The 143620-nt window shown below is 42.5% G+C and overlaps 6 protein-coding genes and 2 long non-coding RNA genes across 19 annotated transcripts in view; 5 read left to right on the top strand and 3 right to left on the bottom strand.

Moving 5' to 3' along the window:
• The window catches only part of ptprfb (protein tyrosine phosphatase receptor type Fb), a 163521-nt gene extending 159377 nt beyond the window's left edge, over positions 1–4144 (top strand). For all 6 annotated transcript variants that reach the window (XM_053651277.1, XM_053651281.1, XM_053651279.1 and 3 more), the window contains one exon: positions 2326–4144. In XM_053651277.1, coding sequence (XP_053507252.1) covers positions 2326–2394 — 69 coding nt within the window. In that variant the 3' untranslated portion in view covers positions 2395–4144. The remainder of the gene's footprint in view (positions 1–2325) is intronic.
• Positions 1–8539, bottom strand: part of LOC128624021 (uncharacterized) — a 17812-nt gene extending 9273 nt beyond the window's left edge. The window contains exon 1 of one of the 2 annotated variants that reach the window (XR_008388712.1): positions 8409–8539. This is a non-coding gene — a long non-coding RNA (uncharacterized LOC128624021). The remainder of the gene's footprint in view (positions 1–8408) is intronic. The other variant, XR_008388713.1, reaches the window with a different exon arrangement.
• On the bottom strand, positions 2879–6238 carry LOC128624022 (uncharacterized). The gene is made up of 2 exons (XR_008388714.1): positions 6152–6238; positions 2879–5587 (listed from the first exon to the last, which is right to left on the bottom strand). It is a non-coding gene; the product is annotated as an uncharacterized LOC128624022 (long non-coding RNA).
• On the top strand, positions 7708–14713 carry kdm4ab (lysine (K)-specific demethylase 4A, genome duplicate b). Of its 4 annotated transcripts, XM_053651285.1 has the most exons (12): positions 7734–7864; positions 8107–8139; positions 10828–10996; positions 11092–11267; positions 11607–11721; positions 11805–11998; positions 12098–12147; positions 12597–12700; positions 12792–12929; positions 13014–13234; positions 13396–13550; positions 14032–14713. In XM_053651285.1, the coding sequence occupies exons 3-12, from the start codon at positions 10862–10864 to the stop codon at positions 14559–14561; spliced, it is 1818 nt and encodes a 605-aa protein (XP_053507260.1). In that variant the 5' UTR covers positions 7734–7864; positions 8107–8139; positions 10828–10861; the 3' UTR covers positions 14562–14713. The 4 variants fall into 4 exon arrangements, with proteins under 4 accessions (XP_053507257.1, XP_053507260.1, XP_053507258.1 ...); XM_053651282.1 differs by lacking the exon at positions 8107–8139 and having other exon boundaries at positions 7708–7864; XM_053651283.1 differs by lacking the exons at positions 7734–7864; positions 8107–8139 and adding an exon at positions 8637–8773.
• Positions 14714–17703: 2990 nt separating this feature from the next.
• Positions 17704–25184, top strand: LOC128624020 (lysine-specific demethylase 4A-like). The gene is made up of 8 exons (XM_053651286.1): positions 17704–18395; positions 19722–19777; positions 20828–20936; positions 21179–21367; positions 22563–22733; positions 22820–22939; positions 23111–23203; positions 23305–25184. The coding sequence occupies exons 1-8, from the start codon at positions 18300–18302 to the stop codon at positions 23443–23445; spliced, it is 975 nt and encodes a 324-aa protein (XP_053507261.1). The 5' UTR covers positions 17704–18299; the 3' UTR covers positions 23446–25184.
• A 16504-nt stretch (positions 25185–41688) lies between these two features.
• Positions 41689–98769, top strand: st3gal3b (ST3 beta-galactoside alpha-2,3-sialyltransferase 3b). 3 transcript variants are annotated; one of them, XM_053651000.1, is made up of 14 exons: positions 42217–43374; positions 56133–56280; positions 62482–62550; positions 62746–62811; positions 62906–62953; positions 65844–65889; positions 70201–70293; positions 77190–77284; positions 81089–81152; positions 82710–82805; positions 83394–83580; positions 92360–92506; positions 96326–96472; positions 97952–98769. In XM_053651000.1, exons 2-14 carry the CDS (start codon positions 56145–56147, stop codon positions 98039–98041), a joined length of 1284 nt encoding a protein of 427 aa, XP_053506975.1. In that variant the 5' UTR covers positions 42217–43374; positions 56133–56144; the 3' UTR covers positions 98042–98769. The 3 variants fall into 3 exon arrangements, with proteins under 3 accessions (XP_053506978.1, XP_053506975.1, XP_053506976.1); XM_053651001.1 differs by having other exon boundaries at positions 42218–43279; XM_053651003.1 differs by lacking the exon at positions 62482–62550 and having other exon boundaries at positions 41689–43374.
• An 11629-nt stretch (positions 98770–110398) lies between these two features.
• On the top strand, positions 110399–127196 carry LOC128624370 (uncharacterized). Its single transcript, XM_053651971.1, has 4 exons — positions 110399–110750; positions 125610–125704; positions 125797–125986; positions 126116–127196. Exons 1-4 carry the CDS (start codon positions 110720–110722, stop codon positions 126577–126579), a joined length of 780 nt encoding a protein of 259 aa, XP_053507946.1. The 5' UTR covers positions 110399–110719; the 3' UTR covers positions 126580–127196.
• Positions 127197–132890: 5694 nt separating this feature from the next.
• ptger4c (prostaglandin E receptor 4 (subtype EP4) c) lies at positions 132891–136407 on the bottom strand. The gene is made up of 2 exons (XM_053652195.1): positions 135534–136407; positions 132891–134114 (listed from the first exon to the last, which is right to left on the bottom strand). Exons 1-2 carry the CDS (start codon positions 136404–136406, stop codon positions 133512–133514), a joined length of 1476 nt encoding a protein of 491 aa, XP_053508170.1. The 5' UTR covers position 136407; the 3' UTR covers positions 132891–133511.
• Positions 136408–143620: the final 7213 nt, after the last annotated feature.

Raw genomic sequence — 143620 nt, 5'->3', positions numbered from 1 at the left:
TCAACACCTCCTCTCAACACCTCCTCTCAACACCATCCACTCCGCTCAACACCGTCACTCAACACCTCCTCTCAACACCATCCACTCCACTCAACACCTCCTCTCAACACCATCCGCTCTGCTCAACACCGTCACTCAACACCGTCACTCAACACCTCCTCTCAACACCATCCACTCCACTCAACACCTCCTCTCAACACCTCCTCTCAACACCATCCACTCCACTCAACACCTCCTCTCAACACCATCCACTCCACTCAACACCTCCTCTCAACACCATCCACTCCACTCAACACCTCCTCTCAACACCTCCTCTCAACACCATCCACTCCACTCAACACCTCCTCTCAACACCATCCACTCTGCTCAACACCGTCACTCAACACCGTCACTCAACACCTCCTCTCAACACCATCCACTCCACTCAACACCGTCACTCAACACCTCCTCTCAACACCATCCACTCCACTCAACACCTCCTCTCAACACCATCCGCTCTGCTCAACACCGTCACTCAACACCGTCACTCAACACCTCCTCTCAACACCATCCACTCCACTCAACACCGTCACTCAACACCTCCTCTCAACACCATCCACTCCTCTCAACACCTCCTCTCAACACCATCCACTCCACTCAACACCGTCACTCAACACCTCCTCTCAACACCATCCACTCCACTCAACACCTCCTCTCAACACCATCCGCTCTGCTCAACACCGTCACTCAACACCGTCACTCAACACCTCCTCTCAACACCATCCACTCCACTCAACACCGTCACTCAACACCTCCTCTCAACACCATCCACTCCACTCAACACCTCCTCTCAACACCATCCGCTCTGCTCAACACCATCACTCAACACCGTCACTCAACACCTCCTCTCAACACCATCCACTCCACTCAACACCTCCTCTCAACACCTCCTCTCAACACCATCCACTCCACTCAACACCTCTTCTCAACACCTCCTCTCAACACCATCCACTCCACTCAACACCTCCTCTCAACACCTCCTCTCAACACCATCCACTCCTCTCAACACCTCCTCTCAACACCTCCTCTCAACACCATCCACTCCACTCAACACCTCCTCTCAACACCTCCTCTCAACACCATCCACTCCACTCAACACCTCCTCTCAACACCTCCTCTCAACACCATCCACTCCTCTCAACACCTCCTCTCAACACCTCCTCTCAACACCATCCACTCCACTCAACACCTCCTCTCAACACCTCCTCTCAACACCATCCACTCCTCTCAACACCTCCTCTCAACACCATCCACTCCACTCAACACCTCCTCTCAACACCATCCACTCCACTCAACACCTCCTCTCAACACCATCCGCTCTGCTCAACACCGTCACTCAACACCGTCACTCAACACCTCCTCTCAACACCATCCACTCCACTCAACACCTCCACTCAACACCTCCTCTCAACACCATCCACTCCACTCAACACCTCCTCTCAACACCATCCACTCCTCTCAACACCTCCTCTCAACACCTCCTCTCAACACCTCCACTCAACACCTCCTCTCAACACCTCCACTCAACACCTCCTCTCAACACCTCCTCTCAACACCTCCTCTCAACACCATCCAACTCCTCTCAACACCTCCTCTCAACACCTCCACTCAACACCTCCTCTCAACACCATCCACTCCTCTCAACACCTCCTCTCAACACCATCCACTCCTCTCAACACCATCCACTCCTCTCAACACCTCCTCTCAACACCATCCACTCCTCTCAACACCATCCACTCCTCTCAACACCTCCTCTCAACACCTCCTCTCAACACCATCCGCTCTGCTCAACACCGTCACTCAACACCGTCACTCAACACCATCCGCTCTGCTCAACACTGTCACTCAACACCGTCACTCAACACCATCCGCTCTGCTCAACACCGTCACTCAACACCGTCACTCAACACCATCCGCTCTGCTCAACACCGTCACTCAACACCTCTGTTCAGCCGAGCTTGAGCTGATATCGATATCCATCCGATTTTGTATTCTTTAAAACCTGCTCAGCTTGAAATGATATTTTAAACACTTAAAAACGCAGAAAACAAACCCACATCGCCACGACAACGATAACGCCATGACAATTTTTTACTTTTGTTTCATTTAACAGACTCACGAAAAAAAATACATTTGCGTATAAACAGACGTGTTGATTATTTCATTATTATTTATGAGGAATTCTGTGATGAGAAATGAACTGAACACTAACCCTGCTCTCTCTGTGTGTGTGTGTGTGTGTGTGTGTGTGTGTGTGTGTGTCTGTCTGTGTGTTCTCCCTATAAGGACCAGTACCAGCTGTGTTACCGAGCAGCTCTGGAGTATCTGGGGAGTTTCGACCACTATGCAACGTAACACTGCGGGACTTCAGCTACCGGGAACAATAACAACAACAACAACAAAAACACTTAGGAGTGTGTGTGTGTCGAGTGTCTCTCTCACACACACACACACACACACACACACACACACACACACACACAACCATGACACACAACACACTTTCTTTCCTGATTGACTCACATTCAGCATATTCAGATTCAGCAGCTCTGAACTCTTAATTTTACACACACACACACACACACACACACACACACACACACACACAAAACAGCTACTGGTAGCGTTTTATTTCTTTCATTTTTTAATCATTATAAAATTTTATTCTGACTTTTATTTAGATTGACTTTTTATTTTGATGTTTTTAATAATCGCTTAACATCGTCTTCTCGTCTTAACGGCCTCCGCGCCTTTTCCTTTTCCACAAACCGGTACTGGTATTTTTATTATTATTATTATTATTATTATTATTTAATTTTAATTGTAATTTTATTTCTCGTTCTTTCTTTTTTTTTTTTAGGTTATTTGAGCACACAGGGTGTGTGATTTTTTTTAACACGTACTAACACACGAGGGCGCTGTTCGTCCTCAGCGCTGCTGTCGGATTTCATTCATAACATTTTTCATTTCTTTTATATATGAGTTGTCATTTTTATTATTATTATTATTATTATTATTATTCGACGAATCGCAGCGGGTTAACTTCATTACTTTGTAGAAAAGAAAATATCGACGTAAAAAAAAAAAAAATCTACAGATACAACAGCGGCGACGCTACACACACACGCCACGGCGGAGACGTTCGCGCGTAAAGGCGCGCGCCGATGTTCCGTTTCTTTTTACATCGCGATAATAGTTATTATCACGATCTCAATGTTGTCGGTTAGAATCACAATAAGTAAATAAATAAATAAACAGACACAAACACACACACATTTACATCCACCTCCGGTTCCGTAGCCACTTAATGCTGATTGGACGGAGCCGGGTCATGTGGCCGGCACTTCCTGTGGAACGTTCGCTAACAATATATACGTGTTAAATAGCACGGATACACGGCGTATTCGATTATCGGTGCGCGCCTACTGTATACGAGGCGTTAAAAATCTATCACGCGATATATATATACGTTTTGATCCCGAGTCTGATTTCTCATCCAAGTGTACAGTATTAACCACTCCACAAGTGAACTTTTTATACGGAAATATAGATATATATATATAGATATATATATATAAAAATATAAATATATAAATATACACGTATAAATATGAGAAAGTATAAATATTATTCATAAAGTATATATACAGCTACAGATATACGATCAGTCGTCACTTCTTCCGGACGAACACGATCGGGACGTACCAACTACGGAGAGACTGCGGGGGGGTGAAATCTGTATTAATCCTGCGAAAAGTAATATCTACTGTATTAACCCTAACACACACCACACGCGTACGGGTGTGTCCGGGCGTGTGCGAGCGTATGTGAGTGTGTGTGTGAGAGTGCGAGCGTGTGTGTGTGTGTGTGTGTGTGTGTGTGTGTGTTGTCTCTGATGAAGCACAGCGGAGGCCTGATTATAACCACACACTAAGCTGGCCAAAAGTTTCCTTTTTACCTTGTGAATGGTTCGTGCCGTAGAGGTTTAAATCTGTTGTATACACACTCTGTTTTCTATTCGTTAAGAAGAAAGAAGAAGAAAGAAAAAAAAAAAAACAACTGGAATTTAAAAAAATGTTGATGTTAATAAAGTTGAATAATTGTTTTGGGAATTTTTTTTTTTTTTTTGTACAACACTCTGACGTCTGAAGTCTCTTTTTGTGTTGTTTGTTTTTAATCCATAAATCTATAAAGTGGTTCGATTTAATTAACGGAAAACTGCACCCTGAATTTTACCTTTTTTTTTTAATTAAAATAATACGTTATATACAAGATGTTTGTATTGAAAGATGTATGGGACGGAGCGTCGTTATCATCGGCGTCAACGTCATCCTCCTCCTCAACCGGACGCTCGAGCTGTCGATCCAAATCTCTCTAACCAATGAGAGTAAACTGCTGTTAAGCCCCGCCCACACACGAGGTCTGCGCCAGAATGGCGGGACGTGAACTTTTTCCTTCCGTAAAAAGTTACGTCCCAATACTTTTGGCACGAATTTAATTCCGTAGGTTACTACGCAGATTCGAATTTTCGTGGCGGTCAGGTTTCGCCGTTAGAGCTGAGACGCAGAAAGAACGAGAGCGAGCGCTTCTTTCTTTTCCAGCAGCAAATCCAGTGCAGAACTAGTGGCGACGTCCCAGGATGCAGTGCGGCTCTATCAGCTCGGCTAGTTGGCGACCTACGTGATGGCGTGTTCAGATTAAAACTCTAAAGCGCCACCGCATCATCACTCACTTTAGCTAAAGATGGTGCTGCGCCGCTATCAGGACGGCATTGTGGGTAATGTGTGAAACCGTTAACACAAAACTGAGCAACAAATATATATATTTATACCAAAAAAGAAATCTCGATCACGTGTTAATTACAAAAATTGAACGAGTATACGAAGCGTTCAGGGTGGAATTTTCCTTTCAGAATCTTTTCCTGCTGCAACACGGCGTTTTGCCGTCAACCGACTAAAGGTTCCTGGTGTTTTTGGTACTTGCTCAAGATACAGCGAGAAATAACGACAGAATGTCACGATGATGTCATTATATATTCAAATATATTCATATATTCACTTCTAGGACTGGAAGTGCTGGAAGTGAGAGTTCTCTCTTCACTCGAGACAATGTAGGTCAGTCAAAACAGACCAGGAACTCGTTCAGGAACCGCGTAGTTCTCATTCAGGAGAGTTCCGCAGATCGGGTAGTCGTTCGAAACGTTCCCGAGGGGGAAATGCGTCTACGGACAGACAGACGGACGGCCTCCTTCGTCACCGCTCCCTTTCTGGATCCGGGAAAAGAGTCTCGGAGTCACCGCCTCAACCTCAGCCTCATGACATCACACGTTTACCTCATTTCCCACACGCTTTGATGTCTGTTCGAGTCCGAAACACTTCTGGTTGCATGCGGTTTAAATCGAGGCTAGAGTCAGTGGGATGAGAAGGGGGTAGTAGGACAGATTCGGCTGTGAGGAGACACACAGCGGGACAGTATCTATTCCTTCTTTCTGTCATGGGGAAAATGGGACGCTTTCCACAGCTGGAGCTTGGGATCAAAGCCTCGCTCCCTGCGGATTACACGCGGCGGAATTTGTGGAAATTAATTAGGAAATGAACTTCTTTTGTGGCAAAAGCGCCTCCTGTCTGCCAGAGAGAGTATTACACTGTAACTCTGCCTTGTTATTTACTAATCCCTTGCTTAAAATTTCACATTTCTTCGTTATATTAAATTTCACCTATTATGGTTTTTCAAATATTCCCTTTCATGTAGCGTGTTATAGAGCTGTTTGTAAATGTATCACGACAGACTGGGACGTCTGACCAATCAGAGCAGAGTATGCTCTCTGAAAGGAGGAGTTTAGAACAAATCCTTTAGAACGGATCATTTAACGAGTCGTTTGTGACACTGTGGGGGAGGTAACGTTGCAGTTTAAATTATGAGCACGTTAAAGTGTTTTTGGACCTTTTGGACGCTTTAAAGTGATTATTAAGTGAGGAATGAATTACTGTTCCTAAATCAACCACCAGGTTGAGTCTTTTCCTAAAACAGGACGTTTTCCGTCTCGTGTTTTATTCCTCTTATACCACACCGACTCTCCACCGATTTCCACTTCATTCCTGTTGTTACTTACGTTATCGCAGCTATGAACAGTTGTTCTGTCACCACAACGGCGTAACCATGGTATGGACATTAGGGGGGTCCAAGCCCCTCCCCCAACATCCAAAGTTTGATACTGAAAATTTGCATATTTAGAACATCGTTTTAGGATTACAGTTACCGTTTGAATTCACATGATTTCTGAGCGATATAAGCTCCCACAGCATGGGGAAATTGTAGGGTGCTGTGGACGTTCTGTGGGCAGATGTATTCTCTACTCCATAACCTACCATGAAACCCACCACACCAAGCAGAGGCGAGCTAAGATGTGTGTAGACAAACCACACACGCTAACATTTAAACACGCAATCACGACGTTTAAACAAACTCAGAAAAGATGGACCTATGAAACTAAATTCATCACTATATATGTTGTAAATACAATTTCCGCATGGATGCTTCCAAGCAATGCTGTCCTGCCTGCATTGTGACCAGGTACCATTATTTTCCCAGAAGAGCAATGAGTGACTCAGATGATCATTTTAATTCGATCAACTGAAGATTCTGTTTGTGTAACTGGTGTCATTTATGATGTTAATGTCATCATGCTGTTTAGCTTGCTATGTAATAAGTGTACAAAGTGTACAACAGTATACAGTGGTAACCTGAAACGTTAGCTATGTAAAGGGTACTGGAGTTTTCTTTTCTTAATTCTAAAGACAAACTGCCATAACCAGTTCTGAATGTGTAACTACGATATGGCCACAACTCAGACATTAGTTCCATATCTCTCGTTGCCAAGCTCGCACACCTCAGCATTATGCTGAGCCTTATATCTGTGAAATCACTTAGTTGTCCTTAGCCCAAATGTAGTGTACTGGAATAAAGTCGGTTGGACGTTCGATATTCGCGGATATGAGGAAATTAAGGGACCGTCTCTAAAGTTACATACGACATTGTTATACACGTTTCTAACTTCAATAGCATTTGAACGGAATGACTTACAGTCATATAACCGACTGGAAAGTGTTCATGTAGGTGTCAGGTATGACGCACACCTTTTTCAGATTTTTGATATTTAACCCTACAATGCAAAAAAAAAAAAAAAAAAAACCTTCACGAATGCATAAAGGGGGTCAAAATGACCCGTACTGGATTGAATGGTTTTCTTAAAAAAAAATAGATTCCCTATTAATGAAATAATTTATATATATATATATATATATATATATATATATATATATATATGTGTGTGTGTGTGTGTGTGTGTGTGTGTGTGTGTGTATTCATACATATATATGTATGCATATATATATATATATATTTTTTTTAAATTATTTCATTAATAGGACATCGATTTATTGACCCCCCTTTATGCATTCGTGAAGGTTTTTTTTTTTTTTTTTTGGTTTATGCATTGTAGGGTTAAATATCAAAAATCTGAAAAAGGTGTGCGTCATACCTGACACCTACATGAACACTTTCCAGTCGGTTATATGACTGTAAGTCATTCCGTTCAAATGCTCTTGAAGTTAGAAACGTGTTTAACAATGTCGTATGTAACTTTAGAGACGGTCCCTTAATTTCCTCATATCCGCGAATATCGAACGTCCAACCGACTTTACTCTAGTATGCAGTGTAAAAGAACGAAATTCTGTGCAACTTTCCTCACTTTCACTCGCATTTCTAACGGTCTGTCACAGCGTGAGGGTTCACAGTGAACCCGGGGGAGGATATACAAGTGAAGGTAATGTTAATGGTGAAAAACTGGACCTGACGTTAGCCTAGCCTCCTTCATGGGTGTGGTAATATCAACAGTTAATTGACGTTCTTAAGAACAAACCAAGCCATGGTATGGTGTAGTATGATGACTTCTATACTAAGCTAAGGTTACCTACTATTTAGGTATGTAGTTATTTACTGTCTGAAAAAAGCTCGTATGCTCTGCTGCACTTTTCTACACTTTGCTGCTGTCTCCATTTCTTACAGATTGAGCTGCTCAAATATATCAACCAACTTGTGGTGAGTTTGGGCGCAACCAAGTGTTCAATTGGGGGGGGGGGCACACACCTATTTTCCTTAACAAACGGAAATATATTAAAAAGGAATTGACATAAATAAATAGAATAGATGAAGAAATGACAGATCCGTTGGCAGGGTTCATTAAAGGGGGACATATAGAAAATATTTTGAACTGTATATTGGGGGACAGATTGGTATTTCCTCAACATTGGAGGGGACACGACTCCCCCCTCCCCCCCAAAGAATGCGTGGTTACGCCCATACGTCACCAGAATCTCTCCATTCTCTCGTGAGGATCCGCGAAAGAAGCGTAAACTCGTCCGTCCTGAAGATGTCGTAAAACTTAAAAGTTCCAGCTTGACCTCTGGCTGTTACAAAGCGCTGACACTGGAGACTCCTTCCATAAAAGTTAAATCAACGAATGCTTCATTTTGTGGAGCGTCTGACGTACGAGCCTCTGTGTACGAGGTGTTGCTATAGAAACGATATGTTTGTAATGTAGCGAGCGCGTTAATGTTAATATTAATATAAAGCTGTGATGTGCAGCTGCACTATTGTCAGATCTGCTGTTATAGAGAATTGATCAACACGTCCTCTGCTGACCAATCACAATGCGGTATCTTAATATTTAGCGGTAAGATCTTATCAGCATCCTTCCTCGTGATTATCGATGAGGTTTCAGCATTTTTCTTCATTTCGTGTGTATTTTTTTTCCCTAACTAAAGTAAAAGTTGATGTGTGTCATTTAATCTTCTAGATTATTGCTAAGTCGTAGTGTGTGTCTCAGATCGACCTCTTGTTTCTTATCCAGTGTTTGGGCATTTGTCTTAAAAATGCTACATTTTAAGTCTAGGCAGGAAATGGAAAAAAACTGGGGGTTTTTGCCACCATTTTTGTTCTAAACCTTTTTTTTTTAGATTCTTTTATTTTTGATTTTTTTGATTTTTGACAGTTATAAAAGAAGTGAATACAAAAGGCTGAATCTGATTTTAATCTTGGATTTCTATCAATTTAAAATGGGAATTTCACTTTTTTTTAATGAATTTTACATTAAAAAGGACAACTCGAATATGAAATACAACTGAATAAAATTATTGGGATTTTTAAAAAATATTACAAATATATATATATTTGTAATATTTTTGTATTTATTTATATTAATGTGCATTTCATATATATATATATATATATATATATATATATATATATATATATATATATATATACTAGTGCTTTATATTTATTGAATGAATGAAATGAAACAAGTTTTATACTTGGGGACGCGAACCTGTTTTGAATCTTAATCTCTTCTGTCGAGCCACACATGATTTTATGGAGATGCCTGTGATCCTAAATGGTCTGCACTTATATAGCGCTTTTTATCCAAAGCGCTTTACACTGTCTCATACACACACACACACACACACACACACTCTAATGGTAGCAGAGCTGCCATGCAAGGCGCTAACTTGCCAAAACGTAAATACGTTTTTTTTGTGGCTGTTCTAATAATATTCAATCTGGCAACCCGGGACGTGACCGCGCTGTGATTGGTTATGGTTCCTCCTGGCCATAGTAAACAAATCCACAGCGCGCATGCGCACTGCTGAGCTAATGGAGGTTACTGGTTTCGGCTTTTAAACGTCCGGTGATCAGCGAAGTGACAGAACATCGCTAAAGCCTTAAGGGGGAATTTCCCCGTGTTTTATTCGACATTATCGGTACGTACTTCTTCATTTACACCTCGAACTCTTACAGAAATAATATTTTAACATAATATTTCGCCTGCCCGGAGTTGAACTAGCTAACGCTACCTAGCTAACCGGTTGTACTGTAGAGTAATGCTAGCTCTGAATCTTATCTCGGTTTAGAAATCAACTTTTCTCAGCGTCTCCTGTCTTTATTTCTGCATTTTAGTTAACGGTGCTGTTGAGCTTTTAAACTGTAGCTGTAACGTCCGCTGAATGTTTTCTCATTTCCGGGCGGTGTAGCATCACGGCCTAGCTAGCAAGCTAAGTTAGTATTAGCCGTAAGACTTTTTAAAGAGACTCTTGTTTTAGCCAATCAGCGATCAGAGTGGCTCGACTAGAGAGGGGCGTGGCTAGGGCCGGGGCGTGGTTTATTGTGTTATGTGTACACAAAGGTGTTAAGTGAAGTTACACTTCTGTGAGTGAGTGAGAGAGAGAGAGAGAGAGAAAGCGAGCGCGCGCGCGCGCTGATTATACTATGTGATAGCTTAGCTTAGCCTAGTTTATAACCATGTAACAGTGGACAATATTGTGCATTATATCAGTTATTATAATTTTAAAAACATTTCATGCGTCATAATCTTTCGCATGTTTAGATAATAAAATAAACTTGGAGCTTAAGATAAATGCTTGTTTTATTATTTTTAAATTACAAAAAAATACAATTCAATAATCTAGCGTTGAATGCTCTTCATTTTTGAACAGGTTGACTTTGTTGTTGTTTTTGTTTGTTTGTTTATTTGTTTGTTGACTGACGTGCTTTGTAAAGCTATCGCAGATGCCTGGAATGTTCTGGTGAATGTTATGATGTTGAAGGGGGGAATAAAATAATAATTCGGAGCTGACAGTCGGTTCATGTGACGTTAACTGGAGTTCCACCGGATCCGTAAGTCTTTTAATTCGAGTTCTCCAGCTCTGAATAAAGTGTGTCTGGTTTCAGGATCGGATCGGACCGGACCGGCCCGGGAGAGAGGATGGCGTCCGACTCGCCGTCTTCCTCCTCTAAGGGGATCATGACGTTTTACCCGACGATGGAGGAGTTTAAGAGCTTCAGCCGCTACATCGCGTATATGGAGTCTCAGGGAGCGCACAGAGCCGGCCTGGCCAAGGTACACGCAATTCAAATACAATTTAATTATTATTTTTTAAATTGTTGGAAAATTGGATATTGGGATGAAATCTACTGCGTGGCGTTGGTCCGCAGGTCGTCCCTCCGAAGCAGTGGAAGCCCAGACGCTCGTACGACGACATCGACGACCTGTTGATCCCGGCGCCGATCCAGCAGGTGGTGACGGGTCAGTCCGGGCTCTTCACACAGTACAACATCCAGAAGAAACCCATGACCGTGAAGGAGTTCCGCAAAACAGCCAACAGCGACAAGTGAGTCTGCACCCGCACCCGCGCTCGCACCCTTACCTTACTTCAGTTATTGCTTTAGATATGTAGCTGAAAGCTTTAAAATAACCCTGGAACTAAAAGGTGACCCGATGTTTGATGCTTAAAGGGAGAATTTTTTATAAAGCTTTTTGACGTTTTGTAGCTCTCACGTGACCCAGAGATGTAAACTAAAGCAGAAAGGAAAGGGTTTTAATCGTCAGGAAATATTCAAATCCAGATTTCCGTCAGGCTCTAATGGCCTGTAAATCCTCTCTGAATCTGAAAGCATTGTATTGTTGTCGTGGTGATGATTCCCTGAATTGTCTTCTCTCCTCGCTGTAGGTTCTGCAGCCCTCGCTACGACGACTTTGAAGAGCTCGAAAGGAAGTACTGGAAAAACGTCACCTTCAACCCTCCCATCTACGGAGCCGACGTGAACGGGACGCTCTACGACCCCGTGAGTGATCTCCTCCTCCTCCTCCTCTTGTATTATTTCTGTGCGTTATCTCTCGGCTAAATGTACATTTGCGCCCACTTCAGGATGTAGAAGAGTGGAACGTGGGCCGTTTGAACACCATCCTGGACACGGTGGAGCACGAGAGCGGCATCACCATCGAGGGGGTGAACACGCCCTACCTGTACTTTGGCATGTGGAAGACCACGTTCGCTTGGCACACAGAGGACATGGACCTCTACAGCATTAATTACCTTCACTTCGGGGAACCAAAGTCATGGTGCGTCTCCTGGTTTGTGGAAAACGTGTGTGTGTGATTTATTGGGAACTTTCCCCCGGAGAACATTTCTAAATTTTATTTTCTAAAATTTCTTCGCAGGTATTCTGTGCCTCCGGAGCACGGGAAGAGACTGGAGCGTCTAGCTAAAGGTACGCGGGAGCGGAGTTTAATCCTGTCTCGTACAGAAACACCAACAATCTGAATAATCACATCCGTATTCACATACAGTTTATCATTCAGAATCTCCGTCTTTACCTTCAGAATCCCTAAACGAAATCAGAAATGACTTTCTAAGTTTGCCGAAACGAATTTTTAATTTGAAGCAACTTTTACAAACCTCGCACGGTGTCATGTGGTGTCTCCGCTTCTTATTTGTTTAGACTCGAAAGTTATTGACTTTCTGTTTGTGCGATAATGATAAACTGAATCATAAATTATTTGCAGTAATGCCTCTTGGGGTTTTGGAGTTTATTTTCATACTGAGGGCCGAGTTCAGGTCATTCGCCCCCTGCTGGATATATTTTGAACTGCAGTTGAAATGTATTTGAAGTGATGGTTAATCCTGAAACGCGTCCTCTCCGCTCTTCTACTTGTGCAGGATTTTTTCCCGGAAGTTCTCAAAACTGCGAAGCTTTTCTCAGACACAAGATGACTCTGATCTCTCCGTCCATTTTGAAGAAATACGGCATCCCTTTCGAAAAGGTGAGCATGTGTTCACCAAATCGATTTTCCGGCTTTAGATAAGGATTCGTATCTGACTCGATGCGTTCCGGCGTGTTTTTGTGGATTGTAGGTCACTCAGGAAGCTGGAGAGTTTATGGTGACGTTCCCATACGGCTACCACGCCGGATTCAATCACGGGTTTAACTGCGCCGAGTCGACCAACTTCGCCACGCAGCGATGGATCGATTACGGAAAGCAGGCCATTCTGGTATGGTTGAGTTTTTTATTTATTTATTTATTTACTTTTAGCTTTGTCTCTTTTCCTGATGCGCTGACGCTCTCTCGGACACAGTGTTCGTGTCGGAAGGACATGGTGAAGATCTCCATGGACGTGTTCGTGAGGAAGTTCCAGCCCGAGCGCTACGAGTTGTGGCTGGCGGGGAAAGACAACGCTCCCATCGATCACACCAAACCCACTCCAGAGGCGGCGGAGTTCCTGGGAGGCAAGAAAGGAAACTTCGGCCATCGACAGCCGTGTACGCAGAACCAGAGCAACGACTCGTCTAAAAAAAGGTTCGAATGAAATCCACGTATCTTTCGGGAGTGTAGTTTCTGTCCAGATGGATATTAAGGTGCCAAGATTTTTGTGGTTTAATGTTATTTTTTAGAGTGATGGTGAGTAATTTGGCTGTGTGTGTGTGTGTGTGTGTGTGTGTGTGTGTGTGTGTGTTCAGTGTGGCCAAACAGAGAATCGGTACTAAGAGGCACCGTGTGTGTTTGGAGGTACCGGATGACGTTCTGCCAAAGAGCGAAGCACCGCACGACGACTCCGAGTACGGGAAGAAGGGACGCCTGTCTCCACGGGCCGAGCCGAGCCGGGACAATACCGGTACCTTCCTTACACCGCTCTCCTCCTCGTACTGCACGTATTCATAAGAAATTCTTTCGTTCTTTCTATTTAATAGTTTTCTGTATTTCTTTCTTTCACCATTTATTCTCTCTTTCTCCCCATCTCTTTCTTTTTGTTTGCCTATATCTGTTTTTCTCTCTACCTATCTAATTGTCCATGAATACAATCTGGCTATCCGTCTGTCTGTCCGTCTCCGTGTCTGTCTCGTCTGTCTGTCTCTCTAGCCCTCGTCTCCATCCGTAGTATGTCTATCTCTTCGTTTGTTTGTTTTTGTTTGTATTTCCGTATTTCCTCCTCATTCTCATTTATCTCATTCTTCCATCTTTCCATCTTTATTCTATCCATCTTTCTCCATTTCTGTCTGTCTTCCTCTATGTCTCTACCTGTCTGTCTGTTTTTCTAGCTGTCTGTCTAATCACTGGAGTGCAGTAAATGTGAACGTGCTGTATCGTGGTTTCAGAGTGCAGCAGTCAGTCGAGCGTAAAATCCGACAGCAGGAAGTGGCTGAAGCTCGGAGATCGTTCGGAGAGCGCGGTCTGTGTTAAATCGGAGAACGCCGCGGTGACCTCCGAGTGTCCTCAGGCCCCGAGGAAAAGCCATCTGTCCATCGCCACCGTCCCCATGGCCTCTCACTGTCTGTCCGCCCTACCCTGGTCCTCCACCAAGCCCGGGGTGGCCAGCCTGCTCTTCCACAGGACCCTGAGCCCCTCCGACGCCTTGCAGGTCCACACGTACGCCGCCAAAGCCACGATCCGTAAACCTCAACATCCCCGGGTCCAGGACTTCAGGAATTCGGAATCCGAGTCGGAGTCAGAACCCACACCCAAGCTAGAACCCACACCCGAGCTGAAACGCAGCGCTAGCTCTCCGGAACGCAGCGCGGGCTCTCCGGAACACAGCGCGGGCTCTCCGGAACGCAGCGCGGGCTCTCCGGAACACAGCGCGGACACGCACGAGGTGAGGAACGCAGCGCAGACACGCGTGCAGTGAGGAACCCAGCCACCCCAAAAAGTTAGAGCTAGTAGGAATGGGTGATATTAGGATATACCCTCAATATCATCATAAATTATCTCTCTATACTATAATATTTTAAATATTTATTTATTATATTTATTAAATCAATAAATTGTATTAAAACCTGACTTAAATGAGCTGATTTGATGATCTTCATTTTTACACCTCAGTTTCACTGGTTAATAATTTTTATTTCATTCTTTTCTAAATCAAAAATACATTAGTTTTAAGGTTTAAAATGAAGTTCCTGTTGTGAACACCAGATGTCACTATAACGACTATATCCCGAGGAATAAAGAAGAGAGGAGACTTCTAGAGCCTAGTTTGCAAAGAAATATATGTTTCTTTTGCGATGGAATAAAATTTCACCTGCACCAAAAAAAAAATACAATTAATAATCTTTGATAAACGGTAAATGGCGCACTTATATAGCGCTTTTATCCAAAGCGCTTTACACTGTGTCTCATTCACCCATTCTCACACACACACACACACACACACACACACACCAATGGTAGCAACTAACTTGCCATGGCGCTAACTTGCCATGGGGAGCAACTTGGGGTTCAGTGTCTTGCCCAAGGACACTTCGGCATGTGGAGTCATACGTGCCGGGAATCGATCCGCCGACCCTACGATTAGTGGACAACCCGCTCTACCACCTGATCCACAGCCACTCCATAATAATAATAAATAAGTACAAATAAAATCCTTGCACGAAGGTTAATTAATACACTTTGGTTTTGTTGTGGACGTTTACGCGGCGTATACGCTTACACACGATAATGACGTCAGTTATGTAGTTAATAACACGTAGACAAGAAGCAGACCGTGCAGACGTGTAAACGTCACGTCTCAGGCCGGGGTTTTATTTACACCTCGTTTCCTTCGGAGGGAGGAGCTAAGAAGCGAGGAGGCGGGGTTAAAGAAATGAGACGCGCGCATGGATTAAATGGGGGTGGGTCTTTAACAGTTTACGACGATAAAGCCCTTCTGAAAGCCCTTCCGCCTGTACGGAAACACGACATATAGACGCTTTTTATGTCTGGGGGTTTTGTTCGCCGCAGGAGGAAACGGAAGACGAGAAGGAGAACAAGAGAATGAAGAGGATGCGAAAACCCCTCAGCGATCTGCCTCACCTCCACCCGCTGCTCGGAGAGAGCTCCAGTGATGAAGGTTACTTTTTCATTAAACGATCTCTACCATGGCATGCATAATTTACCTCTGGGTTCTTCTCTGAAAAGGGGCACTGTACTGATGGTATTGATATTTTAGCCTAATTCATTAGTTTTAAGTGTGTGTGTGTGTGTTGTACAGAGTCGCAGGAGCAGGTGGAGATGGATGTAGACTCTCAGGAATCGGACCCCTGGGCCCGGCTACTCATGCCCCTCTGGCAGAAACGGATTCTGCGCAGCTTTAAAGTTGAGCGGGAGTTCAACCGGCGTCTGGGTCTCCAGCCTCCCTACTGCGCCGTGTGCAGCCTCTTCCACACCTACCAACAGGTACAGACAAGCCAGCGATGAGGAACACGCCTTTCGACGATTCACAATCTGACCTTAACGTTGAATCGAAAGTTAAGAGATTCCTGAGTCAAAGATTCAGAATCTGACCATTACGTCGAATCGAAGCGGTTCCCGAGTCGATGATTCAGAATCTGACCGTGACGTCGAATCGAAGCGGTTCGGTTAATTTTTTTTTCAAAATGGCTTGAAAGATGTAACTGTTACTGACTTGAGACTCGTAAGTCTCGGACTCATGATAACAGACATCAGGTGAATAACTTGTGAACATACCACTGAATCGAATGAATCAACGATTTCGATTCATAAGGAAACGATTCGTGATTTGACGTTACCACTGAAACGATACGGTGCAATTTAGAGCGATTATGTGACCAGGAATCCGTTAATTTGCAAATAACGATGACGTACATGGGGACTGGTAAAAGTGTCAGACTTGCAGGCAGATCAGCTTGCACAAACATTTAAAAATATGAAATCTTTTTTATTTATATTTTACACACAAAAAAGGTTAGCTATCCTTTTTTTTTTAAAAAATTATTAATAATAAATATTATTATTATTATTATTATTATTAATAATAATATCGTCAGATAATGGGTGTGTGTGTGTGTTTGTGCTGGTGCTATTGACGAACAGCTCTAACGTCCATCTCCGGTTCTTCCCAGAGCGAGCTGAGAGCTCTGACTCAGGGAACGTCCGTATCTAGCGTGGAGGAGAAGCTGAGGACGAAGCCTCTGATCCCGGAGATGTGCTTCACGGGAAGTTCAGACGGACAGCTGTCCACTCCGAACCTGGACGAGGACGGCGCGAGTCCTCTGGTCAGCTGCTCGGTGTGCTCCGTGCGTGTACACACCAGTGAGTGCCTCTTCACCGTCATAACCACACACCTTTCCCATCAGTTCCTGAATAAGTAAGGAATAATACACTCGTGTTGCGCCGTTACAGGAAAGTAATCATCGACGGAGTAGTGCGATGAAGCGGAGCTACCGTAACCACCCAGAATTCGATTGATTTTATTTCCCTATCCGTTATATTTATCCGTTTATAGTTACGTTTATCTTGCCTTGCAGAAAACTTCCCCATATGGACAGTGATATTGACCCCATGCTTAATTCTCATTCTAGACATTTTAACCAAACGACCCAAAAAGAAATCTAATCCACCTCCTTTTTTAAAATTTATTTATTTATTTATTTATTTATTTATTTATTTATTTATTTCTTAACGGACGACTCGGAGTGAAATATTCTGAAAGGCAGGAGATAAGTGTGCAGCGTCGGTGTGAACTCCTTTAATACTGTTTAAAATCATCTCGGGGAAATTCCTCGAGAAAACGCCAAGAAAACGTTTCTGGAACGTTCTAGGTCAAAAAGGCATCTACTTTGAAGATGATAAAATAATCAAAAAAGAATTATCACAACATAACTCTAAGAAACAAGAGATCTAAGAGAGTAAAATAATCAGAAATGTCAATGAGATCCACCGGATCTCCGTGCAGATGATTGGTGCTGAACTGGCGTCTTCTGGACTCGAAGTTTCGAGGAAGACTGTTACGATGGCTCTTCATCATGGTGGACTTCAAGGTCATCCCCCCCCCCCCATTTGAAACACGGGGATGAGCTTCGGAAGTCTGTCCTTTGGTCTGATGGAGCTGTTCGGGCACATGGACGTCGCTCTTGTTTGGCGAAAGAAGGGAGAAGCCTTCGACTCTGAAAACACAGTTCACACAGTCAAACATGGTGGTGGGAGTGTAATGCTGTGGGGCTTCGCCGTCGGGTCTTCCAGCAAGAAGTTGATCCGAGGCACACGTCCAATTCGGTCCAAAATTTATTGAGGGACACCAAATTCCAGGTCCTGGAGTGGCCCTTTCAAAGCTCGGATCTCAGTTCTATTGAGAACCTACGGCGGGAGCTCAATTACCTTGAGCTAAAATCCGTCAAGAGACATGTACCAACCTAGTTAGGAGCTACAGTAAGAGGTGGCTTTCAGTTGTGAGTCAGAAAGGTTACACTTTTGACTATTAATTGTCAGAGGGCTAATAATTCTGGCCCTGTCATTTTTGTTTATATAAAATATACGTGTGTGTGTATATATGTATGTATATGTGTAGTGATAATTTGTTGAAGTATAAAAAAAAAATGGTGGGTATTTTGGGGTCGTCTTCCAAAAATGGGTGAGGAGTAAGGATGAAATGTTCTCCGTGTCCTCAGGTTGCTATGGAGTGCCTCGAGACAGCAATCTGGAAGGATGGAGGTGTTCACGCTGTGAGGCTAACGCATTTAATCAGGTGAGAGCTTTTACATCATTACTGTTTTTTTTGTTTGTTTGTTTGTTTTTTGTTTTTTAATAAATGATATGATATCAAAAGATGGACCGATAATCGGTTTTACTGATATTTTCCCTGATTTTTAAGCATTTTTCCATAATCGGATATCGGTTTTGTAATATCGGATCTACCGATAAATCTTGTGGGCTTTTTGAGAATTGCACGCAGGACCGCCATTGAAGTACTTTTATGTCCTTTGTTTGTTTACCTCATAGAAGCTTTAATTTAAAAAAAAAAAAAAAAAGACACGTTAATAACGGCGCACTTATTTCTATTCTGTTTTTGTATGCGTGGAGGAAGTGAAATTGATCAAATTGCTATAAATAGAACGGTTTGTTAGGTTCAGTGGTGTCGTTATCGTCGAGTCCAACAGAAGTAAAACAGTAAATAAATATCAGTTCTGCATATCGGTTATCAGCATCATAAACACGTAAATAAAGTGCGGAGCCTGTTCCCGAAACAGCTCATTTGCATGTATGCTCAAGAAGGTAACACGATACATTAAGAGCCAGGGGGGTGTAAACTTTTGAACAGGATGATCGGTGTAAATTGTCTTTTTATTTATATAAAAAATATATTTGCTGCTACTGGACCTGGGTATCAGATCCGTGCCATCTGTAATTTATAAAAGTAAATTATTTATGATGGGTCGAGGCGCTTTAAAACTATCGATTTGTACGACCTCGAAATAAATAAATAAATAAATAAATAAGGCAGCCAGATTAGTTTCAGATCGGAGCCGTTCGGACGGATGCGGTACAATGCCTAGTTTCTGTGTGATATTTAGTTTTTTAGTTGTTGGTGCAGTTACGTTTATGAGGAAGAAGCAGAAGCTGTGAAGAGGTAAAGAAGGGGGTAAAGAAGGGGACAGGCAGCTGTGCGGTGTACGTGTTCCTGGCAGTAAAAGTGTGTTTAAAAAAATTTTTAAAAAAACCCCACTACGTGATGTGAACCAGGCGATCGCACGCCTCCCGATATGTTCGTGTAACATTAACTTTGAGATATTTTATCACTGTGATGATGAAACACTGCGTGATATATCCAGTATTATGGCTTTTCTTCACACAGTAGACATATTGACATGAATGAGGTGGACGCTGATGTTATCATGACTGTAGAAAAGGTTTAAAAGCGTATAAAGTTCACAGACGTGTCTTATCTAAGCAAGAACGGGGAAGAGAAACCGGACACAGTGATCCGGCAGGTACTGTTCTGTTCTGTGTGTGTTTTTTGGTGTGTGTGTGTGTGTGCTTTAGGTTGATGATCATTTCTCCCCTCCTTCCACAGGACTGCTGTTTGTGTTCTTTAAGAGGAGGAGCGCTGCAGAGAGCCAACAATGAGAAGTGAGTAGCGGCGTCCATCTGTGCGACACTGCCCGGAAGTTATTTTCAGTCTCATGAGAGCGAGTTTCAGAAACGATATGAAATGTCTCAGGGGAAAATGGTGTGAATAACGTGTGAATCTAATAACCGCACGCTCGAATGTGATGGGTTGGGGAGGAACTTGGGTGGGGGGGGTGTTGTTTCCATTTGAACGCTTATGTCAGTGTAAGAGAACATCTATGGTATTTGCAAAAATGGTCAGATCCTTCACTGTAAGTGTTCAATAGGATATAACCCGTCACGTTGCGTCAACTATTCAAAACCAAATCGTCCCGTTTGTTCTGGCAGGATGTAGGGGGCGGAGCTCGATTTCTGTAAAGGGGTTCAAACTTACTGCAGCCTGTAACAAAAAATGGACGACAGAATCAGTTTACATGTGGAAACCGGTAACGTTTCTGTAGCTGATCCATTCCAGACGTGCCATCGTCGCTCGCCAGGGGGAAACAAGGTTTACGTCTTACTGGCGTGAAATGTAAAAGTTGAGCCTGCCCTGCTTTATAGTGAAAAATACTCGCGCCCATGTTTGCTTGGCTTACAAGAGCGATGTTTGTTTGGGAATTCACAAACAGATCAAAATAAACTCTCCGCAAAGCGAACGTATCCGCGGACGCGTCTTTCACGTCCCACGTCTCTCCCCGTCGGCGGTCTGATCTGAAAAATTTATCATCAATAAGCGTAGTTTTCTCCGGTTTTGCCACGTAAATGGTAGCAAGGGCTTCACAAATGGTAAATGTCATGCACATGCGCGCACACACACACACACACACACAATGTCCGTGTGTCATAGCTAGACTGCGAATGAACCAGCGGCCCGATTATACCTGTGTAGTGATTGATGCTCCTATTAAGGTGGTACGTTTCCACTGGAAAGAAGAGGGGGATGGGGTGCCAATACTTATGCACCACACCATATGGTCGTGCAGTTAGGAACTGTATAGCAGGAGGACCTGATACATGATGAAGTCGTGTGTGTGTGTGTGTGTGTGTGTGTGTGTGTGTGTGTGTGTGTAGGTGGGTGCATGTGTTTTGTGCAGTAGCAGTTTTAGAAGCCAGGTTCGTGAACATCGCTGATCGCAGGCCGGTCGATCTCAGTGCTATACCGCTACAGAGATTTAAACTGGTAAGTAAGAGAGAGAGAGAGAGTGTGTGTGTGTGTGTGAGAGAGAGAGAGCGAGAGAGAGAGATTGCTACACAATTTTATATTTGATCTACAAGGCTAACACAGAAAGCAAATAAAGGCGGACATTTCTACATATTGCAGCATCACTATAAAAAGATGTTTGCCGAAAGCGAGATAAGACGAGCCTTAATTAACCACGTAATCCTGAGATCTTGAGAAGAAGTGGTGTTTATGGTGTGCAGAAATGTCACTACTGTCGGAAGCGGATGAAGAGGGTTTCCGGCTGCTGCGTTCAGTGTTCCCACGGCCGCTGCTCGTCCTCGTTCCACCCCACGTGCGCTCAGGCGGCCGGCGTTCACATGCACCCCGACGACTGGCCATTTGTCGTCTTCTTCACCTGCTGGAGACACAAAGGAGGCACGAACATCGAGGTAACGCTCTCGCACTCCGGTCCTCGTTTAGCAACCTTTTTACTAAAGGTGCGTCTGAAACCGCTTTCCTCAAAACATTTAGACAAAAATAATCATTCTCATTTCCTTCACACTCGCTGGTGTGTTTCGACGAACGCCGTTAATCACCAAGCCTTTTCACGTACGTACGTTTTAACTTGGCCACGCCCACGAAGCGCCGTAAAAAGGCGCGAAGGTCACAGAAGTGAAAACGATTGAAAGTTTAAAGTCGAGTTCCTGTACCCGGGAGCCAAGGGAGCATAATTGGCCGTGCTGTTTGGGTGGGAGGGGCAAACACTCTCTCTCCGCTGTCAATCACCCTGACGTCTGTGAGCCTGTGTGCGGTATGTGGAAGACGACGGATAGCGCTTTTTTTCCTCAGAGCGTGTTACGCTGCCCTGTGATCTCGGGGGAATGAAGAAAGAAAGAAATAAATAATCCAATAAATATAATAAATAACCGATTTTGTCTTTTATTCGTGTTTAAAACATGGCACCGACTCCTCGACAGTTATACGATCTGAAATAGAAGTTGACGTTGTACGTAAATGTATAAATAAAATAATTTTTTAACCAACCCAACGTGATCAGACGACGTGTCTGTCAACTGGGAAATCGCCTGATCTGGCAACCCTGCGAACAGATAACGAAAAGATTTACGATTTTCATCTTATATTTTCTTTATATTTTCTTTCTCCAGCTCTGATGAAATACCATCGTACTTCGGGCCTCGTTTATCGGTCTTTTAGTAAAATTGTGTGCGAGCGTAAACGCGTAAACCGCCGATCCTCGAGGCTTAAGCAAAGCGTGTTTCTGACGCAGCTCATTTGCATGTCGTGACGCCCACAGAACTCCATAAAAGGTAAAGTGCTCAAACAGCTAGGAGCCTGAAATGAGCGGTCAGGGTAAAGGCTGAAAAACAGAAGCGAAAGGTATTTTGACTCACTTCTATGCCTATAAAAATATTTTAATAATAATAAGAAGAAGAAGAAGCGAGCAATTAATCTTCCGTCAGCTGAGGCGTTTGTTTACAGCTTTATTTATTCATTAATGCCAGTAACGACTTATTAACTTACTCTACTTGGGTTTATTTTATTTTGGTTTCATTTTACTGTGCAGTAAAACATGTTCACGTGTAAAGAGTTTTCAGGATGCGTCACTCTCTTCCCCTTCCTCAGCGCAACAAGGCGTCTCTGCGGGAACTGGTGGAGGGACAGAAAGTCATCTGCAAGCACAAAAACGGCCGGTACTACCAGTGCGAGGTGGTGGAGCTCACCAAAGCGACGTTCTACGAGGTCGTCTTCGATGACGGCTCGTTCAGCGACAATCTTTTCCCAGAGGACATAGTGGTACGCGACCGCGCGGCGAAATCCGAACGATCGGGGCGCGTCAGGTCGGGTGGCGTTTCGCTTAACGTCGTGTCTGTCTGTTACAGAACAGAGACTGCGTGCGACTCGGGCCTCCAGCAGAGGGCGACGTGGTGCAGGTGCGCTGGACAGACGGACTGATCTACGGAGCGAAGTTCGTAGCGGCTCACGTCATCCCCATGTACCAGGTCAGAGAATCTCTCTCTCTCCGTACAGAACCTCTCCAGATCCTTCAGATTTCCAGGTCCACGCGGGAACTTTTACAGACATTATTAAAGACTCTCTCTCTCTCTCTCTCTCTCTCTCTCTCTCTCTCTCTCTCTCTCGTCCTCGTTGTGAACCCTGATTTCCTTCTCCAGTTGGAGTTCGAGGACGAGTCTCAGCTGACGGTCAAGCGGGAGGAAGTGTACTGTCTGGACGAGGAGCTGCCCAAACGTGTAAAGGCACGACTGGTGAGTAAGACTGGATCCGCTCCAGCAGTTACTTTATTATTCACGCGCAGCGCTCGAGTGCCTTTAATCGCTCTGTGGTCTTTCCCGTCTTTTCTCTCCAGTCCGTGGCGTCGGATATGCGCTTTAAAGGAGTCTTCGTGGAGAAGGAAGTCAAACAGGACTCGAAAAGACAGCGCTTCATCAACTCGCGCTACAGAGAAGACTATATCGAACCTTCTATCTACAGAGCCATCATGGAGTGACGTCACGCTCCGCGTGGAACGCTCCGCAACGGGACTCGTCAGACCCCGGCTCTGTTTTTAGCGTAAACAGCGATGTCCAAACGTGACGGCCACGGATTGTTTGTTTGTTTGGTTTTTTTCCCCTGAAGGTCTTTAATCCTGTCTTTAACCTGTTTTTCCACTGACACGGTGCCGCTGTGGTTAAACACCAAACCTAAGCAAAGATGTCGCGTAATCCGACGCACGAGCCTCCGAGTACACCTGTAAACCCCGCGTGTGATCCGACGCACGAGCCTCTGAGTACACCTGTAAACCCCGCGCGTGCGCCGGCGATCCATCGTTTCCTACGCGCGTCTCGATTTCAGCTCGTTTCCACTCAGATTTTCCCAATTTTATGCGGATTAGGTACGACTAAGCGAGGAAAAATAAATAAATAAAACGATCGTCACGAACGATTCCTCAGGACGACGCCCATGTTCCGACGTTTCTTCGGTTCCCGTTAGAGTCCGCCGCTTTTACTTCCTACCTGCAGTTTGTTCTGCAGAAGTGGAAGAGAAGCCTATAAGCGTCTTGTTCCGTCACGTATAGTCCCTCATTAAATGTGTGAATCATGGAAGGAAGTACGGAAGCAGCTAGTACACGCGCTAATCTAGCGAGTGACGTGTAAAGCGATCTTAAATGCGGGTTTTAAATAAAAGCGGTGTGTGTAAATAGTATAGTTGGCTTTAGGTTATGAGTTTTGGCTACGAATAAAAAAAAATTGTAAAAAAAAATAAATGAAGCCGGACAGGCCACGCCCACCAGAGACGAAACGGTCACGGCTGCCGTAGCAATTTTACAAACTTTACAAAGTTCAAGGTTCTAGTTCTACCTTTTCTTCCGACTGTATTCCTCGTAAGAATTCCTTCGCTCACGATTCGTGAAGAATGCGTGCAAATTTCTCTTGGGGGGGGGTGGGGGGAATAAAATCCTTTTTAGTAAAGACTAAATGGGATCCAGATTAGCACCGTGTCTGTGGAAAAGCTTTTCCCGACACTCCTCATCGTTTACGGTGGTCACGGTACGGATCGGATGGCGTATCCCAGTCGAACCGCACATCATCGTACACGTCGGTAGCACGGGCCGGGATTTCCTGCTAACGCTCTGTGGATAAATCTCCAGGAGGAATTCTGGCACGTGGTCACTGTGTAATCTACTGTAAAGATAGAAGTTTTTTTTTTTTTTTAAATAGGAAGGCCTAGCCTTATATTTTCCTTCGCTTATTTTCTAGGCTCAGATTCTGGGTTAACGTTTAATTTATATCTCGGATTAGTTTGAATCGTTGCTTTTTATCTCCTGAAAGTTTTCACCGCTTTGGCTTTGTTTGTAAAAAAAAAAAAAAAAAAAAAAGAAAAAGGAGAAAAAAAAAAATTGTATTTATATGTTTTGACTTTACGAATGGCGTTTTTGTTCCCTTCTAGTTTTCTACTCCTTTTTACTCTGTTGATCGTTAGGAACGAATATTGGCAGGTTAAAAAAACAAAAAAAACCAAAACGGATGCACTTACTGACCGTTTCTCTTCTTTCCCCCTGAATGCGTTGTGTGTGTGTGTGTGTGTGTGTGTGTGTGTGTGTGTGTGTGTGTGTGTGTGTGTGTGTGATTTAATTAGCAAAACAAGGAAATCTTTCTTGAATCATGTCTCCGTTTAGAGACTTCTCTGGTTCTAGTAATTGTAAACTCATGACTGCTTCCTTTCTTCATTAAAGCAGCTTGATTTGGATCCTTTTTTCTCCTTTTTATTATTTCATATCTTTCATCCTGTGCAGCTTTAATTCAGGAATAAAACACGTGAGTCAGCAAAAAAGATCAGGTTGCTTATCATGCCACACTTTCCACACGCTCACTGGCGCTGTTGGGCAGTTTGTTTCGTTTCGCGTAATTTCGCTTGTTTTTAAAGGGATACCCTTAAGAAGTAAAAAAGGGAAACCCTTAAGAAGTAAAAAAGGGAAACCCTTAAGAAGTAAAAATGGGAAACCCTTAAGAAGTAAAAAAGGGATACCCTTAAGAAGTAAAAAAGGAAAGACCATAAGAAACAAAAAGGGATACCCTTAAGAAGTAAAAAAGGGAAACCCTTAAGAAGTAAAAAAGGGATACCCTTAAGAAGTAAAAAAGGAAAGACCATAAGAAACAAAAAGGGAAACCCTTAAGAAGTAAAAAAGGGAAACCCTTAAGAAGTAAAAAAGGGATACCCTTAAGAAGTAAAAAAGGGATACCCTTAAGAAGTAAAAAAGGAAAGACCATAAGAAACAAAAAGGGATACCCTTAAGAAGTAAAAAAGGGAAACCCTTAAGAAGTAAAAAAGGGATACCCTTAAGAAGTAAAAAAGGGAAACCCTTAAGAAGTAAAAAGGAAAGACCATAAGAAACAAAAAGGGAAACCCTTGAGAAGTAAAAATGGGAAACCCTTAAGAAGTAAAAAAGGGATACCCTTAAGAAGTAAAAAAGGGAAACCCTTAAGAAGTAAAAAAGGGAAACCCTTAAGAAGTAAAAAAGGGATACCCTTAAGAAGTAAAAAAGGGAAACCCTTAAGAAGTAAAAAAGGGATACCCTTAAGAAGTAAAAAAGGGAAACCCTTAAGAAGTAAAAAGGAAAGACCATAAGAAACAAAAAGGGAAACCCTTGAGAAGTAAAAAAGGGAAACCCTTAAGAAGTAAAAAAGGGATACCCTTAAGAAGTAAAAAAGGGAAACCCTTAAGAAGTAAAAAGGAAAGACCATAAGAAACAAAAAGGGAAACCCTTAAGAAGTAAAAATGGGAAACCCTTAAGAAGTAAAAAAGGGAAACCCTTAAGAAGTAAAAAAGGGATACCCTTAAGAAGTAAAAAAGGGATACCCTTAAGAAGTAAAAAAGGAAAGACCATAAGAAACAAAAAGGGAAACCCTTGAGAAGTAAAAAAGGGAAACCCTTAAGAAGTAAAAATGGGAAACCCTTAAGAAGTAAAAAAGGGAAACCCTTAAGAAGTAAAAAAGGGATACCCTTAAGAAGTAAAAAAGGGATACCCTTAAGAAGTAAAAAAGGAAAGACCATAAGAAACAAAAAGGGAAACCCTTAAGAAGTAAAAAAGGGATACCCTTAAGAAGTAAAAAAGGGATACCCTTAAGAAGTAAAAAGGAAAGACCATAAGAAGTAAAAAAGGGATACCCTTAAGAAGTAAAAAAGGAAAGACCATAAGAAACAAAAAGGGATACCCTTAAGAAGTAAAAAAGGGAAACCCTTAAGAAGTAAAAAAGGGAAACCCTTAAGAAGTAAAAAAGGGATACCCTTAAGAAGTAAAAAAGGGATACCCTTAAGAAGTAAAAAAGGGAAACCCTTAAGAAGTAAAAAGGAAAGACCATAAGAAACAAAAAGGGAAACCCTTGAGAAGTAAAAAAGGGAAACCCTTAAGAAGTAAAAATGGGAAACCCTTAAGAAGTAAAAAAGGGATACCCTTAAGAAGTAAAAAAGGGATACCCTTAAGAAGTAAAAAAGGAAAGACCATAAGAAACAAAAAGGGATACCCTTAAGAAGTAAAAAAGGGAAACCCTTAAGAAGTAAAAAAGGGATACCCTTAAGAAGTAAAAAAGGGATACCCTTAAGAAGTAAAAAAGGGAAACCCTTAAGTAAAAAAGGGATACCCTTAAGAAGTAAAAAAGGGATACCCTTAAGAAGTAAAAAAGGGAAACCCTTAAGTAAAAAAGGGATACCCTTAAGAAGTAAAAAAGGGATACCCTTAAGAAGTAAAAAAGGGATACCCTTAAGAAGTAAAAAAGGGATACCCTTAAGAAGTAAAAAGGAAAGACCATAAGAAGTAAAAAAGGGAAACCCTTAAGAAGTAAAAAAGGGATACCCTTAAGAAGTAAAAAAGGGAAACCCTTAAGAAGTAAAAAAGGGAAACCCTTAAGAAGTAAAAAGGAAAGACCATAAGAAACAAAACGGTAGTATGAAGTAAAAAGGGAAACCGTTAAGAAGCATAAATGAAAACCCTTAAGTAATGAAACCCTTCGAAAACATTTCAGAACATCCCCTCAGGATTCCCATCACGGCAGACATCTGCATGAGGTCGGTGCATCGTTACAGGCTTGACGTTATCGACGTTCTTTCTAAACAACGTTGGCCCTCCATGTCCTTCCTGCAAACCCCATACAAGGCGGGTAAGGGACGCGGGTCCGGAGCGGAGCTGCTCTCCTTCAGGTCTACTTCATCTTCTGCAGGGTCTCGGCGTGGCGGTTTGAAATCCTGAGTGGAGCGTACGGAGTAGCTGATGAAATGTGGAAAGGCGCGGTACTCGAGCGTGTAGGAGGTGCGACTGGAAGGTTCGGAGAAAGGCCACGTCCCAAACACCCGGCGGTAATCTCCAGAAGCTGTTGATTAGGTCGAGGGGAGAGAAAAAAACGATTAGCGGTGAATAATAGCAGTGTGTAGAGCGGAGCGCTGACCTCCAGTACAGCTCTGCCATGTTCACAGACGGGGTTTAACGTGGTGTTCCGATGTCGCGGACTCCTTCTTAACGCAAACGTATAATGTTCTCCATGAGGATAGTTATAATAATAATAATAATAATAATAATAATGTATTTTTGCTTCCGTCGACTATCTGCGGTTTGTTTCATGATGAAGTAACGTCCCTAACGTTGTATTTAACATCGTTACTCATCAGTGTTGGTCATTTAGGCGTGGTGTTACAGCTCATCTCGGCTAGACTGTGACTCCTAAAGGAAAAAATAATAATAATCTACAGACAGGAGAGAGAGACTGGAAGAGAGGGAGAGAGAGATACGGACACAGAGAGAGAGAGAGAGAGCACGAGACAGACAGACGGAGAGAGAGAGACTGGAAGAGAGGGAGAGAGAGATACGGACACAGAGAGAGAGAGAGAGAGCGCGAGACAGACAGACGGAGAGAGAGAGACTGGAAGAGAGGGAGAGAGAGATACGGACACAGAGAGAGAGAGAGCGCGAGACAGACAGACGGAGAGAGAGAGACTGGAAGAGAGGGAGAGAGAGATACGGACACAGAGAGAGAGAGAGAGAGCGCGAGACAGACAGACGGAGAGAGAGAGACTGGAAGAGAGGGAGAGAGAGATACGGACACAGAGAGAGAGAGAGCGCGAGACAGACAGACGGAGAGAGAGAGACTGGAAGAGAGGGAGAGAGAGATACGGACACAGAGAGAGAGCGAGTCAGACAGGCGGAGAGAGAGAGACAGGTGACACACGACTTGGCAGCTCGCTGTACGTACCTAAAATAAACAGGGAAATGTGACGGTTTAGAAATCGGCTTCTCACGACGGGGATCATCTTAATCTTAATCCTCATTTCTTCTAATTCCACACAGACGCTTTTACATTAATTACTTCGACAACATCGAATAAATAAATCGGGCCAAGACGCGTCACGTGACGCCCGACCGTCTCCGATTCACGTGCGTCGGACACGAGCACAGCTAAAAGGTCTGGTTTACCGACGAGCTTCGGTGCGAAAGAGCACGCAGAACTGTTTTCGGATTTGCGATCCGAGGAGTATCGAGCGTTTTTGACCGCAACGATCACCAAAAAAAAAACCCTCCACGGAATCCTGTACGGACGGCGGAAGACCGACACGTCGGAGTAAACGTGCGAGCCTGTGAACGTGAACTGTAATCCTGTGCACGTTCGGATTAAAACTGAAACCAGAGCGAATGAAATAAAGTCTGCTTTTTAAAATATTTGTATATTTTAGGAGGCAATCGATGTCGGCTTTAGTTACCTTTAGCGTTAGCGTTTCTATCTTTTCTAGCGTTAGCGTTTTGGATCTTTTCCACTGTATGTTAGCGCAGTTAGCTTAGCATTTATAGACTTGAGCTTAGTTTAGAAATATTTCTACTTTTCATTTAGTTCTAGTTTTGAAATCGTTTTCCGACCTTTTTACTTCAGGTTCAGTTCAGCGGTGTTACTAGTCCTCTTTTTTATGATGAAATCTTTTTCTATATGTACTACGTTTAGTTTAGCAATAGCGTTTAGTTTATAGCTTTAAATATTTCTACTTTTTGTTTCATTGTAGTTTTTTTGCACGTTTCATTTCAGTGAGTTTAGCAACTAGTTGTTCTTAGTTGTACATTTTTTATATATATATATATATATATATATATATATATATATATTTCTGTATGTTTCAGTTTAGCAACATGTTTTTTTTGTTTATTTTAGCGTTTCTTAGTTTTTTCTTAGTCGCCATTTTGGACTTTTTTACTGTGTATTATTTCAGTTAGTTTAGCAACAGGATTTAGCTTCGTTTAGAAATATGAAAAAAAAATTAGTTCTAATTTTGAATTCTATATTCATTTTATATAACTGTTTTTTTGTACATTGATTGTGTATTTATTTATATATATATATACACGTTTCTTTATGTTGTTTATTTTGTACAGTGTTCAGTTAGTTTAGCTACAGGTTTTAGTTGAACTAAAATAAAAATAAAGAAAAATAAACGTACTATAAATATTTATATTTTTGTATATTTCGGTTAGTTTAGCAATAGGTTTTCTCTTTTTTTTTCTAGGTGTTTTCTAGGTTTTTATTTTTTGCACATTATTGTAGTTTATCGCAGGTTTTATTTTAGTTTAGCGCTGTTTCGAGTCGAAGTTTTTGGAATGTTTTGCACGTTATTTTATTACAGATAGTTTCATAAGTTTGAAGTTTTAGTTTAGGTTTTTATGTTGGTTGTATTGTAGTTTAGCAGTATTTGGAGGTTTAGTTTAGCAGAATTTGTGGATTTTTGTTTGTTTTATTTCAGTTCATTTAGTAGCAACTACATTGGCAGTGTTTCTAGTTTTTGTTGGTGTTTTTTTTGGTATGTAATTTTTAAGAAGCTATATATCTCTTAGAATTTCGCTGTGTCTGTAGTTTTGGATTTCAAGTTTAGTTATATTATTATTATTATTATTATTATTATTATTATTATTAGTTTTAGACTCTTTTAGCGGCAGTAATTTGAGATTTTTGGTGTATGCAGTAACTCGGTGATCATAAACACGCTGCGTGTCACATGTTACTCTGGCTTTTTTTTTTCGTGGAAGCTTGTGCGGCTGGTTGTTGAGGTGAAGGTGACCCAGATCGATGGTGTCTGTCCGTGCTATGTGTTCACATGACTCTCAGCTCTCACCATGTCCTACTTAAACTGGAGGCCAGCCCAGCTAACCCCAGCCCCCTGCCCCTCACCCCACACACACACACGCACACACACACGCACACCCACATCCTGGTTTGGGTTACACACCTCATCAGCCTCGCTTTGCTGCCATTATGTGGGAAAAGCAGAGTGTACAGAGTGCTTTAATCCCGTTTATTCAGTTCAGCTCTGGAGAAGTCAAGGACCTCCGGGTCGGTCACCTCCTCTATCGGATGGATAGAATACCTCTGCATCTGGCCTCGCTTTTTATCCTCCGTACTTCACCCAGAGCTTCATGTCTGCTGACAGAAATGCCCGCGTTGGAACTGAACGCCTTTTGTTAGCACCAACCCACCAACCCCCCCTTTACCCCTCCAAAAAAAAACCTTATGCCAGTTTCTGTACGAGCGTGTGTGTACAGCGTGTGTGTGTGTGTGTGTGTGTGATGTGATGAAGCAAAAATGCTCTGACTCGGCCAAAAATATGAAGAGGTTTGCCTTTTTTCAGTCTTGTGGGAGTTTTATTTAACCAAGGCTCTTCTCAGGGAGGAAAGGATTATATGATTTGGTTATGAAATAAAAAAATATCTATTGGAAACAATTGTGATCCTTTCTGGCGTCTTCTTTTTCCCTCCCAGACATGTCTTCATGTCTTTAAGGGTCTGATGTATCAAACTCCTAAGATCGTCTCATCTTATAATAATAATAATAATAATAATAATAATAATAAGCACAAAAGATGCCAGAATAAAAATAGAAATTTACACACACACAAAAAAAAACATGTGAATGCAACAAGTAGGAAACCGAAAGTCTAAATGAAGGCAATAATATTTTAAAAGAGTTTTTATACAGTAAAATAAATCTTAAATGGACGTTAATTTCTGTTTATTTTCTTTTTAAACCTAAAAGACCACGTAATAATAAAAGTAATAAAGCTTCATTTTGGAATTGGGTCCAGAGCGGACGTTCCTGTTCTCGGTCAGTCATCTCCGAGATTTCTTTACGATCGTCCTGTTTTTAACGTTCTTTCCTTCTACAGCGAAACCGTGACGTGGGCGGGGCACGCCGCCGTTACGCTACGTACGATTACGTGGAAGTTATTCGGAATGTTCGAGTTCAGTAAAGACACCGGTACTGAGACGGAGTTCCTTCAGCTCTGCGCTTCCTATTAAAGCGTTTCATCCCCTGGTTCTGGTCTCCATGCTGCTGCAGCTTGAGGAACGTAAGCGGCTCAGAGGGTCCCATGTGCTGGTCAGATGATCCTGCAGGGGGTTTAAGTCCTTCCTCGAGATACAATGACCTAACTGTACTTTCTCTTTCCCATATCTTGTCGTTTTTCAGCTTTGTCTCTGAGGGTGAAGGAGAAAAGAAGTGTTTGTTCCACGGTTAAAGGTGTGGTCAGGAGTTGGATCGCGTTGTAGAAACTCTGACGCTGAAATCTCGTCTGTCTTCAACTGCGTCCGCTCGCCCTTAACTAGCCGGCTAGCTTGTAGAGATTGTTTGTTTCTTTGCGTACATTTATTTATTTATTTATTTATTAAGTACATGAGTTGTTTTCAGTGTGTTGATGCTTTTCCTTTTGAGACAGGAAGTCTGAGTGATGACGTTGAATTTCCTGGCCGATTTACACAACAGCGTTCAAGATACACCCACTCCTGTTCGCTGTAACCATGACGATTTTAATGGTAGACGACGATGACGTAGTATCGTCTGTTTTTGGAGTTACGGCGTACATGTTTGAGCCGAGCTCGAGAGTCGGTGGTGCCGATGGTGACGTAGAAACGCCAGATCGTCACCCGACACGTACGAGCGGTAGATAAGACGATCTTGCTCTAAAATGATGAAGACGGCACGTGAAAACAGAATCACGTTCTCCGTCGGCCTGACGTAGCGACGTTCCGGCGTCGAGCGACCCGATGCTGGTGAAGAAACGCTCCTCTGAAACTCAAACTCCGCCGCCTCACGAATCCGAATTCCTCCGAACCGCGTTTACTGCTAACGAGCTGCTACTGGAGCGCAAGACACGCCCCTGGGGGAGGGACGTATACGTTGTAGAGAGCATTTAATTGGATGAACTCAAGACTAGTGCAGGATGAGTCATCAAAAAAAAGATGATTGTTTTCCTGGAGGTGATGAACTATAAAACAATAAATGTTCATCTCTAGTAACGTTGGCTGCTAACGAAACCAGGCGTAGATCCGGCGTGCGATAGGCGTAAAGGTGCGTTCATACGCACAGCGACTCGCGGCGACATGAGCGACAGGACGTGGGCGTGTCCAGTGACTCGACAAAGTTGAGGAATATTGAACTTTATGCAAATTTGGAGAGACTTGGTGCAGCAGCTAGCGACGGGAGTGAAGACAGTAGAGCGCACGTGATCCGCGATCCGCCACGCCTCCTGCGAGACCCAGACAGTCTGCCGCTTTCGCGGCAGATAGCAGATGGCCGCGATGGCGAAGAGCGCACGCCGCTACTCCTTCGTCTTGTAGGAAATGATGCGTATATACGCTGATGAATTTTATTTACAAACGCTCTCCCTACAGAATGTTTTTATTTTAGTGGCAATAAAACTGGTTTGTTTTCAAAGGAATGCTAATTACACCAGGCACTGAGGAATGTTACTATGGCAACCAGTAGTAGGAATGCCTACTGCCTATAAGGTGGTAAGCTGGAGCCAGGTCTCTCTCTCTCTCACTCTTTCTCTCTCTTGTTCTCTCTCTCTCACTCTGTCGCTCACTCTCTCTCTCTCTCTCTTACTCTCTGTCTCTCTCTCTTTCTCGTACATGCTCTGGTCATGTTCGAAATGGAGGAATTTCTAGTTGCTATTTTTTTTACATTTTTTACATTTTTACAATTTTTTTTTTTTATAAAACAGTGATAACCGAGACCGTTACTCCCACTGGAATATTTGTTGCAGTCCCAGAAGAACACCTGTTAAACCCATGTTAGCGTCCGCTGAGCTTCTGTTTCAGCAAGCGGTGCTTATGACCCCTCTTATTTTGTGAACAGTATTAAGATTGAACAGATTTTGCAAGGGGTATGCAAACTTTTGGGCACGGCTGTACATGGAACGATGAATTCCCTACGAAAGGTTGCGCAGACAAATGTGACCGGCTGCCAGTGGTTAGCACGTTCGCCTCGCACCTCTGGGTTTTGGGGTTCGAATCCTGTCTCCACCCTGTGTGGGCGGAGTTTACATGTTCTCCACGTGCTTCAGGGTTTCCTCCGGGTACTCCGGTTTCCTCCCCCAGTTCAAACACATGCGCTGTAGGCTGATTGGCATGTCCAAAGTGTCCGTAGTACGTGAACGGGTCTGCGATTGTACCCCGCGATGGGTTTGTACCCCGTCCAGGGTCCCTGTGACCCTGTTTGGGATTAAAGCCTCTGCTAAATAAGCAAGTGTACACAAAAATAAATCGCTACACAGCTTAGCTAACAGTGCCATAAACATAATAAGGGATTAAATATAATTAACAGGTTCCTGTTCTGCCAGTGACGTCACTGGCGTATCTGAAAATAAACGGTGTGGCTTCACACTGTAAAATGAAATTACAACACTGCGCTCAGAAGAAGAGGTGGTTAATGATTCTCTACTTTTGACCAAAGAGCACGTTTGGTGCTGTTTATACTGGACGAGGCGAGAAAGTGGTGCAACACGACCAGGGGAAACAAACGGAGAATTGGAAAAAACGTGCTGAGAAATGATTTCAGCCTGCTGAAGAGAGAGAGAGAGAGAGAGAGAGAGATTGTGAAATTTCTCCGAATCGTTCGCTCTGACTTTAGGCACGTAGTTAAACTGCGAGAGCTGAGGTAAAAGTTCTCCTCTATATGAGAAGATATGCAACGATTTGCAAATCTCATAAACGCAGATGTTATTCAGAACAGAACGTAGAAAACATATCAAATGTTTAAACTGAGGAAATGTACCGTTTTACGGGGAAAAAAGAAGGTCATTTTGAATTCGATGGCCGCAGCATGTTTCAAAAAACATGGCATGACGGGGCAACAAAACGCTGGAAAAGTAAGTGTTGGTAAAAAGAAACAGCTGGAGGTTAATTGGGAACAGGTCAGATAGGGGTTAATTCTGATTCAGGATAAAAAGAGGATCTTAGAGAGGCGGGGTCTTTCAGAAGTAAAGATGGGCGAGAGGTTCACCAATCTGTGAAAAACTGCGTCTACAATCTGTGGAACAATTTTTCAGAATAACGTTCCTTGACGTAAAATTGCAAAGACTCTGAATATCTTATCATCTACAGCACATAATAATCATCAAAAGATTCCGAGAATCTGGAGAAGTCTCGGGATCTTCGGGCCCTCAGGCGGCACTGCATTACAAACAGACATGATTCTGTAATGGAAATCACTGCATGGGCTCAGAAACACCTCCAGAACACTGTCTGTGAACACAGTTCTCCGTGCCATCCACAAACGCTGCTTAAAGCGCTATCATGCAGAGAAGAAAGCCGTATGTGAACATGATCCAGAAACGCCGCCGTCTTCTCTGGGACAAAGCTCATTTAAAATGGACCGAGGCGAAGTGGAAAACTGTTCTGTGGTCAGACGAATAAAAATGTTAAATTCTTTTTGGAAACCATGGACACCGCGTCCTCTAAATGAAAAAGGACTAAAGAGGAGAGGGACCATCCGTTCAAAAGCCTGCAGCTCTGATGGTACGGGGGTGCATTAGTGCCTATAGAATGGACCGCTTGCACATCTGGAAAAGTACCATCAATGCTGAAAGGTATATACAGGTTTTAGAGCAACATCTGCTTCCATCCAGATTCCATCCCATCTTTAATTCTGAAAGACTCCGCCTCTCTGATTCTCTTTTTATACCCAATCATGATACTGACCTGTTCCCAATTAACCTAATTAGTTGCGAAATGTTCCTCCAGATGTTTCTTTTTACTAACACTTAATTTTTCAGCCTTTTGTTGCCCCGACCCAACTTTTTTGAGACGTGTTGCGGCCATCGATTTCAAAATGACCTTAATTTTTTCCTTAAAACGTTACATTTCCTCAGTTTAAACATTTGATGTGTTTTCTATCTTCTATTGTGAATAACAGCTGGGTTTATGAGATTTGCAAATCATTGCGTTCTGTTTTTATTTACCAACTTTTTCGGAACTGGGGTTGCATCTAAGGGATACGAATTCGCTCTTTTCCTGACTCGGCACGTACAGGACTACTCTTTGCTGCTCCGTGGAGCGCTGTGTTAATTAATCCATCACTCCCAGCCTTGCAGGTTTTTACAGGGCTTTTGGGAATTCACTCATCTGAAGCGTATGACTCTCTGACGTCAGCGCTCTAGCAGACTCGCTGCCACAGATGTGGCTGTTAGAAGCTGGATGTAAAACCAGACGGCTCTCTCTGGGCATAAACGACGGCCGTTTGTGTGGCACAAAGTTTTCCATTGTGCTCTTGTGGAACTAATAGCCGTCTCGGAGCTGAAAAAAAAAAAACCCATCGGATTAAACCATTAGAGACTGCGAGACTCTGTATTCGCTTTTGTGTCCAAACTCTGCTTATGCGTTTATTAACCCTAAAGCGCACTCCAAGCTGCTGGGTAATAGCTTTCCATGCCATCCCCCCCTCCCCCCTCCCCCGGTTCACTATCTATCAGTAAGGCCTCTGGTTCGCCATTCTCTTTTCACTCCTTTACCCCTTTTTATTAAAAGGTTCCAAAACACATTATAGAAACTATACCTCTGATTTCTGAAACCCCAAACGTCCCTGTTTGCTCAGCTTCAGGAACGCGAAACGAGTCTATGACGTGAGTTCGAGAGCTATGTGCCGTCTCGCTGGCAAGCTCACGTCTGCAGAATGCTCTCTTATAATCTGCCCAGGAGTTGAAGGAGCTATTTCCTGGCACGGTGGAAAAACAGCAACTTTCTCCACCATTCTTCAGCCACAGCTCTCTCTCGCTCTCTCTCTCTCTCTCTCTCTCACACACACACACACACACTCCCACCACAACCCTGTTGAACCAAGAGAGCCAACTCGTTCCATGTCTGAGTCTGCAAAAATCAGTTGAAGAGCTCAAAAACCGAGTTAAGATGGCTGGATAGAACAGGAAAGACTTCTGCTATTAAAGAAACGTAAAGTACACAGCGTTCCACTTCAGCCTGAGTATTATATCTGATCGGACGTGATCTGCTGTGAGCGCGTGATGATTTAGACGTGTGCGATTGAGACCTGTAAGCTTCTTTCAGTTATTACAGAGAACTTTAAACACCAAAACCGAACCAATTTTTTTGCACAAACTGGAATGTAGAACGGGACAGCAGACGGGACAGGAGACGGGACAGGAGACGGGACAGGAGACGGGACAGGAGACGGGACTGGAATATAGAACAGTACAGCAGACAGGACAGGAGACGGGACTGGAATATAGAACAGCATAGCAGACGGGACAGCAGACAGGACAGGAGACGAGTCAGGAATATAGAACAGTATAGCAGACGGGACAGCAGACAGGACAGGAGACAGGACACAGAACGTCCTTTTGGTTATTTTAAAGCCTGTGAGATGCAAGTTCTGCTTTCTACTCGTGCCAAAATCCCCTAAATTGTACTTTTTTTCAAAACGTTTTTCACCTTCACTTAGGCATACGATGCTAATAGTAGGTATAGTAATTCCAAATAAAACCAAGAAGAAAGTACAGCGTCCGATGGGTTTTCCAGACCCGCATGTAAGCTCAGGAATAACCCTATTTCCAGGTAAAATGAGAAAAATTTGAGTTTTTTTAAAAAAAAAAAAAGCAACTCTGATAAAGCACTCAAAGCTAAGAGCGATCCTCTGAACAGTTCTGCGTAATTAAATATTAGTTTAGCCATCAAGTGTCAATCATTGACGTGACCGAGGTGTCGCTTCTGTATAGTACGGCTGTGGAGGTCATTACAGTGCCCAATGGAGCGTGACACCAGCACAGAGTGTTAGATAATTATTAGACAACCTATTAAAAAAAAAAAAGAGGAAGAGAAGAGAAGGATCTCGGAAGAGAAAGTAGCTTGGGGGGGGGGGGTGTCAATTCAACTAGCTCTCATTTTTGAAAAATGTCTTGATATCGTTGAAAAAGTTGGGACAGTATGGAAAATGCAAAAAGAATACAAACAAACAAAAAGACTCGTTTGAAAATTCAGTTCGCCTGGAGGTGGTTTTCAGAGATTTGACCGAATTCCTTCCACTTTATTACACATAACTTTTATTTTTGGACTTTAACGTTGTGAATTCTTTATTTTTCCAGATTTCTTGAGTTAACACTGATGTCTGGTGAGAATTTCATGTGAACAGCCTCATTAGAAATATATATATATTTACTGAAACAAACGTTGACGCGTCCGACGCGTATTTCCCCCGCTGTACGGGATTATGAGATTTGCAGATCATTGCGTGCCGTTTTTATTGACATTTTACACAGCGTCCCAACTCTTTTGGAATTGGGGACGTATATGTTAACCAGTTTAGACTTTTAACGTCCGGCATATACAGTAGAAAAATCGATATTTCTTTTAGAACAGTGGAAAAAAACCCAACAACTGATAATATGTCGATCTCTGAGCAGTTTAGGATGAGCTGCGCCCAACCCTCGGCGGTATAAACTGAAACTCATTACAACATTACCTTTAATGGCGACATACTGTTAGTTTGGATTTATTTCATCACTGCTTGATGCCTAGAAATGCGTTTTAAAGTCATATAAAAATACATTTTAAAAAAATGTACAGTACCAGAATTCTATATAGTGGAAATATTCGAAGTCGGTGCTATAACGGTGAATCATTGTCTTTATTATTTTTTTCTTACTTTTTACATTACAATGCATGTATTACTACAAATATATAAATCACTGATTTTTTAAATTTATTAATGGCCCCATTTATAAACGTAAATACAACCTTATTTGATCACCGGCACTTAAATATTTCATAATTCATGACCAGGTCGCTGTTTTTGTCCTGTGGAGATATGAGAATTTAAAAATATATATATATATATATCTAGTTCAAGAGTTTTATGACTTGCTGCCATTGAAATTTGAATTGTGTGTGCATTTATAAAATCTATGCCACGTGTCTGACTTCACGTGTCGAACCGCAGCGTGTACTATACTGCTCAGCATTTTCACACCATCATGAAATCACACTAGATTTTTTGTAGCGTGCGTTTCACGCCTCACAGAGCCGAAAACTGGCTCAGAAGAGCGACGACTAGCTAGCTATTCTTCTGAGAAGATGGTAGACAGTATTTTTGTTAGGATTGATTTTTATTATATCTGAAATGTTCTGCGCTAGGATAAGGGTGCTATAAGTAGCTTAGCGGTTAGCACGTTTGCCTCGCACCTCCAGGGTTGGGGGGTTTGATTCCTGCCTCTGCCCTGTGTGTAGTAATAATAATAATAATAATAATGATGTATTAATACATATCCACTGAGAAGCCATTATACAGGACTGGACAATCATCTACTAGCCTTTTTCTTTTCATGAGTGAGCAAACAGTGTCCAAGTAGAAACATAAAATACAACAATAAAGCTTAAATACGTATTCACTTTTCAGCTGGAAACGTTTTTTTTCTCCACAGTGGAAACTGAGGTTGAAAGTTTTAAGCTTTATCAACGTCCCACTAACGGCTCTGCTGTGATGCTGGGGTTTAAACCCACAAATCTTTGCCACTAGCCTTGAGCCGTAAAATCAGTAACTGTGTTCTGACTTAAAATGACCTCTAAAAGTGCACTAAAATAGAAGTGTATATTGCTGCATTTTTGGCCAGTTACAACCCCAATCCCCAAAAAAAGTTGGGACGCTGTGTAAAATGTAAACGAAAACGGAATGCGACGATTTGCGAAATCTCATAAACGTAGATGTTATTCGGAATAGAACGTAGAAAACATATCAAATGTTTAAACTGAGGGAATGAACCGTTTTAAGGAGAAAAAAATAAGGTAATTTTGAATTCGACGGCAGCAACACGTCTGAAAAAAGTAGGGACGGGGGGAAACAAACGGCTGGAAAAGTAAGTGTTAGTAAAAAGAAACAGCTGGAGGGTAATTGTGAACAGGTCAGTGAGATGATCAGGTATAAAAAGAGGATCATGGAGAGTTTATTTCCTCAGTTTAAACATTTGATGTGTTTTCTGTGTTCTATCGTGAAAATCATTGAGTTTTTTTTTTTTTTTTTTTTTTTTTTTACATCTTACACAGTGTCCCAACTGTTTTGGAATTGGGGTTGTTTATGTTAACACCAGTTTTGACTTTAACTTCTGGTATAAATGACTTGCTGACGTTGAAATTTGAACTGTGTGTACATTTTTATCACGTACTCCACGTGTCAGACCACGTGTCGAACCGCTGCATCGACACTATACTGCTCAGCATTTTCAAACTAGCATGAAATCACACTTTTCCTGCGTTTCACACCTCACAGAGCTGAAAACTGGTTTGAAAGTTGAACTCAAAGTTCATAGATCATATGAGCAGGACGGATGAATCATCTCATCCTGTTGCGAGTTTAAACAGAATCCATGCCTTTATCCTTCCTCATGTTATTATTCAGTACGTCTCTCTGTGTGTTGAAGCACTGCTCTACGAGTTGCACTTGTGTAGTTGTATGGGAACCTGCTTCACATTTAGACACACTTCCTTTTAGACTCTTGTAGATCATGGCCCCGACTCAGGGGCGCCTCGAAGTGACACACGGCCACCGTGGCCGTTTGTGGGGTCTTTCCGAACTGACGTGATGAGAAGCTTTTCCTTTAACAGCTTTGTTGCCGCTCACTACAGCAATCCTTTGCGGTAGAAACAGTGTACACTTCCTGGCACAGGCAACAAGTGCAACCTGCAAATGCTAATGCCTCCGAGTGCCTCAGTCTGAATGCACGTGTGTTCAATTTAATAAGAATAAAGATTGAATGCTTTTATCCAAAGCAACGTAGAACTGAGCAGTTGAGGGTGAAGAGCCTTGCTCAAGGGCCCAACAGTGGCAGCTTGGTGAACTCACAACCTTAGGTCCTGTTAATGGTCGTCATGGTAGACTGATTTTTATTATATCTGAAATGTTCTGTACTAGAATAAGGGCGGATCGTAGCTTAGCGCTTAGTACGTTCACCTCGCACCTCCGGAGTTGGGGGTTTGAGTCGCACCTCCGCTCTGTGTGCGTGCAGTTTGCATGTTCTCCTCGTGATTCGGGGAGTTCTGCAGTCCAAAGACATGAGCTGTAGGCTGATCGGCATGTCTAAATTGTCCATAGTGTGTGAATGAGTGTGTGTGTGCGATCGGACCCCGTAATGGGTTGGCACCCCGTTCAGGATGTCCCCCGCCTTGTGCCCCGAGTCCCCTGGGATAGGCTCCAGGTTCCCTGTTTTCACATACATGCACTGTTAGGTCTTTTTTAATATATATATATATATATATATATATATATATATATATATATTACTTTATCAGGATAGCTTTTTCCTTCAAATCATTTCTCTAATTTCTCATTTGGGCTCACCAAAACAGGCCGCGTTGTTATACAAAAGCATGAGTCTCATGATCAGAGCCTGTACTTTTTCTAAATTGGGATCACAGAGGAGAACCTTCCAGACAGAGCTTGCTATTTGTCAATGTACCTTAATATAGAAGCGTACATTGCTGCGACGACCTTCATTTTGGCCAGTTATAAGTTAACCATTAGTTAGACTTTAACTTCTGTCGTAAAGAGTAGAAGAGTCGATATTTCTTTTAGAACAGGGAACTGTTTTAGGAGGGGGGAACCCCCCCCCCAAACCCAAACTGATATGTCAATCTCTGAGCAGGTTAGGATTCATTGTTCCTAACTCTAGGCTGTATAAACTCATTTCTCTAATTTCTCATTTGGGCTCACCAAAATAAATAAATAAATAAATAGAAATGTGGTGATGAAGATCAAATCCATTTACTTGTTTATAGAAGTTGGTGAGATCCACACAATTGTTATTTAGGCCCTGATAAACAAAAACATAGCACTGAAGGAGGGTGTACTTTCTTTATATATATATATATACGTTCTCAAACAAGTGGCTCCAAGCGTAGTCCCAAGGGACCACACTATTGTGGATGGGTTTATTCAGTTTATTCACACAGGACGTGCAAACACAGCTCTTCCCCTGATCTCCTGGCTCGGATGTAGGACGGAGGTTCAGGGTTCGGGTTACTTCTCTGATTTAATATTTGTCGATCGGTCTCTACAGATACAGGCACATACGGACTGGAGCCTTCTGAGCAAACGATTTCATCACAGGGAAAGGGGGTGTTGATCAATATTCTGCTAGTTGACCCTCGCTATCGCTTAGTGGCTGAGTGAAAAGTCAACACACTATTTCTCAAATAAAAAATAAAGAAGTAAAACCAGCTGCGTTATTTTGTACGTCATCAGTAGGCTTGATATACAGTAAATATCTCTTGATGTCACGTTTATATTATAACGTAATTATCGTACGGGGTGTCCGAGACGTCAGGAAGCAACGAGAGTAAGACTGCTTATGCCTAATTTTGGATTTATTATTTACAACAGAGGTGACCAACCCTGTTCCTGGAGATCTAGCTTCCTGAAGGTAGCGAAAGCTGAAAGCCTCTCTGAGATACTCATTAAAAAAAATGCACTAGCTGTGCATTATAATACTATTAGCTAGTGAAACTGGCGGGTGGGGAAAAAAAAATGCAAAAGTAGTCATGTGAATGAAAAGGAACCTTGATTTCACTGAAGTCTGGCTGAAGTCTGTGTTATTTAAAGGGACCATGTGAGAGAAACACTGAATGACTGTGTCAAAAAAGGAGGCAAGGGTTCCAGATTGAGCGTTTTACCTCCGCTGACTATTACCCTGTAGTAACACAGATAACTTTAGCTGCTTGTAGGAAAGTCCAGACACGCATACTTAGCAATAAATAAATAAGATAGACTCATAAAAGACTTTCCATTTCACTCAGACCTTCAGGTTGGGAATACGCTCTCTGCCAGCGCGAACAAGGCTGCAGTACGATTTGATAAGGTTCGTCACGTCGCCTCGTTGATTTTTAAAATTTTTTGGCGAATTTTTCCACAAGGAGACGTTTATTTTAACGTGTACGGAAGGAGTCTCCGCTGTCGTCGCTTACCGTTACAGGTAAAACTGTAACTTTTCCCACACATAACAAGCTGTGTTTTAGAGAGAGAGAGAGAACATCACACAACATCACCACGACATGACAGCGTAAGTATAAACGGATAAAAAGTAAGCGGTCTTGTTCTGGAGGCGGTGTAACGTCGTAACCACGTATAGAAACGCCGTCAGAAACACCCGGGTGTTGATCGTTTTCCTGTACAATCATGTGATTGTGTATAAATGAAAGTTGGAAATGGTTTGAATGAACGGAGGAAGGTTGTAAAGTCTCAAAAGGTGTGTGTGTGTCTGTGTGTGTGTGTGTGTGTGTAAAAACTACAGTCTCTGGTAGGGTTACATGGTTTTGAGAAAGATCTGGCAACCCTACTCCATCTCCATTAGTGCGTTTTAGAAAAATGGGAGGGGGTTTTCTGAAACACACACACACAGACACACACACACACACACACATCCCTAGACTGAGCTGTAGCTGCAGCGTTTGGAGAAAAACATGGAGGTTGTAGGAGGAGGGATAAACATGCCATCGGTCAGGCTATTTTTCTGAGCTTTCCGAGGACTGAGGAAGTAGAAAGCAGGTAAACAACACCGCAGCAACAACAACAACAACAACAAAAAAGGGAAAAGAAAAGAAAAAAATCTCTTAAACCTTAAAGCAGATCTGTGTGTCGAGGTATGTTCACTCTCTGCCATAGGCATGCTAATTTAGTTAGCTTATCGTGTCATTACCTCAAGAATGTCAGTGTGAACCGAACACATTTACACTTTCTAGTTTCCTCATGTCTATCTTTATCTAGTTTTAAAGGCTGAAATGTTCAATATTGTTCTTTCTTCCTGTCCTCCATCTCTCTCTATCCGACCTGTTGTTGGTTGTGAACTAACGGCACTTTTCCGCCGCACACAACTCGGTTCTGCTCCCTTTTGGAGGTTTTCCACTGTGGATAAGTACCTGGTACCTGGTACCTCGGTACTGAAAAGGTTCCCAGAGCCGAGCCGGATTCTCCTTAACGAGTGGTTCTGTATTGTGCCCAAATAAATAAATAAACAAACAATCAAACGTCTGTCATTTCGTTAAATACGTACTTAATGTTCTATTCGTTGATAATGACGTATCGTTTTTCATCGAAGTTCGATCCAGCGCTACTGCTTAGGTTCTAGAATAGTTTAAAAAAAAAAAAATTCTATCAAGATTCATCCGTCACTTTTCACGACAATTTCACAATAACGATCAGACTGTATACACCGAACGGCTGAAAGTATGCGGACACCTGATCGTCACACCTGTACGTGGTTCTTCTCCACGCAGAAGGTCTTTTCACGCTTGTAGTCATTTCTACCGTTTCCCTTCACTGGAACTACGAAGCCGGGACATGTTTCAGCATGGCACGAAAAGTGCGAGCTCCGTGAAGACCGTGAAGTCTTCGTGTGAAGGTTGGAAGAAGGTAGAAGGTCTCGAGTGTCCTGCACAGAGCCCTGACCTCAACCCCACCGAACGAGCCGGAACTGGAGCATCCTCGACATCCGGACATCAGCGCCTGACCTCCCGGAACATCCAAATCCCCCGAAACCACGCTCCGAAATCTATTGGAAAGCCTTCCCAGACGAGTGGACTTTATTATGACGGCAACGACGGGCTACGTCTGGAACGGGCTGTTCGAAAAGGACATACGGGTGTGACGGTCAGGTGTCCACAAATTTTTGGCTATACAGTGTATAATGAACTAACATTATAACAGTAAGCTAACGTTAGTGTTTGCCAATCGCACCACTTATTTACGGATATCGTAACTAGTGAATATACGTTTTAACGTAAAACTACGACAGAAATATAAGTATCTGTTTTAAAAAGTCTCTGCTTAGTCGCAAATATAAAGATTATTTTGCTATAAATTGGTCTGGTTATTGTAATTGCTCACTTTTTGGTTGAATTCATGATTATTTACGTTTTACGAAGTGGATTAATCTTATTCACCTGGAATATAAATTAGGGTTGTTAAGAAATCCTCAATTTAACTTCAGTAGCATTGATATGATTCCTTATGCCCTTGACCTTCACTGTGTTTGTGGAAAACTTAGCAGTTTATATATATATATATGTATATATAGTAAATATTTTAAAAAAGTAAAAAATTAAAAAAATAAATATATATTACTTATATAATAGATAATAATATATCGCCAAATACCAAGGTTACAGAAAATACTTTCTCATGCTTGCACATGAAATTAGTTCTCGTAGCACCGGATATGTATTAAGTATAAATATTTTCACAGCCTGTTCCTAATATTTTATCTAGTCTCATGGTAAAGTTTTTTAGGATCTACTGTATGACACAAATTAACAATCAACCGCTAATTTAAAAAAAAAAAAAAAGTTATATTATATAGACACAAAATTCCTCTTAGCCGGTCGTAGTTTGAACCGTTTTGCTAGCGTTTGAGTCTGTTTCTGTCTGGGGATGTGATCTGGTTGTCCTGTGCGCTATTAGCTAGTTACCGGTCCACTCCCAGTGATAATGACATGCTTTTTAAAAAGTACAGCAGGGTGTGGTTTGAGATGCAGCCCATATATTTACTCAAAACTCAGATGTCGTCATTATCCTGTGCGGTAATTGTAGCGTTTGAAGACAGGGTTTTGAGAGGTGAGTGGAAAACTTTATTCACGTCGATCTCATTTAAAGTTAGCTCGGTAGCGTTGACCGTCGGCCGTGAGACGGCGTCTTTGTATCATCTGAATGTTTTGTTATCTGGTCCGTGTGCCTCGTAATCCTGTTTGATTTGTATACTCCAGCCTGATTTTAATTAACGAGCTAGCGTTAGCCGGCTCTGTGTGAAGCTGGGTTTATTTATTTCTTTTTTTTCCTGAGGTAGGGCACGATGACATGTCTAGAACTGCGTCTGTTCAGACAGGTAAGAACATCCTTGCCAGAACGAACCTGTTTGCTCCGATGGCTCAGGAATGTGGTGTTTTAGAGCAAATGGCAAAAAAAATAAAAAATCCCACACACCGCAGCTTTAAATCTGTTTCGCAAGACGCTAATCATCTTCTACACCCCTTGAAAGGGATGTTTATAATAGAAGACTCATGATGATAAACTGATTTTAAAAATGTTAGACGTATTTAGGGCTGCAGGATTACGGCCAAAATGATAATCCCGATTATTTTTGATCGATATTGATTATTTATCACGATTATTCATTGATATTCGTGACAACATATTTTTATTTAAATAAACAGACCGCTGCTTTCGCCTCCACGTTGTGCTACATTCCTGATAATGTACAAATCTTTGCATCAGATTAGACTGATCCTTAAAGTGCATCATCTCGTAGAAGCAAAATATAAATCAAATTGTACACAAATTATAGGATAAGTAAAAATGCCATCAACCAAATGAAAATCTGCATCAAACATAACAGTATGCAAGCAAATGAAAACCATTCAGGTGAAGTTTGAAGTTTGAAATCACAGTTGAAGTTGTTTTTTTATTTTATTTATTATTATTATTATTTTTTTTAGAGATGGTAACATTAATGTGCCAAAATATAACACAAGTAGGCATGAGAAAACTTGAGCTGGTCAATTATGACAGAATTTAGGAACATCGTGTGAGCCATGACACATTAATTTACCTTCTGATAAACTAAATCTAATATTTTCAGTCCATTTTACAGACTGTATACAAAAAAAACCAACCGTTAACCTGTTCCACCTTGTAAACAAATACAATAAACATCAACGTTCAGTGTCTGAAGTCTGCTCCTCTTAAATATATTTAAAGCTGCACTATTAGACATTTCCACTGTCATGGTTCTGGGCTGGAGTCAGTTCTCGAACCGCTCTGTGTATATGGTGTAGATATCTGAATAATCTCATATAGGATGTGATTGGGGGAGTTCATTTACCCGTCAGACGCAAAGCACTTTAGTTTAATGGTGTTCGTTACTGATGCGCCGATCAGGATATTTACAGCCGATACCGATCCAGTTACCAATCTTTTTTTTGTTTAAACTTTAATCAGGAGGTCATAAACAGTTAAATGTAAGCTCTCTGCTCATGGTCACTGTTAATTGAGTTAAAATAATAGCAATGAGAAATACTGTTGGTTAATTGATAAATAAACAAGCATAAGATGTTTATTTTTAAATATCTTAAACAATAAAGAGTCCTAATTAAAACGTAGATTAACACAAAAATGATCCATATTAGGAAAAAGGCTAATAGCTTTCTAAGGGGCTAGCGAACTAAGCTTAATGTCAGATTGATATTAAACGCAACCCATAGTAAATTTAACATTATTTCATTTCTCATTTCATTTATATTTTATGAAGTTATTATAATATCTATTTTTATATTAAACGATTTATTTATAACTAAGCACATTTTCTGTCTTTACATTTTAGTAGTTTTCTGTTTGTTTGTTTATCAGTTGTTCCTTTTAGATCAGTTCCCCAGTACAGTGTTGCCATGCCTGCTGATAATGTCGTGTGGTTTGCAGGATTAAATAAAAAAAAAATGGAAACTGGAGTTGACTTTTCTGGTGATATCTGGCAACCTTAAGTTTAAATGAAGTGAATACGCTGTGTATTTGAGTTAGTGAAGAGCGTGAAGGAGAGCAGCGGCGTACTCCTTCTGAACAGTTGCTAATCTTGATTATTAAATAATTCCTCACCAATCATAAAGAAGTCTGAATCAATCCCACCTTGTAGCGTTAGCATTATTATTAATTTACTCCGCCCGACGCCGCTGTGTCTACACGAGCAGGTGAAAGTTCAGGTCATTTTGCGGGATCAATAAAAGATGGCGGTTTTGAGATCGGGAAGTTGAAGCAGATGATGTACAGAGTTACTCGTCATCATTATGGCTTCTCTGCGGTATTTCCACACTTGTTCGGTTGACTGAGGAGCTGAAAAGCAGTGCGAAAGTAACTGTTGCTCGGTGTAGATGTATTTTGGACTTCCTGTAGTTTTTATTCCGATTGTATTATACAACTCCAAACAGGTCGCTCGCATCGGTGCGAATAAATATTTATTCACAGTCGCACAAAATACTTTTCAGTCACAAACGCGAGTGAAATGGTCGCACTGTAGAGCCCTGAGTTTATCTACAAGTTTTTCAGCCTTTTCAAAGAGACGTTGTTGAGGGAACGGCTGTTTAGAGCCGGTATAAAGCAAGTGAGGACTTGTTTGGTGGACCTTTCTTAATGTTACACGTAACTATAAAGGGATAAAAATGAGTTTAATGAATAGAAAGCTTTAATGATTGGTGAATTGCTGTGGTATTAGAGGAGTACGGTACTTTGAGGGTACTTCTATGGACAAATTTCGACAAGTTTTGGAAGCTGTCGGTTCTCTAAACTATCGGTTTGGTAAATAATTGTCACTGCTGTTTTTCCTTTGAATTTGTCTGGGATTATCTGCAGATTAACATGTAACATTATATAAAAAAAGGAATGACCTCTGTTTATTTTCACGATGCGGATCTGGTCGAATATGTTCTGCTGCTTTCTGCGATTTGTTCCAGACGAGTTGTTCTCCTCAGAGGAGCGCCATTTTACAAGAGACGACGGAAATCTTTCGCTCATAAAGGTCCTTTCGCACCGATCGCGCCCGGTGTGAACGTCTCCACACGGGATCTGTCGTTTCCATTCAAGAGCGTCAAACGTTGTGAAAGGACCTGATGTAGCGGAGACACTATGTTGTCTGTCGGGTTGTCGTCCGTCCGTCTGTCTGTCCGTCCGTCCGTCTGTCTGTTCTTCACGGTTGAAGTAAATTTGAAGTGTATTTCTGGCACGCTAATTTCTGACGAGAAGGACTAGATTCGTTGTTTGGGGAAGACGTCGCTGTTTGACCTTTTCTTCTTCTTCTTCTTTTATCCTATTTTTCCGTTATTATTATTATTTCAACTGTATGAAGCTAATTCTCGATCTCTAAACGTTTTTTTTTTCCTCGCACAATGCAATTATAAATAAAATCGCCTGATTTTAAAAAATGTATTAATATTGGTAAATATGAGTCAAGAAGGCTGTGAAAAAAATGTCTTTATTGTTTTAAACTTTTTTAACAGGTTTATCCAAAAAAAAAAAAAAAAGAAGCTTTGTTAAAGATAGGTGTGCAACAATTATTGGCACCCCTATGAATTCATATGAGGAAAAATATATAATTGTATATATAAGTATATTTCCCATTGATGTTTTACTTTAAAAAAATAAAAAAATAAAAAATTTAGTACACCTGAGTGACTAGGAACAGGACATATTCAGCTATTTAGGACTCTTTGTCGGACACGTGCTAATAATTATGTTCAATGTGTATGTAATTAAACCCGAAGATAAACTGGTAGCTGTAAGCTTCCTGCAACGTCTAAGCCTCACCCTTTAGGCAGAGGATTTCCGCAGCATGCGGCTCGGAAATGCTGTTGAGAAATCGTACATGTGTAGCCGATTAGAGCGACTGCACTTACTCTACTGTATAGGTCACGCTTTTTAAAAAAAGAATTTTAAAACACCCCTCAATACAAAGTGTACTAACACAAGGGTGCATATATAGCCGCTCCGAGACATGTGCTACATGTCTAAAACAAGATCAGAAATAAGGAAGTACATGTGGTTTTTTCAGCTTGTGGTAAAGCATGTTCTTAAACGTCTACACTAAGCCTGACGGCGTGAGAAGCGTGTGGCAAGAACAGCACAGAACGTTATTCTCTTCAGCCCGGAGAGTCCGTTATGTGTTCACGCTGCTTTAATACGTCTACAACCAAAAAGATATGACCAAAAAGCCAAGGTTTTTAGCATTAAAGGCTATGAGCTGCACATTTAAAGACCAGTTCCACGGCTTTCGGCTCCGCAGACGACACGAACGCCGCCACTCGCTGGCCCTCGGACATCACAAAGCGGAAACGTGCGGTTCTGCTAACCTCAACAACCCCTGTTGAAATTGTGTCAGGGAAGTCTTTGCAAAAGATGAAAGAACAAAACGTCCTACTTTTTATCCGTTTATAGTTGCGTTTAATGTTCCATGAAACAAGTTAGTTCCTGAAAGGCACTGGAGACTCCTTCCATACACGTTACATGAACGTCTCCGTCGCCGTATCAACAGTTTGTTTGTTTGTTTGTTTATTTATTTTAACCCGTTCATCGTCCGCCGTACGAGTCACTGTGAACGAGCTGTTACCATGGAAACTAGGGACGCACCGAAATTTCAGACGGGGAGAAAAAAAGGAGTTTCTGATAATTAGATCAAAATAGCAATTTGCAGTCTTTGCTCAGCTGAAGTTTCAAGAGGTGTGTACATCGCCCAGGCACTTGCCTATGACAGGTCTGATACACCACCTGAACGCAAGACATCCAATCTAATCCAATCCAATCCACTACAATACAACACGCAGAGAAGCACAAAGATGAAAGTATTGATACTGTTGTGATGCAAAACGGTCTTCTAGAGCTATACTGTACTAATACTATACTATACGGCTGCACAATTAATCGAACATCGATCTCGATTACGATTTTGACGGCCCACGATTAAATGAACATGATCGACTGCGATATTGACGTTTAAAGTTCATCCTCCGCTCATAGAAAACTCCGCTGTGGATCAAATCAAGCGCTTCCTACACTTACAGCCAATCACCATAGAGTGGCGCAGGGATGACGTCATTTTGTAATGTCAAAACCCGGAAACGGTGTTAGCATTTTAGGCCTCGAGCTGTCAGCTTCGCTTCGGGCTCCAGCACTTTGCGCGAGGAGAAATCATGACATTAACATGTTGCTAAATGGCACTACAGAGGTTGTCGGGGACATTAAACGTCATCACGCCGAACGGGAAAAAACTTCGCAGATAAACTCAGGGCTCTACAGTGCGACCATTTCACTCGTGTTTGCGACTGAAAAGTATTTTGTGCGACTGTGAATAAATATTTATTCGCACCGGTGCGAGTGACCTGTTCGGAGTTGTATAATACAATCTGGATAAAAACTACAGGGAATCCAAAATGTGTCTACACAGCGCAACAGTTGCTTTCACACTGCTTTTCATCACCTCAGTCAACAGAACAAGTGTGGAAATACCGCAGAGAAGCCATAATGACAAGTAACTCTGTACATCATCTGCTTCAACGTCCTAATTCACTTCATTTAAACTCACGGTTGCCAGATACCACTAGCAAAGTCGACTCCAGTTTCCATGTTTTTGATTTAATCCTCCCCAAACAGAATATAATCAGCAGGCATGGACACTGTCCTGGGGAACCGATCTAAAAGGAACAACTGATAAACAAACAAAAATAAAACTACTAAAATGTAAAGACAGAAAATGTGCTTAGTTATAAATAAATCATTTAATATTTATAAAAAAAATTGATATTATAATAACTTCATAAAATATAAATAAAATAAATAATATGAAAGTGCAATAAAAATATGTTGTCACCATAATTGTGCAGCCCTACTATACTACTACTATACTACTACTATACTAATACTATACTACTACTATACTGTATTACTATACTAATACTATACTACTACTATACTAATACTATACTACTACTATACTGTACTACTATACTAATACTATACTACTACTATACTGTACTACTATACTAATACTATACTACTACTATACTAATACTATACTACTACTATACTGTACTACTATACTAATACTATACTGTACTACTATACTAATACTATACTACTACTATACTGTACTACTATACTACTACTATACTGTACTACTATACTAATACTATACTACTACTATACTGTACTACTATACTAATACTATACTACTACTATACTGTACTACTATACTGTACTACTATACTAATACTATACTACTACTATACTACTACTATACTGTACTACTATACTAATACTATACTACTACTATACTGTACTACTATACTAATACTATACTGTACTACTATACTAATACTATACTACTATACTGTACTACTATACTACTACTATACTGTACTACTATACTAATACTATACTACTACTATACTGTACTACTATACTAATACTATACTACTACTATACTGTACTACTATACTAATACTATACTACTACTATACTGTACTACTATACTAATACTATACTACTACTATACTGTACTACTACTATACTGTACTACTATACTAATACTATACTACTACTATACTGTACTACTATACTAATACTATACTACTACTATACTGTACTACTATACTAATACTATACTGTATTACTATACTAATACTATACTACTACTATACTGTACTACTATACTAATACTATACTGTATTACTATACTAATACTATACTACTACTATACTGTACTACTATACTAATACTATACTACTACTATACTGTACTACTATACTAATACTATACTACTACTATACTGTACTACTATACTAATACTATACTGTATTACTATACTAATACTATACTACTATACTGTACTACTATACTAATACTATACTACTACTATACTGTACTACTATACTAATACTATACTAATACTATACTACTACTATACTGTACTACTATACTAATACTATACTACTACTATACTGTATTACTATACTAATACTATACTATTACTATACTGTACTACTATACTAATACTATACTGTATTACTATACTAATACTATACTACTACTATACTGTATTACTATACTAATACTATACTACTACTATACTGTATTACTATACTAATACTATACTACTACTATACTGTACTACTATACTAATACTATACTACTATACTTATACTATACTCATACTATACTATTCTATACTATACTAGTACTATGCTAATGCTAATACTTATACTAATACTATACTATACTAATACTATACTTGGGAAATTGTCCAAACTGGCACCTAGATGTGACCATAAGTAAATTAAGAGTAGGCTGTAATTACAAAATAATTCGAGTTGTACAATGTGAGGTTTGGGTTTAGTTCATTAATTGCTTTACTGTTGTTTTGCGCATAAAATTTTAGTAGAAAAAAATCAGTATTTTAGATAATTGGTTATCTGAAATAAAAGGATCCCTCGTTAATCGCTAACACACTCACCTGGTGAACATTTAGCCCCAAGAGATGAAAAGCCAGACTTTGGCGTGCTCGTTTGTCTGAGAGACCGAACTCTACCATGCTGTCGGAAAAAAGAGAGCGAGAGAGAGAGATGAAGGATGCTTGTGCATCTGATGGGAAAAGAAGAACGTTAAGGGGGAAGAAAGCGGCTTGATTTGTTTGGAATTTTTAATTGTGATATCTTGTTGTTTAGAGGCAGATAAGTCTCTACATTTTGAAGGAAAAGGAGGAATTCACGATATAATATAAATATAATAACAAAACGATCAAAACTCAACAGAAATGTTTATTCCACTGTTTCTATCCTCTCACGACCAGCACGTTATCTGAAACGTAATGTAACGTTATGTGTTAAGCCACGCCCATTAACACATTCAGCTATTTTGAGAAGATTTTGCGGGAAAATGGTGTTTTTTGTTGTTGTTGTTTTTTGTTGTTTTTTTTTTAAATCTCTACTTCATGAAATTTTAAACGTTCGTTCCTTGCTCTAAATTAGAAAAAGGCTGCAGAGGAATTTTCCCAAAATGGTGATTATTGTTGGATTGATGTTAGATTTTTTTTGCTGAAACATGGCATAAAATCTATATATTTTTTTTATATATAAATAAATGATTTTAGAAAAAACAACTTGAGAGCGTCTTTCACAGTGAAATCATTAATTCAGCGAATTTTCGTTCTCACAACATTCCAGAGATGAGGTAGATTTTAGGTTTTATTAAGTATGCGAAGATTCATTGTGATATCATCTGTTTCGTGGGTTTTTTTTTTTGTCTTTTAAAGTAACCTGCAAGCAAAAAAGCACTCCTGTTATTCTAAATAATAATAATGATAAAAGCTGCAAGCAGCGTTTAACGGGGCCAAGCACCAATGGCGCAGCGAGCGTAATGCGGAGCTTGAAGAACAGGAAGTGGAGAAATAGAATGTACATGAATGAATATAAGGTTCAGAAGCAGAGCTGAGAATAAGATTGAACAGGAAATGAACAGAACAGAGGCATTTATTCGCAGGCCAAGTGGTTGAAAGGTTACTGAAGCCACTGCGCCACATAAGAAAGGAACCGAAAGACAAAATGTTACACAAACTTTTAAGAACTTGCCCCACATGGGACTCGAACCCAGGAGCTTTAGGATTAATGCTTGTTGTTTATCACAGTGCCCCACACATGTAATGACACCGAAAAAAATTTAATTATGGACAGTTTTCAAAAGTTATGTTTTTACCAAAAAAAAAAACCCTTATATTTCTAGAACACTAGGTGGCGCTGTGGTCAAATTTCTCAGGTACCTAGAGGACACGCTATGAATGATCGCTACCAAATTTTGTGCTGATATGTTAAATATTTTAAAAGATCGTACAATATATGACAGATTTTAAAATGGCGGACAGGCGGTTCGTCCGATCCTGGCACAATTGTTATCCACGGATTTACCATGACCCGGCGCTGTTCTCAAAATTCGGCATGGCCTCTCGCCTCGGATCACGCTGCTCATGAAGTCTACCAAATTTCGTTACGACTGATCGAAGCACGGCCGAGATCCGGCCTCTGGTCCAATTTTGGGTCAACGTCGTAAAATTTGCGACAGCGTAACTTCTAAACAAATACGAATATACAAAAATGTGTTCAGTCAGGTTTGTCCAACTCTGTCCAATGATCATCTGAGCCAATTCTGGTAAGACTTGGACAAAATGTGAATGAGGAGTAAGGGAAAAACTGAACACTGTACATTTCAAAATGGTGACTACTTGTAATGGGTGGAGTTTTACTGTAAGATGTGGATTGTGATCATCACGACGAGAGAAATCCGATCAACTAGATTTCGTTTCTCTAGGTCAAAGTGTTCAACAATTTTGAACTATTGGTGGCGCTATAGAGTTGGTCCTAGAGACCCCATAATTGGTACAGACACTATTTCATCATTTTACGGTTCATAGGGCTCCATAAACTCCCAGTGGGGAATAATAATAATAATAATAATAATAATAATAATAATAATAATAATGAGTAGAAAACAAATGGATTCAATAGGTGTCTACGCACCTTCAGTGCTTTGGCCCCTAATAATAATAATAATAATAATAATAATAATAATAAAAGTACCATTATTTCTTTCTAAAGTCTTTATACCCTGTAAGAATAAATGAATGTACAGAGCTGAGATGATGGACGGGATTGATTCACGTGAAAGCGCTCTATCACAGGGACGCACGTGCACAATGAAACTTTGGGCCTGTTTACACTCGGACGCTTTCCAAATGTCCCGTTTACTCAGCTTTGTGTACACACCATGCACTTTGCCCAGTCAATAACGCTCTCTGCGTTTTCCTCCCCACGCTGTTTACTCCACAGGTCAGATTTACGTCCTGCGTGTCACGTTATTTGCTCATCCTGCGGTCAGGTATACATAGTTCATGGCATTTGGCATTTGGTATTATCCTTAACCTGCGTCGACGTTCCCTCGCCGACCGCTCTCGCTTCTCTCTGGCGCGTCCTACGGGTCGTCGAGGATCTCGTGGGCGGAGCTTCACGAACGCGGGGCGGGATTCGTTTCGAGTCGTTCGAACCCGCGTCGTCTTACCTGATGCACCTTTTAAAATAAACGTCTCCTCACGAATCGGTGATTACACACCAGTCCCTGCGAATGAGCTGTTACTATAGAAACGATAACGTGACACCTTCTGACCAATCGGAGCCCGGAATTCAGAAGCGCTGCAGTGTAATGTTAACGCACTAAGAAACGAAGTTCTTAAAGTGGCGGTTAAGTAGAGCAGGGCTTCTCGGACCTCAGCCGTGAAATGCTTTCAATGTGTACTAGCGCCGTTACTCTAGAACCACTGGTTCTCGCGGACGCTTGCTGATCCGAGAGGTCGGAGATGAACGTTCAGACAGGTTCGAGCTGACAGGAAGGTTACAGTAACTTGAATAGCCACTCTTTACAACCGTGGTGAGCAGTAAAGCATATAAAGCATATAAAGTATATTTATTAGGCAGCAGGTGAACAGTCAGATCTCGATGTTGACGTGTTGGAAGCAGGAAAAATGGGCAAGCGTTAAACGAGTGTTAAAGAATCTCGAGGAACCTGTAGCACACAGAAACTGGACGGATGAAGAAGGGGAGAACTTTTCCATCTTCTCACCGCTGTTTCCACGCCGTGTCAGTACAGCGCTCGGACACGCCATAATTCTTCATCCTGGAGTTTCCATATTTCTTCTTCTCCTTGACATTTACAGCCCAGCTCCAGAATTATTAGCACCCTCGATAATGCCGGGAAAAGGAAAGAAAGACAGAATTACGGAAGAAACGAAAGGTATTTGTGGTTTAATTCGGGTTTCTCTCCCCTGTAGGCGAAGCAGCAGATGGTGCCATGTGAATGCCTGATGATCATGAAGGTCTCACACAAGCTGCTGTTTGCTCTGTGCCCAATGCTGGTCCTGGTCTTCATCTACTACTCCTCCGGGAAGCTTACTCTCCACATATGGGGATACAAATCACGTGAGTGACGTCCCCATCCTCGCCGTCTCACTTTATCTGTCGTCAGAGTCTCCGTCCTCGTCCGGACGTTCGGTCCGTCACGTCGTTCTGTGTCCGGTTCAGTCAGTAACGTCATCACGGGAATCAGTCAATATAACCAATACCAGATCCAAAACATAATATTCTGTAATATTTCCAGACATTATTAAACAATTCAACTTTTTCCTTCATTTTTTTAAACTTCCAAAAAATTTTTTTCGTTTTCCTGATAATGTTCACACGTCATATACATATAATCAGTTGATGAATAAAAGATTTAGATATATATATATTTTATTTATTTATTTATTTATTTATTATATATATGAAATTTGCGCAGACCAGATTAAACATCATTTTTTAAAACTTATTTCATTATGCACTTACCAACCTTCATTTCGTATTATTTCTTTGGTTTATTTACTTTCTTGTTGATTATTTGTTATACTTTTTTATTTAGTTAGTTAAAATTAAAATTAATTCGCAGACCAGATGAAACGATTAATGTCTGCCTTTGCTTCCATCCCTTTATTTAATTTTTATTTTTTTTAAATCATTTTCTTTTTAGGCATTTAGAGATTACATAAACCTTAAAACCTGTTTGTAGTACTGTAGTAAATTATTTTCAAAAAATGATTTTCGTGATTTATAAACAAAAAATTTTCAGATCAGATTAAATAGTTGCCTTCGCCCTACTTTTTTTTAAAAAACGATTTGAGTTATTTATTTATTTTTCTATTTAGCGAGAGGTTACAGGAATATTAAAACGATTTCTTATAATTTTTGTAAATCATATATAATAATATTCATAATAATATGCATTTATTTTAGTATACTTTTTTTTAGTATACCTACTTTTTCCATTTTAAAAAAAAAATTATGTGAATTATTTTTTTCTATTTAGTGAGAGATTACAGGAATATTAAAACAAACAATTTCTTATAATTATTTGTAAAAATCAGATATATTAATATTCATAATAATATAAATAATGTATATAAATAATCTATATAACTATATATATATAAAATTATATTTATTTAGATAAATGATGTATTTGGGAGAAGAAAGTAGTTAAAATAATGAGCTGAAGATATTAAGCGTAAGCAGAGTATGTGTTTACGGTGGAAACTCGGCTGGAGTTCTGGGATGTGTCCAGCAGAGGGAGCAAGAGAACAGCGAAGGGAATACAGGTCAGAACAGAGCCGAGGACTTGGGAATGTTCCACAGTCTGAAGTCTGAAATGAACTCTAGAGTTGAATCTGAATCTAAAAATAGCGGACTACCACGCTGCGAGCTCGTCGTGAAGGTGAGATGTAACGGTGTCGTAACGGTGTTAAAGACATTTAAAAAAAATTTGCACACGACAAAAGATGAAGTGGAAACATAAAAAAATATGAAATTAATGACTGCTGTAAATATTATTGCTGCACGGATGAACGGAACCGTTTCCAGGACTTTTTCTCCCCCTCGTTCGCTCCGTGACTCCGTGTGCTTGGCTGGCGCTCTCTGATGATGTCATCCTCTGACTTCCATCTCCTTGTCAGAATATGACAGAACAGCGGTTGATGGACGCGCACCACAAATCCTCTCTTTATTCACAATTTGGAAGAATTCAGCACATGAGCGTACCATATAAGGTCAAGTTCTTTACAAAAAGCCCAAATGTGAGTGTGCGTGCGTGTGCGTGCGTGTGCGTGCGTGTGTGCTTGTGTGCGTGTGTGTTGTGTCCAGTTCACTCGGCTGGATGACGTACGAGTTTCAGGCGGTGTTTTATAGCGAATAACTCCGTACCGAGGAGCAGAGCATCACTCACCGCTCCAGCGAGATTAAAGTCCTGGCAGGAAAAATAATAACGATAATAATAATAATTCAAACACGCACATTTCCCCCGTCTCCTGCCAGGACGTGTTCGACGTCGAGGTGGAAAATGTAAAAATATGGATATAAAACCATTACACTGTGTTTAACTGTTTATTAAAATGTGCAGCGTATCCTCTCTTTTAAATGTTTTATTTCTTTCTAGTTTGATATGAAAGACTCTCTGGGTGTGTGGACCTGGACGTGCTCTCGCTGGGCCTCGCTTCCTCGTCTACAGCAATACGGCGCATTTAACTGCTTTTAATGGTTACTTCAGCCTCTCGTACGCTGCTTTCATTTCTGTTCAAGATAAAAATGGAACAGTTTTTGTTTTGTTGTTTATTGTTGTTGTTGTTGTTGTTGTTGTTTCAGTTTTTTGTTTTTATTTTGAACGGAAAAGAAATGGAGGCCAGGTTCCATCAGATCTCCGTGTTTAAAGACTCGGGACTTGTGGTGCGATCGAGTGGAGTTTACCGCCCAGAAGTTGATTATTTTCCTTTAACCGCACGTCCCCAAGGGCTTTACTCCTCTCACGCCGCGGCACCTTTCCGAAAACACGCCGTACTTTACGTTATTGAAATCTTTTTTATCTGTTTATAGTTACGCTCAGCTATAGACGCTCATTCCCTCCTCCCCTACCTTATTCTCTCTCTCTCTCTCTCTCTCTCTCTCGCACACGTTCTCTCTCACCTCTTTCTCACACGCTCTCTCACTTTCTCTCACACACACTCTCTCTCACACTCTCTCTCACTCTCTCACACACACTCTCTCTCTCTCTCTCACACACGCTCTCTCACTTTCTCTCACACACGCTCTCTCTCTCTCACTCTCACACACGCTCTCTCTCACACACGCTCTCTCTCTCACTTTCTCTCACACGCTCTCTCTCTCACACTCTCTCTCACTCTCTCACACACTCTCTCTCTCTCTCTCACACACGCTCTCTCACTTTCTCTCACACACGCTCTCTCTCTCTCACTCTCACACACGCTCTCTCTCACACACGCTCTCTCTCTCACTTTCTCTCACACGCTCTCTCTCTCACACTCTCTCTCACTCTCTCACACACACTCTCTCTCTCTCTCTCACACACGCTCTCTCACTTTCTCTCACACACACTCTCTCTCACTCCCTCACACACGCTCTCTCTCTCACTTTCTCTCACACACGCTCTCTCTCTCTCACTCTCACACACGCTCTCTCTCTCACTTTCTCTCACACACGCTCTCTCTCTCACACTCTCTCTCACTCTCTCACACACGCTCTCTCTCACTTTCTCTCACACACGCTCTCTCTCTCACACTCTCTCTCACTCTCTCACACACGCTCTCTCTCTCACTTTCTCTCACACACGCTCTCTCTCACACTCTCTCACTCTCTCACACGCTTTCTTTCACACACTCTCACTCTCTCACACATGCTGTCTCACTTTCTCTCACGCACGCTCTCTCTCTCACACACGTTCTCACACACGCTCTCTCTCACTTTCTCTCACACGCGCTCTCTCTCTCTCACACACACTCTCTCACACACACTGTCTCACACACGCTCTCTCTCTCACACACGCTCTCTCTCTGTCTCTCTCTCGCTCTCTCACACACGCTCTCTCTCTGTCTCTCTCTCGCTCTCTCACACACGCTCTCTCTCTGTCTCTCTCTCGCTCTCTCACACACGCTCTCTCTCTCACACATGTTCTCTCTCTCTCTCTCTCTCTCACACGCTCTCTCTCTCACACGTTCTCTCTCTCTCAGTTAATAGTAGGGAAGAATAAAACAACCCCACTCAGCTTTGCTGTTACGCAAAAAGCGTAAACTCGCCTGTCCGAAGCTCTGACGTTGGAGACTCCTTCCCTGCATGTTAATCAAATAAAAGGAAATCTCCTCACAGATCTTCATTTAAAGCAGCGGGTCCCCTGAGCGAGTTACTACAGCAAAGATACCGTACTAGAACCGGTGCAGTAATATTTATTATTCATATTAATACCAATATAATATATATAAACCTGCGCTACTGTCAGAGCTAGTTCTTGGAGAACGAACCGACGCCTCCTCTTCTGACCAATCGCGGTCCAGTATCCAGCAGCAGCAGCAGCAGCGTGTGGTGTACACGTGTCTTAACGTGTCACGTTCGAGTGTCTTTCGAACGTGATCTTTCGGGGAAAGGAAGCGAAAGCAGTTCTTTTAAAGCAACAGCGCTAAACATTTGAGTAATTTCTGGCGTATTTATTTTATCTCGCGTAAACAGAAGACGTTTTGTTTAGCGGCGTTCCTGACCTAAAGTATTTTTAGCCCAAACATGTTTCTAAAACAACAAAAAACTAAACGTTTTAATATTAATGCTCTTGACGACGATAAACGAAACGTTTCTAATCTTAGAAAATTCGGAGTGTAAGTCACTCCGAGGAAAAGGTAAACGCGAGCCGGATGCCGACTGACGCGTCGTCCGCGTGGATTCAGGTTCTAGCGAACCGGAGCGTCGCGGCCACGGCGGACGCACGCGGCCGTGTTGATGGATCTGTTGCTTTGTAAGACTTGTCAGCGGTTCGGTCGTGTTTTCCTCGACCGTCTTTATCATCCTGAACTTCTGTTTGAGAGGGAGGGGAAAAAAAAACAGTTTGGAGAAGAAGAAGAAGAAGAAGAAAAAACGCAGGCGGATTAATTATAAACAGCGCCATTCAGCAGCTGTTCTGGGTTTATTTTGGAAAATTACGCAGACCTGGGAAGGGTTTTTCTTTGAACCTGAGTCCTGTTATGCAAGGCCTTTTGCTCGAATTGTAAAGATGAATCGCAGCGAGTGGCTTTGAAAGGGTAAGTGGGAAGGAAGCGCAACCCTTTTTGTGATGATGAATAACAAAAGAGAGGGCAAAAAAAACACACACACACACACACAACCCCAAAAACAAAAAACACTCGGCAGCATGTTTGGCATGAACGCCGAGGCCGTGCTTTTGAAAGATTTTCGGCGGGTCATCTCGCTCAGACATGTCACGTTCATCTCCACTGCGTCTGTTTGTTTATTTATTTATTTATTTATTTATTTATTTAAGGTAGTTGGGGAGATCTGCACCGTGATCTTAAAAAAAACCCAGAGTGCTTTTGGGTTCATTTACGCCATATTTTACATTATTATTATTATTATTATTATTATTCTTATTTTTACCGTTAACCGTAAAGCTGGTTCGGTCAGAGATTCGGTGCTGAACATCTTGCTCGTCCCTAGCTAACGATCGTATCCTAGCTGAACGTTACGTCTCGAGGAACATTTTTAGGTTCTTAAAACAGTCCATTTCTAAAAAAAAATAATAATAATAATAACGTTCCTGACATTTTTTTTTTTTATCCAGTGCAAACGGTTCCACGGTGTTCATCTCTGATCAAGCCGTTCCACTCCAGCAGAAACGTTCTGCATCCCAGAAACGTTCCGAAACACTCTTTCGATCCTGCGCGATACTGACCGAACGTCGTCCGTTAGCCGTGTCTGGTTCTCTGGTCTGTCCGCTCCATGTGCTCTTGATGGGGTTCGGGTTCTTGTCCGGTTCCTCAGCTTCCCATCGGCGCTTGGTTCCACGTAGCTATCCGGAACCCTTCGGGACCGGGACGGTTCTTGCTACCCGTGCGTGCTCGCTCGCCTCCGCAGCTCTACAGCACTGCGTGTGTGGCTTAGCGGCATTATTTAAGATCTGAAGAACTCTGAGTTTGTAAAGCGCACGTCTACGGCAGCAGGGACGGCTACAGCGACCGACAGACCGCACCGATCCTGCTTCTTTCTGGCGTCGTCTGGGGATCTCGGGTTGCACGATAAAGTTCACGCTCAGAAACGTACGTGAAAAAGACGTAAAACCGCGATCGGGCTTTTAGATATTCCGGGGTTGTTGTTTTTTTTGGGGGTTTTTTTGACGCAATTTATCATTCATCCACTAGAGGGCTGCTAGAGCAGCTACCGTTTGTCGGTTTTCTTAAAATCGAGGTTGCGGTGAGGTTTATTATAACGAATGTTTTTGTAGTCCGCGTAAATTGTCAACCGCCGCTTTGATTTACGAGGCGAGACGACGCGACGTTAACGCAGGATGCGTTTCCTGGTTGCTATGGCGTCCCTGCAGCTATCGATGATCGAGTAAACGTCCTGTAAATAAGCACAGCTTCGGCTTCCGGAACGTTTCGGAAGACTTCTTCCGTGCAACTTTTTTTGTCTGTCTGTTTGTCTCTTTTGGCTTGCGTTTGTTTTTCGCTGCACATAGAGAAATGAAAAGTCATGCTTGATGAGCACTGTGGGTTTAGTCCGCTTTGTCACACTGCTGAATTTTTGACCCTTTTTGTTTCACAGATGTACACGTGGAGTCGTCTGTTTCTCTAAAGCCCACCAAACCTAAAGCTAAACCTAAAGTGACTGCAGGTAGAAACCTCAAATCTGTGCTAATGGTGATGGGTCTGATGATGGGTCTGATGATGGTGGGATGTGGTTTGTTTTGGGGTTTATTTGTTTTCTCTGTATATATTTTTCTTGGTGGTGAATTCATCCTAACACATCCTAACACATCCTGATGTTCTAATGTGAATAATGACTAATTCACTGTATGACTAAATGCAGGACCAAACGGACCAGAGCGCTACGGAACCACTAACCATTTCATCAGAACTTCTTTTCACATGATTGGTAATGATTTCAGGGTGGTCAAAGTTCAATATTTCCCATAATGCTCTGCTCCGGGAGTCGGCAGCCGGGTCTAACTGATGGTTTTGTCTTTCAGAGCCAGAAACGGTGGACATCGTCTCCAAGGGACAGGTAGTAGACTCAGGTACAGGCTCACCCTGGTCCAAAACGAGGCATGTGCCGAGAATTGTTAAAGGGTTGTTTTTGTTAAACATCGCGATAATTGTGTAACGTGTATCGAATTTCTGCAGCTGTTTATTTATTTACTTATTTATTTATTTGGCGTATTTGTTTACTTGCGTCGCTTAACTCGCCGGCGTGGCTCATCTAAGTAACCTCGCTAGCTCTACCGTATAGTACTGTATAGCGGGGTGTTATCACGCTTAGCTTGCGTTTGTGAACGTGTTCCTCAGTTCCTCACTTTGTTTGAATATTATGGGATGGCTCCAAGAAGGTCATACGTGAGGCTGCTTTGAATTTAGTCAGAAATAAGGAAGCGTACGAGACGGCCGTTCCCGCGCCGCTTGGCGAGACGGACGCGGAAGTTATCGCGCGCGTACCGATATCACGACCTGCCGTATGACAGATCATCGGCGCGTGCCCGGTCCCAGCTCAGGATGGCGGGTTTCCTGTTTCTGCACACGATCACGTCTTCAGATAAACACGACTGTTTATTCGTGTGCCGTCAATACGCTTCATTTACACGGCATTCCGACTTCTTCTTCGCCTGATCCGAACCTCTAAATACCTTTGAACGGCTGCGGGGCGGGGCGCGTGCGATCCGTTCCACGCACGAAACCTGAAGTTGTTTTCCTGGATGTTCTTGCTGAATGTTTGTCTACTGATTCCAGAAGTCCACAGGGTCACGGCGTTCGTCTCGCCACAGCGCTCTTCTCTTTCCAGCAGTTTCCCAAACCACTTAAGAGCTGGGAAAAAAAAAAAGAATCCTTCCAGTAACAAGCGGTGATGTTGCAGACGGGTCGCTGTAGCCACTAAAGTAAAAACGTAGGAGGAATCATGACGTAGGTTAACTCCCTGACTGACTGCTGGTCTTTACGAGAAGGTTGTAGTTAGTCAGCTAGCTAGGAAGAACACCAGTTAACATGCTAATTTTCGTTCCCAGTGACCTGTTACCAGTTGGTGATTTGGCGTTAGACACGAAACCGAATTATTAAAGCGTCCATCCATGTATTCCAGTCCAATTATTTATTATTCAGTAAATAAGCTTTATTTAAAGACAATCAACACTTCAGTAAACGTAAATATCTATTTTAAAATAGTTTAGGTGGTTTTACGACAATCTAGTAAATCAGCCGTGTTCGGTCCGTCTTCCGAACTGGCATTTCCGCGTGTTGTGTAGACGCCGTTTTGGGTCGCTCTTTATGTTCCGAATGTTTTAGTCTTTTATCGGTTTAGACGTGTTGGAATGTTAAGAGTAGCCGTCCATGTTTCCGTCCACGTATTTTTATGCGGGTTTTGGGATTTCGCGTAGATAAACGTTGGATGGAAACACCAGATGCGAATAAAATCTATCGTTCTACTGATAAATTCCTCGATGCGCATCAAAAAATAAACGGCACGTGACTTTGCCTCAACGAATCATGTGACTGGATGATTGACTCGGAAAAGTAAAAATGGCGGCGAGTCGGCCGCGCCGGTTTCCCCGGACGTGACGATTTAGTTGTCTTGAACACGCGGGATGGAAACGACGCTTTATTCACAAATGTTTTAGGCGATAATCCAATTTTCCACCCTAGTTAAATTCACAAATTGGATTTAAACGTGGCTTCTGACCGAAAAAGACGTCGTCCAGACGTCAACTTCTGAATTAGCAAAACGTTAAACTGTCATTTTTGCGCTTTTTCCTCGAACCTCGTCCCGACATACGTAATGCGTTTTGTTTGGAGGTTTTTTTTTTGCTAAATTTTGCTAGCGTTAGCTAAATGTCTGCTAATCAAACAGAATCCATACGTTACGTCCAATATGATTTGCTAGTTTTATATAATTTTGCCGTAGGTCCCACCCCTTTCTCTTTTGCTACAGTTAGAAAGCGAAAAGTTACATTTCTAACTAAAATCTATCAAGTATTCCCTTTTACCTGTAGCTTCAAAGTAAAAATAAAAGAAGCTAACACCGGACATCCTTACCGATTTGAAAAATTTTGCGTACGTTTCCGATCGATTTTTTAAAAAAATAAAAAATTTCCGCCACACTCTTCTTTTAAGTTCGTTATCCTTCTGCTGTGATCTAATCTGCAGCTACTTCTTTCCTGTCTGTAGCGCTGAGATCCCGCTCCGTCTAATCTGCAGCTCCGTCTAATCTGCAGCTCCGGCTTTTTCACTTTTCCTCTGCAGAGATTCTGTCTCGGAAAACTAACAATGCATCTTTCACAGGCTTCAAAAGTATCTCCCCATCTTTTCCCCCCTTTTTCTGCGCATCTGATTATTTAAAAAAAAATCAACAAAAATACTGACAACGAAATGCTTTTACAATTCACGTAGTCTTTGGTTGCATGTCTAAGAGTAAAATCAGATGTGTTTCCTGCTGTTGAAGTCATTTTTAATACTTTTTTATTTTTTCCCCCTCATTCTATAGCGCTGCTGAGCTTCATACGAATGCTGACTCGCTTCCGTCGGAATCTTCTGGCTTATTTTGACTCGCGGAAACAAAAACGCAAGCCCTTTTCTTGCCTTTTCTTTCTTTAAGCTCATTGCACTTTTATTTATTTATTTATTTATTTTTAAATTTTATTTTATTTATTTTCCTGGACATGAGCACGTATGGTTTTGAGGTTTGATGGGGAGGAGTATGCTGGCTGGCTGAGCTCCGCTTCTTTCACCTGCCACCGCAGCTTCATGACCTCATCACAGCAGAGGTTTTCTCTTCACTAGCACCGACAACAACAACGCTAATGATGATGCATGAACGATGGCCGGGCGTTTCAGTGTTTGCTTTCGCTCAGCCTGCGATGAACTCGTCCTCATTAGTGTGTCTTCTCTCTCTCTCTCCCTCCCTCTCTCTCTCTCTCTCTGCAGCAACGCTCGATAACCAGGGCTTTCTTCTGACGCTGGACGCAAAGCTGTAAGTCGGTTTTATTTATTATGAACTCATTCCTCACTGCATTGTGTTAGCGTTAAAGTTACTGCAGTTTCTAAACAATGGCGTCGCTAATCTTAAATGCCTAGCTAGCTTGGGTGTTAGCCAGTGTTAGTGCTTTTTAGAAAATAAGTGTAAAAAAAATAATAAAATCAGTAGCTAGCCTGCTGAACGAGCGGGACGCTCCAGTGTATTTGCCGAGTCCCAAAACATATTTAACGACGCTAAAAAGTGGTAGCTTACATGATTAATGCCAAAATGGGTGCAATGATGAAGACTGGGGATGTGAAGAAAGAGGTAGAATTAACCAACAGGGAGAATAAGTGATTAGTCAGATCTTCAAGAAGCCTAGTGTAAAAGCAGACTGGCCGAGTAACCAATGGGGCCGCAGTTCCTGCTTCCAGACTTACTGCAACTAATCAGACTGCAGTTTCAAAGCAAAATGATCAGACAAGAAGTTTCCCCTCCCCAATGTTACAGTAACCAATCAGACTTCAGTTCCTGCCCTGTATACCCACTCTAACCAGTCAGACTTCAGTGCCTGCCCTGAATAAAAACTCGAACCAATCAGACTTCAGTCCCTGCCCTGTATAAAAACTCTAACCAATCAGACTTCAGTCCCTGCCCTGTATAAAAACTCTAACCAATCAGACTTCAGTCCCTGCCCTGTATACCCACTTGAACCAATCAGACTTCAGTGCCTGCCCTGTATACCCACTCGAATCAATCAGACTTCAGTGCCTGCCCTGTATACCCACTCGAACCAATCAGACTTCAGGGCCTGCCCTGTATACCCACTCGAACCAATCAGACTTCAGTCCCTGCCCTGTATACCCACTCGAACCAATCAGACTTCAGTGCCTGCCCTGTATACCCACTTGAACCAATCAGACTTCAGTCCCTGCCCTGAATAAAAACTCGAACCAATCAGACTTCAGTCCCTGCCCTGTATAAAAACTCTAACCATTCAGACTTCAGTCCCTGCCCTGTATACCCACTCGAACCAATCAGACTTCAGTGCCTGCCCTGTATACCCACTCGAACCAATCAGACTTCAGTTCTTGTTTCCATTGCCATGGTAACCAGTCACACAGTTTTGAAGTAAGATTATATCTCTGTTTGTGGAAGGATTCAAGCTTTTTCTTTGGACATGAATCAATGAAAAAATACCCCCAGTAGTTCACTCGTTTATCGCCTCATGACTCTCCCTCGACTTTCCTCGATTTGTGGCTTTTTGCCTTTAATTACATCTGAGCAGTCACGGCCAGTGTAGCCAGTGCTTTGGACACTTCCTTTTTTTTCTTTCTTTTCTTATTTACCTTCACTGCCCAGTTACTGGTTCATCTTCATATCCGTAAACCTGTTCTCAGAGCCAACTGTACTTTAGCTCGGCATGTTCTTGACCTGTTCAGTGGTTTGGATCTCGCTTTATTCTACATCATTATCCTTTCTGATGCCTCTGTACCTTCCAGCTGGAGATGTTGCTCTGGTCAGCGCTGCCCTTCGTGGTTGAAAGTTCCGCTCGACCGTCCTCACGTCGTCACACCCCGATCTTCTCTGATCCCATCTTCCCATCTTGTCTTGTGCTTCTTCCCGACATACCATCTGATTTGTTCCTGCGTAATGTTTTCCTCTGTCTCTGATTAATTCATTCAGATTTTCCAGCCCCACGATGGCCTGCTTTACGTACACAGAGTCTTCAAGTTGAGAGACTCCAGATGCAAATGCCACACATGGAAATGACTCTAGATCTATTATTTTGTCCCATGCGCATGAATGCAACATTAGTAATAATACACCAAGCAGCCAAGTGTCCAGTCGTTATTGGTCGATTGAAAACAGGATGAGATTCCTCTATTACTGTTATAAACAGGGGTTAATTTGGAAGGGGGTGGAACTGTCTTGGATTAGATCTCATGCCAGTGATGAGCGAGTCGACCTGAATTAACAGTAACGTAGGGTTAACGTGAGGCTCCGCACACAACCTAACGTTACGCCGATCGTCTGGGATAACGTGGGAGGCAAATGAAACGTCGTAATAGAATACTGTGCGTTCGATGTGCAGATCTGAATTAGATCGCCTCGCTAACGAGATTAGATTACACTATGGACTACGCGAGCTAGCTAGCCTAATCACCAACCCAACATGCTAGCTACGTTTCGCATAATTTGGCTAACGATGTTAGGCACAATTAGGTTTTGATTCGAGGTAGATTCGAGCATATATCATCGCACGTTTGCTTAGCTGAACATGGTCCACTTCATCAAAACGAAGGCTGAAATTTATGTAAATTTATGTAAATTTATGCTCTAGTAGTGTATTTTTAACATTCTAAAGATACACTGCAGAGATCGTGTGCGTTTAACGTTCTACAGACGTTGCCGTAGGTGTTTTTGGGTTTTTTTTAAACAGTCGAGTTCACACAAAAACACGATTATAAATAAAAGAAGATTCTTAAATGTTTAAACGTTAAAACTTATTGAACTGAATACAAAACGTACATACAGTGGAATTTTTCTCTCTCTTTTTTTTATCCATTTAGAGTTGCGTCGGATGCTGTGGAACGTTTCTGAAATGATCCAACCTGACTAGCCGCGATCGCGGAAACCATGCTAGCTCGTAAGGCTGGCCGATAAGGCGATATATCGGTATCGTGATATTTACGACGAACCCGTCGGGCGTACATAATTTGACGTTTTAAAATTCGTACGTTATTTCTGCCGTTTTAATTTTGTTAACGTTACATAACGTAAAAATAAATGAATTTATTATTTATTTCCCACCCTTTTCGTTGCTAAATACTTAATAATAAACAAAAGTTTAATTATTAACAATCCTTCGTACTGTTATCTGTAAATGACGCATCGTAGGAAAGTATCGCGACGCGACATTTTGGTTGGATCGCCCGTCCCTCCTACCTAAACTTCCCTCTTGTGGTCGCTGTCGTGCTTTTATGTTCGAGTTTATCAGAGTGGCACCCGTGTCCCGTAATGAAACCGTTTGTTTTGGTTTTTACAGATTTGCGAGTTTCGAGGCTGTTCGCTGTCTGGTTCCGTTTTTGATAGCGATGCGTCCCGAGAGTCAGCTTTGATCTGCTTTAACGGAGTCGACTTTTCTCATGGTGGTCCAGCTAGTGCGTGTCCATCCTCGCCCACTTCTATCTCAGTGCTCTTGACCAGCGCGCACACACACACACACACACACACACACACACGCACGCTCACGCTACACACGCTAGAGCACTGCTCAGCCTCATCGGCTGCCCGCTCGTCTCCCAGCACTCTGTTTATTTAAACTGCTCTCGGTGTGTATTACAGGTTTATTAATGACTTACAAGAATTTCAATTTCGTTCCTCCACTCCCGAGTCCCCAGTCCTCCTTTTTTTTTTCTTCTTCTTTCCTCCAGACCAGACACGTCTTTAAACGCTCAGGAATTGCTACGCTGTACGTTGTACGATTTTCGGTCTTACTAATACACGCTTCACGTTTCAATTCCGTGAGCCTCATCTTAAATATTGGCACCTCTTTGCACCGTTGGTGCAAAATAAGAAATGGAGGAAGAATGAAAAGGAATCGGAGAAAAAAAAATTGCTTATATGAAGCTGATTTGTCGGAAGAAACGTTCTGTCACAGCGTTCTGCAGCATAAATGATAAACAAGGCAAGAGCCACACGAATTTCTTGCTTAAGTGAGGCACCTTAATAATATTAGTAGTAATATTACTTTTTATGCGTTTTTAAAAAATTAAATAAAAACTAGCTCTCAAAGTAATTTGCAGAGCGCAGAAAATAGTTAATGTGAAATAATAGTAAGAAGAAGAAGAAATAAGAAAAAAAAAAAATAACCTAAGAGTTGGAAGTGAAGTCAGTGATGGGAAATTATTATTAAATCATATGTTAATTGTAGTTTTGTTGTTTAAGTGTAATTGTGTGTTTTTTTTAATTATAGAATATTGTAACTTTATTTTTTATTTATTTACTCTTACTGTTTTTACTCGTGCATGTGCAGTGTATTTTTTTTATTATTATTTTACTTACTTTTCTTTGTAAATTGTGTTCACTTTTAATTTCTTTATTTAAAAGTATTTTTTTACTTATTTTATTTATATATTTTTTTTTACTTTATTTATTCGGGAACATTTACAGCTGAAGGCTCAATCTTTATGTAAATTTTTTTTTATTAATGATTTATTTATTTTTAATTTTTTATTATTATTATTATTATTTTTTTAACAATATATTTGTTTAATTCTCAACTTCTTACCCGTATAAATGTTACACCGTTGTTGTGTGCAGCCCGGTGGAGTTGATGCACAGGTATGAGAACCTCAGCACTGGAGCCTGTAAACCCGGCTACGCCGCCGCCAAGATGACCGCCATCTTCCCAAAGTAAGAACCAACCGCTTTACGTAATTTACCGCCAACCTTTTCCCGTAGTTTAGCACACCAAAAGTTTTAAGTATGTAAAGTTTAGCCTGTACACACTTCGCTACTGTACTGCCCCAACATCATAGCATCAACATCTGCCAACCCGCACGTCGCAACCAGATGTGGAGGACGTACCTATGTATCGTATATGTCTTCGGAATAGAGCGAGTTCCATACGATCGGGATTGTTACCGTAACCGTATCGTGCTTGGTCACGGTTCACGTTACCCACTGAAATTGATTTCTTTCTACATTTTCTTCAGCGTCTCGATTTTTTAGCTTATAACCACAGCACGGCGAAAATACCGACGACGTAAGAGATTTTTTTTTCCGATAGCCGTATTGAAACAGGGTTAGTGTTGGACGACGAGGCGGGAGATTTTAGTCCAAATCCTTCAGTCCAAATTGCTCACATACGCACGTTTCTGTAAAGTTTACGTCCGTAATTTATAAAAATGAGCTCTGGAAATAACTCCAAAAAATATTTTTTTAAAATGTAAATAAATAAATAAATAAAAATACAGGCCAGATTTATGAGGACGTATCGGACGTATCGTATGAGCGACGCTTCCGAAGGTTTTGGTTCTTGGATAAGTTTCTGAGAACGTCATGGTAGGTCATGTGACCTACCCAAGATCATTGCACGTGCATTGTGCCAGGCCACGCCCCCTACACTAAGCACTTATAATACATAATAATAATAAGTGCATGTTGTACGCATATGTCATTTTGACCTTGATGATTATACGTGTGCATCCCGAAGAGCTCCGTGATTTATTTATTTATTTATTTATTTATTTATTGTGTCTTCCGGAAAGCTAATCCCGTCCAAATAGTGTTTTATTTGTTCAGAGCCTTCCTTTACATCCAGGGATTCTTTCCAACCGGTTTCTCTTTACGTTTCCCGCTTCCTACCGCCGTTCCGTCTCGCCCCACGGAGGACTCTCCCTCCTAAATCCGAGCCGACGAGCGACCTTCACGAAGAGCCGGCGTTTTCCGTCAGGATTTCCTGGCCAACAATACTTCTCTTGTCCACGTTCCGCGCTGAAAGCCGTCTGTCAAGCGGCTACCGTGGAGGCGGGAATGACTCAACATCCTCCGCTTAATCAGATCTGGAGATCGCTCGATGATCTGCGATGATGTCACCCGTCTCCATTTGTTCCCCATCTTTAGATCCATCTTCCAGAGGCAGTCATTTTTTTTTCTTCTTCTTCTTCTTTTTTTTTCCCCCCTCCCATCGCAGCACGAGTCAACAAGCGATTGTTTCGCTCAAGAGGTTCATTTTTCTGTCATCGCTGAGGAATTGTTTAGAGATTAACTCTGTAAGGGTCACGTGACATCATTTCCAAGTCGGTGAAAGAGCTTCCTAACGGTAACACGGCGGCAGATTAGTACGCGGATTCCTTTCTTTTCCTTTTCCCCTTTTGAGCAGTTTGTTCCAATGGAGTTTTGAGTGGAAAAAATGGGCGGAGTCATTTATTTATTTATTTATCTATTTATTTATTTATTCCTTGCTGTAGGAACAGTTCTGCTTTTAATTCATTTACTCTGCTAATGCGTAAATCTTAGTACTCGGTACTGATCTAATGTTCTCATCGGCTAATTTTCTGAAAAATTCATCAGGATGGAATTTTTCAAAATAACTCCAAATTAAAAAAAAAAAAAGATATAGAAAATCCTTCGTTTAGATTTATTTAGACGGTATTGTTTTCTCAGGGTGCTGTCTAAAAATAAATAAAATTAAATTAAAATAACACGTGCAGATCATCTGAGTTTCTAGATTTTGGGTAGATTTTTTTCTTCTCCAGAATATATCGTATTATTTCATTTATTTATTTATTTATTTACTAAAACCCATAGCTGTTATTTTAACAGACGATTATCGTCAGCCTGCAGGGGGCGCACTCTTTTTTATTTTCTTTTTGAATTCTAATCGGGTTTTAGCAGAGACCGCGTAGATACGGAGTGAATTTTTATTAAAGCTTCGATTAAAAATTCATTCTTTTTACTTAATAATCGTTTGTAAATTCTCGAGAACATGGTTTAATATGGAACGCGGCCAATAGAACTAATCGCACCCGGACATTCAGGTTTGTTCTTTTTCGTTCTAAAGTTGTAATTAAATTAAAGTACTTTAAAGAAAAACAACAATTAAAAAAGGAAATGTTGTTCAAGAATGGGAAAAATAATTGCGCGAAGCGGAGAGAGATTTAATCGTTAATAAGTTGTTAAATAGGAGCTGCGTGAGGGGCAGGTCTGTCTGTATCCCTCTGTCTGTCCATCTGTCTCTGTCTGTCTATATATGACTATATGTCTGTCCTTCTGTCTCTCCTGCTGTCTTTCTGTTGGTCTGAATTCTTCTGTCTGTCTGTGAATCTATCTTTCTGTCTGTCTGTGTTTCCCTCTTTCTGTCTATGTGTCTGTCCTTCTGTCTCTCCATGTGTTCGCCTGTATATATGTCTGTCTGTCTCTCTATGCCTGTCTGTCTGTCTTTCTGCATCTGTTTGTTACATCTTTTTGTCTGTCTGTATCTGTCTATATATATGCCTCTGTCTGTCTGTATCCCTTTATCCGTCTGTCGCTCTGTGTTTCTGTCTGTCTGTCAATGCATCTAATTGTCTGTCTGTCTGTCTGTCCATTTTTTTCTTTTTGTCTATCTGTGTCCTTCCATCTAATTTTCTGTTTCTGTCTCTATCTTTCTGTCTGTCTATCTGTCTGTCTGTCTGTTTCTGTCTCTATCTTTCTGTCTGTCTATCTGTCTGTTTCTGTCTCTATCTTTCTGTCTGTCTATCTGTCTGTCTGTCTGTTTCTGTCTCTATCTTTCTGTCTGTCTGTCTGTCTGTTTCTGTCTCTATCTTTCTGTCTATCTATCTGTCTGTCTGTCTGTTTCTGTCTCTGTCTTCATCTGCCTGTCTGTCTGTCTGTCTATGTTTAAAGTTGTGTGCCGTTTAGTATTTGTGTATTCCGCTTAAATAGATGTTGCACCGTAAGGAATGAGTACAAGTATTTGCCCCCTCGATGAGGAATCTAAGCAGCGTAGTGGTTGAGTCGGTCTCCTCATGAAACCCGAGTTAAATCTCCGTTTGATTGGATATAAAAAAAATATTCCGTGCAGCTTGTTAGCCCCGGAGCTATGCCGTATCCGTTTAGCTGTTCTTTCTCTCTCTCTCTCTCTCGCTCTCTCTCTCTCACTCACACACACTCCACTGTGGGATAAGTATGGCAGTAAAAGCGAGGGGGGGGGGGGGCGCCCTCAGCCCAGCGTTAGTTAAGTTAAGTTAAATCCTCGGCCTGCTCCTGGAATCCAATTTATTTTCAACACCTCCCCTTCTCTGCTTTCCCAAATTGTTTGCATTGGAGTCTTAAATCAAATGTCTGGGGTGAACTTGAGCGGGCGGTTATAAAAATACAGCTCCGAGTGAGAGATAGGCGTGAGGAAATGAGCACAATGTGCCCAGGCCTCCTGTTCAGGACCCTTTATGACAAGCAGAGCTCTGTGTGTGTGTGTGTGTGTGTGTGAGAGAGGACCCACCGCTCTCGGACCCCCGTTATTTATAATCTGGGTTTGCCCGAGTCCCAAAAGCCACACAGTAATTAATCACAGTTTGTTTTGGCAAGGTCTCACAGCGTCTGTATTTGTCGGGTGATACGAGGCGAGCGCCCGGCGTGACCGCTTCTCGTTCTTTCCTCCTACGCTCTGGCACGTTTTCTGGCCCTAAAACAATTAGCACAATCAAAAAAGTCGCACTGTTTTTATCTCGCAGCGTTAACCACACTCGCGCTTCATTTCCTGCCGTGACACTTTCCCTACACCAGCACTTCCTGAAGTGCGTTATCCCGCTTACACCACGACAATTACACCTTTCATTTATTCCAATACGTTTATAGTTACATTTCAGTGCTGCGGATTATTTCCGTCCCCGCTTAACGTAAACGGTCGCTTCATCACCGTCCCGTCTTATTTCTCTTCCCTGACCTTAATAAGACCGAAGAAATACGGCTCGTCACCAGGGCTGGGCGATATGACAACGATATCGTATCGCGATACACGACGCACGTCACAATCTATAATTTAGCTAAAATAAACAAGACGACAACAACAAAACGTTAAACCGAGTCTGACGATACTTTTCTTTAACGCCTGTAAAGACGAAGAAGATTAAATTGCTTTTAAACAATTACGTCAAATCGACGTCGTCCGTTCAGTAGCATTCAGCTTGTAAATATTAAAAACGTAACAGATTCATCGCCGCGCCAACAATATCTCAGGAAAGTGTATCGTGTAATCTTTCATCGCGATATCGGTGTTGTATCGATTATATCGCCCGGCCCTGCTTGTCCCCGTGAACGAGCGGTTACTATAGCGACGCTAACGTATAGCAAACGAGCGCGTTCATATAAAAACCTCGCGATTTATTAGAAGCCTAACCTGCTGTTAGAGAAAATTGAATCGCCACCTTGTGACGGATCGGAGTCGACCGGCGCCGTGGTGCAAACATCTGTTCGATCTCACCGCGAACGTGTTTGTAATCAACTCGTTATTGTCGGAATGTTTCTGGGTTGTTCTGTTCTGGTCATATTTTAAAAAAAAAAAAAAACGATAACAGGCTGGCGAGCGTTAAACCGAACGAACCGGACGGGAAGGACTCGATCCGGGAGGGTCGTGAAAACAGACCTCCGTTGTGTGAGCACGTTTTACAGAAGCGGCGTGTAGAGCAAGCGCATGGAATATGTCTTTAGGGTAAGGAAGAAGGAAAAAAAACAACCTGTGTTAGGATCTAGTCAGAAATATTTCTCATGGAACGGAGAGAAGAGGTGAAGCGTAGGCCGTTAGACCGGTCTGTTTGTAGGAGCTGTTCATCTCATGAAAGTTTCCTTTCGTAAAAACGGACTAAAAATAAATAAATAAATATTGTTGTTTTTGGGGTTTTTTTACCTTCGACTCGATGTCCGATTTTCCGTGCCGTAGAAATTCATTTCCGTCGAAGTTTGCGAAACTTGTGGAAGTCGAAAGTTGAAATGAAATACAGCTTGACTTCAGCGTGGAATCGTCGGATCTCCGTGCATCACGTTCTGTAATCTAGCAGATTTTTATTTTCGTTTGAACGGTTCTCCAAAATGGAGAACGTTTTCCCGAGCGCTTCCTTCCACGATGTTTACGTTTAGCAGGAAGATTCGTAGTCGGGCGTTCCGTGTACGTTCTCCAGCTAGCTAGGAACGAGCTCGGCGTGGTACGAGCAACACGCTGCGGAACAAATGAGTGCCGTGGGCACTGAACACCGTGGGACAGGTTGACCTTTTTTAACCTTTCAGTAGAAAGAAAGAAAGAAAAAGCTAAATCGAGGACTTCTAAGCATTCTTTGATTTGTTCTTCTGGTGGAAAAATCCAGCCATAATCTCGTTTCGTTTGGTTTTGTTTTGTTTTGTTTTAAGACGAAACTCTTTAAGTCGAACTCCGTCGGAAAACTGTTCAAAACAAGACTGCTTTATTTATTTATTTTTTTAAAAACCGCTCGCGTTCCCCCTCAAACCGAACCCCGGTTTCACACGCCGGATAAACAGAACGGCGTTTTGTGATTTAAGGGCCCGGTTCTAAACCCAGAGCAGGAATACGGACGGGGGAAAAAAAATCTGAGAGAAATGAGGTTATGTGACTGGAAAGAAAAGCAGGAAACGAATGTAAACTGGAAACCCGGTTTGGAAGCTGGACCGGATCCAACGATCACACTGCGCTGTGTGCCCTGGGCGTGATTGACTCAAACACTTCCTTAAAATTTCCTATTTGTGTTCCTTTAAAAGTTCTGGAAAGCCTAACGTGCCAGGGATAAAGGATCGGAGAGGGGACGGGGGTCAGAGGTCGGCGCATCCGTTTTGCGGCGGGTTTCCAGGAGCAGAGAGAAGAGTGAGCGCGAGTGATCGATTCGTACCGCTTCAACCTCACCGTCTTTACGCCCTGACCAGAGGGTCACAGCAGAGACGAGCCAGGAGCGTTAACCTCTCACAGAAAAATGCTCTGGTAAAGACTCGGTAGGCTCCGAGCGTCTGGCCCGGGAAGCGGAGTTTATTACGGATGACGTTCGCGACACGACGTGAGCAAAGCTCCGCCTGAGCCGACACGGAGGTTTAAGAGTTATCGGAATCATTCACATTTATCCTGTAGGACAGAAAACAACGACAAATAATACACAAAGCGGTTTAATTTATTCCTGTTAAGGTGTATTCACACTCGAGTTCGCAAACCAGGAAAGGATCCTGGACTTATTTTCTGGGGGGCGGGGCTTATAATCTCAGATTTGCGTTGACTGACTAGTACCTACGTGAATTTTTCAGCTAAACCAGCGGTCACAACAAACACAGATATAATTCACTCGGCGGAAACAAAAGCCGATTCGCTGACGGGGAAAGGACGCCGGACGTGAGAGTTTCATTTCCTGCAAACTTTGAAACTTGAATTTGTGGGCCAATAGAAAACAATTGGGCGGGGCTGCGCTCTCTGAATGTTCTGTTCGTACAGGGCGGAGTCGATGCGGATGCAGGGCGCGGTACCGTTAGACGGGAGAACCCGTGTCGAGGAACGCGACTGCGTGTGAATTAATCCCACCCGATGGGCTGGTATTAAATTTGCACGAGGCAGTTTTACTCGGTCTAAATCCCGTGCGTTTTGTAATCGCGTAATAAATTTGTTCGTCAGTCGTCTGAGGATGCAGCACGGTGTTCTCACAGACCCGCAGAAGATTCACTGTCGCGTCCTGTTCCGCTTTGTGCTGCTGATTCTACGATTTCCTGCAAGTGAAAGTGCGAAATGAGTCGTCGGGTCAAACGCCTACATTCTGACGTCTTGTTTTCCCTCCTTACAGGTTTGTTAAGCCGGCCCCTATGTTCCTTGACCGGAACTTTAAGCGCTTAGCGAAAGTCAACAACTATTTACCTCCGTTTGGATTGAAAACACAAGGTATGCACCATTATCATTAGTTTTATTTATTTATTTGTCAAATTGCATGTGGGATATGTGAGCTGTGTGAATGAATGAATGAACGAATGAATGAATGAATTAGCTTAAAGAGCACATATTATGGATTTAAAACACGCCTAATTTTGTTTTAAAGTTCTCGTACGATAGATTTACACATATCCGAGGTCAAAAAAACACTTTAACATGCTCATCATTTAAACGGCAGCGTTACCTTTTCTCCCCCAGTGTCACAAACGACTCGTTCAATGATCCGTTCTAAACGATTCGTTCTAAACTCCTCCTTTCAGAGAGCATACTCTGCTCTGATTGGTCAGACGTCCCAGTCTGTCGTGATCGGTCTAGCGCTGTCAGCGAGCAGCCGATGAACACGAGAGGCGGGGCTTTTTGTTACAAGCCTACGTAGGTTAGTACAGGAAGTAAAGTCTGGAATCACTAACGACTCGATTCAGCTGTTCAGAATCGATTCCTTCTTTCGGGAGTCGATAACTCCGTCTGTCGTGCGTTTTGATTTTTGAAACTTTGCAGATTTTTTACATTCATAAACAGCTACACGTATAACACGCTACATGAAAGGGAATATCTGAAAAACCGTAATAGGTGCGCTTTAATTTAGACTCGGACCTTATTAGCGTAGTAGAATTTAATCCCGAAATGTCGCCGAGCCGAACCGAGTAGTCGAGGATTTAAAAACAAAACGAAAGGATGACGATGTTGAAAGGGATCACGAGGAATAAAGACCAATGTTACCATTTAGCGAGCATAGCGTCACGCTACCTGGGCGCACAAGCCCGGCTGTATTTTTAGCTGAATTTATTTATTTATTTATTTGTTTATTCTTAAACAGTGTTTATTTTTTCAAAGTAGCTGCTTGAAGAGCTCCATATGTGAGGTTAGGTAACGCAGACCGTCATCTTTCCATCATCAAAGCACAAGAATGTTCCTTCTGAAGAATGGTGCTATTGTGGCGGTGTCTTTCTGCCGACACGGGTTGAGGTAATGGCGTATAAATCCACAGACTCGCCGCGATCGTTAGCGTGCATGACCTTTTTTTTTTATCGTCATACACAGCTGCTTGTAAATCTCCGATTAAGATCCGATCTGGAAAGATAGCTTAGATTCGAGTCACATTTTTCCAGCGCGGGAAGACGACCCGAGCTGAATGTGAGCTTTGTGCGGCGTCGAGGCCCGCCACGTCCGCACACACCGAGGCTTTGTGAAGACAGCAGCCCTGTGTTTACGTTAGCGCGGGTTTCTCTTTTCTCCACGCATCGCGGGAGACACGTACCTTCCCTTCGAGCTTTATTCACCCGGAGACGTGATACGTGTGGGTCGTGAATAGCGGAGCACAAAGCGCTCGGGTATTGAGAGGAGAGATAAAAATAGATACTGTCTTCCCTGCCAGGTTTAGCGTAAACGGTTCCTTTTATCCTCCCACGCCTGCTGGGGTTTCTGCTCCCGAGTGAAAACATATCCTCAGGTAACCGAAGTCAGGTGGAAGGGGAAGAGAAAGTGTTCGGAATCCGTACCACCGGCCCAAAGCTCGAGTCTGTCAGAAACACCACAGGAATATCACGCCACGGTGCTCGAGGAGGTTCTCACAATCGATCATGTGTACCGTGAAAAAAAGAGAAGGGAAAAAAGTCACTAGTGTAAATAAATAAATAAATAAATAAATAAATAAATAAATAGCCTGAGATTAAGTGACACCTTTATATAAAACATTACGAAAATCAACTAACAATTTTCATTTTAAAGATATAAAAAGTGCACTCTAAGCCCGCGTACCTTAGAGATATCGCTTGTCTGTATAGTTATCCTTTATGACTTTTTATCGGTTTAATGTTGTCCACGGAACAAGTCGGTTCCTGTTCGCTCTTACGTTATAGCAGCGATAAAAACTCGTTCTGCAAAAGCATCAACTCCTCTGACTGCTACGAAGCACTGACACTGGAGACTCCTTCCGTAAAGGTTCCTCGTTAAACGCGTCTCGTCACGGATCGATAACGTCCCGGAACGGGCGCGGTAACGTAGGTCTTTCACGTGACTGTTTTCCGTGACCGAAGGATGAGTCACGATGATCCGGGCGGCCCAGGGCGGCCCGGCCCGGCGAGTCGTTCTGGAGGTTGTTTGCTTGTGTGCTGAATAGACACGCACGCGTTTCGATGATTCATTCTCCAACCAGCTCAAACGCTTTCACAGCATGATGATTCAAACCTTGGATACTCTGTCGAAATGTAAGGGGAGGGGGGGGATGGGGGAGGGGGGGGAATTTCCCTTCGCGCCCATTTCCCACAATCTGAAAGTGTTTTTCGAGTGAAACCCGGGCTTTTCCTCAATCACTCACGGCCTGATTTTCCCCTCGCCAACACTGTATATACTGAAGGTGAGGGGTTCGTGTGTTCAGACGGCCCGCCGAGATGCTTGGATGAAGTGTTTATCCCGTTATGTGAAAACGATTAGTCACCATCGCTCTTCGCATGTTTTTGGGGGTTTTTTTGGTAAAGAACCTGCAGTGGTGCGTTTGTTTTTTTTTGTTGTTTGTTTTTTTTTTTTTTGCGCCCCTCCCTGATGTCGGTGTGGTCCGCACGCTGTTTACGCTTAGGCCTCGGCGATGCTTGATTGCAGCTGTCGACAATTCATCCAAACGCTGACCCGCTGGTGTTGCCTTCAACTCCTTCAAATCATTCATCCCGTGGTCGGGGTGGTGTTTCCGTACAGCAGGAATTCCCACGGGCGAGAACCGAAAGCACGGCGTCTTAATTGACGTTTTTAATTCTTCGTATCCGGCGCCTTTCATTCATTTGAATGAATTTAGCGTAGGCAAGGCTGAAGCACGTGACCCGCAGTCGGTGCTCTATTAAACAATAACGTACTGACTTGTGTAATACCAAACCAGATGTTGTACACGAGGACGCCGTTACGAGAGGTGTTAACGGGAAACTCCAGATGTGCTTTACTCCAGATTTATGCCGTGTAATGTTTCTCACACGTTCAGGGACCGGGAGAAAAAAAAACAAAAACGTAACGTGTCGTAACGCTCAGTCACGTGGCGGACGTTCAACGTAAACGGATTTTTTCAAAAAAACGTGTGCAGTTTTCTGCATGGAGTCTCCAGCGTCAGCGCTTTCGTAGCAGTCGGAGGGTAAGTTTTCCCGACGTCTTCAGGTCGGACACGTTCACGTATATACGCGTGTCCTCAGCGTTCAATGCGAGACTGCGATACCGTCTGAAATGTACATTATGGCCGAATTTATCGCCGTATTGACATCATTTTGTCTTTTGTTGTTTTTTTTTTTAGTTTTTGGTGAATAATCTGCGAATAATCATCACGCCACCTTTCGTTTCCGTTACTGGGACATTCGCACCTTTCCAGAGACGCGTCGGAAGACGAGGCACGCCGCCGTCTCGCGGGAAACTTTCCACATGGGCATCAGAAGAATGCTCACTATGGCCAAACATCTCGTTAAATTTAGCTCGTGAGCTGACACACTCGGTGCGTCTGAGAGCATTAAATTGCAGACTTTGTCACAGGAATGGGCTTTGTTTAAAAACGGCATTCCTCTTTTACAGGCTGTTTTTTCCATCAGCTAGTTTCCGCTTGCTAATAAAGCTTCCAGTGGCACGCGCGCTGGCTCCCGCTTTGGCTCGACACGGCGTTCGTCTCTCTCCGTCTCCATCAGGGCGTCTCCGAGCGCTGCATGTTTGACATTAGAAAACTATGCAGTCGGTTTGCTCTGACGCTCCAATGCATTCACGCGATTGTTCTTCTGTTTATTTTCGCAGAACGAATCATAGACGCGATATTAACGGCTACGAAGACGTATGGACTCAATCCAGAACTTGACCGGTAAGTGCGAGAGGCGAGGTCTCGAAGAACACACAGAAATCTAATCTAATCTGTTGGGAATAAACAATAAGGGCTTCTTTTTTTTTTCCATACAGGGGCAAGCGTAGGTTAGTGGTGTAGCCATGGCTGTTGCTAATTTGGTTAGGGGAGGGTTCTGCAGGCGATTCTATCTACGATTTTGGTATGATTTTGGTACTTAAATGGCCTCTTTGCACAAGAGATGGCGCAGACAAAATCGGGCTACCAGAAGAGGAAAGAAAAGCATGACAAAGAGATGAGAGGAAGACGGCTTCGCCCAGTTTTTCAGAAAATAAGGCGATTTACGTTCCCTGTTCTGTGCTGTGACTCTGACGCTAGCCCGTATGAAGCTGTTATCATTCACCTCAAATAGAAACTCTATCGATTTCTCATCCCGATGTTAATCCTTGGATGTCGGAACACCATATTTCCCAGAATGTATGTTTATTCCACGCAATCGAGCGATAGTAACCAAGCATCGAGCTTCACAAGGGACGGAAAAGCACCAAGCGACAATAAAACTAGTCCGGTGTGTGTGTGTGTGTGTGTGTGTGTATATGTATTTGAGCTTTCCGAAGCCTTGCAGCAGCTTTCTGTGAGGAATCGATCGAAATGTAATGTAATCGTATAAATCCGCTTCAATTGTCCCGAGCGAGCTGTAGTGATGTCCGATTCGTGAGTGAGTCGTTCATTCGAGTCAGTTCGCTTCAGTGAATCGGAGAATCCCGTTCATAAAACCAGTCTGATTGATTCATTCACGAATCGAACCGATTTGATTCTCGAGTTTGATTCACCGATTCAATGATCCTGTTTTAGCTAATTTCCACATTTCACAGTTCTGGAGCTGCTGGTGTGTGAAACGTATTGTTCACTCGATGAATAATAATAATAATAATAATAATAGTAAAGTTCATTGTCCTTGGGAATAAGAAATTACAAGACGACAGCTTATAAAGACATCCAGACAGAGTTTCTGTGTATGAGAGAGAGAGAGAGAGAGTATATATATATATATACTCTCTATATATATATATATACATATATATATATATATATATATGTGTGTGTGTATGTGTGTATATATAGATACGTGGCAAAAAGAAAAGATAATTGGGGGGTGGGGGTTTGGGCCCGAAGTACAAATTAGCCAGGGGGCCCAGAAACCCTAGCGGTGCCCCTGTGGATGCTGCAGTAGATAAATAATAACAAATATAAAATAACAACAACAAAAAAACATTAAAAGGTGGACAGGATAACAAACAAAATAACTAAACATTTGTTGTATTTTCTATCGGCCAGTTAGTTATTTATATAAATATCCAATCTGTGAAACCTCTGATCCGATCACGAATTCATTCTAACTCCGCCCCTTTTTACAGTCATAAAACTATACTAATTAAGAACGTCATTTGCTACGTCGATCGGCGCCGACGCCATCCTCTCACACCTGAATAAAGAGTTTATTCACACCTCGCCGAAACGCACTGTCGAACGTTACAGGGTTATATGATCGGGGTTTTTCTCTCTCCCTCTCTGTAGATTGAGCTGTAAACGATGTATAATAGTGGGTAATGGTGGAATCCTGGCCAATAAGTCTCTGGGCTCGCGTATCGATGAATACGACATTGTGGTGAGGTGAGTAAACGTTTTTCTAGGTTGTGCTGTGTGTAAATAGTGTGTGTGTGTGTGTGTGTGGTGTAATTATTTACAAAAAAGGATTCTTACTATGTGAACGAGGTCCAGATTGTAATTGAAAAGGTCTGGCCGGTGGTGATTTTTTTGAAATCGTAATTGAAAAGCTGTGGTTGTCGGTTGTTCTGCGCTCCATACACCTACCGAGAAGACCATGTACGTGTGAGATGGTACGTCTTCTTACCGCTTTTTCTTTTCTGATAACGACACTGAAACTGAAATGTTGCGTATCGACCGATCTGATCTGATCCGATCTGAATTTTTTTCTTTTCTTTCACTTTAAACAATACAGGAAAAACTACACGGGTAAAAACATGACAAAAGAAAGAAAACAAAACTTTTCCAAATTCAATTCCGATCATTTCCATCTGTTACAGGATCCGACTGAATTCGTTCTGTTTTCCTCCGATATCCGATCCACCATTTATTAATTTTTTTTTCCCCGGTATCGGATCGGTGCCGTCTCTTCTTCTATATAACGGGCGCAGGTTTTTCAAATGTCCCACGTTCCCAAATATCCGTTTCTTTCAGGTTAAACGAGGCTCCGGTGAGCGGGTATACACGAGACGTCGGTTCCAAAACCACCATGAGAATAACGTACCCCGAGGGAGCCTTCCAGACTCCGGAACGCTACGAGAAAGACTCCCTGTTCGTCTTCTCCGCCTTCAAACCTCTCGACTTTAAATGGCTGAGGCACATGATCTTCCGAGAGAAATTGGTGAGGACGAGATACATCATGCTACTTGACCTGTACCGAGGTAACGTGTCGGGTTTCGTTACCGTACCTCACTTTCCACCGGGAAGCGTCGTCATATTCCTCATTTTAAACGATAATAACCAAAAAAGGCTTCATCAGATAAAGCTGCACTTTATTCCTGCAGTAATTTTCAGAACACTTCAGATACGCCATTCTCCGGCTCCTAAAGTCATGATGCATGAAATGGTTCCACTTATTATCTCCACGTTTTCAAATGAAGCTTATTTCATATACACTGTCGATACTTGCTTATACGTGTCTTTTTTTTTTCTTTCCCCCCTCTCTCCGTGGGCTAATTAGCTTTTCCCAGTGATCTTTAGTGCGCACGTGAATTTAGAGTGTTCATTAGACTTATCTCCCGAAAGGAAAAATTCGAAAGCCTCGTATTGGGATATTGGTGCCGGGAGAATTTAAATAAGAAGTGCAGTACCGAGGAAACGATGTTCGTTTTGTCTGGTTTTTGACGAGCGGGATGATTGACATGTGGTGTAGTCGCCTCTTAATCAGGAAGGGTCGGTCTGGCTGGACGAGTTTCCTCTTATCTTGCCAGGGGAAGGGACGGCGATTTTAATGGCTCTGCTCTCATCCTACGTCTTATCACACGTAGAGCACACACACGCACTTCATTTTTCCTCTTTAGTTCGCGACCGGGGGAGGGGGGGCATTGGCTGTCATATTAATAAAGCTCTGCCAGGTCACGGTATCGAGGTAAGGCTTTTTAAAAACATTTTATCCACCTCCGTGAGTCCCACCTTATTCTGTAAACTTCCTCTGTAGACGTGTCTCTAGGGTTTTTTGGTTTTTTTTCTTTTCTTCTTGTTTTTGTTGTTTTTTTTTGTTTTTTTTTTTTTTGTTTTTTTTCTTCTCTCCCTGGCCAAACGAGTGTCTGGAAGCGGTGCACTCGAGGAGCTCTGAGCCTACACAGCTGCGTGACTTTAAGGGAGCGACAGGACGAAGGAATTTTAACAGGGTTGACATTTGTCAGAGCGCACGAGGCTCGGCCGAGGAAGTGAAGTAGCGGGCCGTGTGATCACTCCTCCTCCGCGCCTTTGAAAAATTCCGATCGTTAAGGTACAGACGGAGATAACGGATCTGCCCTGCGGCGTTTTAATAGATCGCGCCTTGATCTTATAGCCAAATTAGGGTTCCTGAAAGTTGCTAATTACAGCCGTTTTAGCGACAGTTTGCACCGGTGGCCGTAGGGGGAGGGGCGGGGGGGGGTGTGTGTGTGTGTGGGGGTCGTGGACAACAACGACCTGCACGCCCAATACCCACACTCCAAACCACGTTCTTTCTTCTTCTTTTTTTTAATCCCCCCCTTGGCTCCCGTGACATGAAACGAGTTGTCTAAACAATAACGTCGTTTTTGTTTTGGTTTTTTCAGGACACGCCCGTGTATGTACAGGGGAAACCATTTGTTTGGGTTTCAGTCTATAGATCGCGAGGGCTTCATGAGCTTTCGTGATTATTCCCGCATTTGTAAATTTCTTTTCGGAAATGGGAGCGCACAGCTGTAAAAGATGTTTAGAGACGGCTAGTCTACGACGTGACCTGGCGTGTGTGTGTGTGTATTAGTGCTTGTGTGTGTGTGTGTGTGTGTGTGTGTGTGTGTAAGAGTATCATGTTTAAAGTGGCTCCCTTAACTATCTGTCACTTGACAAATGAGGGCCATCGCGTTCGTAACGACAGACGCTTCTGGGCGCTGTGTCTTTTTCTTCATGAAGTATTACGAGCTTGGAGAACATCACGTTTTCTTTCTTTCTTTCTTTCTTTCTTTCTTTCTTTTTTCTCCTTCTTCTTTCCTCTTCTTTTCGGGTGTATTAACAGAGCGGTATCCGAGCGCTTGGTCTAACGAAAATCGTTCGTCTGCTCCGTATCCCTTCGTGCCGATAAAACATTTCCGTCATACCAAATAAATAATAGCGCCCGGGTTTAATCGTACATAATCTCCTCGAACGCTCCGTAACCTTGGAGACGGTAAGTAATTTGTCTCAGGCTTTAGAGACGCAATAACACAGACCAGTCTTGCGTAAACCTTCTTGGAAACCCGGTCCGCGCTTCTGAGAACCCTGTGTCGAGCGGTCGCGGATGCAGCGCTTCTCGCCGGATCGGGCGGGACGTTACGACGAGAACGGTCACGTCCACCTTGCAGCGCCGTTTTCGGCTCGCCTGTGCGACGAGGCGGGAAAACCGCAAGAACACGACAGTACGTGTGACTGCGTGGGCAGTTACCTTTAGAAACGCTTGCCTTTAGAGTCGGATCTAATCTCCGCTCTCTCTCCCACACTTAGACCGGTGTTATTGTGAACAGTGGCTGGTGGGAGCTTTTGATGTGATTTTCGTTTCAGCGCTGCTTTGTGTAGCGGCGATCCTCGACAGGTGGAAAGAATGCGAGCCTTTTCATCGCCCCTGCGGTTAAAAGGAAAGCGCTGTGGAAGGCGTAGGAAAGGTATGCTTGCGCAACGCCCAGAGACTCACCTGACTCGACCAGAAAGCTATTCTCGAAACCAGATGATCCAGGAACCGTGTTCAGGACCCGGATCGCCCATAAGTGGATTTTAATGTCTTCTCATCCACGTTTGTGAATACAATAGAACCAAATACCGTGCCTCAGGGCTTGCGTCTTGCTTTGTAACGTCTCCGGACACCGAGTCTGTTTCTTCATAACCAGCTACAGAGGCGCCAGCGTCTCTGGATTAATTGAAGCACGTGCAATGTTTTGACCCCCTTCTCGACGGCGAGACGGGAGACGCCTGAAAACCACACTTTCACTGCTTTCACCTGGCGGAGGAGCCGAGTCACCGAAGGGGAAAGGGTGCGGGATGCGAAATTGGCATCCGCTTGTTGTGGCGCTTACTCGCGCTCCGTACAGGTGAAATTTCAAGACCCTCGGCCGTGCGAGTCGGTCAGAAACGGAGAAGGGACTGCTTGTTATTACGCAAAAATTGCACGCACGCACGCACACACGTGCGTCCGTACAGCGACGTCCTACATCTGCAAACGACCATCAGGACTCGATAAGTCCCGTTCACGTGAACGCTCCGCGAATCTCGTGTCTCGCTTTTCTGTATAGCTCACGCTCAGGCAGTTGGAACTCATCATCTAAGTGCCGTGTTTTCGACATGTGCAGGAAAGGGTTGTCGTCCCCCCCCGAGGACGTGAACCATTCGACCTCTGAACTCTGGACCACGGCGTATTCTTTGATATTCGACTGATTCTTTGATATTGCGCTGAAACGGTGGACATGAGTTCATATTTAAAATCTTGGAATGGAAGACGCGCGTGACCGCGATCATTGGTCCGTTCAGCGCTGCACTACTGGAACATATCTTTCTGTGTTACTAACCTAAACTGTCTGTTACAGGCCACACAGGCTTTCCTAATAAAAAATTCATTACAAGAAAGAAAACTGGACTTCTGATTGCACTCTTGCAGATGGCGAGAGCAGGAAAGACTTTGAGGTTCAGGTCAGCAATCATGGCATTTCCAAAGGGTTTTTTTTTTTTTAAATTTAAATTTTTTAATTCAATCACCCCACCCCCCTCACCCCTCCTTTGCATTTCTTGCGTTTTCTTTCATGTTTTCTAAATCAGTACCACCCAGAATGAGCATAGATCTGTTTTGGGTTCTTCTTACAAGCCTGAAACACTTGCCTTTCTGGCAGCCTATTGTTGTCATTAGAAATTGATTAAACCCTCTGTGATTACAGTAAACCAAAGTTTAACAAAAAAAAAAGGGTCCATGGCTCTTAAGGAATGTGCAGGTCCTTCAGAATAACCTTCACTCCTCTTCATCACCCGCCCTCCGTGCCATTTATCTTGATCTTTTTTTTCCTGTTTTTGTTCTTTCCCTTTTAATGAAAAATTCTTTCAGCCATCGATGCTTAGCCTAGTTGTTGAAAGCTTGCATGCAATATCGTAGTATAAGAAATATTAGACTATTAATATAGATGAATCCAAGGCGTGTAGCCCCTTTTTGTTGTTTGTTGTCGTCGTCGTCGTCGTTGCCGAGAGACTGACGTCACCCGACTTGGATGTCCTTTGGTTCTTCGTAGTTTTCCTGAGTTTTATTTTTCAAATCGAAGTATATCCTGACCTCTCGTGTCCGTTCACCGGAAATGGAAACCTTTCACCTCCTCGCAACGAGAGTTCGGCTCGAATACCCGGGATACCGCGTGCCTCGGAGGTTCGTTCTACAAGCTAAACGTTGCCGAGCGTCCTCGCCGTTCCGCGTTGTTGTTCTGAGGAAGTGCAGAGGCAGGAGTTTCCCACCAAGAGTTTCCCAGCAGGAGGATCGTCGAAAATACCGGACGCGACCCTCCGCGTACGTGAAGCACGACGCCATGACGAGACATGTTCTGTTACGTTGTGCATGGATTTATATTGAAGTTGCTTGGCAAAACAAATGCTGTGAGCATTAAAGCATGGCAACTCGGGCAGCGAGAGCGCATCTGTCCGACAGCAGGCCTGAGCCTCTTCTGTGCAGATTCGCAAAGCAGTTCGGTCAGCTGGAGTGTCTACCATAAAAAGCTGTTCATTTCACTTTAACAGCGTACCTCCCAGGTTTATTGACCCTCTAACTGTAACTCTAAAGATAAACAGGAAGCCAACAAAAACGGTGCTGTGCTTGTGCTCAGCCTGCGTCTACAAGAGAGGGTTTTTCCACTCTAGACTCAAGCATCTTCCTTTCTGCCTGCATTTGCAGGATCTCACTGCTTTGCAGGCTTCTTGATTTACATTCTTGTAGAAATGAAGTAGTATGCAGTCAGAGACTTCTGTTAAAATACATGGGGGAAAGTTAGTCCCCAGAAAGAACATCCCGGGGGTACGCTATAACCCAAGCAAGGACCTCCTCTAATAACCCCCGGCATCCCAGCATAAACACTGGGTTTCTTCCCAGGTGATGCCCTACCAGGTCTGTTATATAGCTTCAGTTTTTATCTTTATTTTCTTCAAAAGCTTTATACTTTATTCAGGATTCAGGGCAGGTCCCAAACTCAGCCCATCAAGGCTTTTCACAGCGGTTCAGGTAGGAGGAACCCTGAAGAACCGAGAAGAAAACCCGTGCGGACATGTGAAACCACACAGAGAGTAATCCGAGCTCCGGGTCGAAGCAGCTCCACCGTAGCTGTGAGACCTGCTACACCACCATGCTACCAAGGCTCCGCTAATAAGATTAAACGGTTTAGAAGATGATCGAGGGTACGATATTTCCGTCTCTTTGGTACGAGTTTCATCCCAGAATTCCGCAGGCGTCAAACTGGCCCTTGTGTTTCGGTAGTCCGCGTCTACCTCGGAAAGACCCCTCGGTAGACCCTCTACATGTCGGCCGTGTTCTGAATCGCCAGTTCTTCTTTCATGAACTAATACAACAACATGCATCTGGTCCAGAAACCAAGCAGACGTTTGTCCAAGTCTATTTTGTTCACGGACTCTTGGTTCTCTGAAAGGGGGTGGAGGAGGGGGGAAGAGGGGGGTTCTGTTTATAAAAAAGGGCCATGATACCCTTGTTTTTTAACCTGCTAGTCATTTTTTAATCCCAATGCAAATTTAATAAAAACAGAAATCTGATTACTTTCCAATGACTTGCAGACTGCTGAGCATGTTTCCAAATCGGGGCCTGTTGTTTAGCGTTCTGTCGCTAGCTCAAGTCTCAACATCCTTTGTATAGCCGTTACTAAACGACGTCTTTTGGTTTTCCACCCGGACTGATCTCCTTGCACACTATCTTCCTAGCATCTACGTCGAGTGTTCAGTAATAAAGTATGAGTGTTCAGTTTACGACACGCCACCATGTTGCCAACCCCATCCCCAAGGCTCCACGAATGAGATTAAATCGTTTACTATCCCAGGGTACGATATTTCCATCTCTTTGGTGTGGGTTTCATCCCAGAAATCTGCAGGCATCAAACTGACCTTCTGCGTTCCTGAAACAGATCTGGTCCGTGATACTGTCGTGGTTTTTTTTGTTTTTTGTTTTTTTTAAACATGCTAGTCGTTTTTAATCCAACGCGAATTCAATAACAACAGAGACTTGATTACTTTCCGATTACTTTCAGACTGCTGAGCGTGTTTCCAAAAAAACCGGGGCCTGTTGTTTAGCACTCTGTCGCTAGCTCACTTATCTCAGTGTTCTTCGTATAGCCGTTACTAAACGACGTCTTTTTTTTTTTTTTTTTAGTTTTTCCGTCCGGATTGATCTCCGCGCCCGCTATCTTTCTAGATCTTTCTAGTATCTGCTTCGAGTGTTGAGTAATAAAGTTCGAGTGTTCGGTTTAAGTGTTTCGTAGCAGAGCGGAGTCTCTGTTTAAGACCTCTCGTCAGCGCTCACACTTTGACTTGAAGCACAGGTTACTCGCTCTGTGTACGGAACATAAACATAGTACATGGGAGATATAGAAAGGAATGTTTTTGGGGTCGATTCCAGAGGAATCCTGTTGTAACCCTGTTGTAAAATAGCCAGAAATGAAAGTGTATGCCTTGAGTCTTGCACCTTGGGTTTACATACATTGTGTGCATTAGCATTAGAATTATTGTAAACGATGGAATCTTTCCCTGACGACTTGTTCTCAGCGAGAGGAAGGTCAGTCGACGAGGCCTGCGACGTTTTTACGGGGTGATTTAACACTCGGCGGCCATGCTGGCAGCTTGTTAAGGGCCGCACGCGGAGACGGCGGGCCCTCTCTCGCCCGCTGCTTTATTGGACGGATCGGTTACAGCAGCGCTCTCGTTCTGACGGGACGTTTGAATCGGTCGTTGGTGAACCCTGCACTGGAAAAGAATCGTGGTTTAGAGAAGATCGGTGGAAGATCAGTCAGAGTCTCTTGCTCGCCTTCTTTCTCCAGTCAGTCGGCCGAGTGCGGTTCCCCGGAGGAATGCTGGTAAGAGGTGCGTGTTGGACTGGAGCCAGGCGAGACTACAAGACGACTTCAGCGAGAGCGCTGGGTTTAGAATGGCCGTGTTTAACTTTGCTGGGGGACGTAACATGAACCAGACTCCGAGCAAAGTCCAAATGAAAATAGCTGTCATAGGGGAAGTCGGAGTATTTCAACATGACAGATGGAGCATTGCTGAGAGAGTGGACGGATCCAGCTACTTGGACTCCGGGATAGCGATACAGTACTTGGCCTCGGCGTTACGTTTCTCCTTTCTTGAGTGTTTTTATGGTATAGAAAGAAGCGTTTAGGGACATTACATTGATAATTTTATTGAGGTAGGATCTGTGCGAGGGGTATTCGCCTTGTGGCTTCTATGCGAAGTCTGTTTGCTTGTATTTGGTGGGTTTAGGTGAGTTATGCAGCGAAACCCACAGCTTAACAAACCGCGTTCACCAGACTGTCGATCTCAAAGGGCTTAAAATGGCATGAAACACCTCGTGTTTAAAAAAAAAAATTTAAAAAAAAAACGTAATAAAATGGTTTACGTAAGGAATGCTCAGAACGGTCACGAAGGAAATTGCTCCACCACTGCACTCTAGGTAACACCGTATACATGCTGGTGTTAGAAGAAGAAGAAGGATCTTTTCCCCAGCAGACTAACTATCTGCCTGCATGGCCATTCCTTCAGAAGGAATGTATAAGGAGCTCCCAGAGGAATCCTGTCATGCCTGAGTGATTGTAAAGGAATCAATCTATGACATCCTGTGTGATCCATCTTCAGACAACCCACCTCTCACTTTATCCCAAACACCTCCGGGGTCAGATTTCAGATGCCGTTGCACGGCCTACATGTTCACCGTCATGCAGAATACTTCTTCAGTTCTTTAGTCACGGTCCTTTCGGGAGATCCTGCATGGCGAGAGAGAAGCTGATCCAAAACAATAGCCTGCATGCTTGCGTCGATGGCGGTGTATTTCTGACCAGGCGCTGTTAAACATGATCCTGCTTTGCCATGTATTATGCAAGGTGGGGTTTTTTGTGTGTGTGTGTGTGTGTGTGTGTGTGTGTGTGTGTTTTTTTTTTTTTTTTTTTTTGTTCCCTGCACATGCTCATACACCTGTTTGACGTTGCAGCATTCCGCACTTTGTGTTGTGCCACTTCTTAAGCCAAACCCCCCTCTTGTTGACAGGAGAGATGATGAGTTCTTGCTTGAGCTTGCACTGGGGCGGCTTTTTTTTTTCCTTTTTTTTTTTTGTTCGAAGCCATTCGCCGTGCTCAATGGCTGCTCCCATTATTTGACGATATCAAAGGCAGTGTCTCCTTATTTGAACAGGTGACTCCCATTAAATCGGATGACCCAGCTGGCGCTGAGCCAGCAGCCCTGTTGAAGCTTTGACGAGCCCGGTGTTAGCAGCGCTAATGCTTGATGATCTCAGTGTGCGGCTGCCGATTGAATAATTGCTCGGCTGCGCCACTTGGCCAGTCTCCTGAGTAATTGGTATCAACCTGGGGGCTGCTGCAGATCCTCGAACACCCGTGGAGGTCAGGATCTCATTCGTCTATTTCCTGTGGGCCTGTCCAACATGGACGCGCTGCCTCACTGTTAATGAAATCCGTTCCTGTGATCCGCCTCCGGTCACGTCCTCGTGCGCTATCAGTATGCAGCGGTGGCATGTTTGACACGTTTCCTCATGTTTATGGAAGAACGTTTCACGTACTGGAGCCTTTATGAAAGAATTTCCAACTTTAATAACGGCCGTCTCGGGAAAGGTGTCGATTCGGCTCATTTTTTATTCAGCGCTTGCGTCAGACTTAATAGAAACCTGTCTAAACGTGGTGTCTTTCTGTCTTTTGGCTTTTCAGCGCGGTTCAGAGGGCTTCTGGAAGTCTGTGGCCCAGTATGTGCCTAGGGAACCATCCGAGATGAGAATTCTCAACCCTTTCTTCATCCAAGAAGCTGCTTTCCAGTTCATCGGCCTGCCGCTGAACAACGGCCTCATGGGTAAAGGGGTAAGTGCCAATCTGATGTCAGGCAGAGATAAATAAATAAATATTTGAAATTGTAGTATGATGACAATTATTAAATACCTGGCCTGAAAATCTGATGCGCAGGTAACGGGTGTCCTTCAGCAAATTTTAGCCATGGTCCAGAAACTGAGAGAGAGTCATCAAATTAAGCCCCTCTGTCGGCAAATTAAGACCCCGCAGTATTTCCCTCAATACTTCTTTTTTTTCCACATATAACTCGGCTATATTAGAACGTTAAAGTCGAGAGATAAGCAGTCGATATTTCCCTGTGTATCTTTGTGTTGTATTCGTTTAAAAATAAAAAGTCATTCATGATACTGACCCCAAGTTTTGGAGGAGAACTTGACCTTCCTGGGACCGTCCGCGCTGCTGAGGGTCCAGTTGGGTGGGTTCGTAGTTTTTGAACCAAAATGGCAGCGTGCCCCTTAAAACCAATTTTATGGAAATGGGGGTCACAGGAAGCCCTGGGCACATGTTTCCTCAAATGGATTGTAATTACCTTTAAAGGTGAGCGTAGGTCAAACACCGTATGGCTAATCCTCTAGATAGGAACAAGTAAAGCCCAGAAACGGTCTCCAAAGCAGGCCCGGTCATTACTGCCTGTTTTATACTTTGTACTTAAGGGTAAAACAGAACGAGAAAACGGGGTGCGTTTGATTGTTAGGCCGATCTGGGTAATGGCCGATGCCGGCCCAAATTTTGCCTATTACCTGCAGACACTTAACATAGAAACAGATACTCGCAAATTCAATTGGAGAAAGAAAAATAAGACCGTGAGAAGAAGCAAGGGTCCAGTTTTATTCGTTCCGTTCCACCACACGAGATCCACACAGTTTGAGACGCCCCAAAATGCGATCTAAAAAAAAACCAGAGCTGAGGCTCTTCTATTTATACAGTTTTCTTAGGGTCAGGATGACCCAGACACCAATGTGTTTTAGAAAGGGTTTATCAAAATTACCAGTATGTTTTGAAAAGAGCCTTTTCCGAACACCATTAGGTTTGAAAGAGGTACGAGACGCGACATTTCGGAGAGACCTTGGTCTCACGGTTATCTCGCGGGTGCAACGTGACTCAACTACCCTTATACATGGCCCCTCTCGGTTCTCTCTTAAAAATTAAGGCCTTCGTGTGTATTACTCCTGACTTTTTCTCGTGAGACAAGACTCTTCCCCACCTCCAAGTATATTATGAGTAAGTTTCTTTCACATTTTTCTGTATTTCTGGTTTATAATGTCCTTTCATATTTGCTCTACATTTGTTATATATATGGTTATACTGCTTGCAAGTGGTTTACTGTACTCCCTACTTCATAATATCATTATATTATCCTTATAATATCCTAATACTCCTTTTATTATTCTTATAATGTTCTGTTTTCCTTCTGCATGTGTGTGCGTGGTGGCATAGGCCTGTGTGTGTGTGTGTGTGTGTGTGTGTGTGTGTGTCTCTTAGTTGAGCGTCCACCTACACTCTGAGGCCTGCCGCACTAATCAAATACATGTATGGTTTGCGCCTTGCTTATCTGTGTGTTAGGTGAACTTCCGTTCATACAGTCCACCAGCCCGGTGAATTCTCAATAAGATTACATATTACTCATACTAGGTCTCCCTCGTGTTTATTTCATCTATATTTTATATACAGCACCGACCGCTTTAAGGAGGCGGTCTTCATAAAACAGACGCAGCGATGCTATTTTTCACGAATACCGCGGGTTTTTAGGAAACGCCTGCTATTGTGTGTCATCTGGTTGCGATCTCTGCCACTGCTCTTCTTTTTGGCTGCCTTTCCGAAGACTTCACAATACGTAAACACACGCATTGCTCAGATATAGTACATAGTCTTCAGGGGCAGTCCAGGAGTAGCAGCCTGACCGGGCAGACTCATAAAAGAAGTGTGTGTTACATGCCTCAAGTCGCAAAGACGATAGGATAGGAAAGGAAAAGACGATAGGGTTAGGAAAAGAATAATCGCTCAGCTATGAAGTCAAGGGGACAGGATTCAGGACGCGAGACTTCCATTTATGAAAGCTCAGCCGGTTTGTTTCTCGACGCGAGAGTTAGACGTGCGCGATGGAGCTGTCAGACGTCAGGTCCTACTGGAACGCACAGGGACAGGATGGGAACGTATTGAAGTTGACCACCTCGTGAAGATCAGCGCCCTCTTTGAACTGCAGGAACATGTGCGGAGCATGTGGAGCTGCCCCACCAGGCCCCTCGGGGTGTGTGGGTAGGAGGGAAGCTGTCCCACACGGTACTGATCAAGGCGGGACACACTTAGACACATCCTTCCCCCTCTCCGAGTCCTCCTAACACTCACCTGCTGGGGGTGGGCATGCTGCCCAAATCTTACTCCTGATTGTATATGTGTGGGCCCATGTAAATCATACCCCGGGCTGTTGTAAGCTAATGGTTTTGAATGGTTACCCACCCCTGGGAGACGAGTAAGTGGAGGTCTGCCTTCTGAAAATTGGCATTTCATGGGAAGGGGGGTTGGGGGGTGGGGGGGTAGGGCTGGGGGGAGGGGGGGGGCGCAGCTGAAGATAAGTTGCTGGCATGAACAAAGCCAGGTTCCCTCACATGCATTCATGTCAGGAGAAAGCGGAAGGCTAGAAACCAACCACAGCCACGATGGTGCTGATCAGCTCCAACCAGTATACTGCAAACTTTCCCGCTTCTCCGATGGCTCGCCCAGGCACTTGTAAATACGCTTCGCAAACTTCCGACCTCTACGCGTTTTTTGCGTAGGAACTGGGAGTACGTTGCCACGAATTACAACTCAAAAACACGCAAAAAGAGCGGTGGTCTTCTTTTTTTTTTTTCCCCTTCTTTTTTCCACCCGATAAAACCAGTACATGAGTCGATTAACGCGTGAAAGACAGTTTCGAACTCTCCGATGTGACCCGACAGCCCCCGGAAACCCCGCCCCGTCCTCATCGTCTCACGTTAGTAATCTCTCGAACCGCCCTCGCTTGAAATTTTGAGTTCAGCAGCGTGAAATAAAACCCCTCGCCGTAGACGAGTGTACAGTTAAACATCAGTTAACCGGATTTATTCAGGACACGACTGATAAAAGAGACGTTTTGTGGCAGAAAAGGAGGATTAAACAGGACTACAATGATGTGTAAAAAAATATATAATACAAGAAGTGCTTTTAATTGCTTCGAATGAATCGTTTGAATAACTTGAACTCATAAGGATTAATATTAAATCAAGGTTTGTTTAATAATTCTGTCGCACCGATTATTAAACCTTGTTTAAGAACAAGCAGGTTTACATTTAAACCATCGAGTTAATCCTGGATTTAATCTCACAGTAAACCTGGATGAACTATAATCTCGTTGCTCCATCGCTTTAAACTTTTCGTTAAGTTATCCTGTATCAGTTATGCTAATGAGCGGTTAATAACGGCGGTTGAATTAATCATTTTTTTTTTTTTTAAATTCAAAGACCTTTGCTCTTTGTAGTCACTCGAGTGGAAGTGAAAGAGTTACGTCGTTGCCGTTTATTCGTATATTTCCACGTTTATGAAACCCACATGCACCGCCGCGACGTCGTCGACGCCGAATCCTTCGCAGTGGAGAAAATGTGGGTTTAAAATGAAGCGGTGCGTTTTAAAATAAAGCCCAGATCGACAAATCCTCGATTAACTCCAAACGGTGCTTAATTGAATCCTTATTATTGCAACCCCCACCCTAAAGCGTGCAAAAGCTATTCGGGCGTGAGCGTGAGCCAGAGCTTACACCGTATGTTGGCCGAACATCACCGACATACTCAAAAATTCGACTCGTACTTGTTTCCACAGAACATCCCAACACTTGGTACTGTTGCCATAACGATGGCCCTGCATAACTGCGACGAGGTTGCTGTTGCTGGATTCGGCTATGACATGAACACCCCTCATGCACCCTTACACTACTACGAGACAGTCAAAATGTCTGCCATCAAAGAGGTACGACTTGTTTTTCTTGGTTTGTTTTTTTTCCCCCAGCTCTGAGCGGTTTAGTTTCTGCGTAATATTTGAACAGGTGGGTCACGCTTGTTTTTGAAGTGCAGACCTTTATCTGACCTTCTCTTGTTTATCTGTGCAGTAAATGGAAGCGCGCAGGAACGGTGTAATTATCTGACTAAAACTGCCTTCGTTTCTCGTCTCATCGTTTGCGACGGTGTTTTTTCAGCCCAGCCCTGATTGAGATAACCTTTTTGTGTGTGTGTGTGTGTGTGCGTGTAATAAAATCCATTCCTGCCATTTGGCTCGGCTGTATAGGACTCATAAAGCAGTCAGATTTGGTGGTTGATGCACCGACTGAGTCGACTCACTCCTCCGACACCCGTCTGAAGTTCTTTGCGTTTCTCATGACGTTTGTTAGGATCCTGAGCTGTCTAAGTACATCCTCTTGTTTATCGAGTGAGTCATTGCGAGAGCATTTTGGACATCTCCATCTCCAAGTCACGTCTCCCATCTACTGTATAGACGCGTGAGAAAATCGGATCGTTCCAGTCCTCTTAATAATTCATCATAATTTCCTTACATTTATATAGCGCGTTTATTTCTAGACACTCAAAGCGCTGTACGTAGTATCGGGGGGGTCTCATCAACCACCACTAGTGTGTAGCATCCACCTGGATGATGCGACGGCAGCCATATTGCGCGGGAACTCCCACCACACACCAGCTCTTAGTGGAGACGAGAGGAGAGTGATGTAGCCAGTTTAGAGATTGGGCTTATATTAGGAAGCCGTGATAGATGAGGTCCAATGGGGGAATTTCGGCAGGACACCGGGGTCACACCCCTACTCTTTTCCGAGAAGTGTCCTGGGATTGTTAATGACCACACAGAGTCAGGGCCTGGGTTTAACGTCTCATCCGGAAGACGGTTTGGTGTTGGTGTTGATCCAGAGGAGACGTGGACGTCTGCAGTCGTTCCGTTCTAATGACTCTGCTGCTGCGGAGATGGGCCCAAGAACCCAGACGAGAAGCTTGACAGAGCAAACGTGATTCCTCCTGCGACCAGGACGTTCCCACATGGCTTACGGGCCCCTAACAGGAATCCGAGGCTCTGGTTTCAGCCGAGAGTGTTGAGGCTTGGGCTTCACCGCTGTGCGGTTCAGAGACCCAGCCAAGGATCTCACTTTTTAACAATAATCAAGAACTCCTTTCACTACAGTTGGATCGTGGATGAAATATTTTGGGAGAAGAAAATTATTTGTGGCAGACACGCTAGATGTTTTGGGTGGTCCGTTGTCCAGTTGGGATTGGAGTGGAGAGGCCTTGACTATTTATTTATTTATTTATTTATTTATTTATTGCGATAACCGCCCAGTTGTGTCCCATGCCCATTTGTAAGACAGTTTACAGTGCGGTTGTCATGGTAACTCGTTTCCCGTTGAAAAAGAAATCTGAACACGCTCTGTCTCTGTTTGTCCTACAGTCCTGGACTCACGACATCTCCAAGGAGAAGGAGTTTCTTCAGAAGCTGGTGAAGGCCAACGTCATCACAGACTTGACGAAAGGGATCTGATTTGTTCCGGCGCGAACGCTTTTTTACCTCAGAGCAGAGAACCCGAGGATGCTGGGAAACCCGGATGAGATTTGTACGGCGTACGGCTGCAGAAGTAAAAAAAAGGTATAAGTGATGCTACCACGATACGAAAGCAAGTACGTGCCTTCCGACCGAGACGCCTCCTCCGTCCCGGAGTCCGTCCTGAACATCTGGAGAGACCAGCTTTTTCCGTCCTCGATTTTACGATTCGAGACGGACGTAATCAGAGACCCGAGAGGCGGCGAACAGGAACTGCGCTCGGCGCAAGAAACTAGACTGATCGTGCCTCTTTGTACGTACCTCTTTGGGAGGAGACGGCTCTCCTCTACAGTACGAATGTATTCACTGTGTAAAGTCCAGTGTTTTATCATCATGCCTTTTATTTTGTTTTCCGTTCACTCTGCGCCGTCCACATCACCGGAAGGTCAGAGGTCAAGCCTTAAGTCATATAGTGACACGGAGTGTGTAGTGTTAAGAATGTACGCTCATACGGTTTTGTTTTGTTGTTGTTTCTGTTTTGTTTTTTTTTTTAATTATTTATTAAGCCCTCTTTAATTGGAGAGGATTTTTAATGTTTTATTCTGTTTAACGGAAAGCTTTTTTTTTTGTTTTTAAATTATTTCCTTATTTTAATTCCTAGATTTTTTTTTTTCCGCTTAATTACGTTTTGTACTCTCTGTCACCTTTTTTTTTTTTTTCCTCCCCCATCTAATACGTCGTTACGCCAAGCCGCCATATTGTTTGTGTTGTGCGTCTGTGTGTCAGCTTCTTGCCGAAGGTACACGAGGTCCGGGACACAAAACGCCTGAAAATAAATACAAATGTTTACTTTTCTGATAACCGGTTCAGCTTCACTAGGTCCGAGGTTATTTTCCAAATAGTTTCTCCTTTGTACTTTTTTTTTTTGGGAATTGTCATCGTCTGTATTTTAAAACGTTTCTATTTGAATTCATCACATCAGTTGTTTTGTAATTTCATGAAAGTTGTATAATTTGTGAGAATATCGACGCTACATTCTGAATCACAGTCAGGGGGTTAAAGGTGCCTCAGCAGTTTTTTGCAGTGCGTCATTGTTTTGTTTTGTGTTGTTTTTTGGGGGTTTTTTTCCTCCCATGCATTGCAGCTTCACGTAGATTCAGACCTGTACCCACAGCAAGCACGCCAGAGGTGTGACGAACTCCCCAGGATAACGTAAAAAAATAAACGTATAAACGGTCTTTAGAGGATCTGAAATGAGAAACACACGTAGCCCGGTCACGCAGGATGAGCAGATCACACGTCTGGGCTATTAGCATTTTAATCGTCATAACCTACACATGTTCGACAAACAGAAACGGATCAAAACTACTCTGTTGCCTTTACAGGAAAACCCACCCGCTGCACTACACACATCGGAAAAGGACGATTTATTAATCGGCGCTCACACATGACGGACAGCACTTTCAGAATTCGAGACGGCTAATGCGTCCGACACTACGCCGGTATGAAGGCTAACGCTCTTGTTAGTGCTACACGCACCTCGCGGTTTAACATGATGAAAGAAGATAAAGACACTATACAGACTTTTAATTGTGAAGCTCGTAGACACGTGATGGTTTTTTTTTTTTTTGTTTTTTTTTTTCCGTTGTTTGTCTTCGTCAAAGCACTTCGCTAGCTAACCGACTCGCCATATTTTATCACGTCACTTTAGCTACCACGTTTTAGCCTCGTCACCCGACAAAACGTTGGACTGGGAGGCACGCTGGAACTTTTACTCACCTCGTTAGCTAGCTACTCGTTTTTGGGGGGGGTTTTTTTTATTGATTGTCCACACGCCAATTCGTACTAATGTATACGCAATCAGACGCTTTCTATATACACTACCTGCAATTCACGAGTAAATGTAGCAGTATTACGAAGACAAATCAAGGTGAAGATGTAAATCAGCGGTTCGTCTCAATCAAGTCTGAAATATGACTTGTGTGTTACTGAACAAACACCAGTGTCATATTCACAACATTTAAACGTGATTTTCTTCTTTTATTTATATATACATATATATATATATATATATGTGTGTGTGTGTATATATGTGTGTGTGTATATATATATATATATATATATATATATATATATATATATATATATATATATATATATATATATACACACACACACACATATATAATTAATTAATTATCTTCAGCGGCATAATAAATGTGTTGAGGTTGGGAAAGTGTATTTATCTTAGCCACGTTTGACCGTCCTTGTATTTGTGACTCGTGTACAGTATCAATCACGTTCTAGACGTTACTTTAAAAAAATAAATAAAAATAGATGGAGAGAGAGAGAGAGAAGCAAATTTGTCCAAATCAGGCGGAACGGTCAAACGAGGCTGAGCATATTTATTATGTTTGGAGATCTGTGTAATACTGGATACAGAGTATCTGAATCTCATGCCAAAGACATGTATGCAGTAATGTAGTATTATTAAGTGCTTCCTAATTGTACGTCCTGATCTCTGTCAGCGCTTGAGGAACGGAAGCGTTCCTCTGAAGTGTGGACTCCTTCATCGTTACTGTATTGAATTGAGTTTTCTGTTGTGTTTTTCCTGGACAATGCCTCGCCGCAACAGCAGGACGAAGAGCGCTCGATCAGTTTGGGGTTTGTTTGGTTTTTTTTTTTGTTTTATCGAGAAACCCCGGACGCGTCGTGTAAAGCTTGACCTTCCTGTCAAAACAACCGCCAGATCATCGAGCCGACCAGAATATGCATGACGATGTCCGGCCTTGTCCTGCTTCCTGCTCTCGGATAGGTGGGATTGTCTGCTGTTTAATTAATGTAAGGATGAATAAATAAATAAATGAATAAATAAATAGATAATGTCGAATGGAAATGGAGTGTATTTTAGTTCTTACTGCACATACGGAGCACAGAATATACATAACTGGCTGTTTTATGTCGAATATTTACACACGGGTGATGAATCCAACGGCTCTCTTATTGTGTGGCGCGGTTTGGGTCCAGAGATCATTCCGGAGTTCTTCTGATAGCTGTGGGATCCTCCAGCGTGACTCCACTGTGGCCTTCAGACTCATCGCAGCTCGACCCAATTGCTCGTCTGTAGCAGATTTTGGAGCGACGTAGACATATTAGACATATTAGAGGGAGGATCTTTTGGATGAACCGTGTTCATCCCAGCAGTACACTTCCAGAGATGTGTAGAAGCAATGCCAAGGCATGTTCAAGATGTTCTGGTGGCCCAAACACCTTGCTATAACCCTTGATGTTGAATTTTTTTTTTTTTTGTTCCTTTTCATTTTTAATTTGGCACCCGTCTGTAGCTTACGGATCCGTCTGGATTCAAATCAAAGCACTTAAACCCACCAAAACCCCATGATTAGTCAGCGAGCGTCGGCGCTCAGAGGGGTCTCCGTGGACGTGTTCTAAAACGACGTCGACGCCGGTTTGAGGCGTTCGTCAATTCTTTTGAATCTGCTAGAAACGTTAGGAATCTTAATTGTGTTGGGTTTTTTTTTTTGTTTGTTTTTTTAAGGTCTTTCTGCGTTCCGTGTATCGTGTTGGATTTTAAAAACAGGTTTATGCGTCGCGTTTGCTTCGAAGGCGAAACGTTCGCTCGGCTTAAAGCGTGAATTCGTATTCGGACTACCTGTGCAAACCTTCCGACCTTTTAAATTTTCCACAGTTATGTGGAACGCCGTGAACTTTAGTAGATACGTTCACGGGAAAGAGACCCGTTTGGAGACCGATCCTCCGCTGATGTGAACTGCAGGCCTAGCGTTAACCAGAGCAGTGCTGGGGGATTCTTCCAAAATGAGAATATTATACCACTCTATAGGTTTTCGGTGGGGGTTTGGATAATTCTCCTCCAATTCTGTCAATCCACGTCATATGGAAAATCTATTTGGCAGTGATCACCATGTATTGCTCTATTTAATCCCTGAGTTTTGACTCTGAGTGAAGCTTTAAATGGCAAAAATCCCACCAACTGGGACCTGGAAGTCCATTCCTTTCAGTCTACTAGCAGGGAATCTGTGTGAAAGTGGAATTTTCTCTTCGTGCTCCTTATCCTTATCCATTTAGGTTTTGTGAGGATCTGGTTTCGTTGGAGCGGCCCCTGAAGACCCTTAACATCGACTCGCGCTCGGCTCGGACCGACGCTAGAGCATCTAGCTCTAAATCCCTTTAAAGGCCGAGCTTTGTTGTCCATCCTGTTATTAAAACATGCCAGTGATATAGTATTTCCCGTTCTGGCATCAGGACGGCGTCTCGTGTTATTTTGGCAGATTTGCCGAAGTGCCTTTACAGAGCTGACGTGAACCTCCTATGCTCTCGCACGTCCATTTTCTCATGTCTTCTAGAGGGATGTCACGCTCCACCGACGCGACCCTGAGCCGCCGCGGTGCAGTTACTCCCGTCATGCGGTGAGGTCTTTATTTGCGCCGACGGACGTCCACACCACCCTCTCCCCTGCTTGTTATGAAGAGCTCCTCGTTTCCTCAAAGCTTGAAACCTCGCCTCGCTATAAACACGAACGTACATCGCCCTCTGGAAATAATTCCAAACGCACAGCAACCCACAATGACTTTCACAGTGCGCTTCGTGGCGAACGTTCAAAGCGTGTTTAAGTGACACGTTGCGACTCGTCTGGTTTTTGCGACTGTTTGTTGTTCCCTTTTGAAATGGCGTGAGGCATCCACTCGCTGAAATTGACTAGATTCCTTTCTTGTTTGATTCGGAACCAAAACCAGCAGTTGAAAAGGATGTACAGACCTGAATATGTCCACGAGCTAGCAAGAACGCTAACGAGCATCACCACAAATGTTCTAATCGCCTTACCGTAGTCTAAACCACATTTCCCGATCCAGCCATCAAGAAACCGCCAGATGGTCCACATTTTAGCCAGAACCGAGCAATCAAGCAGGATCAAAATTGGCTTCAGGTGTGTAAAGATCTGGATAAGACCAAAAATGTGGCCTGTCTGGGGGCTCCCTAAGGATTGGATTGGAAAACATTGGTCTAAAGCGACATGGTGGTGCAGAATTGCTGCCTCAGGTCCAGGGTATCTGATTTGATCCCTGTTACTGTTTGTGTGTATTTCTGAATGGTGTCCGTGTGTCCATGTGGGTTTCCTCTGGGTCCTCCGGCTTCCTTTTTCCCCTCCCGAAAACATGCTGGTGAGTACATCGGCTGCGCTAAATTACTCCTAGGTGGGTGAATGTGTCTGGCCATGGTGCCCTGTGCTTGGTGGCCTATCCAGGGTGTATTCCTTCCTTGCACTTAGTGTTACCGGGACACACTCCAGGTCCAGCACCACCCTGACCAGGATGAAGCGCTTACTGAAGATCACTGAAGATCGTCTAACTTCCCATTTCTCTTTTTCTCCATTCGTACTATTCAACTCCACCTCAGGAGGCTGTAGTCTGGGGTCTGACTATCTAGGGCAAAGCAGAAGCTGTCATGTTCTTCCCACTTTTGATCGTTCCGTAGCTCCATGTCATGTAGGATGTGGTCTGCATTCGCAAAATCGCACGGTTTGAAATTGCACCGCATCCTCAACTACACGACATGGAGCTATGGAACTATCAAAAGTTTGTTCTGAAACCAAGTCGTGAGCCCGGATTCGGTCTTACGGCTCGCACTGTGAGAGCCAGAAAAGCAAACCGAATGAGTGAGAATAGACCCGGATGGACAGTTTGTCTGAACTCCTGGAGAAAAGCTATGAAATGAGCTGAACAGATCTCAAGCACCACGGCGAACACTTCCGTTCTGTCCTCCACATCTCTACGTACTTCCTTTCACCTCCTGCTAAGACCCAGCAGCTAACGTAACGGACTCTTCCAATAAATACAAATACGAATGCACATGATTGAACCTGGTTGCATCTTAATAAACCCACTTTTTGGATATTATTTCTCTTAAACATTGACATGGTAGGTCATGGAAGGTAGAAGAGCCAGAGTGTGCACCAACACAGAAGGAAGTGTTCAATAATTAATCAATAAAGCGCTCAGGGACATTCTGTTCTAGAAAAACAATCAGCAACAGAGTGGTGTGACGAATCAGAGTTTACTGTTTCAATCCCAAAGATGAAGACTTTCCGCTCACCTGCCTCTATTTCTCTTCTCTCTCTCTCTCTCTCTCTCTCTCTCTCAAAGCTAACACCACCACAAAGCGTAAACTCGTCCGTCCCGAAGTTACGGCTTCACCTCTGACTGTTACGAAGCGCTGACACTGGAGACTCCTTCCGTACGCATTAAATAAACTTCTCGTCACAAAAGTCCGTACAAGAGATCAACGATTACACTCGTTTTATTTCTTTTTCAATCCGTCGATGAACGAAGTACCGTACGAGTCCCTGTGAGTGACGGATTCGAACGAGCGCATCGATCTAAACCTGGGATTTGCAGCTGCGCTACTATTACAGAAAATGAATCAACACCTTCTGACCAATCAGAATCGAGAATTCTGTAACACACTGTTTGGAACTTTCTGGAAAGCCGTAGTTATGTACGTAGGTTGTGTATTTGCACGGTAAGTACATGATGACGTGTTGTCATTGTGATGATGATGACGGCTTGCGCTAATGAAAGGTCTTCTCTAGATTACAGTGGGATGAAAAGAGTTTTCACAAAAGTTTTCGTTTTTCCTCGTTACTGATCTGTACGACGGGAGAAAGCGCGCGACCGTGGTAGTAGGTAGACTCGCCAGAAAGGGTTTTTTTTTTTTGCTGTTGTAAGTGCATACCTTCAACATGCAGGACCTTGCATGTGTGTGTTCTTGGTGGTTGAGATCGTTGCTCCAACGCACAGCAACTTAAACGTCAGATCTGTTGAATAATGCGAGCTCAGGTTTATCGCTCCAGCTCGCATCCAGGTTTTTAAGTCATTAGGTTATTAGGTCATGCGTTTGCATCAGGGTTTGCTTGCCGGTGTCTTCTCAGAAGACGAACTCTTTCACATCGAAACAATTCTGACGAAGCTTTCCTCACAGAACAGTCTTTTCCCATTTGCACTGTCTGTGTATTCTCAGTGCGAAAAAATACCCGAGCTGACGGTAGGTGGAGAAAACCCTCGGTGAGGCTTCTGAAAAGATGCTTGGAAATCTTTACGTCTTCTTCTTCTGACATTTGCGGGTGGTATACATGACGAGATTGCGATGTTGGTGGATTCCTAAAAATGGTTCAATGGTTCAGGACTGATTCACATTTGCATGCATGTATTGTTGGTCCGGTCTATTAATAGTGCTCTGGGGAACCTCCCTGCATTTGTCATGACGTTGTTGTTTTTTTTCCTTCTTGTTGAGAGGAACGCAAGCGAAGCCTTGTTTACCCACGGCTTTGTGCACCGAACCTGGTGTTTGCCGTGGTACGAGTGTACGGAGCGAGTGCCTGTTTGTCGGTGGAGGGAGGGAGGGAGGGAGGGGGCGGAAAGGCTGGAGGGAATACGTCGGAGTTCCCGAGAATCGTGGCCAAGGAGAAATACCTCGCTAGGTGTCCGTTCGGTTAGCCGGTCTTCACATCACAAACATTATATGCACAGAAGCGTTACACTGTTTCACAGGTGACATTGAAACCAGGTGTGTTTGTGTCTTGCTGTATAACGTTGCCTTTATGTTGTAGCAGCACCACCAGGCTGCCGCTGCTGGGCCCTTGAGCGAGGCCCTTAACCCTCAACTGCTCAGGTGAATAAATGAGGTAGATGTAAGTCACTCTGGATAAGGCCGTCTGCCAAAATGCCCTAAATGTCAACGTAAATATCTGAATATTTATGCAATCTTTTAAAAAATTTTTTTTACATGTTTGTGTGGAAACCCACCGACGTCCCAGAGTGGAAGCCATTCTGTACTGAGGAACGGGCTAAAATCCCTCCGAGCCGACGTGCAGGACCGATCCATCCACGGTCAGGGTCAGGGGATATTGCTGCACAAGGGGCTCACACCAGATATTGAAAGCAAACGCTCACATACTTTTGCCACTCTGATATGTAATGTTGGATCCTTTTCCTCAATAAATTCATGACCAAGTATAATATTTTTTAATCGGGTTCTCCTTTATCTACTTTGTGTGAAAATCTGATGATGTTTTATCTCATATTTATGCAGATATATAGAAAAAGGGTTCACAAACTTTCAAGCACCGCTGTACATACGTGTGTGTAAGGTTTAGAAGACCTTTCAGGATAGTTTCCTGATTCGTGCTGAGGGACTCGGTGACACGCGAGTCCACTGAGTAGAGATGTTCCTTTTAGACTACAAAGAACTACATGACAGTATAATTGTTGACATTTTCTTCCTCAGCTCGAGAACTCTCTCTCTAGGTTCTCTCTCTCTCTCTCTCTCTCTCTCTCTCTCTCTCTCTCTCTAGGTTCTCTCTCTCTCTCTCTCTCTCTCTCTCTCTCTCTCTCTCTCTCTCTAGGTTCTCTCTAGGTTCTATCTCTCTCTCTCTCTCTCTCTCTCTGTCTCTCTCTCTCTCTAGGTTCTCTCTAGGTTCTCTCTCTCTCTCTAAGTTCTATCTCTCTCTCTCTCTCTCTCTCTCTCTCTCTCTAGGTTCTATCTCTCTCTCTCTCTCTCTCTAGGTTCTCTCTCTCTCTCTCTCTCTAGATTCTCTCTCTCTCTAGGTTCTCTCTCTCTCTCTCTCTAGGTTCTCTCTCTCTCTCTCTAGATTCTCTCTCTCTCTCTCTCTCTCTCTCTCTCTCTCTCTCTCTCTCTAGGTTCTCTCTCTCTCTCCATCTCTAGGTTCTCTCTCTCTCTCTCTGTCTCTTCTATCTCTCTCTCTAGGTTCTATCTCTCTCTCTCTCTCTCTCTCTCTCTAGGTTCCCTCTCTCTCTAGGTTCTATCTGTCTCTCTCTCTCTCTCTAGGTTCTCTCTCTCTCTAGGTTCTCTCTCTAGGTTCTATCTCTCTCTCTCTCTCTCTCTAGGTTCTCTCTCTCTCTCTCTCTCTCTCTCTCTCTCTCTCTCTAGGTTCTATCTCTCTCTCTCTCTCTCTCTCTCTCTCTCTTTAGGTTCTCTCTCTCTAGGTTCTCTCTCTCTCTCTCTCTCTCTCTCTCTCTCTCTAGGTTCTCTCTCTCTCCATCTCTAGGTTCTCTCTCTCTCTCTCTCTAGGTTCTCTCTCTCTCTCTCTCTCTCTCTCTCCATCTCTAGGTTCTCTCTCACTCTCTCTCTGTCTCTCTCTCCATCTCTAGGTTCTCTCTCTCTCTAGGTTCTCTCTCTCTCTCTCTCTGTCTCTCTCTCTCCATCTCTAGGTTCTCTCTCACTCTCTCTCTCTCTCTCTCTCTCTCTCTCCATCTCTAGGTTCTCTCTCACTCTCTCTCTGTAGGTTCTCTCTCTCTCTCTCTCAATGGCCTGAACACTGAATGCCCTGAGAGCATGTGACTTGGTAATTAGGGGATCTGTCATCATGGTGGTAATGGTGTACAGACGATGCTGTTTATTTGGCGTAATTTACCATGATGTACAAGTGTGGGAGAATACAGTCTGAGTGTAAAGGATTATACGAGTCGCTCAAAGGCCTGTCTGTGGCTCTCTGGAACCTTCCAGCCAATCACGTCGAACCTTAACTTCCGAACTAGTACAAAATTCCTGTTTCTCGTCAACATTTTTCAACATCAGCAGAATCCATCAGGCTTGTACGTTTGTATTTCGTCACACTCGGGCCCTTGAGCAGTTGCTGCTGGGGGTTTTGGGTTGTTTTTTGTGTTACTCCTGGATCAAGGCGTGTACACCGTCTACTAGGGAGCATTCTCCGCTTTTCAGCGTTAACCCATGCTAGAGATTTATCTAAGGAATCGCAGTCGTTTACACAGACGTAAATGACCGCACGGGTCAAATGGCTCGTTTAAGCGGTCAGCTAGCGTATCGTGATAAACTCCTGTTCCCATGAGGTCACGGTTCTGCTCGTGAGTCGTCTTGGTCTGTTATAAAAGTTTTGGGTTTCTCCGGGCTTCGTTACTGCCGCAGATCATCGTGCCGTTTCGTGTTCCAGTCGAAGTGACGGCTGTTTGTGGAGCGTGAGCGCGTAATTCACGAAACGCTTAGAAATATAATCTCGCCGTTATCGCGCTCAATCGAGCAGCCCTTGCGGTACATTTTAAATGCATTTCTGATTTGTACTTTTTCACTCTCGGAGCTGCAGGTGAGTTTGCTTAGCGTTTCATTCAGAGGCACAGACCTCACTTCAAGACATTTGAGCTTTTTTAAAAGACAACAAACACCTGAAGACTCCTGGAGGCTTTATGCCATGTTGAACTACAGTAATTGAGTGGGTCTTGAATTTGGACCTGAATAGTAAGGAGGATAAAAGATGGAGGTGTGAGGCAGGCGAAGTGTCTGTACACGTCGTCATAAACGCCTCCATCCATAAAAATGTTCTGCTTCAATTAAGAGACATAATGGAGAGGATTGCAGGAGGATTACGGCTGGGCTTTAGCATTTGTTAAATACTTCTTGTTGTTATTATTAGTATTATTATTTACATGTTCTGTTCAGTAGTGTCAGAGTATGTATACACACATGCACAAATGTGTGTGTGTATATGTATGTATATATATATATTATATATATATATATATATATATATATGCGCACACAGTGCTGTGAAAAAATATTTAGATCTGATTTCTTCTGTGTTTGTGTCCATCTCGTACTAAATAGTTTTAGATCTTCAAACGAAATACAACATAAAACAAAGGCAGTCTGAGTAAACACACTATACAGTTTTTATTATTGTTTATTTTTTTAATTGTAGTAAAAAAAAAAAAGGTATCCAACTCCTATCACCCATGTGAAAAACTAATTGCCCCCTTAAACTTAAAATCTGGTTGTGCCACCTTTAGCAGCGATAACTGCAACCAAACGCTACGAGAACTGGAGATCAGACTTTCACAGCGCCGTGGTGGAATTTTGGCCCACTCTTCTCTGCAGAACGGATTTAATTCAGCCACTCTGAGGGCTTTCGAGCATGAACTGCCTGTTTAAGGTCCTGCCACAACATCTCAGGTCTTTGACCAGTCCACTCCAAACTTTCATTTTGCTTTTTTTTTTTTTTTTTTTTTTTTTTGAGCCATTATGACGTGGATTTACTCCTACGCTTCGGATCGTTGTCTTGCTGCATAATCCAGTTACGCTTGAGTTTCAATTTACAGACTGAAGACCGGACAGTCTCCTTTAGGATTTTCTGGTAGAGAGCAGAATTCATGTTTCCCTCAATTACTGCAAGTAGCCCACCATGCTTGACCGTAGGTATGATGGTCTTTTTGTTCAGTTTACACCAGATGTAACGGGACTCCTGTCTTCTAAACTGTTCCACTTTCGACTCATCAGTCCACAGAACATTCTCATAAAAGGTTTGAGGATCATCAAGGTGTGTTTTGGTGAAATTCAGACGAGCCTTAATGTTCTTCTGGGTCAGCAGTGGGTTTCGCCTTGTCACTCTTCCATGGAGCCGTTCCCCCCCCAGTGTCTTTCTGATAGTGGAGTCATGAACAGTGACTTTATTGATGCAGGAGAGGCCTGTAGTTCCTTTGATGTTGTCCTTGGGTCTTTTGTGACTTCCTGGATGAGTCATCGCTGTGCTCTTGGAGGAATTTCGGAAGGTCGGACACTTCTGGGAAGGTTCACTACTGTGCCGAGTTTCTCCATTTGGAGATGACGGCTCTCGCTGTGGTTCTTTGGAGTCCCAGAGCCTTTGAAAGATCTTTGTAACCCTTCCCAGACTGATGTCTTTCAATCACCTTCTTCCTCATCATTTCTGGAATTTCTTTCCACTTAGCGTAGTGTGTTACTGCGTAAGATCTTTTAACCAACTTCACGCTGTTGAGAAAGTTCTATGTAAGTGTAGATGTGATTGAACAGGGTTTGCAGTAATCAGACCTGGGTGTGTCTCGTCCAGCTGAACCCCATTATCAATGCAGTTTCATAGAGTTGGGGAATTAGTAACTACGGGGAGCAAATACATTTTCACACAGGCCCGGTTGGTATTGAGTAGCTTTTTTGCTTCGATAAATAACATTATCCTTTAAAAACTGTATTTAGTGTTTACTCAGTTTGCCTTGCTTTTATCTTAGATGTTGTTTTAATTTCTGAAACAATTTAGTAAGATGTACATAAAAACAGAAGAAATCAGGATGGGGGCAAATACATTTTCACAGCACTGTGTGTGTAATATATTTTGTATATATGTTTATTATATGTTCACTACTAAATAATATAAAACTGAAATTTGCCTTATTATTATTATTATTATTATTATTCATTTTATTTTTTACTATTATTATTATTATTATTTATGCTACTATTATTATTGTGTGTGTGTGTGTGTGTGTGTGTGTGTGTGTGTAAAAGAGGCACGGCTACAGAGGGAGGTGCCTCCCTGCACATTAAATCCTTTGAAGAGTTTTTTTTTTTGCCGCTGCTTAAGCGGAGAATACACACACACACAAGCGCGCGCGCTCACACACTCTCTCACACGCGCGCGCACACACACACTCCGGAGAGAGTTAAGCGTGTGAGGATGATGAAGTCGGCGTGAAGGAGCTGGAGGACTGCCTGTGTGTGTGTGTGTGTGTGTGTGTGTGAGTGAGTGTGAGAGAGAGAGAGAGAGAGAAAGAGAGAGAGAGAGAGTGTGTGTGTGTGTGTGTGTGTGTGTTTAACCTTTGGGACATGAGGAGCGGAGTGAATCGGCGCCTCACCGGTAACGCGCTTTTACTTCTTTATCCATTTTATTAACTTTCTTTAGCTCGGATTTCTCTTTATTCCTGACTGTGTTGGGGCTGGCGTGTGCGTGTGTGTGTGTGTGTGTGTGTGTGAGAGAGAGAGAGAGAGAGAGAGAGAGAGAGAGAGAGTTATAACCCCGTTATTACCCGTCACTAGAATAAAACTCAGTGCGTGACGCAGGATTCAAGCGGAGCGCGTGCGGGGCTGCACAGAGTCCAGAGCTGTCAGAAAGTGTAGAATTAAATTCCACACTGTTGAATTAACACACAGTATAGAGTGAGAGGAGGTTGGCTGTGCGTTTTATATTATAATAATAATAATAATAATAATAATAATAATAATAATAATAATAAGTTGAGGGGTGAGTGGAGTTATTATCATGTACAGCACTGAATTATTTCCTAGAAATAAAGGTTCCATCTGTACTTGTCCTTGTTGCTGATGTCTGATGTGGTGCTACAAGCATGCATCCTTTATACCTTCAGTACTTCACAGACCTCCAGTGAAAGATTTCCCAGCTGAAAGCTTCCAAGTATAGATGAAAGTAAAAGTACAGGTGATTTTTTTAAATTATTTATTTCTGACAGTGCACCAGGTGTGTGTGTGGGTGTGTGGTGTGTGTGTGGGTGTGTGGTGTGTGTGTGTGTGTGTGTGTGGGTGTGTGGCAGACTCATTTGTGTGCTTATTTATTTATTTATTTATTTTTACTGTAATTGCATTGTATTTTATTCCTTTTTACATTCAGCACTTTGGTCAGAATTTTTATTCAAGTGTCCCAATATCAATGCATCTGTCTGGAGTAGATTCTAGAGGTGACCGAAAAGCTGACGGACGTCACGGTGTTCTCCTGGAGTGGTGAATGAACACCTCATGGCGAAGAATTAGTGCTCATAGGCGTCTAGTTAAACGTGGATCGATGCAGTATGGGTGTAGAGAGCGTGCTCTTTGTAGAAGTGCCAGGGGGAGAAGAATAAATAAAAAAAAAAAAGTAGAGGCTCGTGACGTGAGTGGTTAAAAGAAAAACTCTTTTCTTTTTAAAAGAACATTTTTAACCTGCAGCTTTCCTTCATGAAGGCATCTTTAAACCTTAAGCATGTGTTTAAAATACCTCCTGTTTAAAATGGAAATGGCTGTGGAGCACCGGACCGGCACGTGCGGGTTTAGAGTGCGTCTCTGGACGCTGGACATTTTACCCTGACTCGAAGATTCCGCTTTGAGCCTAGAAGTGTTGAATTAAAGCCTTTAGACTCGTGTTCGAGTCAGAAACCTGACCGAACTGTATATCGCACAACCCGTCAGCTTCATACGCTTTATCTGTAAGGGTTGTGAGAATTGTGGGCATCGAATTGGATAAAAGTAATGCACTGATTGTGTTCCTTTGTGTAGTTTTAGGCGTTAAATTAGGTGTTAATGATGACTTGGTTCAACACAGGGCGGTTCGCCGTGTAGCTCCAACGTCCTCTGATGAATCAGAAAGGGCTCCAGTACGTGAGGTTGTTCGGATCAGTTATCACGAGTTATATTAGTGTTGGAGCGAAAATAAAACATCGGCCTTTTATCAGAAATCTCGAAATCTTTTGAGATGTTAACTCGGATCTTTCAGACGCTCGTGGTTTGAACGAATTCACTCGATAACGCAGCAATCTGGTCCAAACTCTATTTTTGTAATTAGCCTGATGTAAATGGTAGAAAGGTTCAGGCTGGACTTCAAAGCAGACGATCGCAATCTGCAGATGTGTTCTGTGACCGCGGTCGAGGGTACGCGTTTCGCAAGCGGCCGAGTGCCGAGACGATCGCACGCCCGTTACGTATTTGTATTTGATTTCTTTTTTTTTTTTTCCTTCTTCTTCTTCTTCTTCTTCATGCTCGTCACAACATCTACTCTTCTCTTCTTCTCGGCATCTTTTTCAAACGGACGCCGTCTTCCCTTCGAATCCCTTCGAGCTAACAAGACCCTCGTGTTTCTGACTGGCCGACTCGCCGACCGAGATTTATTTGATGGACGTCACATGAGGAAATCTTTACGTGTTTTCGGGATTACGAGACGCCTTTTTGGCGACCCGTACCACAAAGAAACGTTCGGCCGTTTAATACCGTTTGTTCCGGAACGTACGCTGTTTAGCAGTTACGGAAATGCTGTGGTTAAGGTACGCTACGGTTAGCGTGATGCTAACATGAATCAGCATTATCGTAGCGGTAATGTTTAAGCAAAAACTCCTTGTAACGTAAACTGTTTAAGTAACAAACACTGGGGGGTTTTTTTTCTAATGGCTTCTTGCTTGAAAAAATGGACCTCGAGATATTTTTCAGAAGGATTAAGATCAGGAAGAATACAGGACTGAACTACAACACTAACGGGACAAACACTAAACTACACGGGAGGTGCTAAAGGGCTGTTTTAGAGACTAAATAAAACCCCTGATACATTAATTCTGAGCATGCAGACTTTGGAAGTTTGTATTTTATGACAGCGATACCTCCGAGTTCTTTTTTATGTAACTTTCACAATATGGCAAAATCCATATTGGCTTAGCATTTGATAATTGCAGTGAAATTTGAGCTCTACAGTGTCTTTTCTTAGTAATTTACCAACAGTTCTGTGGAAAATGTTGGTATTCCAGATGGTTTTGTCTTGTTTCCACTGTTACTGTGTTTTTACATTGTCTGTTTTTACTCTTTTTTGCTACCTTGCTAAATTGTCGGGTAATTTACCAACACGTCTAAGACAAAATATTGATATTTCACATTTGTTTTGGTCTGTTTACTGTGTTATTGTATTGTACATTGTGTGACAAAAACATCCAGACAATTTAGCCAGCTTGGAAACGGCTATCAATGTGTTTTTACTTTGCCTCCTAGCTGGTTGCTAGCTAGCTAGCTAAATTTTCAGCTAATTTACCAACATTTCTGAGGAAAAAGTTGGGTGTTTTTGACTTGTTTCGGCTCTCGTTGGGATGTCACATTGTCTGTATAAAAGACTATCTGAACAGCTGATTGCTAGCTAGCTAAATGCTAAGCTAATTTACCAACACGTCTGAGGAAAATGCTGATATTAACCAAGTTGTTTTGTCTTGTTTCCACTGCCACTGTCTTTTCACGTTTTCTGTTGATTTGGTTCCACTGTCATAACGATTTTACATCGTCTGCCAAGATTCTTTCAGAAATTTTGCAAAATTAGCCGACAATTTTGCTAGCTAACAAACAGCCATCAATGTCCTTTCACATCGGCTGTATCAAAGCTCCTTGCTAGTTAACAAATTAAATTTTCAGCTAATTTACCATTGTTTCTGAGGAAAACGTTGACATTCCCGATGGTCTGGTCTTGGTTCCACTATCTCTGTGTTTTTACGTTGTCTGTTTTTACAGCTATTTGCTAGCTAACAAAATGTTCAGCTAATTTACCAACATGTTGATGAAAATGTTGATATTCCAGATGATTGTCTCTTGTTTCTGGATGGTTTTGTCTCGAATGTCAGCTAATTTACCGAATTTTATTCTGGATATTTTTGTCGTTTCCACTCTCACTGTGTTTTTAGATAGCTTGTTGTGTAGCTCTTTGCTAGCTAGCTAGCTTCAATCGTTAACTAGCCTATGCTCTGCATCAGCGTTTCCTGATTTAAAATCTGATATACGAATGTTCTTCCGTCTCCTTTTTTCACAAATCTGCTCAGTCCAGCAGTGCGGTTGGAAAAGACCTTCCTCTAATGGTGATGAGTGTGTTTTAAACTTCTTAATGGCGTGCCTTTGGCGTGAATCTCCATCCCGAGTCGTGAGATCCGAGTTGTTGTATATGTTTCGGACCGCATAAACCTGTCAGCGGCGACGATGTTTAATGGCCAGGCGATAGTGAAAGAGATGGTGGGAGAAGGTTCATGAGTGTGTGCGTGACACAGAGAGAGTGTGAAAGGGCGGGGGGAGTGTGCAAAGATGCGCAAGAATATCGTTACCATCTGGACGTCAGACGAAAATTGCTCAAAACTGCTACGTCACTGTGGGGTCTGTTGTACAATGTGATCTATATGCTTTTACAATTTAAAAAGCTGTTGATATGTTAACGCACCAAACGTGTTATTAAAGGAATACTCCAGGGTTTTTCAACCTAATCTTTATTCACTGCACGTGTAACGTTACGTGTGATTATCACAGACAAGAATTTCAACACGTTTTAATGTCCTGGAAAAAAAACAAAAAAAAACCATGTGTACTCCAGACTCACTTATAATGGAAGTCTAAGGGCAGTTGTCGAGCTTCGTGGAAGGATGTTAATTCTTCAGTCAAAGGTGTTTGTTTTTCTGTTTTGTTTTGTTTTTTTAAAGCTCTAAGTCTGTATAATGGATGCTTTTAGAGCTGGAACTTGTCTTTATGTTACCACGGGTCATAGCTATAGCACAGAACCTTCTGGAAAATGTAAGTAACCGCAACTACAATAAATGTTAGGTTTGAATGCGCTTTATATTGTTGTAACAGTGTTAAAATTCTCCTCCGTGTTAGTCGCACGTATGATACCTAGACTGTGGATAGACGTTATCCGGGGAAAGTTTCGGGAAAAACGCCGGAGCGTTTTTTAACTTTAACCGCTTTAGATATCCGTTACGAATTCTTACAAATTCGCAAGCATGAGTGTGTGAAAGACCAACACTTAACTGGCAGTGTCCTGTTACTTTGCCTTAAAAGTGCACACACGTTGACCTCAGCTGACCTAGGCGCCAACCTTACTAGGGGTCAACGCAACAGTCTAAAAGACCCTCTGTCCACGCGAGCTGGGAAACGTTTACTCGTGGATGTCTAGAGCTGGGTTACGACACTTTAATCTTGTTCACAACACAAAGATGAACCCACGAAACATGTCGAAATGCCTTGTACTTCCCGCCGTAAAGCTTAGACACACTGCCTCCGCTTTTATGCTGCGTATCGAGACTTTTGACCGGACGGAACGTGTAACGTGACGGTAAACCGGTGCCACTTGAAAACTTGGAACTCATTCCGTCTCACGACAAAAGAGCATGACCCATTCGTTTTGATACACCCCTTCACCTTCTCTCGCTGACCGCAAAATGCGGCGTAATTGTCCTTCCAGCCCGGTTTTAGCCACAAAATTGTCCCTGTAAGCTTAGCCTTTGACACCGCTGGGTAATTAGCCCTGATTGTGCCACAGCCGGAGTAAGAGTGCCACAGGGCAATGGGGCAGTCCGGAGTCTGGATCTGTTTAAACGCCAGCGCCTCAAATATCTCACAAAAAAGCTTCCAGAAAAGCTCTCAAAAGGTGAACGGGACCGTGTTTCTCTCTCGCTTGACTTGCTTTTCTTGATTCTGTTTGTTTCATTTTTTCCCCCTCCTGTCTGGATTCTCACCCGTTCACCCAGATGAACGATGCTATTACCTTTTTTCTCTTTATCGGATCATCTCCCACCAGATCCTTTTATTCTTTTATTTTTTTCTCTCCGATTTTTGAACGTTAAATAGGTTTATCGCACACCAGCGCTTTTTTTTTTTTTTTTTGTGGCTGGAAGTGGTTGTTTAATACAATAAGCCGTATTCTTCTGCAATTGCCAGGTCAGATGCATTAATCATGGTGCCGTCGGGCCCTTTGAACGGCTCGGCCAGGACATGGAAACTCTTTGAATGCCGTTTGTTCATCCAGACGCACTAATGGCTGCCCTTTTTTCCCCCTCTACCCTGAGCTTAATTTGAACAAATGAGACGTGAGCTAGAGTACACAAGCTATACGCTGTCCAGGCCGTCAGGGTGTAATGACCTGAGGATTCATCTGGAAAGGTAGAGACGCTGGATGGGAGGATGACTTTTGCTTAGTCATGATTGGAACATGCTCAGTTGTGCGTTCAGGTGGCCCAAACAGCCTGTTTTGTTGAGAGGAGCGGTGTGAAAAGTTAGCGGTGTGTTAAAATGTTTTCATCATGATGTAGACCATGACAGCATAACATCTTTCCATACTGATTTCAACATTTTCATATTTTTCAACTCTGTGATTTGGATCTTTGCTCCTCGGGATTCGTTTTTTTTATAGACTGTTTATTAATAAAGCTCCATCTTCGGTCTTTTTTTTTTTTTTTTCTGTCAAGGACTCTGTGGCTGTTCAGACGAATCCTCTGGAGTGAAACTGTATCTCCTCCGTTGCCCCTCTCCCCCTTTAATTTATTCCCATTTAAGGACTCGCTCACCCAAGTGTTCCCTTTCTGTCATTCCCTCCTGAAATGCGTTTAATCACGGGCTGTATTTGGTTATCATAGCGAGAGGCGAAGCCACTTCGATGAAGCTGCTAAAACTGTTTGCTCAGGATGGCGTTCAAGAGCAACAGGACCCGGGCGTTAAACAAACCCGATCTCTGACTGGATATGTGTAGAGACGAGAGATTTGGGATTTTGTAGTAGTAAATTCCTTTCCTCCCCGTCGCATCTTGCGAAATACGGCTGCGTGTTTGCTTTTTATTCGTTTCAGCACTTTTAGTCATCCTTCAAATGCAGTTTTTGTGGTGCAGAGCAATCAAGCGATTCAAAACCGCACGTCGTTGTTATAAAAGCAGCGATTTGTAGTGCAGATTTATATGAACGCGCTCGTTCTAAAGCGATATAAAGCGGCGTACTGTACACGGTGGATGCTCCACGTGAAAAAGCTGTGTAATTGTAAATTGTGTTACACAATTTCGAGTCGTTGATGTAACATCGATGGAAGGAGTCTCCAGTGTCGGCACTTTGTAACAGTCCGAGGTAAAGCTGTAACTTTGAAGTTTTCGGACATCTTCAGGACAGAGGAGTTTACGCCTCTTTGCGGTTTCTCAGTAACACGAGAAGTTGTGTGTGTTATTTTATTTTATTTTTTTATTCACGGACATTTCGCAACATTAAATGTAACTGTAAACGGATTAAAAAGTACAACTTTTCCTTCTAAAAATAAATAATTCTAATAATAAAATAAAAACTGAGCATTGCTGTCAAACTTCTGTGATATAAGAGGAATAAAACACTTCGGTACCTGCAGTTATGGATAAATAATCATATTATCATCCACGGCAGTTGATAATATTGCAATTATAATTAAACCTTGGGAGGCGGAGCCAAGGGGCCGTATTGATACCAAATTAGCGGTTAGAGTGATAATGATTTTGGTCAGATTAGATTAAATTGAGATAAAGTCACATTCACTTATGGGTAGATTTGATATTTTAGAGTTCATTTAAAGTTATATATAAATATATAGGGTGTTTAAAAAAATGCCACAGAGGCAGTGCATGTATATAGTGTATACAATATGTCCTACGTTTCCATTAGTCACATGACAAATTTGCATGTGTGTGTATGTACAGTATGTAGGATCTTCTCCTACACTGTGTGTGTGTGTGTGTGTGTGTGTGTGTGTGTGTGTGTGTGTGGTCTGCAACAGAGGATGTGGCAGTGAGAGGAAGTGGCCAGATTTGGCAGCCGCACGGTGTGGAATGCAAACAGCGGCCGCTGCATTTGAGTGGCAAAAATAAAAGGCCAAACTCCAAACTGCTGAGTTGTAGTGCAAACACTCAACTTGAGGAATCTGTGTGTGTGTGTGTGTGTGTGTGTGTGTGTGTGTGTCGGTGTGGAGTAACACTGCTGGCTGCTTCATCGGTTTGGCCTGGATTTAGCTGCATCATTATATAAAGGGGCCGATCGAGGCACGTGCAAGAAAATATCTAAGACTTGACGTTTAAACATTTACACTTGAACATTTTAATGCTGGAACCACTGAAAAATTATGTCCATGAAACAACTAAAAACAGTTTACATCTTTATACCAGAAAATACCAGGATATAGTATAAAAATTTTAAAAAATGCACCATACTCAAGTTAGAAAACCCATTGTTATCCTCATGCCATGTCACGAAGATAGCCGGGTACTTAACTAGCTAATATGAGTCATACACAAGCATTTTTATTTTTAATTTAATCAATTCGGTCAAAATATAACTACAATAACAACCCAGATTTAGTTCATGACTAGCATTGGCTATGTTTGCTAGCCTGCTAGTTAACTACTAGCAAGCTAGCTTGCATTCACCACAGGTTAGCGGAGTCTTACTTTGTCATGAACTGTCATGTTCGTAGCAAATTATTTATCGGGCACGATAACACAACGAATGTGCCAATCAGTAAGATTAAGTAAATGAGCAATAGCTAGGTTAGCTTGCTGGATAGTTAACTAGCTAAGTTAGCCTGCGTTTACCACGCGTCAAGACGAGTATCCGAGTCTCAGTTTTTCCTCCGTTATGCATCAGTATCCCATCATGTCACAATACAACCACCACGACTGTGTTTATCACTAATGTTATGTCATCTAACATTACCGAGGTTAGCTATTAGTCTGGCTAACTGCTAGGAAACTAGCTTGTATTTGTAGTAGGTTGACACAAGTGGAATTTCAGTTGTTTAGCATCGCCGTTTTCTCAGTGATTTATTTAACATCAGCCAAAATCGACGACATGTTCAAGCCTTTGATCATTTTTGTGACATCACAAACTGAGTTTATACATGGCTCCGCCTCCAAATATGCACATTTACTGACTTAGTCTCAATGAATTTCGCTCGGAAGTGAAAACTGAACTCGGTTTAAATCAATCTATGTAATCAGAACAAACCATCAGGTTTCTGAGTGCTTTAATAAACACAGTTAATGACTGATTATCTTTACTGTCTGTTCACCAACATGATGAATACACATCTTCCATGCACTCTACTGTCGTAGCGGGGGGGGAAAAAGAAGCAGAACAGGAAAACGTGCAGGATTTAGAGCGCTAAATCGTCTTCCTGGCAGCGTTCACCGCCGCTGAAACTCTGCAGCGACTCGGATCTGACAGTAATGAGATCCTGCTTTCTCCCTGAGAGGGATTATTAAATTATACGCTCGGATTTCACGCTAGCGGACATGCCACCATTAGCCGAGGATTTTGCACCACGAGCACTTCAGCGTGTAGTGGAATTGACACTTTAGACGTCTGAACGAGGTCAAAATACGGACCCTCGTAAACTGAGGAAGTGCACGAAAGAGAGGGAAGTTCTACACTTCACACGCTCGCTAAAACTCTCTCTGAGTGACGACTGACGTTGATGAAGCAGTGCAAGCACCGATACAGTAAATATATCAGTCCGTACTCATACATGTGCAGGCTGGAGTTCGCACCCTCCGATGAAAGCATGTCTGGCAGCGATCAGGCTCGAGCCAGGTGCGTTTTTATTGCTCGGCTGATTTAGGACGGCCGATCCCACTCTGAGACACCTCGTCTTTTCTGACAGGTAGAGCTGGCACATGAAACACCTCTAATGGCAGCGGCTGAGCGAGGTGCAATGAAAGAATGCAGACCTCGCTCTTTTTCCATCATTTGTACTCTGTAGGTGATGACCAGACATCCTGGTTTAGAGGTGTGCGCAGAACTGTAGCAGTTTGAGTATTTGACCGTTTGAGTGTAAGCGTGTAGCGTAAGTGCAGCCTCATCGCTCTTCGAGTCCAGGATTCTGAGCTCGTGTTATTCTGGGTGGAGTTTCACATGTTCTCCACATGTCCGTGTGGGTTTCCTCCAGTCGGAGGATTGGCTATGCAAAATTGACCCTAGGTTTGGACAAATGTGTGAATGTTGTGTATGGTGCCTGGCAATGAACTGGCAGCCAATCCAGGATGTATTCCCCCCTCACGTACTCTGCTCCTGGGATCCACCGCCACCCAGACCAGGATAACGTGCTTACTGAAGACGAATGGTGAACATTTGAGTATACGCAATTTGAGTATTTGCATATCGACTGTTTGAGTAGAAGCAGTTTAATGATTGAGTATTTGAGTATCTGAATGCCTGACTGTTTGACTGTTTGAGAATAAGCAGGTAGAGTATTTGAGTACGTGACCACTTGACTGTTTGCGAATAACACTATTTGACTATTTGTATATTTGTCCATTTGTCTATGTTTGAGTGTTTGAGTATGTGATCTTATTTGTATTCAGTATTTCAGTATAAGCCATTTGCTCATTTCAGTAATTTGGCTCTTAACGTCCTGAGCTCCAAAGGAGCGTGAGTGGTTCCACACATTCAGACCTCACCTTAAACATTTTTGCATCGTTTTGCATTGTTTGGAAAGGAACATCATGTGTGTCACGACGTGACTAACAATAGTATCCCATGAGCTTTTATATATGATTTCCCAGCTCTACCAATAGCGGAGTGGAAAAAGTGCCCAATACTCTCAGACTCATTTGCATCCTTCGCCCTGGTACCAGGCTTCGTGCCCATATTTGTCACGATCATGTGGCGGTCCTGCTTTCCTGTTTTTTTCCTACCAGGTTTGAGCCTGAGGGCGGAGGGAAGTGCCGGAGTGGAACTGGCCGAGCGAGGCTTTAATCAGCGCAGAGGCCATCACAGACACTCTCTCTGGAGCTCTTCATGATCAGGGCCGCATGGATCGACCCCACGGGCACAGACACACTCGCATGTGAAAAGCTCTGATACACGAGGAGCACTGAGGTGCTTCTAAAACACTACCAGGTGCACAAGCATTGCGGAGAACGAAGGAATGAAACACTGTTCCTGGGCTTTAAGGCTGGAGCGAACTGGAACGTTTGATCTGGAATTCTGGTGGAAACTTCTCGAGTCCTGCACTGCTGATTTTTTGATGCTTTGCACACTTCACAGAGTCGACTCTCAACATATTTTGTGAATGACGGAGAGCCAAGAAGCCTCGGGCGGCATGTAACTGGCAGCGTAACGACCCGAATCTAGTAGCACAACACTGGCTAAGCTTATAAAAATATGATAACTGGATTTATATTTATCCCGACTCACACGAATCCCAATCTCAGCCCTCAACCATTTATAACGAGATAAATCATTAATACAAACTGTCCTAAGATCACAGATGATCAAAATGTATGACAGTGCAAGACCATAATCGAAATTTAACCAGTATCGATATTTCCTTTGTGTTATTAATGTTATTTATTCCTAAACATTTCAATATTGTTCTTAGTTTTTATGCAAAACTCCATTCTACTTAGCTTCACACTCCAGCCAATCAGAGATAGCTTAGGGACAGAACGGGATGTGATTGGTGCTTGCACAACAAAATAATGAAAACAGAATGGAGGTTGGCCTCAAGGTGAAACTAACCTAATTTACTGCACTTTCATTTTATTTATTTATTACTCTTCAAGTGAAATTTCAAGGGAAAAAAAAACCCAACAGCTAACATTTATAAACAAATTTCCCTTAATTATTGTCACATGAACCTAAGAATGTGAATTTCATGAGACAATCAGAAGGTAATTGTCCTGCCTGCAGGAATTTCTTGCCTCATAAACCTCATTTGTGTCCTGCAGTGTGTTTGGGAAGCAGACGCTGCTCATGTCATGAACTTTGAACTCTCCAGCAGCATGAGAGTTTAGCTTACAGGAAGTCCTGAGGGAGAGAGAGAGAGAGAGAGAGAATACAAAATGACCTGTACAGTCCCAGCAGACCTAAACACCAACCAATCTGCAGTCACATCATTCCAGATCCGGATCCTATCCCGGGAACACTGGGTGCGACTCAGGATTACACCCCGGAAGAGATGCCAGTCCATCGCACCGTACAACTGTTTTTATTTTTCTAAATTATCTCATCTAACTTATTCTTAACATCAAAACAGCATGCTCCTATTGACTGAAAGCCGACTATAAACGACTATAGATGTAGAAGTCTATAACTCGTTCCAGAGCCCACTGACTCAGTATCGAGTGTTAGTGATTAGTAGTGATGGGAATACCAGCTATTTTCAGCGAGTCGGATCATTTGGCTCGGTTCACCGATAAGAGTCGACTCTTACGGCTCCCAGATGGTTCATTTTGTACTAAATCTGATAATAACATAATGTTGGAAAATTGATGATATAAGAGAATTAACACACTTTAGGACATGCTGTTACAGGAAAACAAGAAACTTTGGGGTGGTAACTCTGCTTCATCACACCACCCCTAGTTGTTGATTATTTTACAATAACAGCACAACACTGAGTGGTTTATCCCTTACATGAACATGGCTGCTGGGGACAGTCAGCAATTATTAGATAATTAACAAAAGGAACATCAACCGGCACCGCTGACGAACCGCTCATGTGTTGGAAAAAGGTTCACAACTCACTCAAAAGTGTTTTGATCAAATTAGACTGAAGGTGTTGACAATATCTACAAAGATCTACCGTCTACAGCTCTCGAGGTTCACCTAAAAGAGCCGAATCAAAGAGTCGACCTGTTCATGAACGACACATCAATTGGTCATAAGATCAAAAGAATTTCTCACACAGCTAAACAGTTTTAAAGGAACAGTTTGACTTGTATTATTTATAAAACACAAACATATTTTATGATGTTACTGAGCTAAATGACAGGTTTTAGGCGAGTGTGTGAATTTGTATGTGTCTGTGTGTGTGTGAGAGAGAGAGAGAGAGAGCAATTTAGGCATGCAGTTTGCATGATGCTAAAATGGGTAGCAGTAAGCTTTCCTGATTTGTTAGCAAAATCAGCCTCGTCGCTCCAGTGCAAAACTAAAGAACCTAAACAGGCACTAAACACACGCCGTGGCTGATGGAGAAGAATGGTTGGACTGTGTACAAAGATTTTGTTTCAATAATGCATTCTTGAATAAAAAGGACTGACGTGACTATTGTTTAATTGATAATAAATTTATCATATCCAGAGAAATGACTTTTGGACATGGCTGATGTGCTGATAGGGATTGATACCTGGGGGGTCGGTTGAGATTATATATGCTGAACAGATGCATGCATACAAGAGGTTGTTGTTGTTGTTTGTTGTTGTTGTTGTTGACCGAAGCATGTAGATGTTGGTAGGTGTTTATGTAATGCGCTGTTCCGGATTCAACACGGCACGATTTCAGGGAGCGCAGATTCATGTGTGTGTACAACCCAAACAGACAGAAGTGCATTAGAGCCAGTGCTTATACAACTGCTCAAAATATTCTCTGACATTACCTCTGTTGTTTATATGAATGCGCTATCGTTTCTATGGTAACACCTCGTTCACATACAGCGGACATTAATAAAGAGATCCAAAATAAATCATCGATATGGCGAGGTTTTCTTTAAGGAGACGTTTCTCCGATTGACATGTATGGAAGGAGTCTCCAGTGTCGGCGCTCTGTAACAGTCAGAGGTAAAGCTGTAACTTTTCCGACGTCTTCCGGACAGCGGAGTTTACGCGTGACTTTTTTTCCCCCCGTCTTATCATTTTGTCTTCAGCAACGTTCCACAGCATTATTTGTAACTATAAATGGATAAATATTTAAATAATACAAATTGTAATCGCTGGCAAGAGAAATATTCGCCTTCGGGGTGTTACTCCGCTTCATCGCAACACCCCTTCGTTGATTATTTCCCGTTAACAGCGCGACATGGCGTGTGCACGTTTGAACTCTATAGAGATTTTAACGTTGGACTTAATATAATGGGTTTCTAATGATTATACTTTCATAGGTCTGGGTAAAAAATTTTTTTAAAAAAAGTTAAGCAAGCAGTGGTTTGAAGTGTTTTTTTTTTTTAAATGGAAAGTATACAGATTGGTGATGTTTGATTTTGTCATAAAACAGAACAGCCTATCAGATTGCAGTATTCAAATATCGTTTGTTAGTACACTGTTGTCCAAAGGAAAGGGGGTGTGTCATGTGGAGTTGGCTGAGGTTCCTAATTTGCATATTTATAGAATCTATAGAAGGAAGACTGACGGAAGAGTGTAGACGTTTCTTTGTTTTGTCGTTCTTTGCTAAATGTAAATTGTACTCCCTGTTAAATCTTGTCTTTTAGGTTAAAAACCCTCTCAGCGGTGTCCTGTTGAGCGTTTTCACCTTATTCTTCTTCACCTTGTATGTGTTCTGTGTTTGAATGTTGTTGTTGTTTTTTTTTTGGATAAGTATCTTCCAAAAGAATAAGTTCAAATGTACTGGCTGTATTTATTGCTGTGCTTCCACGAGCCTCAGATAATGAGACCACATGAATCTCATATTACATACTGCCACCTGCTGCATGACCCATGCAACTACAAAACAAACAAACAACCCCCCCCCCCCCCCATCATAAGAATATAAAGCTGATTTGAGATCATTCATGTGGATTATTATTAATAGAGCATCAACAATTTGTCCAGATTTGTGCAGTGTAATATAGGGACATGATGACTCCCAATCCAGGTGGCCATGTTTCATGTCTCTGATCCTCCTTAAAATGGAAAGTGTTCAGGCCAGAAATCATCCTGTCGTCCTCGGACAACCGTGTCTCTCTATAAAAATCGTCCGTGAGGCTAAGCGTGACACGCTCTGCTAATTTACCCATTAGTCATCTTCGGCGTGTAAATAACGGCCCGGTCCTCGCCGGCCTCGTTTCAACCCTGATATAAATCAGAAGCCTGTGGTGCGAGCTTGGTGACTCACACGCCGCTGTGAGTCAGTAAACATCTGCATTGCTTGGAAGCCTTATCAACCGAGCTGTATCTATGTGGTTTTGGGAGACCCACAATCCCCCAGCATGCCTCCTTTTAACACAGAGCTAATCTCGTCAAACCTAGAGAGCTTCTCAGGACTTCCCTGAGAGGGGTTTATTTACAGGACGCTGTAGCTTTGTCGGACCCGCATGTCTGCACGGGGTCACGCTCTCCGTGATTGTAAGCACACTTTCCAGAGGCAGTGTGCTCTTGATTAACAGGACGCCTTTGTTTATAAATGTTGATGCATGGATGCGTGGAGGTGTATGCATCGCCTGCATGCCGCTCTCTAAGTTTAGAGACAGAAAAGGGTTGCACAATGTTTTTGTTTTCTCTGCGCAGGTGGGAGAAGGTGGAGGAGAGGTCGAGCAAAACGAGGACTGTTTGCAATGTTATCTGCAGCCACTGATGCCACGTTTCAAAGAAGAAACTGGAAGGTAGATAGAAGGACGATCAAGAACGTCAAGATAATACCGATGCTGCCGCTGAAATTCTGAATGCATGAACTTCTGAACTCCTTTTCATGCAGATGGTGGTATGGGTGCTTGTATCTCTGCTGCCCCTGGTAGTCGGAGACAGGCCCGGGTTTGGCGAAGACCCCGTGGACGCAGTGGGTTTGGTTACGACCATGCTGGACGAGCAGCCGTTTGACGCCCTACCCGAGGAAGACGAGGAGATGGGAGACGGAGACGGTTATTCTCCGTGGCATAACGTTTTTGGTAAGTTTACGTTTGGCGGCTGGAAATGTACTTGTCTGATTTTTTTTTTTTTGCAAAGTTGATCTTAAAAGTTTCTTTGATTTTAGTGATTAGATCTAGTACGTGACGATATTGTTTCTTGTCTTTCAGAACCCTCGGTTCTAGTAGAGGAGGAGCATCCAGCCCGGTGGGAGCGTTCCCCACGTTCCTCAGATGCCTCTGATGCTCAGTCCAAGGGCTCGCGCAAGAAAAAGAAAAAGAAGAAGAAAGAGAAGGAGAAAGGCGAGGATGAGGGGCAGGGCCAGAGCAGCCGCGACTGCCACCTGGAGCGGCGTGAGATGCGAGTGAGGGACCTGGGGATGGGTTACGACTCGGACGAGATCGTGCTCTTTAAGTTCTGCGTGGGTTTGTGCCAGAGTGCACGGGGGAACTACGACGCTGCGCTGCGGGCTCTGCTGACCAACGGCAGCCTGCCGAAACGCACGGCACGCAGGGTCAGCGCCAGACCCTGCTGCCGACCCACGGCATACAAGTCCGTCTCCTTCATGGACACGTCCACAACGTGGAGGACCATCGAGAATGTCTCGGCCTTGGATTGCAAGTGCGTGGGCTAAGTCGCTGTCGGAGGAGGAGAAAAGAAATCGATCCCCCTCGAGAAAGAGTAGCAGCGTGGAGCCATACGGATTCCTGAAATCGGGATTACAGGAATAGGAGGCGTTCTGGGATGAAAGCTGTTCCAGCGAAAGGAGACAGCAAGGCTACTGTGATGTGCACCATGTATGCATTCAGCCTTCTATATTCCCAAAAACCGGAGTGAAAAAGCCCAGAGTGATGCCGGACTCGCCCGAGGTTGGAGCATGGCATGGAGAAGTTCTTTGGAAGGTAGACGATGGCGCCACGATGGACGCTGATGGATTGCTCAAGAACTAGTCATGAGAAACTTGGCAAGAAACTTTGCGAGACTATAATAAGATGGAATGTTCCATTTGTCCGTTTGTTACTGAAGAATGTCAGAGCTTTGAGTGTGTATACGTGCCAATACCGAGTGAAACCATTGTATATTGTTTGAGAAGAAGCGGATTGTAATTTGTTTGGCGTTCAGGTTAACATATCACATGCTGCCTAAATTACAACTGCTATTATTATACATGATTTTATAAACTTACAATACTGAATTAAACCATGCCTACACAAAGCTCTGGACTGTTAAGGGAACTGATGAAAAGGTCTATAAACGCTTAAAGGATTACTTTGTCGGGGGGAGAGAAAAAAATCGCCGTGACTTTCCTTCTTAAACTTTCGCCCAATCAAGTCCAGCGTTTTTACTTTTACACTTGAGCTATGAGGCTAATGTTTAGTAGCTAGCAAGGAATGGAAGGCTGATTCACCCAAAATCTTTACATCTTTACATCCATATGCTGCACAAACCCATTTCCAAATTTTAAATTGTACTTTATTTTTTAAGATTTAAGACTCTAACTACATTGCCATCCATATTAGGAGACAGAGTCGTAGGAGAGGATTAGGAGGGGTCTAGGAGGCGGGTTCTAGTTGTCCAAGATGGCTGTCTCTGTAATGGTGAGGTATTGTTCATGTTTATGCATTCAATAAGCCACACTAACTGGTTCGCTAAGCAATATGTCTTAAGGAAAATATTATGCTAACTCACATCTAGACGAAGTTAGAATTTGGCTCGGCTGTGAGCTAATGTTAATGATCCTGTTTGAAAGAATGCTAAAGCACATCCGCAGTGAAAACAAAACCTAACTAGCTAGCTAAAACAAAGCTTAACTAGCTATCTAAGTCATCAAGGTGATTACAAAGCTTAACTAGCTATCTAAGTCATCAAGGTAATTACAAAGCTTAACTAGCTAGCTAAGTCATCAAGGTGATTACAAAGCTTAACTAGCTAGCTAATTCATCAAGGTAATTACAAAGCTTAACTAGCTAGCTAATTCATCAATCTCATTTATAAAACTGAACTAAGCTAATTCAGTCAATTTAACATTAAATCAACACACGTCTTTAGATTTAACGGTGGATTTTAGGACAGTATCTTACTAAGAAAAAAAAAGTCTCTTAGCTTTTGAGATTTTTTCTTCAACAAGTACGTCAAACTGAAAATGTAAAGAGTAAAACCTATGTTGTTTTTCTCTTTAAATACTACTTGAGTAAAGTACAGATTTTCCCAAAGAGTACTTAAGTACAGTAACGACGTACAGTTACTCAAGTATTTCCCAGCTCTACAGTTAATACTCTAGCTAGCACTTAGCTACATTAGCCTCGTAGCTGCCTTACAAACGTCAGACAGCAAACATGGCTGACTGACGACATTTAGGAGAAGTGGGAAATTGCTGTAATGTGTTAATGTGACGGCTGACGGCTGAACTGATCCCGATCCGGTCAGCGATGTAACACCAGCAGTAGCATGACACCAGGATTAGCATTTCTACCTGTTACATCTGTTACACCTGTCATTAACGTTGCGACCGACTCCAATGCGTTTTGTCGTTGTGCTACAACACGGATGCTGTGCATCTCTTAGCATTTACTGTATGCTTCATAGGTTCAATATTTATTTTTGCATCTAAGTTATTTATTTATTCATTCTTGTGTATAAGGATGTCTTTTTGACCCATTATATATAGATATATATTTATTAACGTGTATAATAATAATGTTTATTTGCTTCATTCCCACCTCATTTGTTATTTGAAATCGGCAAAGCTTTGATTAAAACAACAACAACAACAACAACAACAACATGCTAAAACCTTTCAAAAAGAAGCCTTTTTTAATGTTTATTTTTTAAGATGTGAAGAGTTTCTAAAAGGAGTTATAAAACGTTCCGGGTCAGAATCGAGCTAATCAATGTGTGTATCATCACACTGACCGCTCGCCTTGTTGCTATTTACTCTCCCTTTAAAGAAAAGCTGCTCTCGAGGAAATACTCCAATGTACAACAGTAGTTATAGTAGACATTTATTAGTTTTTACACAGTATTTGCATATTATTATTATTATTATTATTATTATTATTATTATTATTATTATTATTTTTGTACAACCCTGTAAAGAAATAAAGCTGTTTTTATGTAAGGTGCATCATGGTTTATTTCTTTACTCTCCGCTTCGCATTAGCGCTAATACAGTAAGGAAAAAAATTTGCCAATTACATTAAAAAACAAAAAATTGATCAAAGAATGACACGTAATACAGAATGTTTTTTTTTTCCGTTTATAGCTACGTTTACTGTTAAGGAACGTCCGAGAAAGTTCCTGTTCTCACTTATGCTATAGCAGCTATAAACACCAGCCTCTTTCTTTCTCTCTTGAAGTTAAAAAAGACAAATAAAGCGCAGCTCGTTACGTCGTGTTACCGAGAAACCTCAAAGAAGCGTAAGCTCCTCTGACGTCCTGAAGGTGTATGAAAAGTTCGAGTTAAAGCTAAGACACTGGAGACTCCTTCCATGAATGTCAAATAAACCTCTCCAAATCAAGGGTTTTCGTTTGTTTATGTTTCGTGTCCGCTGTACACGTCCCTGCGTGAGGTGTTATTACAGAAACGTTAACGTATTAGAACGAGGCCGTTAATATAAACCGGCTGCGCTCCTGTCGGAAAATGACTCGACACCTTCTGACTAATCGGAAATGAGAATTCGACAGCGCTGACGTGTAAAGGAGAAGTTAGTGCTTGTGTGTCGCGATGATGTCACAGGTGGACGTTGTTGTCACTAGCGCACTTGCGATGGGGTTCATTAGCAAGAAAGAAAAAAAACAACAACGTTTAAACAATCTCAAACATGAGTGAGAATGATCAGACTCGGAGAAACAAAAAGCACAGGAGTTTCCTTTCTCACGTTTTATTCCAGCGACATTCGTATTATTGAGAATTGAAGCGCAGAGATGTTAGCGACCTACGAGATGATGAGCAATGGCGTCGGCGGTGTTAGCGTGAAAGCTGAAGCTTTGGAAGCGGATCCGTCTGAGCGGAGTGTACGGGTGAGGAGATGAGAGAGCCAGACGGACTGAAGGACTAAAGCGCCGCTGCAGCGCTCTCTTTAGATCGTGGTGAAGCGAGCTCTAAATCCCGCTGCACCGCTATCAGCAGCTAGTCGGACGTTGGACGTTGTGGCTAACGTAGGAAGCTGTTCAAGTAGAGCAGTGTGTCCTTGAAAGAAGTTTACAAACAGTTAATTAATAATCTAAAAAATCTCGGACGATGTTAAAGATCACGTTATTCGTAACGATTAATATGCAAATCGTTAGGGGTGGAGTTTCCCTTTAATGCATGGACACAGCATGTTGCTGGTTGTTTAAAGCTTGGAGCTGTCTGTCTGTATAATCATTATCATTCCTGTTCTAAAAAGCCGTAACTTTGGCCTACACCAAAATGCAAAGAACGTTTCCATGTGCCGGGCATCTCCTAATGAGCCCACCTTCACCATGGCTCTGGGCTCTTTACCTCTCGTTACCTCTCTGTGTGGTTAAGGTTAATTAATATTACATGGGGCCCCTCTGATAGTTCTGTAGATGTATGCTATTGGAAACAGATGCAGGTGGAAAAGGAGGATGTGTCTTTGTGCTCCTGTGATAGACCACACCACATTATAATATCATGCCGCCTCCTCCCTGCCAAAAAAACACTCAAAATATTCTGATTTCTTTCTTTTTCTTTCTTTTTTTTACTTTGCAAAACACAGACCCAAGATATGTCTTCTATAATCAACTATTCTGAGGTAAACAATGAACTATTGTGGAGAAAGAGAATAAATATTTGTGAAATTAACACGCTAGCAGTCTGTAATTAACTATGAGGCTTGATGTGTTTTTAAAAAGCCGATTTAATACAGAGATTAAATTATTTACATTTAGGGGAATATGAAAAAGATAGATATTTGCACAGGTCATAATAACAAAGAGAACCTTTGTTATTCTTTCCTGTAATTGAGGGATAAAGTTTGTATAACCTACTGTACCAAGATTCAGCTAAATAAACGAATGTAGGTTTGAATGCAAGCTATTTCCACAAATTAAGCAATCAAAGCCATCCCAGCATACCAGTATGGAGTTAAGAAAATAAATATGAACTGATATTAACCTTCGAAAATCCTTTTATTTTGTTTTAAAAAGATGGTTTAAAGTGCTAAGAATTTAAAAGCCACACAACACTGACACCTGGTGGTGGAAATATGCTAAGACAGGCTTCACTGATAAATTTGTAGTTTTTATATCTAAGACTTTATTGAAGTTCAAGACAAATATTCAAAAATATATATATATAATTAAATGAAGGTTACGATCACAGTCCTTGTAGTAAATATGCAAGAAAAAAAAGATGATGTGTTAGATAGCTAGGATTAAGCAGAATAAACTGACACACTGAGCACTGTGTAACCATCCTTAGGTGACTGTAGGGATTTTACTTGCTCTAAGCGATGACGATGAGGAAGAGGAGGAGGAGGAAGATTGAACAGTAGTGGAATATTTTACAACACACTTCCTCTGTTAGAGCTCGGTTGCTACAGGAATCCATTTCAAAACTCTTCTTTAACATTACCATATAGCTGACATGTAACATTCTTAGACAGGTCTTATATTTATCCCAAAATACAAACTTAACAGCTTAATTAGTAAAAATGTAAACGTAAAAAATGGTAAGCTACATGTCCATAATGTAGCTGTTGTATTCCTGTGCTGTTAGCGCCCCCCCTGCTGGCCAAAATCCTAACTGCTAGAATAGTAACGTTATTATTTATTAACATGCCGGTTAAAGAAATTCCAAATCGAGGACTTTTAAAAGAATATTCCAACCATTTTTATTTTCAATAACACATTGTTTTCATAGTTTTACAAGTCATTAAAGTCATGCAAATCCAATGTCATACTTCAAACATAACAGCACGTCCATGAATAAACCTTTATACTGTACATTCACATTATAAAAAAGAGCAGACGCTGAAATATGTCTACCGCCATCAGTAGGATTGGTCCGATCTCTATAAATGGATCGTTTTTGTATATCAAAAGTATGTCAATTCACAGAATTCACATGTATAAGAATTTGTGCACGATACGAACATGATCATGTTAAAGGCAAAACAGTAATAATAATAAGAAGAAGTAGTAGAAGACACTGAATAAGAACATTAAGACATGTAGCACAGTGTCTGTCAGGTTTCGTCTCTGAGTCCAGCACCAAATGCTGACAAAGTGTTCTAGAAAGCTTCACGGTTAAGTATTTCAGGACATTTCAAACAAGATGTCCCTCAGATAACATTTTAAACAGATGAAGATTTTCTGAACGGTATGAGACTCTCATATACACGTAAAGTGAAGGAAGGGGCCGTAAACAGGAAGTAGTAACCCTGCGTTCACACAGTTCACTTCCTGTGTAAGTTCAGAAGCGTTAGAAAGTTGGATTTATACGCAAAAATATCTTAACGTGCCCATGTGCTTGGAGAAATGCGTTGTGTGTGCGAATCTAAAAATGTGAATTAATCGAGAGACTGCATGCTTTTTAATAAACTGATTATGCGTGTACTTCATTTTGCATTTCATTTGGAAACACTCCGTCGCACACCCTCGAGCGTGTCAATAATCAGTTTCGGATTTTTAGATCGCTCTTTTTGAACTCCATATGAAGCCACATTTCCTAGCTACTGTGACAAGGGACAGTTTCGATGTATTTATTGATTTATTTTTACGTAAATTTATAAAATAATAATGAGTCGGGTCACAGTGATGTAGAGGACTGTACTTGTCATCCCAGTCCTGAATAAACGTAGCTGGTTCTGTCGTAACTGAGTCTCTTGCTGTCGATTGTGGGTGTGGCTTATCTTTCAAATTCTGATAATATAGTCATGACTTTACTTTAAGATGTGTTTAAATACTGTATTAAAACCAACGGGAAACTAAAGACAGGTCGTTATAGCTGTTAAAGGACTGCTCCAAGGAGTTTACTGGAATTTGTTTGGTTTTGTGGCCGCGACCTCATACAGGAAATGGATGTCGTTTTTGTCGTATGATTTATTTTTTCGAACAAAATGGCAGCACACTTGAATAGAGAGTTGTTTCCTGGTGTCGTTATGCTGTACCGGCACCATCTTGCGAGTCTTCGTACATCACTTCATACATCACATCGCGCAATTATCCAAAATGTTCTTCCAGACTTCTGAAGCTTTGGATGCACAAAAAATAGGTTCTGTCTAAACTAGCGATGCTAATATTAATGCAATCGATAGCAATGGACATGACATTAAAGCGTCCATTGGTGACAGAAATTAAATGTCTTCATTCTGATGGAGGGGCTTAACTTAACAATTAGCTGAATTTTTAAAAAAACAAAAAACAAAAAAAAAAACAACAAAAACAAACATTTCTCCAGTGCAGATTTGGTTTTGTCCATTAAAGATAAAAACATGGTAGTTCCTGCCGTGATGCGTGAGGAGACACCGGCGATAACCGTAGATGTGCCTGTAAATTACAGTTCATTGATGAAAGTGCATTTCTTTGCACTCTTAATCGGATCAGTGTGTGTGATGTTCCTCAGCACTCCTCTGACAGACAGGAACTCGGTGTGCTGAAGGTACACGTGACAATCACGGCTTTATGTTCAAGCACTTTTGAGCAGGACATCATCGGTGTCGCCTGGACGCAACCGGACGTCTTTACGGTCGTCATTTCACATCCGGATGCTGTTTCGCTTTCTGAGCCCAGAACCGGGCTCTGGCGCACGCTGAACGGATGAAAGTCGTCCACCGCCGTGTCCAGGTCCCAGGCCTGCCGCACGCTCAAGTCGACGTATGATTTTGCCGTCACGGTGTTCAGTTTCACTACAGCGTTTCTGCACGAGGCTGCATGCAGCGAGACGTAACTGGTGGCGTTGCTGTGAACGAGTGACGCCGGTGAGTTCTGCCCGAGGACCCAGCCGGATCTCCGTGCAGGACTTTCTCTGCTCAGGTCCATGGTGCGCTTGATCCACTCGCAGCATTTGCTAAACAGGTTCTTCCTGCACAGGATGTACACCCACGGGTCCAGGATCGGGTTGAAGGACGCAAACCGGATGGCGAGAAGATCGCTGCGGTAATCTGGCTGTATGCCTGCGGCGATATACGCAGGGCCGTAGAGCTGATTGACAAAGATGCGCACCTGTGGAGGACACACACGGTCAAAAAGAAACGAACAATAAACCAGGTCATTAAACAAATAACTTCAGTAACTGGTTTTATTTTCCAGAATAAGCATTAGCGAAATCCCTTTAGCCACCTAGCTTATTAGCAACACGCTAGTTCAATTCCTCAGACTTGAAATATTGCACTGCTACATCACAATCTCATTCACCAAAACTCTTTGCACTAAAATATTATTCATTTCAACTTTCTCTCACTTGGATTTGTTTGCTTGTAGCTAGGCATGAGAACCAGCATGAGCAATATTTACAGGGTCCTTTCCTAGCTAGCATGATTAAGCATTTCGCAACTGTAGATGTTAGCTTGATGGTTTAGCATTCACTGACTCATAAAAAAAAAAATCTCTCAGATTAATTTTCTTATTAATAGGAATGTTTTAGGATTTTGACATAGCTTTGATTATAACTTTCAAAGCCAGCTTCTGTAACTTTCAAGCCAGCTTCCGGTTGTTGTTGTTGTTGTTTTTTTGTGACTTGGCAGTGAGCAAGCTAGCTAGATAAACTAGCTGGCTAGACTTGAGTAGAGCCTGAGAGACAGATGATTAAGTGTCTTTAACTGGAAAGTCAAGTCCAAATGATTAAAATGTAATGAAAGATAATTCCATGTAGCATTATTTAACATATCTACTATCCTGAGGAGATTTTATTATTATTATTATTATTATTCAAGTCCTGTTATTGATTTATTAATGCTGCAAACATGTCAAGCAAATGAATAATAATGAAAAAAAGGTTTTCAGTCAGTCCTGACAAAATGTTAAAGCATGCTTCTGATGGTAAAATATGATATAAATATTGGATTTAAATGGATTATTTAAACATTTCAGAAATGTATCATCATCTTCAATGTCTCATCAAGTCTTAAGAGGAGATGAGAATTCAAAAACCCGATATATATTAAACTCTGCATGACACAAAATGCTGTAAAACCCTTAATTACCACATCGATTTATGTGTACACTCTCAGAAATGGATGCACCAAGATCTACTTTTAGAGCTAGTACCACTTTGTGCCATCATGGTACCATCTGAAATACTTTTAATGTGCTTTGTTATGTTTGTTTGTTTGTTTATTTATTAATTTAAACCTGGGAAGGTGCAGGTGATGGAGCTTTAATTAGTGATGTTTTAAAGGTACATCAGTGGTCCAAGTATAAAACCTTTTAAATGACTGTTTAAGCTACACTACAATCACTTTTCCAGGTGAAAGATCTATAGCCTACAAAAGGTACCCCAACACCAACAAGGAAAAGTACCACTTGGTACCTTTATTTCTGAGAGCACATTCTTATAGCCATTTCTTATCAGACTTTTTGAGCACTTAAAGAGAAGACCATGTTATATGGGTTTTTGTTGTTTTGTTGTTTTTGGATGCTCACCACCAGAGGGATGGAGCAGATGAGGAACACGATGGTCATGAAAATCAGAAGCCAGAACATCTGGATCTCGGCCGCCGAGGCGACTGCGGGCAATTTGCGGAAGGCGCGTCTGGATCCCAGGTGCCCGGTGTGCGCCTCGGCTCTGGCCGCTGCGGCGACGACGCGGGTCTTCTTCCTCATGCCGACCAGCGATCGGCACACGGCGCAGTTACACAGCACCGTGACGGCGATCAGCAGCAGCACGAAGCCGCCATACAGGAACGAGTACGCGGCTCCACGCGCGTCCAACGCGCGCCAGTCCAGGAAGCACCACGTTCCCGGGACGTGCTTGGCGTGACGCCCGAACCCGAAACTGGGCATCGCGCACAACACCCCGTTCACCACGTAGACCGCGAGCAAGGCGAGCCGCGCCACGTTACGGTCCACGTGCTGCGAGTAGAAGAACGCGTGGCTGATCGCGAGGTAGCGCTCCACGGCCATGGCGCACAAGATGGACATCCCGGCCGAGCCGAAGAACAGCATGGAGAAGGAGAAGAAGTGGCAGAGCGGCACGCCGCCAGGCCACCGACCCGCAACGTACGTCGCGATCACCACGGGGCTCGTGAAGCACGTCCCCAGGAGGTCCGTCACCGCCATGCCGCACACCAGCGTGTAAAACGTCGTCTCCTTTTGCTCCCTCTTGGACACACACAGCACGGCCACGGCCACCAGGTTCCCGAGCACACCTACAGCGAACATCGTGGCCGAGATGACCAGCGAACGAGAGTCCAGGCGCAAGACGCGCGGCGTCGTCGTAGGCGTCGGGGGAGCCGTCGGAGTGCTCAGGAACACCGCCGACGCGTTCGCGTGCGCGCTCAGCACCGAGTCGGTCATGTTTAAGCTGAGATTGTTCTCCAAAAAGCTGCAGAAGTGATCCGAGCAGAGCGCATGACCGTGTCCAGGGTTCACATTCCCGTCACACTGTACAGTGCCGAGCTGGGTGGATATAAACTCCATCACGGTCTGCATCTCCACCTCCACACCACTACACCACTACATCTCTGATGTCATCACTTCATGGAGCTTCACTCACACGTCACCGACTGCAGGTGGGTTTTTCCTCATCCACATGCACTTAAGAGATGTTTATTCATTTATTTGGGCACCGTTTTATAACCTGAAGTTTTACAATAGTGTCTTAAAATACAATACAATAATAATAATAAAAAAACTTTAAAAACACAGAAAAAGGAGTAAAACTGTTTTTACTCCTTTTACACCACTTTGCTTTAAGCAGTCAGGCCTGGTACACTAACTTAAAAAAAAAAGAAAGAATAAAATTTAATTTTCATTTTTAAAAATAATTTAATTGAAAATATTTCCTAATTCTTTGAATAACATTTAAAAACGATTGACGTGATTTATGGGGTGGCTTAGTGGTTAGCACGTTCGCCTCATGTCTCCAGGGTCGGGGGTTCGATTCCCACCGTGGCCCTGTGTGTGTGGAGTTTGCATGTTCTCCCCTGCTGTGGGGGTTTCCTCCGGGTACTCCGGTTTCCTCCCCCAGTCCAAAGACATGCATGGTAGGCTGATTGACATGTCCAAAGTGCTCTGTGATGGATTAGCACCCCGTCCAGGGTGTACCCCGATGTTCCCTGGGATAGGCTCCAGTATGGAGTGGAGGGAAAAAAGTTATTTGGGGCATTTTTTTTTTTTAAATCGGCCTTTTGTAGATGACCGTGTCTTGTTCAGAGACAGAAACCACACCAGCAAATCTGTCTGAGTCAGTCTGAGATGATTTTATAGCAAACTTGATTGACAAGTGAAGTTTTTTTTTTTTTTTTTAAATCATGCAAAATTTTCATTCATATTTCACTGTCAGCTGCATATTACTTGAACTGAGTGCTGGAGATTTCTCTCTTAATATTATTCCTCTTCCTAAGAGAACTAAGTGTGTGTTTTGTCGCACAACTGAAAGTCCTAATGTCTGTATCGGAACAGTTTAAAGGTGATTAAGAAGAAATTAGCAGTTAAAACCCACACGGCGTTAAATCAGGAGACATCACGACAAGTAATAAATCAGGAATCCGGCTCTATTGGTAACATTTCATTAAACAGACCCGTACAGGGATCCTCCTCCATGCAGAAATAACGATGGTAGAGATACAAACTCCTGTGTTATCGTGAGGTTAAGATGTTTGTGCACATCTAAGCGTACTCGATGTTTGGTACGGTACAGGGACAAGCACTCACTCGTTATCTGAAAGCAGATAAAGAAGGTTAAGATTTAAGATTTTTTAAGGTCCAATACTTTGTAGCTCGCCAAATTGACCTTTAAAGAACGTCAATGGATTCAACTGATTCTTTTAAATGAGCAGAAACTGGTTTACAGGTTTAATCCTAATCCCTTTTTTTATTTTTTTATTTAATCCTTACATTAGGCTTAGAAGATATTTTTTACATGCATTCGGGCGATAGTCTAATAAATTCTTTTAAATGATTATTGCGGCATTAGACCAGCCACGTTTGTTTAAATTGTGGATAATATTTCAACACAGTCTGAAACTTTTACAGGCTTTCCTAAACTGACACCATTTTGTTTACCTTTTGGACTCTCACCAGAGTATTATAATATATATATAAAGCTCTCCAAGCCCTTCTATTACATTTACATTTATTTACATTATATATATAATCAATATTATATATATATAACAATAATCACTTCATCACACCATCCCATGGTTGATTATTTTTCGACACCGGCACACAACCAAATATTTAATTCAACTTCTGATGTCAACTTTGGATATGATAACGATCAGAGAGGCTCTCTCTCTCTCTCTCTCTCTCTCTCTCTCTCTCTCTATATATATATATATATATATATATTTCTTTGGCCCATCCACGTGTCGAGCCATTATCGCACGTCAAATTGACCTGAATGTTTTAGACGTCCGGATCTCAATACTCCGGCTAACATGCTGTATTATATCCAATATCCAGTATCCGGCTGCCATGTACAAGTTTGAAAGGGAGTTGAAAACACTGTGACCTTTGACCTCACAGTATAAATAGCCAAGTATTCCAAAAACGTGCATACCATCTGTTGCTGTGTCGCAGATACAGCACGTAGCTAACTTCTTGAACAGAACCTACTTACTACAAAATGAAATGATCTGAGTGCTGTGTTTCTAAATAGAGATTTCTGCACATCTTCACTGCAGTAGTAATAATAATAATAATAATAATCTGTGTCAATCATCCATCCATCCATCCATCCATCCATCCATCTTCTATACCGCTTATCCTTCTTCAGGGTTCTGTGTCAATCATCTGTGAGACAATTAAAATCCCATGTTCCAGTTCAAAACAATTAAAAAACGAGAGAAATCTGACAGGGAGGTAGGACCTGTCGCTAAAACGGAGCTGTATTTAGCGGCAAGCCGGATGTTATACGATCTTAAAAGACCGATTCGGCACTGAGGAGGTTAAACCTTGGAGCTCTGGATATAAAAAGCGAAATTCAGTCCTACCGTCTAATTTCTGGTTTCTAATGCGTGTGCAATTACATAAACTGTTGTCATTACTGCTGATGTGCGCTGTTTTAGATGGATTACAATAGTACATGTGTATCAGCTTCGGTTCGTGGGAGTTCAGCTCGTGGGAGTACACGAGAGTAGTCTCGCAGTAGTCTTTTTTCACATCTTTTTAGCTGAGAGTATCTTATTTACTCACCATGGACTACTACAAACTAATAACCTTTAAAGAAGAAATGCTGTGAATCTTTCTGACTCATTACAATGGCAATATCTTGCTCAGGCTTTGTCAGAACCAATCAGATTGCATCCTTTAAGATCCTAAAGCTTTTGGTCAAAAAAGTGTACAGACCAATTAGATAGAAGTAGAGGTATTAATACAATTAAAAGCATCCCCCTCATTCACATTCATAGATGTGCTACAGTTGTTCCTATTGTTGTTATTGTTACTTTTGACCAATAGCTGGCGCTGGCATGAAATTTGTTGCATAGCCTCCGGTCATGGTCCTGATGATGCCTACCATGTTTCGTGCCATTGCACAAAGCCATTGCTGAGATACAGCCTCACTTCCTGTGTAGTGGCTTCACTGTCAGATTCGTTGGCCCAATACGGACAAACCATTTGGAGTATTCCAAATTCTTTTGAGATTTTTTGTGAAGCGTACTCTGAAGATGCCGTCTGCCAAATTTGGTAATGATTGGACAAAATGTGTAGGAGTAGCGTTTTTGAAAAAAAATCAATCCAAGATGGCAGAAAATGTAATTAGGCAGAAATTGTCGTGATATGGTGCATCGAAGTCTTCTTGATCCTGGGAATCCAGGGATGACTTTTAAATTACGGACACACAATTCAGAAGTTATGACCATAAACGTACTTCCAAATTAGGCCCAAATTTGACCCGATGGTGGCGCTACAGCGTTGGCAGCGCTTGATCCAGTTTTGGTTCCGAATGTTCCTTAGACCCTCCTCAGTCAGTGTGCCAAATTTCACAAGTTTTTAACAGACGGTTCTAGGGGGCTGCCATAGATGGCCCTAGCCATAAAAAGAAGAAGAAAAAGAAGAGGAAGAAAGGTAGAATAACAATAGTGTGTATGCACCTTCGATGCTTGGCCCCGTAGCTAGGGTTATTTTGTGTTAAATTATAATATTATAGTACATCCATGTTGAGAAAGAAATTTTTTCACACCTAGAACACAGACATGGCCAGCATTTTCAAGAGCAACCTTGTTTAAATGTTTATTTTGAGATTATATTTCCTCAGGCTACATTTATCATCGATAACATCATATCATTATTCCAGACAAGACTCAGTGAACAAGGGAATCGCATACATGAAGGAAAAGACTGATTGAGTCAAACGCTGATCCGCTGACGAAAGCTCCTAAGAACAGAACCCTTTACTCCAGCAGGGTTGCAGACTTCCAGACTTTAAAACAGCTGATAAACTGATAAACAGCTGATGAAAGGCTTTCAGCAGCAAGTGATCGATATTAACTTGTCGACCTTTCTGTGATCAGAACATATCCAGTATCTGCTGGTAAAAACCAGACAAACAGAGAAAAGATGATGTTGTGAAACTGATCCTAAGAAGCTGTTGTTTCGCTTCATATTTCTTTTGGATGTTTCAAATCTTGCTCCTTGAGCAACCAAGCTCGAAGTGACGTCAAACCCTTCAAGACACGAGGAAGACAAGCAGCTAGAGCGTCTATTCTGGCACCCAGGTGGTGGAATGAATGACTTTCCTCCCGGCGGTCTAAACAGCTGAGACTTTCGCTTTTTTTAAACACACAGGCACGTCAATGAAAAATCATAACGGACACTTGAAAACAAAACAAAAAAAACCCCACCAGATTTACACCATATCAACGTGAAATTCTGTAAAATAATCAGCTCAATGCTGTAAACCTAAATGAAAACGTTTTCCCCAAGCAGCAATATCAATACTCTAGCAATATCATCCTTAAAGGTTGTTTGATGGTTCTTCTAGGAGAACCCGACACCAGTGTACACCACCTATCACGAAGGGTCTCAAGTAGAATCCCTTTTTCTTTTCTTTTTTTCTTATTTTTTGGAAGACGAGAACCGTTAATTATCAATTGGACCCTTTAATGAACCGATGTTTTTCTTCATTTCTGAGAGTTCTCCAAGGGTTCTTTAGACTTCTAGGTTTCTCCAAAAAAAAAAAAAAAAAAAAAAAAAAAGGTAGTTGGAAAACCTTCTGTTGCAGGGTTCTACCCTTGTAAATGAAAGAACCTTTTAGATTAACGCTAGATTGAACCTTTGTTTTGTTTTGTTTTATTGAAGTGTGTAGTGTTCTTGATCATCAGGTTCTTCCTGAACAGCTTTAAACCGAACGCGCATTAAATGTATCGTGACGTCTCCAGAAGAATTGAGACACACCTCCAGTATTCCCTCCTTTTATTGCTTGGTGTTATTTCATTGCACGTGTTGTAATTTAACCCAGGTGCTGAGAACGGTCCTCCCGAGACTATAAACTCTATTATTATTACTCAGACATTATTACACGATTATGTTTTTGCGACCTGAAAGAGCCTAATATCCAAATCGATAATAATAATAATAATAAAAAACATACAGAGAGAATTCACTTATACGTCAGGTTATGCAGCGGGCCGAGAAATGAGATCCACGCGTGAAGGCGGCGAAGCGTGTAGAGTTAACGGGGTGGGCGATATCGCTCCTCTGTCGGAGATAAATATTACACGCTCACATCCATCCTGCAATCCGTGTTGGAGCATTTGAGCCCGGAGGGGATGGGTAATTCCTAAAACCCAAGAGATCGTGCCACAGGGACGCTGTGTTTCATTAAAGAGCAGCCGCTCCACAGGTCGACACGACAGCAGTCATGAAGCGGAAATTGAATTGAAAATAATGAAAGAATCCGTCATATCTCGCAAGACAGCCTGATATCCTCACACTCTCTGTCTGTGTTAGTCGATTCCCCCTTACACACACACACACACACACACAGATATATACACACAAGGAAGTGGTGAATGACCCTCCAGGCGTCTCACACTTGCGCACTTGTTTGTGTATCGACTCCACACTATAACCTTTTGCTGACGTCATCTCGTGTTCGCCCACGCACGTGAGCGCATCGCAGGCCCACTCTGTGTGTGTGTGTGTGTGTGTGTGTGTGTGTTTTCACCGTACAGCCAGCCTTTCACAGTTCTCATATTCTTGCATAGATATTAACCAGAGGTCAGATCCGTGCAGAAATCGACCTTATCGTGGAAAAACGAGTTTGTGAGCACAAACTTTTAGCTAGCCCTGTAAAGTGGCTGCTTGTCTGTTTTAGCTCAAATGTGAACACTAGAAAAGCTTCACAAGTTTACACTTTCTTATTAACTACCGCACATCACCTCTTTTCCCTAGAATAGAACGCTCATTTTGCGTACGTCTGTTTGCGTAAAAATAGGCTATAGTATACGGAAAAACTTTCCAAAGCTACAGCTCAACCTCTGACTGCTGGCACTGGAGACTCCTTCCGGAAATATTAACCAAATAAACGTCTCCTTAAAGAAAACAACGGCTCATCAGACGACCGCACGAGGTTTTAACGCGTCCGCCGTACGCGTGCCTGTTGCTATAGCGATGATGGCGTATTAGAAGGAGCGCGTTAATATAATGTGGGAAATTAATATCTCATATCTGTCATTTACAATAACTAATAACTAAGATAAACGATTTATTAACGGTGCGATCTCGACTTTCGACTTGCGCGTTAAAGACGGGATGACTCGTCAAATCTGAGGCTGATTTATTTATTTGATTTTATTTTTTTAAAAAGCGAAAATTGTGAAATGCGAGAGGAACGACAGCGGAGTTCGGAGAAAAGAAAAAAACCCTCCAGGAGAGTGCGAAATGTCCTGTTTTGTGGAGGATGAACCTGAACGATCCGAGAGGAGTCAGAACAGTTTATGGAGGAACAGAACTATAAAATAGCGGAGATTATCATGAGTAATTAATGATCCCCCCCAACCCCCCCCCCCCCCCAGCATTGCGTTATATTAAATTATACGCCACATTTCTGAAGCGTGGACGTCATTAAAATTTTCCTCCCGGTTACGTCCCGGTCCGCGTGCGTCAGCGCTTGCTAGGCAACAGACACAACAACGGATTACTGACTAGATTAAAGATTCGCTCATTTTTAAATGAGGATAGGATTACCTGGAATATGAAGCCTGTCTGGCACTTGTCAGACCTTACGCTAGGATTTAGGAAAGAATATTTTTGTGGTACATCTCCTGGCTATCAAGGGAACATTACCGTGTTGAGTTAGCAGCTAAATCTGTACTGCAAAGTGTAATTTTATTAAAAGATAAATGCATGAGCTGTTGTATGGATGTCTCAAACAGCAGCTCGCACAGCCGTGCAGCTGCAAATCGCATGTTTATATTAACGCGCTCCTTCTAATACGCTACCGTCGCTATAGCAACAGAGGCACGTGAACGGCGGACGCTCCGTGCGAACGAGTTATGATGATCTGTTGTTTTCTTTATTTGGTTAATATTTCTGGAAGGAGTCTCCAGTGTCAGCAGTCA

The sequence above is a fragment of the Ictalurus furcatus genome, chromosome 20 (genome assembly GCF_023375685.1).
Source record: "Ictalurus furcatus strain D&B chromosome 20, Billie_1.0, whole genome shotgun sequence".
NCBI lineage: Eukaryota > Metazoa > Chordata > Actinopteri > Siluriformes > Ictaluridae > Ictalurus > Ictalurus furcatus.
This window is presented reverse-complemented; position numbering and strand designations above follow the sequence as displayed.

Coding starts and splice junctions, on each gene's coding strand:
- kdm4ab (XM_053651282.1), top strand. CDS start 10,862: ATGGCGTCCGACTCGCCGTCTTCCTCCTCTAAGGGGATCATGACGTTT. Junction 10,997..11,091: donor ACAGAGCCGGCCTGGCCAAG/GTACACGCAATT, acceptor GTTGGTCCGCAG/GTCGTCCCTCCGAAGCAGTG. Junction 12,701..12,791: donor ACGGCATCCCTTTCGAAAAG/GTGAGCATGTGT, acceptor TGTGGATTGTAG/GTCACTCAGGAAGCTGGAGA.
- st3gal3b (XM_053651000.1), top strand. CDS start 56,145: ATGGTGCCATGTGAATGCCTGATGATCATGAAGGTCTCACACAAGCTG. Junction 62,812..62,905: donor AACTTCTTTTCACATGATTG/GTAATGATTTCA, acceptor TTTGTCTTTCAG/AGCCAGAAACGGTGGACATC. Junction 96,473..97,951: donor AAATGTCTGCCATCAAAGAG/GTACGACTTGTT, acceptor TTTGTCCTACAG/TCCTGGACTCACGACATCTC.
- LOC128624020 (XM_053651286.1), top strand. CDS start 18,300: ATGTTCTCCGTGTCCTCAGGTTGCTATGGAGTGCCTCGAGACAGCAAT. Junction 19,778..20,827: donor CAGAGAGCCAACAATGAGAA/GTGAGTAGCGGC, acceptor GTGTGTGTGTAG/GTGGGTGCATGTGTTTTGTG. Junction 22,940..23,110: donor ACGTCATCCCCATGTACCAG/GTCAGAGAATCT, acceptor TTCCTTCTCCAG/TTGGAGTTCGAGGACGAGTC.
- LOC128624370 (XM_053651971.1), top strand. CDS start 110,720: ATGAGGAGCGGAGTGAATCGGCGCCTCACCG. Junction 125,705..125,796: donor TTCAAAGAAGAAACTGGAAG/GTAGATAGAAGG, acceptor CTTTTCATGCAG/ATGGTGGTATGGGTGCTTGT. Junction 125,987..126,115: donor TCCGTGGCATAACGTTTTTG/GTAAGTTTACGT, acceptor CTTGTCTTTCAG/AACCCTCGGTTCTAGTAGAG.
- ptger4c (XM_053652195.1), bottom strand. CDS start 136,406: ATGACCGACTCGGTGCTGAGCGCGCACGCGAACGCGTCGGCGGTGTTC. Junction 134,115..135,533: donor TCTGCTCCATCCCTCTGGTG/GTGAGCATCCAA, acceptor TGTCCTCCACAG/GTGCGCATCTTTGTCAATCA.